Source organism: Gopherus flavomarginatus, chromosome 2 (genome assembly GCF_025201925.1).
Source record: "Gopherus flavomarginatus isolate rGopFla2 chromosome 2, rGopFla2.mat.asm, whole genome shotgun sequence".
Lineage (NCBI taxonomy): Eukaryota > Metazoa > Chordata > Testudines > Testudinidae > Gopherus > Gopherus flavomarginatus.
The window spans coordinates 151297521-151434881 of NC_066618.1; the positions used below are offsets into that span (position 1 = coordinate 151297521).

The 137361-nt window shown below is 56.2% G+C and overlaps 8 protein-coding genes across 12 annotated transcripts; 4 read left to right on the top strand and 4 right to left on the bottom strand.

The window, feature by feature from the left end:
• The first annotated feature begins 4154 nt into the window (after positions 1-4154).
• On the top strand, positions 4155-18188 carry SFTPB (surfactant protein B). The gene is made up of 11 exons (XM_050937520.1): positions 4155-4225; positions 6277-6410; positions 6970-7041; positions 7127-7252; positions 8125-8253; positions 12667-12756; positions 14638-14821; positions 15432-15592; positions 16029-16109; positions 16331-16438; positions 16756-18188. The coding sequence occupies exons 1-11, from the start codon at positions 4162-4164 to the stop codon at positions 16789-16791; spliced, it is 1185 nt and encodes a 394-aa protein (XP_050793477.1). The 5' UTR covers positions 4155-4161; the 3' UTR covers positions 16792-18188.
• Positions 18189-20765: 2577 nt separating this feature from the next.
• USP39 (ubiquitin specific peptidase 39) lies at positions 20766-49998 on the bottom strand. Of its 2 annotated transcripts, none has more exons than XM_050937479.1 (13): positions 49720-49998; positions 49067-49136; positions 48007-48101; positions 42833-42969; positions 40819-40971; positions 39744-39969; positions 38714-38791; positions 37602-37669; positions 31640-31780; positions 31183-31325; positions 29625-29760; positions 28913-28999; positions 20766-21297 (listed from the first exon to the last, which is right to left on the bottom strand). In XM_050937479.1, exons 1-13 carry the CDS (start codon positions 49943-49945, stop codon positions 21250-21252), a joined length of 1608 nt encoding a protein of 535 aa, XP_050793436.1. In that variant the 5' UTR covers positions 49946-49998; the 3' UTR covers positions 20766-21249. The 2 variants fall into 2 exon arrangements, with proteins under 2 accessions (XP_050793436.1, XP_050793435.1); XM_050937478.1 differs by having other exon boundaries at positions 31592-31780; positions 49720-49997.
• A 2010-nt stretch (positions 49999-52008) lies between these two features.
• C2H2orf68 (chromosome 2 C2orf68 homolog) lies at positions 52009-56184 on the top strand. The gene is made up of 4 exons (XM_050937575.1): positions 52009-52160; positions 52985-53100; positions 53827-53972; positions 54974-56184. Exons 1-4 carry the CDS (start codon positions 52045-52047, stop codon positions 55094-55096), a joined length of 501 nt encoding a protein of 166 aa, XP_050793532.1. The 5' UTR covers positions 52009-52044; the 3' UTR covers positions 55097-56184.
• A 4887-nt stretch (positions 56185-61071) lies between these two features.
• TMEM150A (transmembrane protein 150A) lies at positions 61072-78700 on the top strand. Of its 4 annotated transcripts, XM_050937570.1 has the most exons (9): positions 61524-61624; positions 62799-63001; positions 63669-63724; positions 67102-67149; positions 67740-67826; positions 69877-69944; positions 76177-76304; positions 76691-76868; positions 77790-78700. In XM_050937570.1, exons 4-9 carry the CDS (start codon positions 67109-67111, stop codon positions 78029-78031), a joined length of 744 nt encoding a protein of 247 aa, XP_050793527.1. In that variant the 5' UTR covers positions 61524-61624; positions 62799-63001; positions 63669-63724; positions 67102-67108; the 3' UTR covers positions 78032-78700. The 4 variants fall into 4 exon arrangements, with proteins under 4 accessions (XP_050793525.1, XP_050793526.1, XP_050793527.1 ...); XM_050937568.1 differs by lacking the exons at positions 61524-61624; positions 63669-63724 and adding an exon at positions 61072-61168; XM_050937567.1 differs by lacking the exon at positions 63669-63724.
• Positions 78701-79849: 1149 nt separating this feature from the next.
• Positions 79850-81991, bottom strand: RNF181 (ring finger protein 181). The gene is made up of 5 exons (XM_050937613.1): positions 81855-81991; positions 81629-81762; positions 81155-81270; positions 80846-80920; positions 79850-80213 (listed from the first exon to the last, which is right to left on the bottom strand). The coding sequence occupies exons 1-5, from the start codon at positions 81938-81940 to the stop codon at positions 80154-80156; spliced, it is 471 nt and encodes a 156-aa protein (XP_050793570.1). The 5' UTR covers positions 81941-81991; the 3' UTR covers positions 79850-80153.
• Positions 81992-84120: 2129 nt separating this feature from the next.
• Positions 84121-94829, bottom strand: VAMP5 (vesicle associated membrane protein 5). Its single transcript, XM_050937618.1, has 3 exons — positions 94521-94829; positions 86489-86626; positions 84121-85132 (listed from the first exon to the last, which is right to left on the bottom strand). Exons 1-3 carry the CDS (start codon positions 94521-94523, stop codon positions 84908-84910), a joined length of 366 nt encoding a protein of 121 aa, XP_050793575.1. The 5' UTR covers positions 94524-94829; the 3' UTR covers positions 84121-84907.
• A 6668-nt stretch (positions 94830-101497) lies between these two features.
• Positions 101498-107213, bottom strand: VAMP8 (vesicle associated membrane protein 8). The gene is made up of 3 exons (XM_050937620.1): positions 107111-107213; positions 103888-104049; positions 101498-102776 (listed from the first exon to the last, which is right to left on the bottom strand). The coding sequence occupies exons 1-3, from the start codon at positions 107111-107113 to the stop codon at positions 102633-102635; spliced, it is 309 nt and encodes a 102-aa protein (XP_050793577.1). The 5' UTR covers positions 107114-107213; the 3' UTR covers positions 101498-102632.
• A 3571-nt stretch (positions 107214-110784) lies between these two features.
• Positions 110785-131254, top strand: GGCX (gamma-glutamyl carboxylase). Its single transcript, XM_050937624.1, has 15 exons — positions 110785-110863; positions 111575-111784; positions 113722-113880; positions 121198-121363; positions 122642-122720; positions 123485-123591; positions 124500-124663; positions 125103-125380; positions 126025-126156; positions 127172-127323; positions 127712-127881; positions 128210-128340; positions 128627-128774; positions 129018-129213; positions 130325-131254. The coding sequence occupies exons 1-15, from the start codon at positions 110836-110838 to the stop codon at positions 130479-130481; spliced, it is 2277 nt and encodes a 758-aa protein (XP_050793581.1). The 5' UTR covers positions 110785-110835; the 3' UTR covers positions 130482-131254.
• Positions 131255-137361: the final 6107 nt, after the last annotated feature.

Below are 137361 nucleotides of genomic sequence, written 5' to 3' on the forward strand. Positions count from 1 at the left end.
CCAGTCCTCCTGTAAGGGGTGTGTGGGGCCAGGGCTCTGCCAGCTGCAGCCAGGAGAAAGGGAGCTCAGCCCATCTGTGCAGAACATCCTCTCCCGCCCCGAGCTCTGCGCACCCACTTCCCACAACCTCTTCCCGGGCCCCATCCCCCTCGCGCTGGACCCCATGGGCAGCACTGGCCCAGTGGATGTCGCTTTCTAGTGGCTGGCCCCTGTTGTGACACCAGCCGGCAGCTTGCTGCGCCCGGAGGGAGTTGCACCCTTAGCTCAGGCTCAAGTGGCTGGGTGCTGACGGCCCTGGGTTCGATCCCTGCAGCAGGATGCAGGGTCTGTGGTCCTGGCTATGAGCAGCTGGGGGGCTGGGCCCTGGCTCAAATAACACCCATACTCTCCATGGTCTCCAGGGTGGAAGGTTCCTGGCCTGCCCCAGGCCCTGGCTGCAGAGAGCTCCGCGGATGCCATGGGACCAGGTGAGGACAGGGCCGGGAGGATGGACTGGGCCAAAGATGGGGGGCAGAGAGTGACACTGACTAGGTGAAAATGGGGGCAGGGGAAGGGCAGGTGGTGGGGGACTGATGCCGGGATGATGGGCATGACGGACAGATCCCTGGGGAGGGGCAGCACTAGGCGGGAGGGGTAGAGTCACAAGCTCCCTGGGGTTCTGGGATCGATCAGCTCTGACCAAGGGCTGGGCGCTGAGTGAAGCGCGGGGCCTGGGTCTGGGAAGCCCTGGCCGATCTGGGCTCAAGTTTGGGGATTTCTGTGCCCCCTGGGCAGGGACCAGGGGCCCCCAAAGCAGGTCCTGGCTGGGCAGTGGCAGGGCAAAGCTACCCTGTCCTGCTATGGCCACGGAGTCCAATCCCAGACCAGATGCCTTTTCCCCAGCCCAGCTGGGCAGTGTGGAACTGGGGCCCCTCCTGCCCCTAGTGCTGGCTGGTCCTTCCCCGCCCCCAGAAGGCCAAGGCCTGCCTGGCCCCACAACCCACCCCAGTGCCTGGGGCAGCTGAGCCAGCTCCTGGGGGCGCAGGGGACACCCAGCGCAGGGGAGTCTGAGGACCACCTCTCCTTCCCCCTGCCCAGGGAGCCCTGGAGGAAGGTGCTGGACCCCTGGGATGGGGCACACGTAGCCGGGGGAGGGTCACCTGAGGCCCCAGAGATCGGCTGGGCTCTTGGGGAGAGGGATGTCCCCTAATGGCCCTTCGGTCTGTCTGGCCTGGGTCAGACTCCCCCATTCCCTGCACTGAGTCTGTGTGTCCCTCACTGGCCTCTCTCTCCTGCTCAGATGACGTGTGAGCCAGGGCAGAGCGGAGTCCCTGCAGGAGCGGCTGCCCCCAGCTGTGACACCCGCCTGGAAACCGGCCTTTCACTAAAGCTTCTGCCTGCAGCAATCGGGACATGGGCTCCTTTCTGTGCCCCACAGCCCCAGCCTGTGGGTGCAGCTCTCGTCACTCAGCCGCCAGGCAAATAACCAAGGGGGACAAATGCACAGCAAAGCTCTACTTCTCCTCCTCCCCCTGGGGGCTGCCTTCTGCCCCGGGCTCCCAGGGGCTCTCCCATGCAACGCACTGTACCCGCCTTATGCTCCCCCAGCGCTCTATGCCAGCTCAGCCTCCCTGGGCTATCCAGCCCGGCTGAGCGATCCACAGAACACCCAGACCCCTGCCTGTGTGCAGCCCCTGGGAACGGAGCTGGGTCTCAAGGCGATTCTGTACTGGGGGGCTGGGCACTATCTGTGCTGCCCACTGTCACCCGTCAGGGGCCCCCTCAGGATCGGGAGTAATGCCCCCACCCTCAGCATGGCCTGGGGCCATTGGCTGCCAAGAACTGGCCCCCGAGGGCCCTTGTGCCGCCAGGAGAGGCCAAAGCCAACAGACCGAGCACCTGAGCACACAGCACCATGCCCCTCGGGGGCAATGTCAACACACCCCGGGTGGGGCAGCCAAGGGCCTGGGCCCCCATGGGGGGGGGCAGGTGACAGCAGCAGGAGCCCAGGACTCCGTGGCGCCAGCCTGCCCTTCCCGGAGGCCTGGGGGCAGATGCCCTGGGCCAGGCACCCACTGCCCGGGGGCGCATCGGGCCAATCGAGGGGCCCAGTGGGGAAGGGGCAGGCTGTATGCGGAGCTGGGAGGGGGATTCACACTTGCCAAACAAGTGATCTCATTTCACTCCCCCCCCCCAGCAAACAGCCCCCAGCTCTCAATGAAGGACAAACCGGCAACTCCCCCTGGCCCAGCCTGGCGGTGAATGGGCCACTCGAGGCTGTTTGCTCAGCTGCACCAGCCTCCGAGCGGGCAGGGCTGGATCCTGATCTAGGACCAGGCATCTGGCCCTGCTCGGTCCAACCCCCACTCCCAGTCCAGAGCCCCCCAACCTCCCTGGGGCCTTGTGCAGCCCGGGGCTTTGACACAGGGAGCCCTACGCCAAGTGGCACAGACACAAGGCACGGGGGCCTGCTCGCACGTCCCACATTTGGGGGGATCCCAGGCCTGGGTTCAGCCACAGACTGAGCCTTGAGTGCACTGGCTGGGTCACATGGGCGTCAGGCCCCCATCGATCACCACAGACAGAAACTTGAGTGAGACTCCAATCGGCACCTTACAGGGCTGAGCTGTGGGGGGAGCCCAGGGTTGGGTTAGCGGGGACTGCAGATCGGGAGTGAGGGGCACTAGCAGAGCTGGGGCGCCCAGGGCCGGGCTAGCAGGGGCTGCAGATCGGGAGTGAGGAGCACTAGCAGAGCTGGGGGGGCCCAGGGCCGGGCTAGCAGGGGCTGCAGATCGGGAGTGAGGGGCACCGGCAGAGCTAGGGGGGCCAATCGGCACCTTACAGGGCTGAGCTGTGGGGGGAGCCCAGGGCTGGGTTAGCGGGGACTGCAGATCGGGAGTGAGGGGCACTAGCAGAGCTGGGGTCCCAGGGCTGGGCTAGCAGGGGCTGCAGATCGGGAATGAGGGGCACTAGCAGAGCTGGGGGGCCCAGGGCTGGGCTAGCAGGGGCTGCAGATCGGGAGTGAGGGGCACCGGCAGAGCTAGGGGGGCCCAGGGCTGGGTTAGTGGGGGCTGCAGATTGGGAGTGAGGGGCACCAGCAGAGCTGGAGGGTCCCAGGGTTGGGGTAGCAGGGGCTGCAGATCGGAGTGAGCATAGGCAGCGAGCATGGGGCCTGTGCTCCATCAATATTCAGGAACATGGGCCTGGCTCCACCAACGTTTGGGCTTATATTTAATCAGAGCCATCCTGTCCATAGGACAGACCAGGGCAACCACCCTGGGCCTCGCGCTTCGAGGGGCCTCACACCTCAGGAGGCCGTGGAGTCCAGGGCAGCCTGGGGGGTCAGCAGGAACCTGGCGCCAGCAGCAGCAAGTGACCTGGCCCACAGCACCCTTTCCTCCAAGCCCGTGCCCCACCTCTTTCTGGCTTCTGCCCCCTCCCCGAGCAATGCCAGGCAGGAGGGGAGAAGCAAAGCGGAGTAGGCTGGAGCCAGTTCACTTGCTGCTGCCAGCACCAGCGCCCCTGCTAACCTCCCAGGCCACTGGCACCCCACATCCCCCTGCAGCGTGGGGCCCCTCAAAGCACGAGGCCCGGGACTGTTGCCCTGATTAGTCCTATGGACAGGATGGCTTTGCTTGGACCCATTCTGGGCACTTCCAAAAATTATACAAACCTGGTGCCTGTGGGAGTGAGGGGCACTGGCAGAGCTGGGGGGCCAGGGCTGGGCTAGTAGGAGCTGCAGATTGGGAGTGAGGGGCACCAGCAGAGGTAGGGGGCAAGTCTGGGATAGGAGAGGCTGCAGATCAGGAGTGAGGGGCACTGGCAGATTTGGGGGGGCCAGAGCTGGGATAGCAGGGGCTGCAGATTGGGGGTGAGGGGCACCGGCAGAGCAGGGGTGGGGGCCCAGGACTGGGTTAGCAGGGGCTGCAGATTGGGAGTGAGGGGCACCGGCAGAGCTGGGCGGGGCAGGGCTGGGATAGCAGGGGCTGCAGATCAGGAGAGAAGGGCACTGGGGCTGGACCCTAGCCGAGTACTTTTGCCTCTTAGCTACTCACTTTGCTGAGTTTAATCCAAGCCCCACCCCTGCTCCTCCAGGGGGATCCTGGGCACAGTCCCATTGGCTGGGCTGGGCCCCACTCACCCAGCATGGCTATAAAACGGGCGTGGGATGCAGGTGCTCGAATGCTTGAGCTCAGCATGGTTGGGTCCCGGCTCCTTCTGCTCACCCTACTCTGCGGAGGCTCAGGTAGGAACAGCCACAGGGACTGGGCTGCTGCCCTCCACCCCTATGCTGCCTGGGGTAGGGAATCGGCCCCATGGATCTGCCAGTAGGGTGCATGGCCCCGGGCTGGGAGGGGAGCGATAGGCACAGGAGGAGAGCCCCTGATGGGGGCATCTGCGAGGCAGGGGGACCCCTCACATGGCAAGGGATGGGGGCAGAGATGTCTGAGCCATGGGGAGTGGGCTGTAGGGGACCCAGCTGGGCCCCTGGGGGAGCAATGAGACTGGATCTCATGGACCTTCCTGCTCCAGGGTGGGGGAGATGGGACAGGGATGGTTTTCACAGCTCTGGCCTCCAGGCCTGGATCTCCTCCCCAGCGATGGGTGCATGGGGTGGAGGTAGGAGGGGCCCTTCCACGAAATCCTTCACTCCCACAGCAACTGAGTGGCACCCTGGCGTTGCTCCTTGGACCTGGGGCAGACCCCTTCATCTCCGCCCCATGTGCAACACCAGGGTGCCACTGGGTCGCTGTGGGACTAACCCAGAGCCCGGAGGGGCAGCTGTAGCCCAGACATGGGAGAGCTCAGAGTGTAAGAGTCCAGGGGACAGGACTAGGACTCCTGGGTTCTCTCCTCAGCCCTGGGAGGGGAATGGGGTCTAGTGGTTAGAGCAGGGGGGACAGGGGCTGGGAGATAGGACTCCTGGGTTCTATCCCAGCTCTGCTGCTCACTCTGGATAACTTCCCTTTCCTGCGCTGTACCTCAGTTTCCCCATCTGTAAAAGGGGCTAATGCTGCTGGCCCACCTTGGGTAAGCGCTTTGAGATGCAGAGACTTCTAGAAGGGTGGCTCCAGCTGTGGGGAGAGAAACCTCTGACTGCCAGACCTGGTCCCCTGGTTTTGACGGCGCCTTTCACTGATGTCCCACAGCCCAGTTGCCATTCTGTGGCTGGTGTCGGCTTTGCAGGCATGGACTGGCCAGCTCAGCCACAGGCTCTTTGCTGTCTCAAAATGGAGAATTCCCTTTGGAAACACATCCTGCCTTTGACGCTGTCGCGTGGGTGGGGAATTCAACAGAGGCTGGTGGAAGACGTGGAGCCAGAGAGCGCTCACAGCCAGGGCAGATTGCCACCTCGCGTGCTGGTTTTCTGCCATGGCCGCTCGGGCTGAGTCTCCGCAGGGGCCTTTCGTCAGGAACTCAGACAGTTTGGGGGATCCAAACTCATGCTTCAGGGCACAGGGGTCAGGAAGGAATTCTTAGCACGGTGCCCAGCGGCCAGGTGCATTATGGGGGCTTCCTCTCCCCCAATGTATCCAGCATTGGCTGCTACTGGGCAGGAAGGGCAATCAGTCGGATCCAGTGGTGACGCCCCTGGGCCTGGTGACCAGTGTCCTGGGGGAGGGAGAGGGCTAGAAATGGGGGCGCAGGGGATGGGTTGTTGTTCCCCCCCAGGTCCCCCTCCAAAAACTCCAAACACAGGGAGGGGGAACCAAGGGCTGGCTGCACATCCTGTGTGGGCAGCCCCACGCCCCATAGGGGGACTCCATGTCTGGGCTTCACAGGAGCAGGGGAACCACCCCCAGGGCAACTCAGTGGGGCGGGTCCCTTACTCCCACAGAGTCTTGCCTCTTCACGCTGGTGTGTGAGCAAATGGGGCAGGAGGGATCTGACAGTTTCTAGTGCCCTGTCCTGGAGCCCAAAGGGCCAGATCGAGCCCCCGACCAGCGGAAGGACAGATCCCCCAGATCCAACTCTGTTCTGTCCTGGGTCTGATAATGCGCTTGTCACCGCTAGGCTGGGAGGGACAGAAGGAGGGAGGGATGGATGGATGGATGGAGAGAGGGAGTGGGACCGGAGAATGGTGGGAGGAATTGGGGATGGATGGAGGGACGGACGTAGGGAGCGAGGGATGACTGAATAGAGGGAGAGACAGACAGAGGGATGCAGAGAGGGAGGGATGGGGAGACGGGACGGAGGGAGCATTGGACGAAGAACGGCTGCCCCAGCACTGTCCCTGGTGCCGGCCAGGCCCCAGCTGCATGTCACTAACCAGGCCTTGGCCTCTTTCATCCCTAGCCCTGGCTGGGAGCCCGTTGGCCCAGCAGGGCTGTGCCGAGGGCCCAACTTTCTGGTGCCAGAGCCTGGCGACGGCCATGCGGTGTGGTGCAGTGAAGATCTGTGCCCAGGCTGGGTGGAACCAGGCTGCTAAGGCAGGTACCGTCCGTGCCCTGCAACCTGCTGCAGTCGGGCTGGGTGAGATGCGGCGGGGCCATTCCCTGCCATCCGGGGGCTGCGGCCAGGCAGAGGCGTGTGCTGTCAGAGCCGCAGATTCTGGGTTCGGGGCCAGCGGGGAGCCTGGCTAGGGGCAGCCAGCATGTCCCTGAGCCCCGAGGGGCTTGGCCCTAGCCCTGTCCAGGGAGCCCTTGGGAGGCCGGCAGGGAGAGAGTTGGGTGGGGCCAGAACCGGGGTCCCAGGAAGGGGGGGTGGCCACAGCTGGCCCTTGGCCTGGGGGGGATGCAGCTGAGCAGCCCTGGGGCCCCTGCAGGAGTCATGGCTGGGAGGTGGGTGGGAGCCATGAGGCAGGATCTGGGGGGGTTGGGGGGATCAGCCATGAGGTGGGGCGCTGGGGGGGTGCCCTGGGCGCACTGGCCCCAGGCCATGCCCTGCTGACAGGAGTGGGAGGAGAAGGAGGAGCAGCTGGGGCCTCACAGAGGGGCCCTGACCCCAGCCCCTCCCCCCCCAGCCCCTGACATGGTCTCTCCCCCACAGGAGGACATGTGCACGGACTGCAGGCAAATCATCACCATCCTGACCCGCATGGCCAAAGATTCAGCCTTCAAGGTACTGTGGGGGGCCAGGACTCCTTTCTGCTAGGCCTGGGGAGCGGGCACTGGCTCAGCCCCACTCACACCCCTTCCCCCCACAGGACAACATCCAGAACTACCTGACCCACGAGTGCACCCTGCTGCCCCTGCACACCCTGGTGCCACAGTGCCAGAAGGTGGTGGACACATACTTCACTCTCTTCATCGCCTGCCTGGAAGGGCAGATCGTAAGTGGGACCCGCCTGGCCCCTTCCCCGGAGGGGGGGGATCCCTATCACTGCCTGACTTTCAGCGCCCAGCCAATCAGATAACAAGGGGGCCCTGCTGCCCTCGCACAATGGCACCATGCCAGGAAACAAAGCCACCCCCAAGGGCTAGCAGCCCAAAGGAGCACCAGCCACACTGCTGGGACATGGGCTGGTGGGGAAACTGAGGCACAGAGGGAGGGGACTTAGCCGGGTTCCCAGTGAGTCAAGGACAGAGGCTGGGACTAGAAGCCAGGAGTCCCAGCCCTGTCTGCTCTACCCCACTAGACCCTACTCCCCAGCCAAGGCCAGTCCTGCTGCGCTGTCCCTTGCCGGACCCACCCGGCACCCGAGCCTGCCCTGGGCTCACTGACAGACGCTGTGCCAAGGGGATGGTGACCCAACCCACTGAGCCCCAGTCTTGCTCTGCCGGTGCCCCTGGGCACAAGAGCTGGGTAGCGCTGGCTGGTCACCCCCTGCCTCACGATGGGCTGGGGTCACTCTGTCGAGCAAGGGTCTCTCCTCCGGCTAGTCCGGCCTGGCAGACAGGAGAGCAGAACTGGGGCAGATCGGATCAGAACCAGCCATAGCTGAACTGGGCAGTTCCAGCAGGGGCCGCAGGTAGTTACACCCCACAGCCAAGGGGTTCCCAGCCCCCTGCACCACTGGGATCTGCCCCTCCAGAGGAATTCCCAGCCCCAAGGTTCAGGGCAGTGTCAGAACTCAGGGGACTCTGCTCCCATCCTGGGGCCCCTGGGCATTGCTCCCCATTGTGTCACTCGTGGATCCCAGGGCACAAAACCACATCCCCCCTCCACTCCCCCTGTGTCACTGTCCACTGCTCTGCCCCTCAGAAACCTGCCTCCATCTGCGGCAGGCTGGGCCTGTGCCCCACGGACCCATCACAGGACCAGAGCCAGGACAAGTGTGTTCTCCAGCTGCTGCAAGGTCTCCACCTGGACCTTCCCGATGGTCAGACCCAGGTACAGGCACCTCCACCCCCTCTGGGCCCGATCCTGATGCCATGTGGGATCCCTCTACCTACTTCAGCAGGGCTGATGTGCTGAATTCTGGAGGCAGCTCCCCCATACAGAGGGCCAGCACCAGGCCCAGGTGCCCATATGTCCCCCTGTGCCCTGGGATCCCCATGACACCACACAGCCTTATACCAAGCCCGTCCCTGGAATCAGGCTCATGGATCCCAGCTTCATTGACAACCCCTGATGACTGACAAGGAAACCCCCCTCAGAGCAGTCTGGCTGCCTGAGTCTGCTGAGAGCCTGAGCCCATCACTCTAAAGGGCAGCAGGAAAACTACCTAACTTTGAGCTCATAGAGCTGGGTCCTTTAGCTCAAGCAGAGGCTCGGATTCAATGCCTGCCCTGGGGCATGTGACGGGGGTTCCGGGGAGCCACACTGAAGTTATTCAATTGGAGTGAAGTGCAAAGAATGGGGCAGACGATCCACAAAGCTGGGGGATATTCCAATACTTAAGATTTACCAGCCAGCCCAAAACAGCTTCTGTAATACATCACTGATTACCCAGCAGCCAGCAACACAGTTCCCTTAAAGCAACCCAGCCTCAGGCCTCCGCTCAGACACCCAAGTCAAATATGATGAGGATTACTGAAAAGCTTATTCACCATATAAGAAAGTTCTACCAATCCCAAAGGATCGGACACATTACCTCCCAGGTTAATGAATATCCCAGATCTTACCCAAATACATGCTACAGCCAATTCTTATCAACTAAACTAAACTTTATTTAAAAAGAAAAGATGATTGGTTAAAAGATCAATTTACATACAGAGATGAGAACAGTTCTGAGATCAGATTCATAGCAGAGATGGGGAGCTTTGGAGTTCTCTGAATTAGTCCAGAGGTTACAGTCCAATGTCCATATTCAGGGTGATCCAGGCGGGACTGGAGAGCTGAGTCTTATGACTTAAGCTTCCCCGGCACGAAGCATCCAGCAGATCTGAGATCAAAAGGATCCAGACTCCAGGGGGTTTTATACAGTTCCAGGCCTTCTCTTGACAGCTCGGAGTCCTTAGGTGAACAATAGACAATCATGGACACTTGGAAGTAGACCTGTTTCCTAAGCATCACTGGTAATTATCTACGCTGATTAACATAAGGCAATTTATCCATTAGGCAGTTTATCACAAACTTTAAAGAGACATCTAGACAATGACATTATTGCACCCAAGATTCATCTAAATGTTAATATTCCCTTTTGATCTCTGAATCAATAGCTCTAATGACAGACAGGAACTGTCTGCTTACATGGCTAACATTTAACAAGATATGAGTACACACATACGGTTAGTATCACCTCTAATTCGCTAACAATACAGGGTTGCATTTCAAAGTTCTGGCCTATCTAACGTGGAATGGCCCTAAATTACCATTCCCATACTTTTCAAACATGTCTCTAAAGGTTGAATTTGGGTCACTTATCCTGTAGGAGGCTTAACCCTTTTTGGCCATGTGTTACACCTCCAGTGTGAGATTGGTGTAGATGGGAGTATTTGAAGCTCCTGGATACACCTTAAGGACCTCCCAATATTGATATAAGCTGTGTTTATATTGAATACTTTGTAAGGCCAAATTAGTGATGCAAGTTAACAACTTAGTTAGTCCATACTCTGTCAAACACTCTAGTGATTTCAGGATTGAGCCTATGTGTTAACTTAACATAGACATCAGTGTTTTTCAGAGAGCACGTACTTTGACATTTAGCCATGAAGTGGTGAGGTGGTGTACCTCAGTTTCCCTTTTTGCACAGCAGTCCAAGCTTGTAATGGCTTTTCTGCTGTGGAAAGTTTTAGGATTGTGTATAGGCATTAGCTGTGAAACCTCAACATTATTAGGCTTTCTAATACAAAGTGTGTTCTTATTGACCCAAACAGCATAATCATAAGGGTTTCTATTACACAGTATGTTTTCATGTACCACTTTTAATATGTTTGAGGATTTTCCCCGTAAGTCATACACATTAGACATTTTTACAGTTTTTGGCATCAGCTGTGAGAACTAGTTACAAGAATTAACATTAGCATTAATGTTAACATCAAATCTGTCACAAGTGCACAATCACAGTCATTTTTGTCATGCCAAACCTTTTGGTTAGCTACATCATTCTTTAGGTCAGCTTGTTCAATATCCCTTTTGAACCTTTGTAGAGTTCCCTTTACCTCAGGGTTTTCTTAACATAGACTTTTAGTTTAACCACATCCTCAGGGCTTCGGTATTTTAGAGATGAGTGAGGCAAGTCTGGTAGGGCTTTTGCCTTTCAAGGGGCAACTTGCCTTCCTTCTTTTCCCTTTGTAGAGGGTTGAAATTTGAGTTTTCTGGTACACCATAATCTGTGGGCTCGCCAGCTTATTGCCAGCCACTATGGGCAATTTTGTTCCTCCTTTGTGAGCTAGGGCATTTGCATGGACAACATGCCTTAAAGAGACACAACCATTTTCTAGCATCATGTCCGAACTACAGTTCTCCTGCTTTTCAGCTACCAATTTCTGCATCCACAAGGCATCAGATGCCTCAGAGCTTACTAAGCAATCACCTGACATATCCAAAGTATCTATGGGACTATTTACAAGGCTGCTCTGCTGTGTAACGCCAGGAATCCAGCCTTCCTTTTGAATCTGAGACACAAACTGTTCACTTCCAATTTCAATTCATGAAGCCTCCTTTAAGCTAGCTCCACTGGATTTTTCCAAAGCAAAGTCACTGGATTCATTTTCATTTGAAAGACTCTGGCCTTAGGCACCAACACACTTTTCTTAGTAGAGAAACTGTTTACTACCCACACTGGCCCATTAAGAGACAATGTTTCATTAAGAGTCAAAGGGAGCAATTCTTTTTCACTCCCACTAGGGCTACGTCTACACTACAGCATAAAATCGAAATTACTAAAACCGGTTTTATAAAACCAATATTATAAAATCGATTTTATGCGTCCACACTAGGGCACATTAATTCGGTGGTGTGCGTCCATGGTCCTAGGCTACCATCGATTTCCGGAGCGGTGCACTCTAGGTAGCTACATTAAAGGAATGAGACCAATAACTTCGATTTCTGTCCACACTAACCCTAAATCGATATAGTAATATCGATTTTAGGGTTACTCCTCTCGTTGGGGAGGAGTACAGAAATCGATTTTAAGAGCCCTTAAAATCGATTTAAAGTGCCTTGTAGTGTGGACGGGTACAGAGTTAAATCGATTTAACGCTGTTTAAATCGATTTAACTGTGTAGTGTGGACCAGGCCTAGGACAGCTATTGACTTCTCACAGACTTCAAAGACTTCACCCAGAAATCCCTTCCCTTCTGCAATACCATACACTGCAACAGCTTGCTTTAGTTATGTTCAGAATCGACTTCGGTACAACAGACAATTTAACAAACTCCTTCTGAGCATCACTCAAATCCAGAACTACCTCTGGGACATCAGGGAAATATTCACACAACTTTCTTTTGGGCAAGCTACTAGACTCCATATTCGAAAGGTTAGAGACATTCTCTTCCCCTTTGCAGGCCTCCTGGCTGACAACACGAGCTTGGGGGCCATTCCTGCCTTGTCACAAGTTTCCACACTGTCAGTGGGTAACAGTCAAATCACCTCTATCACTCTGATCAGACAAGGTTGTCATATCTTTACCCAGCAACACACTAGCAACAGGATCGCCTGGCCCCTGGGAACTAGCTCTGACATTAACCGGATGTAACCTAGTTACAGTGTTGTTCTCCCCAGCAGACACAGACTTAAGAATGTTTCCTTCCTGGGCTTCAGTTGTGTCCAGAATCAATTTGGAGACAACGGATACATTTTCACCCATCATAGGCTGACAGGCTTCTTCTGTCTGCTCCACAGACAAAGAACTAGAGACACATTATTTTGTAGCAGACACTGCTATTCTCCCAGCAATTGTGTCAGGCTCTCTGCAGATCCAGGCAGCCATAGCAACCTCCTAAACATCTCTGGCATCCATCCACCAGAGAGGACAGCAGCACTCAGTGTCCAGGTGGGGGACTGTGCCCCACCCATGGAGCTTGCTACAAGATCCACCAAGCCCACATCCCCACAGGGCTGCCACACCCCAGGCAGGTCCACAGTGGTGATGGGGATCAAACTGGGGCTGCCCAGATCCAGAACAGTGAGCATCATGTTATGTGTAAGGCAGCCAAGGACCTGTCCCCACAGGCCACGTGTGGCTGGAGACTGGCTGTCTTGAAGGGATCCCTGGCTTGGCTGTGGGAGTGAGGCTCAAAGGTTCAGGTGGGGCTCAGGTGCCGGGGGCCAGATGCCAGCCCCACTCTCTGGCTGGTTGCCTGGCTCTGCCAGGCTGGCCCCCGGCTGCTGGAGCTGACCCCTTTCTCTTTTACCAAGGGAGGCCACAGCAAGGACCTGCCGTTCCCACTCCCGCTGTGCTGGATGTGCCGCTCCTTCGTCGGCCGGATAGAGTCCACCATCCCCAAGGTGCTGCGCCCACCTTCCCCCCCCAATGGGGCATCGTGGGAGAGACCCCAGAGCTGGCCACCGGCTCCAGCCCCGCCCAGGCTGGCAGCAAATTAGAGGCTATGAAATGAGCTAGGCAGGTCTCAGCCCGGCTGGCACTGGTTGGTACAGGTGCTGTCAGCCCACAGCTCCCAGGGCAGGGCATGGGGGACACTCACTCTGTCACATGAGAAATGCCTGAGGAAACTAAAGTGCGTTTTAGCACTGAACAAAGGACTCGGGGAGCAGCCCTGCTCGCTTCATGGCTCCCATGGGTCCCCCCGCCACTCCGATGCAGCTCCAGGAGAGCTGGCCGTGCTGGGCATGAGGTGCCATCGGTCACCTTCAGGGGTGGGGCTGCACACCTGGGCCCCAGGGCAGGATGGGGCTGGCAGAACCGAGAGCGACTGGAATTCAGAGCCTGGCTCGGCTGGCTGAGCCAAGGAGGAGCAGCAGGGGCTGGCAATGGACAATGCCCCAGGGACAATAACCCCAGGTGCCCTTGAACTGGAGAGGAGGGAGCGGGAATCAGGATCTGCAGGAAATGTTCATAGTTCAGCCTTTGTTTTGCTTCCAAGTTGAGACAAAAAAATCAAAGTGATTTTATGGGACAAAAAGCTCCAAACATGTTTCATTGGAGTCGGTTCAACATTGACACCAAACTGCATTTTCCCAGGTTGCCACAGTGCCTCATGTCCCCTGCTCATGCTCTCCCCTAAGGGCTGGACTCACTAGCCAAACTACATCTCCCATGATGCACCACATGGCGTGGGTAGGGGGCACACCATGGTGCATCATGGGAGATGTAGTCCAAGTAGGGGAGAACAACAACGCTCGTGAGGCACCACAGGCAGATGCATGAGCACAGCTGGAGACACACCGGGCTGCTAAGCCAACTTTCCCCTGCCTGCTCCCCCAGGCTGGCTTCTGCTTTTAGCCCAGCCGATCCCTCTCCTCCACCCGGGGTAGCCTCCAATTTAAGTCTCACCCCCTCGAGAACTGACTCAAAACCAAACCCTTGGTTGGTTTTTCGGGTGGAAAATATCAATTATTTGCAGAAACTGCATTTTTGGTTGGAAACAGATTTCAGTGGAGAATTCTCACTCAGATCGAAGGAGACTTTAGGCCCCCAGACTGTGAGCCTGGAACTGCCAAGGCCCTGTGGCAATTCCTCTGCGGCAGAGGTTCCGCTCCGCCCAGAACTGCAATGCCCAGGGTGACTCTGAGCTATCAGCTCTAGTGCCCTGCTTACGGTTCATCTCAGCTGTTTACATGGTGCCAGGCATCTGTGCTTGGTGCCTCTGGCACCACACTGCAGAGAAATTCCTGTGCAGCCTAAATTGCCTCCTGCAGTGGCAGCTGCAGCTGGCATCTTCACCCAGTGGGCACAGAGCAGGGCAGTGGGGCAGACCCACCCCGAGGGTGACATAGGTAGTCAAATAATTCCTTTTCCATCCAAAAAGAAATGGAATTTTCCATTTTTTATGAAAACAAACCATTTTCAGTAAAAAAAAAAAATGGGTAAAAATCTTTGGGTTTTGGTCAAAGTTCTTTGGCCTTTAAAAATGGAAACATTTGCTCTAGCCCTTGAAATCTGATCTCAAAATCATTTTAACTTTTTTTTTTAATTGGGGAGTTTTTCCATCGACAATGTGAAAAAAACGGCAGAAAGACCTGGGGAAAAACCTGCAATTTTCCAAAATGTCCAACAAAAAAATAACAGGTCTACCTAGGGCCTTGCTGCAGCCACTCCTGCAACAGGAGCTGGTCGGGGGGAAGTGGGGAACCTGCCCACCCGCTAGGGGGGCAGGGGTGAGAGAGTCCGGGTGGGGCACTGACTCAGGCTGTCTGCCCTTCCTCAAGGGGGCCATCGCCAAGTCCATGTCACAACTCTGCCATCTCCTGCCGGGCATCATCGGTGGCAGGTGCCAGTCCCTAATGGAGAAATACACCACCACCATGCTGGACATGCTCCTCAACAAGCTGGGCCCGCGGCTGATCTGCGGGATGCTCCTCATGTGCACCATGGGGGAGAACTGCAGCCCAGGTGAGTCCTGGCCCTGGCCCCGCTCTGCTGCTCCTGGGCTTGGGGGCTGGAGCGTCTACATTGCATTTTAACCCTAGATTAAGGATTTTCTGACCTGTGCCTGAACCTGAGGCTCTGGCATCCATACTGCAGTGTGCAGACCCACCAGCTTAACTCGAGCTCAGACCTGCTAGCCCTGCAGGGACCTGGGGTCTGGCCCTGGGTTAGCACAACTGCAGCGTAGACGCAAAGGGGGTTAGGCTTGAGCCCAAGTTCAAGCCAGGGGCTTACACTGCAGCGTAGACACGCTAGAGAACAGGATGTTGGCCCTTCAATGGCAATTCCATGGCCCAGTACTAGGCTGTCATGGCTGAAGCCCAGAACTGAGGCATTCTAGGGCTCGTAGTCTGGAGCAATGCCGGGAGGTGGAGCCTGGGGCACCAAGGCATGCTGGGATGGGGCAAGGCTATAAATAAGCTGTGTTTTAATGCGGTCCTGGGCTTTGATGGTAGGACCAGGGCACTGGGTGGAGACATACCCTGGGGCTCATGTGTATTTCATGTCTGCCCCCAGCTGCTGCTACGCTGCCCCCAGTCTGTGCCTCTCATGTTACTCCCTGTCTCCCCTGCAGAGCCACCCTTGGTGCCGCTCCTTGCCCAGAGCGCCGAGTGCCAGGTCTGCATTGCTGTCATGGGCCTGGCGAAGTCGACCGTGCAGGCGAACAGCACTGTGGCAGATGTGGAGGTGGCTCTGCTCAGGGCCTGCAGCTGTGCCCACCTGGGCTGGCAGGAGGTGGGTGCCCAGGCCGCTGGCAGTGACACAGGAGCAATGAGGCCAAGGGGCATCGGGTGCCCTCCCCAGATGGCTCCTAGTTCCCAGCTCCTCCCCAGTGTCCCATTCCCATGGATGTGGCTGTCGGTGCCGGGGAATGTGACGTGATGGGTGGGTTTCCTGCCAGGCAGGCAGAACGGGGCTGGAGGGTCTACACGAGGGGCTCTCTGTGAAGGTGGGGTCCATGCTGTGCTAGTGTCTGAGCTCCCTGCCCTTGGAGCCATGCCCCATGGGGTCTATCTGCAAGAGAGGGACCCTCACAGGTGAAGCCAGCCGTGCCCCTGAGATCTGCAAGGAGCACCCAGGGGGCAGGAGGGCATCAGTGGGGAGGGGGTTGGGGCTCCACGGACAGACAGATGACCAGGGAGAGACACTAACCTGCCTCCTCCCTCCCCAGTGCAAGAGCTTCATGGAGCGGCACTGGCCCCAGCTGCCGACCTTGCTGCCAAAGGTCTGGGACCCCCAGAGCATGTGCCAGGTAAGAGGAGCTGCAAACACCCCACCCCCAGCCAGGGATCCAGGCCACTTGCCCCAGCCAGGTGGCACCATGATCTGAAAGGAAAATCCTGGGAGATTCTCTCAGCTACTGTGGCTCCCAGCCAGGCTCCCTCCGTCACCACTCAGAGGGGAGCTGCCCCCCGGCTGCCCTGTGCTCCTGATGCTGACGGGCCTTGTGCTTTCTCTGCCACCTGCACACAGGAACTGGGCGCGTGTGAGGCTGGAACGGGCCCTGCTCTTGGACCTGAGGGCTGCATGCTGGGACCAGCCTACTGGTGCTCCAGCCTGGAGACTGCCAAGCAGTGCCAGGTGAGTACTGTGCCCGGGGGGGGGGGGGGGGGAGGGGAAGAGGCACACAGGCAAGGGACCAGCCAATGCACACACAGCTTTGCCTCCCCTTACTCCCTGGGAGGCCCTTTTCCACCCCAGCTCTCCAGTTCCAGGTAGGAGGGGGGCACAAGACCTGCTCCAGGTCCATGGGGGCCCCTTTCCCAGCATCACTGGGGCCCAGATTCCTCCTGCCTGTGCAGGTCACCCCACCTGGAGGCAGGCTGGGGCCACATGGGGGCAGAAGCTGGAGGGGACTCTGTCTGGCTCTAACGTCTCCTCTCCCCGTTCCCTTCCAGGCCATGCAGCACTGCCAGGCCCATGGCTGGGCATAGCTGGAGACACACCAGGCTGCTGAGCCAACTCTCCCCTGCCTGCTACCAGCCTAGCCCCTCCCTCTCCTCTACCCGGGCAGCCTCCGCTTTCAATCCCCCCCCTCCCCCGCAAGAGTGATTTCCTCTCCTCTACCCCCCGCCAGCCTTGGCTGTCCACTCAGTGCTGCTGGCCCGTGCCTGTGCTCTGCCCCAGGGCGTGCGACACCAGGGGTAATGCCTGCAGCTCCAGCACTGCTGGGATAGCCCTTGGGCAGGACCACGGTGGCTTAGAGAGATCTCACGTGGCCTCCTCGCCGAGGAGACGCCTGCCTTCAGAACTGGTCAGCTGAGGCCAGTGCGAGCAGCCGGGCTGAGATTCCTGTGCTGAGCCGGAGCTGTCATCACACATCCAAGGCCCCTGGCTGCGCTACACCTAGACTTGCCAGGACAGGCCAACCCCACCGGGCAGCTCCCGCACATGCCTATGAAGAGGGTCCAGGCAGCGTTTGGCACATGCTGCATCTCCCAGGCAGCCATGGCCTGAAACCCAGCTGAGATCCAGCTTCATGCTGGGACCTCGTTTGCAAGGTGGACTGCACCGTAAATAGGAGGTGGGAGAGAACTGGCCAAGCTCCTCTCCCAGCTGCTGAGTGCTCCTCAGAAAGGGGGAGCTTACACTCCCACTGCCAGCAATGCCAACCTGACTGTGCCCTTCACAGGCCCCCCTGCGAGGGCATGGCTGCTGCAGGGAGGACACCACCCCACCCCCACCGCACCCCGAGGGGCTGGGCAGATCCCATCCCTTGCTGGGAGCAGGACACAGTATTTCACACACCTGCAGGAAGCAAATTCTAACTGCTTTGCTCCTGCACTCCTGGGTCAGCAAGGCACCCGCATGTGATGCGACCACCTCGTCCCCTCCCCTTGCAAAGTGAGCAGCCTTCGAGGGATGTAGCCTCTGCAAAAATTTGGCACCAAGATTTTTAACACTGCGTTCATGGGCTGAGGCGAGGGGGAGGGGAGGGAGTTAAGACACAACACACACTATTCCCTGCCCTAGTGACACTTAGAGACTGCTGCCCTGCTGGCCGTGGGGCTGATGGTGCTGTCTAGTGTACAAGAGAAGGGTCTCATGGCAGCTGAGTCACAGTGAGAACCACACGCTGGCTTGGCTCCCACATCAGAAGATGTGCTTCCCCCAGCTACGAGCTTCGCTGCAGTGATAAAGCCACAGCAGCCTCTGCACACCGATGGCACATCTGAAATGGCCCCTGCCTACAACGTTCAGCTGCTTCAGGAAACACCCCCTCCCCCAAGGGTCAGCCCTCCTGGTCCCCCTTGCTTGGTGTAGCGGGTGAATGCTCCGGCTTGCTGTATGGACAAATGTACCTGACAAATAAAGCTTTGGATTCACACTGTGACTGGCCAGGGTGAGATTACAGCCCTTCACATCCCCCCCGCCTAGCCCCTTTCTGGTTCCATCTTCACTCTCTTTACTACCCCACAGTGACTGGGGTTTTTAACATCCTTACCGGGGCAGTGTTGGCAGCCAGGGCCACTCCAGGCACCTCTATCCCTCTCTGGCGTTGGCTGCTGCTTCCAGTTGCTTTGTGGGACTGTGGGCCCCCAGCCTGCCCTCCCACAAAGGGTTCAAAAGGTTTCTCTCTGGCAACCTCTTTCCTCACACGACTTGGCTACCACGACGGCTTCCTAGGGGAGTGAGAACAGGCCTCGATGCTGCCCTCTGCTCATGGCACAGCCAAGCTGCCGGAGAGCAGTGCCTCCGATCTGGCTGGGGAAGACGCCGTCCCAACCAATGCCTAGAATCTGGCCTAGACATTTATTCTCAAAAGGTGCCTAGCTTTCTGGCCACCGTTTTAGTAGCTCTCCGGCTCTTGTGACTGTTTGTTAGCACCAAGCGTACAGCATAATTTTAATTCGATCCCCTCAAACCCTGGGTGTTTAATACACTTCTTTTAGAGGCTCCCTGCACTGGCTGTAGGTTCATGGGCCCAGTTCTCAGCGACTGTAAATAACAGAGCAGGAAACAGGTTTATGAAGAAGATTGTCCCGTTTTTCACATACCCCCTCTCATGCAGAATTTCCCAGCCAGTCCTGCTGGTTTTCACTGGTGCTGTTACAGCAGCTCTGATGCACACGGTCATAGCAGCAGAATGTAAACCTCCCCCCCCACCACCCCGAGAACCAGTGATGACAAAAAGCAGGTGCTCCAAGCCAAGCGTGAGGAGTGAGGGGGTGATAGTATTGAGGCAGGACAGATTTCAGTTACCTGGGCATTTCAAGAGGCAGATATGGCACTTTTGAAAATCACCAGGCATCTATCTACATCTTTAGCTGCTCACACACTGTTAAAAATCCAGCCCTAAGAGCCTAAATCCCTTGTAAAAGCAGGATGTAGGCTCCTAAATCACTTAGTTTCTGACCATTTGACCCAGGGTTCTAGGAGCTCCTTGCTGGGGAAGATGTGCCAAGGTGTGAATTTAAACCAGTGCTGCTCTTACTTCAGTTTTAGAAGCTCATTGGGATTTAGCTCCAGGCGACTGGGAGCGCACAGAGTGATGGAAAATAAGCCACTGTCATGCAGCAACACTCAAGGGTTTGCACCCATTTAACTCTAGCAGTGTAAATAGTGACTGAATAGCCTCTCTAGACACAGCCTTGTATCAGCTTAGTTCCATTTGTGCCAGCCCATGTGGACAGCCTGTAGCTTAGAGTCAAATCCTGGCTCTTATTGAGTGCTTTTCATCAGAGCACTTTAGAGAGGTCAGTGCCATCAATGCATTTTAAGGATAGGGAAACTGAGGCACAGGCAGTGACTTGCCCAACGTCACTTTGCAGGCCAGCAGGAGAACTGGGGCTTGAACCCAGGTCTCTTGAGTGCCAGCTCAATGCTCCATCCACTAGGCCACACTGCCTCGCAGTGCCATTTGAAACCAGTGTCAAACCACATCTCTGATTAGACCAGTGCAGGGAAAAGAGGATTATAGCACAACGGGGTGTAACCAAGAGGGTGGAGGAATTGCTGGCTTAAACAAAGGAAGGGCAGTTCTAATACTTACTGCCACCAAGCCCCTGGTCGGATGAAACACGTCCCATCATCCTCTCGGCCCGCCCTTCTTCCCATGCCCTGGGAACCCGAAGCCACACACCCAAAGCAGAGGCAAAGGGAAAGCAGCAGGGGTCAGAAGGAGCCTTCTGAGCGAATATGCTCCATCAGTGCACTACCCTCCGCAGGGCTCCTCCAGGGCCTGCCTGTAGTCTGCAAAATCATCAACATGCAGCAGCAAGAGGGTTACCTGGCCTTGTTTTCACACTGACACAAACAGCGCTGTCACATCCCTGACTTGCTAAAGCCACAGTGATCAGCTTCCACCTGCTATCTCCCACCATCAGCGGCTGACTGACTTTTCCATCAACAGGCTCGTGGGACAGCCTCAAAGAGACCCCAGTGGTGTGGTTCCACTCTGACCTCCTCTGATGTGGTGGGCAAGTGCTCCTCCCCTTCTGAAGGGCGCCCCCACACCCTGACCAGCACCTCCTCCAGGGGAGGCAGGGGAACAACAGGAGGCCAAGAGCAGTTAGAGGAGCTAGGCCCAGCCCCACAAGGGTACTGGCGTGCCTAAGTCCCATCCATTTCAATAGGAGTTTGGTACCCAGATACCTTGGAGGGTCTGGCCCCTGCTGGCTCCTTAGGAAAATGGGAGCTGGGGGAGCTCCCACGATCCTCAAAGGGAGACTCTGGAGCGGGGAAAGGAGTTGTGCCTGGGGTCTGTCCCAGCTTAGGGGGAGGGCACTTGAACAGAAGCTGGGCTAGGTGGGACAGCCCTGCTAAACTCCAACAGCCAATGGCAGGCTTCTCACAGCTCTGACAGGGTGAGAGATCCCACACGCCTCCTGGCCCCGCCTGAGTGGAGACAGAAGCAGGCGCACTGAACAGATGGGATTTCAGAAGCAATGAGGCCAGGCAAGGGAAATAAAAAACAGGCTTGAACTCCTTTAATATACATAAGGACTGGCAAGTAGAAGACAGGTTGTTCCTGCTCCAAACCTTGCTAGTCACTGTGCCCAGGGCATGGTCTGCTCCAGCAACCAGCCAGCGGCAGTACAGCTGGAATGGGGACATCAGTGGACATGAAATGAGGGGAACAGCCTGGGTTCCCTGAAGAGTTTTCCAGGCGAGACCAGCTTCCTCTGCCACAGGCATAGGCCAAGGTTTGCTGGGGCCTGTGTGCAGCCAGAGACCAGCAGAAGGGCACTGGGTGATGTGAGACTCCATCCCACTGTCCCCTCGGAAGCTGGTGGAGAAGCTGATCGGGCTGAGTCCTGCTGGCACGTACTGTGCATTGTGCTAGGCCGGGGATGAGAAGCGCCATCCAGCTGTGGGGGGCAGCGTCCCAGTCTCTCCTCCGGTTCCCTGGAGAGGATGGTGGTAAACATCTGTAGCACTCTGCTCTCCTCTCACGCCCCCTGCTGGTTGGTCTCGTCCTCATCCCGCCTCTTCCAGATCTGCAAAGAGAAAGGAAACCCATCACTTTGGGGTTTGTTTCCTGCCCTCAGCAGAGCTCAGGATGCCAGCGTGGCCTAGTGGAGAAGGCACAAGGCTGGCAGTCAGGAAAGCCAGGCTCTGCTTCGAACCAACACAGATGCTGAGCGACCCTGGGCAAGGCACTTCTGTGCCGCAGTTTCCCCTTCTGTAAAATGGGGATACTCCCCCACTTGCCCCCCTGTGATTCTTATCTGGCCCCCACCACCACAGTAACCAAGCTCTTCACAATCTAGAGGGTACATATCCTTTCACCGCCACGAAGCCAGGCAGTGCCCCTCTGCAGATGGGGAACTGAGAAAATCAAATGACTTGCCCAGGGTTTTCCCCCTTCAATACATTCATCCCTCCAGTCCCCTGAAACCCCCTCCAGTCCCTCCTTTCTGGTCTTTGGGAAGGGTGAGCACTATATCCTAGTAGAGAGGATAGGAAGGGAGTTGGTAGAGCATAGGCAGGAGCTAGTGAGGAACAGTCACACATTAAAGAGTCCCATTTAAACACAATACATGAAGGCAAGCAGCTGAGTATTGACAAAATGAACAAGTGCTTCTATACAAATGCTAGAAGTCTAAATTCTAACTCAAGTGCCTGACCTGAATGAGGATATCGCTATAATAGGCACCGTGGAAAACTGATGGAGTGAGAATAATCAATGGGAAGTGGTAAAAGCAGGGTACAAATATCCAGGAATGACAGAGTAGGTGGCACTAGTGGGGGGAGGGCACAGCATAGAGGCAAATAAAGTGAACATCTGAAATGAATTAAACTGTGCCATACATCTCTATGGACATTCCATGCTGAACCACTGAGCGTTTAACAGCTGGGACACACTACTGACCACCTGGCCAGGATGGTGGTGATGACTGGGAAATGTGCAGGGAGATTAGAGAGGCTACAAAGGCAGAAAATGCAATAATGGGGGATTTCAACTATCCCTGTATTGACTGGGTACACGTCACCTCAGGACAGGATGCAGAGAGAAAATTTCCAAACACTATAAATGACTGCTTTTTGGAGCAGCTAATCCTGGGACCTACAAGGGGAGAGGAAATTCTTGATTTAGTCCAGTGGTGGGACTAGCCCCGGCCCCTCCCCTAGAGCCTCAGCTTGCCATGCCACCAGCGCTCTGGGCAGCAGGGCTGCGAGTTCCTGCCAGGCAGCATGGCTGCATGAGCTGTCGGGAGTAGTGTATTAAATTGCTCCTCGTAGGAATGTGCTACTTACAGCTTCCAGTCCCGGTGCTTCATAAGTAGCACGTTCCTACGGGGAGCAATTTAATACACTACACCCTGGGTAGGGAAGGCTCAACCTCCCCACACAGCCTGGCCTCTGCTCCCTATCTACCCCCTCCCACTTCCCACACCCTGACTGCCCCCCTCAGAACCCCCGACCCATCCAATCCCCCCTGCTTCTTGTCCCCTGACTGCCCCCTGGGACCCCACCCTCATCCAATCCCCCCACTCCCTGTCCCCTGACTGCCCCCCCCGGGACCCCCTGCCCCTTACCATGCTGCTCAGCGCACCAGGACTGGCAGCCATAAGTAGCACATTCCTACGGGGAGCAATTTAATACACTACACTGGCCCTCCACACAGTCTCGGAACCTTGATGTGGCCCTCAGGCCAAAAAGTTTGCCCGCCCTGATTTAGTCCTCAATGGAGCCCACGATCTAGTCCAAGAGGTGAATATACACCTCTACCCCAATGTAACGCGACCCAATATAACATGAATTTGGATATAACAACGCGGTAAAGCAGCGCTCCGGCGGGGCAGGGCTGCGCACTCCAGCAGATCAAATCAAGTTCGATAGAACACGGTTTCACCTATAATGCAGTAAGATTTGTTGACTCCTGAGGACAGCGTTATATCGGGGCAGAGGTGTAGCTGAACCCATGATAAAAGACCATAAATTTAACATCCTTGTAGGGGGGAAATGCCAAAGAAACCCATTGCAGTAGTATTTAACTTCAAAAAAGGGAACGACACAAAACTGAGGAAGCTAGTTAAACAGAAATTAAAAGGAACAGTCACAAGCCTGAAATGCATGCGAGCTGCATGGAGACTATTTAAAAACACCACAGTAGAGGGCCAATGTACACCCTCAAATAAAATAAATGATAAGAGGACCAAAATGACGCCACCAGGGCTAAGCAGCAGAGTAAAAGAGGCAGATGCAGACAAAAGGGCATACTTTAAAAACTGAAAGTCAAATTCTACTAAGCAAAATACAAAAGCAGCATAAAAACTCTGGCAAGTCAAGTGTACAAGTATAAGAAGGCAGGCCAAGAAAGAATTTGAACAACAACTAGCTAAGGAGACACAAACTACCAGCAAGAAATGTTTAAAGTATATCAAAAGCAGAAAGCCTGCCTAGTAGTCAGTGGGGCCACTGGCCAACCGAGGTGCTAGAGGAACACTCAAGGAAGACATGGCCACTGCGGAGAAGCAGAATGAATGCTTTGCATGGGTCTTCACTGCAGAGAATATGCCGGGAGATCCCAACCTGAGCCATTCTTTTTAGGTGACAAATCTGAGGAACTGTTCAAGAGGTGTCAGTAGAGGAGGTTTTGACCAAACTGATGAATTAAATAATAATAAATCACCAGGACCAGATGGTATCACCCAAGAGTTCTGAAGGAACTCAAATATGAAATTGCAGAACTACTAACTGGATCTGCGACCTATAGCTTAAATCAGCCTCTGGACTGGAGGGTAGCTCCTGTGACACCTATTTTTTAAAAAAGTTCCAGAGGCGATCCTGGCAGTTACAACCCAGTCAGCTTAACCTCAGTACCAGGCAAATTGGCTGAAACTATAGTAAACTACAGAATTATCAGACTCAAGAGATAAACACGGTATGTTGGGGAAGAATCAACATGGTTTTTGTAAAGGGAAATCATGCCTCACCAATTTGTTAAAATTCTTTGAGGGAGTCAATAAGCATGTGGACAAGGGTGTATATCTGGACTTTCAGAAAGTCTTTGACAAGGTGTCACGGAGTCCCCGGGCGATGCTCTGGAACTGCTCCCCACAAAGCCAGTCAGGACTTTGGGGAGCCTCCTCTCCCATGGAGCAGACTGTCTTCAGGGCAAGCAGCTCACACGGCTTCACCTCCTAAGTCTCTCCTTGGAGCATTCAGCATATGCTCCTCCATGCACTTCCCACAGCGAGTCTGCCCAGGCGGGGTCCTGGGGAAGCCAGAGGGTCCTGCACGCACCCCTACTTCGCAGTCAGACATAACTCTCAGCCAGCCAGTAAAACAGAGGTTTGTTAGATGAGAGGAGCACGGTCTAAAGCAGAGCTTGTAGGTACAGAGAACGAGACCCCTCAGCCAGGTCCATTCTGGGGCCCAACGAGCCAGACAACTCCATCTGCCCTCATTTCCCATCCCCAGCCAGCTCCAAACTGAAACCCCCTCCAGTCCCTCCTTTCTGGCCTTTGTCTCCTTTCCGAGCCAGAGGTCACCTGATCTCTTTGTTCACCTTTAGCTATTCCCTTGCAGGGGGGAAGGGCCCTGGCCATTTGTTGCCAGGATACAGAGTGTTGGCCATTTATGCTCGCTGGAGACTTAAGAAATGCATAGGGGAAACTGAGGCACCTACACACTATTCAGAGGAAACACTAAGAACATTCCCACTTCGTCACACAAGGTCCCTCACCAAAGGCTCTTAAACAAAGTAAACTGTCATGAGATAAGCAGGAAGGTTCTCTCATGGGTCAGTAACTGGTTAAAAGACAGGAAACAATAGTCAGTTTTCACAAAGGAGCAAGGTAAATTGCAGGGATCCCCAAGTATCCGTACTGGGACCTGTGCTGTTCAACATATTCGTAAGTGGTCTGGAAAAGGGGGTGAACAGTGAGATGGCAAAATTTGCAGACAATTACTCAAGACTATTAAGTCCAAAGGTGACTGCAAAGAGCTATAAAATAATTTCACAAAACAGGGTGACCGGGCGACAAAATGGCAGATTAAATTCAATGCTGCCAAATGCAAAGTAATGTACATTGGAAAATATAAACTCAACTATACAAACAAAATGACAGGGTCTAAATTATCTGTTACCACTTTAAAAAAAAAAAAGACAGATCTTGGCATCATCATGGGCCGTTCTCTGAAAACATCTGCTCAGTGTGCAGCAGTAGTCAAAAAACTTAAGAGCATATTAGGAACCGTTAGGAAAGAGAGAAAAATATTATAATGTCACTATATTTAGCCATGGTGCGTCCACACCTTGAACACTGCGTGCAGTTCTGGTTGCTTCATCTCAAAAATGGTATATTAGAATTAGAAAACACATAGAGAAGGGCAACAAAAAATGATCTAAAAAATAAACAGGAGTCATATAAAATGGAAACTAGGACAGATTACAAAGGATGAATATAGACAAACAACACAGGAATGCAGGGACAAGATTAGAAAGGCAAAGGCACAAAATGAGCTCAAACTGGCTACGGGAATAAAGGGAAATAAGATGACTTTTTATCAATACATTAGAAGCACGAGGAAGACCAAAGACAGGGTAGACCCACTGCTCAGTGAGGAGGGAGATACAGTAACAGGAAACTTGGAAATGGCAGAGATGCTTAATGACTTCTTTGTTTTGGTCTTCACCGAGAAGTCTGAAGGAATGCCTAACACAATGAATGCTTATGGGAAAGGGGTAGGTTTAGAAGAGAAAATAAAAAAAAGAACAAGTTAAAAATCTCTTAGAAAAGTTAGACACCTGAAAGTCACCAGGACCTGACGAAATGCATCCTAGAATACTCAAGGAGCGAACAGAGGAGGTATCTGAGCCTCTAGCTATTATCTTTGGAAAATCATGGGAGACGGGAGAGATTCCAGAAGACTGGAAAAGGGCAAATATAGTACCCATCTATAAAAAGGGAAATAAAAACAACCCAGGAAACTACACACCAGTTAGTTTAACTTCTGAGCCAGGGAAGATAATGGAGCAAGTAATTAAGGAAATCATCTGCAAATGCTTGGAAGGTGGTAAAGTGATAGGGAATAGCCAGCATGGATTTGTAAAGAACAAATCATGTCAAACCAATCTGACAGCTTTCTTTGATAGGATAATGAGTCTTGTGGATAAGGGAGAAGCGGTGGATGTGGTATACCTAGACTTTAGTAAGGCATTTGATACAGTCTCGCATGGATATTCTTACCGATAAACTAGGCAAATACAACTTAGATGGGGCTACTATAAGGTGGGTGCATAACTGGCTGGATAACCATACTCAGAGAGTAGTTATTAATGGCTCCCAATCCTGCTGGAAAGGTATAATGAGTGGGGTTCCGCAGGGGTCTGTTTTGGGACCTGCTCTGTTCAATACCTTCATCAATGACTTAGATATTGGCAAAGAAAGTACGCTCATTAAGTTTGCAGATGATACCAAACTGAGAGGGATAGCAACTGCTTTGGAGGATAGGGTCAAAATTCAAAATGATCTGGACAAATTGGAGAAACGGTCTGAGGTAAACAGGATGAAGTTTAACAAAGACAAATGAGAAGTGCTCCACTTAGGAAGGAAAAATCAGTTTCACACATACAGAATGGGAAGAGACTGTCTAGGAAGGAGTACGGCAGAAAAGGATCTAGGGGTTATAGTGGACCACAAGCTAAATATGAGTCAATAGTGTGATGCTGTTGCAAAAAAAGCAAACGTGATTCTGGGATGTATTAACAGGTCTGTTGTGAGCAAGACACGAGAAGTCATTCTTCCCGCTCTACTCTGTGCTGGTCAGGCCTCAGCTGGAGTATTGTGTCCAGTTCCGGGCACCACATTTCAAGAAAGAGGTGGAGAAATTGGAGAGGGTCCAGAGAAGAGCAACAAGAATGATTAAAGGTCCAGAGAACATGACCTACGAATGAAGGCTGAAAGAATTGGGTTTGTTTAGTTTGGAAAAGAGAAGACTGAGAGGTGACGTGATAGCAGTTTTCAGGTATCTAAAAGGGTGTCATCAGGAGGAGACAGAAAACTTGTTCATCTTAGCCTCTAAGGATAGACCAAGAAGCAATGGGCTTAAACTGCAGCAAAGGAGATTTAGGTTGGACATTAGGAAAAAGTTCCTAACTGTCAGGGTGGTTAAACGCTGGAATAAACTGCCTAGGGAGGTTGTGGAGTCTCCATCTCCGGAGATATTTAAGAGTAGGTTAGATAAATGTCTATCAGGGATGGTCTAGACAGTATTTGGTCCTGCCATGAGGGCAGGGGACAGGACTCGATGATCTCTCAAGGTCCCTTCTAGTCCTAGAGTCTATGAATCTATGAAAAACAATGAGGGGTAAGGAACAGCTTCCATACGAGCAGAGATGAAAAAGACTGGGACTGTTCAGCTTAGAGGAGACGACTAAGGGGGGCTGTGATAGAAGTCTATGAAATGATGAATGGTGTGAAGAGTGTGAATAGGGAAATGTTATTTACCCCGTCACGTAACACCAGAACCAGGGGTCACTCAAAGCAATTTACAGGCAGCAAATTTAAAACAAAGAATGGAAGTACTTCCTCACACAACGCACAGTCAGCCTGTGGAACTTGTTACCAGGAGATGTTGTGAAGGCCAAAAGAAATATAACAGGGTTCAAAAGAGAACTAGATAAGTTCACGGGTGATAGGTCCATCAACGGCTATTAGCCAAGATGGTCAGAGACGCAACTCCATGTTCTGGGCATTCCATAGCCTTTGACTGCCAGAAGCTGGGACTGGATGATGGGAATGGATCATTCAATAATTGCCCTGTTCTGTTCATTCCCTCTGAAGCACCTGGCACTGGCCACTGGGCTAGATGGACCATGGGTCTGACCCAGCCTGGCCATTCTTGTAAGTTTGTGACAGAGCCAGGAATTGAACCTGGCTCTCCTTAGCGCCAGGCTAGTGACCTGACCACTGGGCAATCCAGCCACCCTTTGAGCAGTACAGATGAGAGGCGCTAAGCATTACTTTGAGCTCCACTTTCTAAATACAGGCTGCCCTTCCCATTGCCATTCCATGCCTCCAGACACACAGGGCTGCTGGAGGCCCCTCTGTGGGCAGGGACTCAAACACTGCCTGCCTGAGAAGTTTATCACCCCCACACCTTTGTTCTACCACATCATTTATCACATGAAGTTATTACTGACTTGCTGACCAGAGACTGTGGGCTGCCGCTGCATCCCAGAGTTCAACAGCACTGTCTGTATCATGGGTATGTGCACTAGAGCCACAGGAACATGGCCACCAGCACTGATGTGACAGCAACCTCCCACATGTCCCATCATTGCACCACTGGGTCAGCACTTACCGTATGCGATGAATGACTCATCACACATACAGCCCTCCTTCCCCGCACAGGGACCACCACTTCCTTCCCCGAGGTGCTCAGCCTGTGCTAGAGGAGATGATGCTAGAGCAGCTGCAGCACAAGCAAGTTTTCTTTAAATAGCTCTGCAACAGCAACTCACATCTGCCATGTTGTGCAGAGACCTGGGACACCTGAAAAGCCAGGCAAAGCTTGTACGGCCCTACGCTGGCAGGAGAGTTCACCTGGGCAGGTAGAATGAGTTGCCCCATACAGTGGAATAGACAGCACTGCACTCACCTGGATATAGGCCTCTGAGAGCGTTATCATCTGGGGCAGGATATCAGTCACCTGTAAGTCTTGCAGTTCATACCACTTGCCCGTGCCCTGCCAAAAGCCAATGCAAAAGGGTGAGGAGAGTTGTGACAGCAGGTCTTACCGTGGCGCTAGTTCTGACACACCGGGCTCCAGACATCCACTCTGCCCAGCCTGTTATTTTGAGCCATTGTCTGGCCTCGCCATGCAACAGAGCAAAGCATGCACTAGGAAGTTCATCCCCAGCTCCCCGAGCAATCAAGCACATGGGCACAAAGCGATAAGCACAGAAGCCCAGCGGCGGGCGCACTGCTTTCCCAGCACATCTCATCAGGATGTGTCTGGGCTGGGGGAGCAGGTTACAGCCAGCTGCTACCTGAGCTCACTTGTGGGGCTATTCAGGGATGAGAGCTTCTTGGGCAACCCCCAAATGCTGCCCTCGGCTGCTGTGCAGGCTGGAGAATGAACTGGGGAGGGCTCCTCAGCTCCCTGCTAGAGCAGCTGCAAGGGATCAGCCTTGGGCAGCGAGCTAGCATCAGCAATCCTCTGCGTGGACTAAATCCTTAGAGACTAGAGCGGTCACGCCCCAAGGGAACACTGCAAGCCACTGGGCTAGCAGGGACTAGGGGTGCTGTGCATGCTGCTCCAGCCCCCACGCTGCCGGCAGACACTGAACCCCACCCCTTCGGTCACGCACATGATGCAGCACGTGAATTCTGTAGGAGCCCTCGGTGGGTTTCCCATCATGCACGATGTTGGCGATGAGGTCGTAGGTGGTGTTCTTGTGCACGGCCTGCACTTCCTCGGACAGGTACTCCCGGAGATCCACGTTCCTGAAGCAGGAGCAACAGCACATTGTGAGCACGAGGGGCAAGCTGCACTAGGCCTGAAAAGGCAGGGAGTTCCAGTGTGCCCCTGTACGTTGCATGCTGATGCCCCGGGGGCCAGAGCAGGGGGCCAGCTCCTTAGCTAGCTGCAATTGCTGTCACCAAGCGTCAGGCCCACACACATGTAAATCAGAACAAGGCACCCTGCTATTATGGCTGAGCTGTCTCATCTATTGCCATGCAAGGCTGGATCACCAGCACCACAGAAGACAACCCACCACTGCACTAGACCAAGGAGGGAAGACATGCTCTGGCCAAGACAGTCTGCACAGTTCAGTTGGAAGCTGCACAGATCATTTTTAATACTCAAAGCAAAAGAGAAAGACGACTTTACTGGCCACCAGACAAGAGCAGTAGCTAAATGTCACATTCCCCGCTAGTCATAACCGGATGTGTTGTGCCACCCCTGCCCTAGCACCCATTCAAAAAGGGAGTTCCACCCCGGGGGCTGTATAAGGTCATCTCCACATTGACACACAACATGCCGGCCTACAAGCTCCAGGTGCAGAACAGCCAACTGCACGTGGCACTGCAGCCACAGCGGACCCAAACGAGACCTCACAAGGCTGAGCTCCATTAGTGTCTGTATCTACAGTGCCCCCGAGCACCTCACAGAGTGCTGAGATCATCCTCACTAGATCTCTTGGGGGTGATCCTTCTCTGCCTCCTTTTTACAGATGAGAAAACTGAGGCACGACGAGGCAGGGATTTGCCCAGGGTCTCACAGGGAGTCTGTGGCAGAGCCAGGAACTGATCTCAGGTCTCCGGAGTCCCAGTCCTATGTTTACCCACAAGCCCCTCCTTCCATGACAACCCAGTGCTTAGTATCAGCACAGGACTGCATGGTCTGTACAAGGGGGGTGTCTGCAAAACAGGGCTGTTTGCTGGGGTCGAGTGTCCATGTAAGTATTAACGTATCAAAGGGGTAGCCGTGTTAGTCTGGATCTGTAAAAAGCGACAGTCCTGTGGCACCTTACAGACGAACAGACGTATTGGACCATAAGCTTTCGTAAGTGAATGCCCACTTGGGCAGACAACATCTGTTAGTCTATAAGGTGCCACAGGACTCTTTGTCGCATGTAAGTAGTGTGTTTCTAGCCAAATGGGTCTAGCTGCCAACCAACGCCTGGAGGGAATCCTTAGAGGAACAGGGAGCACCCAACCAATATATCCCACAAGGGTGCAATCTGCACCAGCTCCTGGCAGTGCCATTCAGGCGCCAGCGCCCATCTGCTGCCACTTGGAGACAGGCTGCATTGGGTCTCATCCACTGCAGATAAACCCTGTTCTCAGAGCGAGTGCAAGAGGCTCTCCCTAGAAAGCACAGCTGGAGCTACAGCCCCCCAGCCGGGCCCAGGTGGCACCTACGTGATGGGGAAGTTGACGATGGTGGGGTTCTTCTCCACAAAGAAGTTGTTCTTGGTGAACCGCTTGATGCAGAAGATGAGGTAGGGAGGCAGCTTGGTCAGCTGGAAGCGCTTGAGGAAATTCTCCTTGTAGGTTTTATACTCCTGGAGCAAGGACAGAGACACGAAACCCTCAGCAACCAGAGACCCACACGTGACCAGGGAAGAGGCTCCCACACGGATAGGAGAGCACACCAGCCCTCGCTCTGCCCTGCCAGCGCCAACAACGCTGCCTTAGCAGACTTGTGGCTGCCCCCAAACACAAGCAGCGCTGCAGAGCAGGAGAGTCTAACAGGGACAGGCGGCAGGGAAGTGTGCCTCTAGAGGCAGGAGGGCAGCAGTGCAGGAGAGTCAGGGAAGGGCGAAGTTACCTTCTCAGTGATGCCGTTGAACTTGGCCAGGATGTTGAAGAGCGGTACCTGGGGGATAATCAGCTGCTCCTTCTCGTCCTTGTACAGCGGGGCAGTGGGGAGGTCGAGGGTCAGGTACATGAAGGTGGATTCCACCATTGTCTCCTGGTACTCATCGTTTTGCAGCAGCTGCTCCTTCTCCTCTGCTGGCTGAGAAGAGGTGGGGACACAACCTGGGTTAGCACAGCAAAGCACCACGGGGAGGACAGATCTAACCCACACATTTTGGGAGATGGGGCCCAGAGTTAATACAGTGTGCACTGCTTAGAGCTAGCCATAGTACAAGTTCCCTCTCAGGATCCACTGTCATCTCAGCCCCAACCTGCATCGCCTTCCATTGCAATCTTCAGCAGCTACTATGAAAAGACTAACTCTGCTACACTGTATGAGGACATTGGCCCTAATTCTGCAAGAAAACCCACAGGGCTTTGCCTGCATGACTTTCTTGGTAGGATGAAGGCCTTGGTGAGGGGGAGCTTTGGAACTGAACCAATTTCGCTAGAATAACTCCAGCTTTGACGCCTAGCTCTGCAGCAGGTGAGGGACTGGGACATCTTTGCACCACCAGCCCCACCACAAAACCAGATCTGCTGCGCAGCCTCAGGTGTTCATCTCACATCAGCCAGCTCCATTTGTGAACTGTCTTTCTACAGCGTTTGCAGCTGTTGCTACTTCCCCAGCGTAAGGAAACCTATGATCTGAAACTGAGACACCAGAAATCGCAACACACAAAGTTCATCTACATAGGCACCAAACCAAGCCCAGCTGCCAAAGACAGCTCATGGTCTCTTCGAATTGAATAGGAAATTCAAATGACGTGTCTCAGAAAGGCCTGTGCCCCTCCCACTCCAGCAGCCCTGCAGTAAGTCCTGCAGGCTACACAGCTTGCTCTGTAGATCTGTAGCCGCAGCTTTTAGTTTTGGCTTGTGACCCAATGTTTCCCCTGAGAAGTTGGCCTGTTGTACAATCAGTCTCCATGGTGGCTTTTTCAGGGGATGCATGGGTCAGAACTGTGACTGGAACCTCACGGTCTGTAGCACTTCAGAGATAAAAACTGTCTCTCATCTATTTAGACTGCAGGGACTGTCTTACTATTTGTCTGTGAAGTGCCCAGCACAACAGGGGCCTGATCTCAGCTGGGGGCCTCTGAAAGCCACTGCAATACAAATAAATAATAATGTCACCCCATGTTGAATAGAACACACCATATTTGTAATGTGAAAGTTTCCAGCACCGTTGAGGAGTGAAAGTGCCTCCTGTACCCTTAAATGGACAATACTGCATGTGAGGCTAGTTTAGGACAGATGCATTAAGTTTTGGCACCATCTAGTGGCAATACTGTGTAGTGCCACCCAAATGGAAACGGAAAGTCCACAAGATCAAAAAGGAAGCAACTTAATAGCTGAGCAAATCATTCCCAGAGGACTCACCATCTATTACCCTCTGGCCCCTACATAAAACTCCAAATATGCTGACTAACTCTGCAGAAGGACTTCAGAAAAACTGGGGAACTCTCTTTGGCACCTTATCTACTCCGGAAGGGGCTACCACAAACCAGGAATCACCACATTCTCCCACATACTAGAAGGAAAAAAAAATCAGGAACCTAGAGATTATGCAAGAAACCCAAAATAACTATCAAAAACCCCGAGGACAGCCATCCAAAACTAAAAGTGGAACCAACCACAACTCCACAACTCACAGAACACCACCTCTTGGAGAAACCATAGAACCAAGACCCAAGTGGACACTATGTGACACCCCCAACATCATCAATTTATCAAGACTACCCCTAACTGGAGCTGAATTCTCTGTACTCTCCAAGGGACTGAACTTGTCCCTGCCACGGAACCTGACAGTGTACTAACACATGGCGAGCTAGAAGAATTCTTTCGCTGACTCCATTTCAAAGAATTCTTCCACACACACCACCACCACCCCACACAATTACTAGGTCCCCACTGACAGTCATACAAAAAATAATCATCTGACTGGACACCCCAGAACAGATGAAACCACACACTTGATCATTAATTGCTTCAGGAAGTTCACTGTGAAATCCTTAAACATCACATCCACCACTATTGCTTGACTATCACTCCACTAAGCTATACAGTCTCTGAAACCCAGCCTCCAGGTAGTGATCAGACCAGCAGACAAAGGGAGTGCCATCACAGTCCTCCACCATGACAACTATGTTAATGAGGACAAGCAACTCTCCACCACCCGCTGCTATAAAGAACTCAAAGAAGACCCCACATCACAGTTCAGTCAGGAATTGAAGGATACTATCAAATCCTTCCCCAAACAACTTCAAGAAAAACTCTTCAACTTCATCCCCCTCGAACCCGCCCAAGGGACCTTCTACCTGCTTCCCAAGATACACACAAACAAGGGGACTCAGGCAGACTCATTGTATCTGGCCACAGCACTCTAACTGAAGGGATATCAGTACTTTCAGAAACCATCCTCAAACCACTCAACACGCAAAGGGCTTGCTTCCTCCTGGACACAACCAACTTCCTCTTGGAACTCTGCAACACTAACCACTTCCCTCAGAATACCACCCTTGCCACCATGGATGTCACCTCCTCATACACCAACATTGCTCCCAATGATAGCATCACGGCCTGCCTCCAGTATCTACAATGGACAACTCATCCCTTTCACCCTCACCCATAACAACTTTAGATCAGCAACACTTTGTCCAAAGACCATGGGAACAGCCATGGGTACTAGGATAGCTCCCCAGTATGCCAGCCTCTTCAGGGGCCCTCAGAAATTTCCACCACAACTACAACCACCACCACTACCCCCCGTACATTACTCTCTCTCTGGAAAACTCCCAGCATCAACTTCAACAACATAGCCTTACACACAATATACAAAAGATCACCACGCTGGCCTTCAAACAACCCCCCAATCTTGCCAAGGTCATCAACAGAAACAAGCTCCCACAGACCAGGCCCCACAAACGCAAAGCAGCACCAGACCCTGTTAGAACAGATGCAAAACCTGCAGACATACCTCCACTGCTACGATGATCAATACTCTCCACAACACACCACTCAAGATCAAGGAGTCTTACACATGCCTGTCACAACATGTGGTGTCCGCAGCCAGTGCACTGAATGCCCCAACAACTGTGTGAGTGAAAACAATGAAATCACTGCGCTCTCCAATGAACTCACACAGAAAAGTGATAAAAGATAAAAACACTATCACTCATGGGCAAACACTTTTCACAAAGCGATCACTCCCTGTCTGATCTCCCAGTCCCCATCCTCAAAAGGAAATCTGCACAGCACCTTCAAATAACGAGCCAGGGAGCGTTCATAATTTTGCTAGATACTAAAAATCATGGACTTCATAAAGACATTGGATTTCTGGCTAATTACAAGTATCTGTATAACCCATTGTAGTGAGGCAGTGTGGCTCACCGCCACCCTGGAGAGGGAAGAGCCCATCTGGAGGCCCGAGTGGGTGGAGCTAGGGAGCTCTGAGCCTGCCCCTCAGAGGGTCAGGAGGCGATCCAGAAGTATAAAGGCTGGCCCTCAGAGGTCAGTAAGGCTCCAGCTGCTGAAGAGGCCAAACGCCTCCAGCCTAGCCCATGACTGGGAAAACCCTGCAGCCCAAGGTGGCCGTCAGGACTCGCTGGGCCTGCCCTGCGCCCACTACCCAGAGGAGTTGCCAGGCCTGCCCTGTGCCTGCTACCCGGAGGAGTTGCCAGGCCTCCTGCTCGTTGAGGAACTTATGGTGCTGGACCCCCAGAGGATAACACCCTGACCCAGGTACTACCCGAGGGGGAGTTTGGAAGTAGCCTGGGGGCAGCCAACCCTAGTCTGGCTGCAGCACTGCCAGAGCCCATGTCAGTGTGTTGCAGCCAGGATCCCCACAATTAAGCAGCGGGTCTTCTGCCGCTGCTAGGGCCCTGGGCTGGGATGCAGTGGAGTGGAAGGGCCTGTGTCCCCCCTGCCACTCGGGGGTGGCCATCTTCCCCCCCCCAGGCCTGAGGAGCCGTGGGCCTATTGTTATGGCCTGTGGGCCTGAGCCCCTGACTCATTGTTGCCCTGCCCAGACTTAGGCCTGGGCTTCCTATTGCTTATATTGCCACTGCTCAGCCCTGCCTGAGAGCCTGAGCTCTGACTCTGCACTGCCACGCCCTGACCTAGGGCCTGGGCTCCGCACTGTTTGTACTGCTACTGCTCAGCACTGCCTGAGGGCCTGAGCCCGTGACTCACTGTTGCCCACCCTGACCCAGGGCCTGGGCTTATGGTGTTTATTTCAATTACCACAAGGGCTGCCAAGGGAGACCCCCGCGGACAAATTAATTCCCCCAAACGACTCTGTGTAGTGAGCTGGTGTGGATCCCCACCGCCCCGGCGAGGGTTGAGCCCCAGTTAACCCTTGTACACCCACTAACCCCCCTTTTTTGTCCTATGACTGCCCATTTCACCTTGAATGGTCTCTTACGTGTTACTTCTTATGCTAAACAACCAGGTTCACCTTGTATTTAGCTGTGACACTAAGTACCCTAATAGCTCTGTATAAGCTAAAAAGCTCGTCTCTTTCACCAGCAGAAGTTGGTCCATGGAAGATATGACCTCACTCACTCTGCCTCTTTAGTGCCTCTAAGCAACTTCAGTCACCTATGCTCCCATCCCAGTAGACCTGTGGTGGCACAAGAAAGGGTCGCAGACTTGATAGGTCTGCCCTGATCCTGTATTACGACAGTCTTGGATAGCAAGCCTTCATTGCTTGACATCTCTTTCACTGGCTCTGCGATGGGCAATGCAGACACAAGGGTAACAGGGTTGGGGGAGATGATCTGCTGTCACTGTAGCTCCTCTAAGTGCATCTGCAGCCTCCACTAGAATTTCCTATAGCAGTGTGTCGCATGTCTAGAAAGGGTTAAACATCCTGCAAAATAAATAACCCTCTAAAGACATGTGAGGAGAGAATGTTTGTGTATTTACATATGAGTATGCAACCAACAGTTCTTGTCTATGCTGTATTCTGATCATTCAGAGAGCAAAAGAACATCCTAGCATTTAAATAAATTGTAAACATGGGATCTCTCAGTATTCATCTCTCTGAGATGTACAGCAAATAATCTGTGAATGGTGGAAGAACTCCAACCTGTCAAAAGACATGAAATTATATAAAAGATCCTTGGGTCCTGATTCTGTCATCTCAGATCTGCTCAGGCTTCATCAGGGGAAGTTTGAGTCGCAAGACTGAGGTCCCAGTTATGCTGGTACGCCCCGAATACGATATTTGGACATTGGACTATGACCTATGAACTATGTCTGAAAACTCTTTGCAACTACAAAGATGGTGAGCCATCTCTGCTATGAATCTGCACCTCAGTGAACTGAACTCATGTCTGTATGTAAATTGATCTTTTAACCATACTCTTGTTTAATAAATTTTTAGTTTAGTTAATAAGAATCGGATGCAGCGTGTATTTGGGTAAGATCTCAAACATTCAATAACCTGGGAGGCAACGTGTCCGATCCTTTGGGATTGGTAGAACCTTTTCTTTTATATGATGAAATAAGATTTACAGAAATTTTCATCATCTTTGACGTGAGTACCTGAATGGAGGCCTGAGGCTGGATCACTTTAAGGGAACTGTGTTGTCTGGACTGCTGAGTAACCAGTAAGGTAAGAAAGAAGCTGTTTTATGCTGGCTTTGTGAATCTAAGTATTGGAATATCCACCAGCTTTATGGGGATTGTCTGCCCCATTCTTTGCAGTTCACCCTAATTGAGTGGCCATAGCTGGCCCACACTGGGACCTCAGTCACAAGCAGTAACACCCAAGAACTGTACTGCAACAGGCCCGCTGGGGTGTGCACGTATGGCACGGCCCCCTTCCCCCAATGCAACCATGAGATCCGCTGCTCCTGGACATTCCAAGTTTGAAGGATGGGCAGAAACCCAGAGAGGTTGGGGCCAAGTGAACTCACCAGGTCAGGGTGTGGAAGCTTTTTGGTAAAGATCCGCATGGAGCCTTGGAACACGTCGGTCACAATGGCTGTGAAAACACACACACAGACAGAGCAAAGAACTGTTACCAGTGACCAAGTAGAGCTCTGAACGAGAAGGCTCTGGTCTGAAAGCCATTTGTGGAGCATCCCAGTTGCTGGGGCAGTGCAAGTTCCCAAGACAGGAACCTCCTGTGACCAGCACATTCAGAAACAGCATGTTTAGAAGAACATGTGAAATGTACAAGAGCTGCACAGGAAACAGATTGTTGGACATGGTTTTCTTGTCATGGGTTTCTTGCCTTGACTGCTACACTGTACTGAACATTTAGGGAAGAGAATGCTGAGGGACCGTGTGGCTAACAGACAGGTGCCATGGCGTGATCCACTGGCTGCGCTGCTGAAATCACCAAGATTACTTTAGGACTCTGAAGTAAAGAAGCCAGCACCTGCAGTTGGAATCTGTATGGGGAAAAGGTGATTTAACCAGGGTTAAGAGCTCAGCAGCTCCATCTGAAGTGGGAGGAATCCTAACCTGGAGAGATGAGACAAAGGGCCAAGCTGGGGAAGTCTTTCCTCTGGTAGGAGCTTTGTGGGGGCTGGTGGAGGGGAGGTGGGTGGGGTACTGAATACAAAGTCTGAGGAAAGAGGATGTGCTAGAAACCCCACTTAGTTACCACAGATGTGATTTTTATTGTCTGGATTCAGTTACTTCAAAGCTGTCTTATTTTTGAAAACCTGGCTCATTTCGGACTCTTTACAATTGTCATATATTCACAAGTTAATTGGAATATGTGACAATATCTCTTCTCCTTTTACATTGTGGCTGCTGTTTGAAACAAGCATTGGGAGTGCACGGGAAACTCATTTGCCTCTGAAACAAACTAAGTATCTTAGGAGGAAACTGATGGGGGGGAGGGGGGAGAAGAGGCCTTAGCTGAGAGTCGCTTTTTTTTTTTTTTTTTTAACAAGCAAACTAGAATTGTTAACTTCATGGACACCTATTCTCACATCAGCATATGCTAGGCCAAACATGAATTAACACCCGTTAAACAAGCAGCAGTCGCAGAAACATCATCATTTCCCCAACCTACTCTTTTTCTTCTTCTTTGTCCCGCCGAGAGCAGAGTGCAAGGCATTTAGAAACCAGGAGAGGAAGTCAACGCCATCACCTGAAGACAGGGAGACATTGAGGAAAATGAGTCAGGGCAACAAAGCAAGAGAGAAAACCAACACTGAAGAAGTTTACACAGATCCAGTGAGTTAAACGGCTCCCTCCACCAGTCTGTCATCTGGCACCTCATGATGGCAAACACAATGAAAAGCATTTAATTCTCTGCTGGTTCAACCTCCTACTGCTGCTCCATAAGGAACCTGGTGTGCCCTGACCATGCCCATCATGCTGGTCTGTATTATCTCACTGTTTCCTCATGCTTCCCTGTCTGCCTGTACCCACCTGCTGTCTCCTGTCCCATACTTATTTATAAGGCCTTTGTGGGCAGGGACCATCTTTTTGTTCTATGTCTGCATAGCACCTCAGATGGAGGAGGACTGGTCCATGACTTAGGTGCTATTGCAGTACACGTAAATACCCTGGCGCAGTTGGGGCTGGGAGTGTCACAGAGGTGGCTATTCTCAGCATTCAGACAGCACAGAATGTCAATTTCACACTCAGAAGAGAATCACATTAGAATCCAAGCGGAGGAAATCCAAAGAGAAAATCAAAATATGACTTAAAGTCCATTGCTTCACAAACCTTGAGGGCAAGGAACGAATGCTTTATACAAGGCAGGAAGAGGGGATTGCAAGTGGTAAAAAGCATTCATTTTCAGCCCTGCAGTTTTGCAAGAAATTAGGTCTCTCGTTCATCGCAGGCCCATTGATCTAGCATTGTTCTCACCACAGCCCAGGCACAAACACAGACCGCCAAGGACCTCAGACTAGCGTGAGCATGATCTCTGCTTTCCGCTCTGCAGTGTCACACTGCAGATAATGCATGAAATCCGCTTCCCAGTGCAACCCACCGTCCCAGTGTGCTAACTGATGCTCCAAGCCACCATGTTTTGGGGCTCTGCTGCATGGCTGAAGGAAAAGAGCGTGCTAAAGGTGTCCCCTTGGTCTCACCTTGCTTGGTAATCTGGAAGGTCTTCTTACTGCACAGAACCACAGCCTGTAGCATTTCATGGGGAGAGACATGAGCCTTGAAATTTCGGGGGTTCCACAGCTTCCTCATCAGCTCTCCAAACCTCTGAACAAGCAGGAACATGATGTCTCCCGGTGGGCGCTTGATGTTCTTGTAGTTCTCCTCCTCCAGGAAGTAGTTCCGCAGAGGTGGGACGTTAGACAGGGCCTGGGCACAGACATTCAAAGGCCAGTGGCAAAGCGAGCACTCAGCCCAATATGCCCACTGGCAGGCAGCAGGTTCAGAGCTCTCCCAACCTCCAGCATGATTTGATTCCAAGCAAATGAAGACTAATTAAGTATAAGCCAATAAACTGATTGTGCTTCCTGTGGAAACACGATGCAGGTGAAGGATTCCCTTGTACTCCCCCACAGGACACAAGGATAAGGGGCAGAGAAAATCTACAGAGATTCAAATTCTCATGCAAGATAATATAATATTCTGGCTCTATATACAGGGATCTAGATCAATGGTAACTTTGGACAACATGAATAAATAATAGGATGTTGCTGATCTTTTTTGCCATATTTTGTTGTAGGAATAATTTACTAATTTCAGTATCTGTGATGATACAGTTAAATTAAAAGGGAAGAAAAGGCCCCTTGCAATTATTGTAAAAGCATGGCCCCATGCCAGCAGACACATGGGTACAACACTCTCCAGTCACACACTGATGTGGCCCAGGTTAAGTTAACTTTGCATGTGCAACTTCCCCAGCAATTAGCTAAACAAAGGTTTTAAATCTAAGAGACCCAATTTCTGCCCAACCCACAGAAAGAGTCCAACCGGCTTACAATGAGCAAGTTGCAGTCACTCATCTTGAGCACAGAGGCGCAGGCCAAAGAGACTACAAATCCCAGCATGCAATCAGCAGTCCATCTGGAGCCACACCGTTCCACTCATCCCAAGGGAAGGTGGGTCTGAAAGGCAGAACCTCTGGGGGTGGGGGGGAAAAGCACACAGTTTGCCCACTCTTTACGCTTCTCCCCACAGATTGCAAGGCTACCACTATTGTACCTGGAGTACTGCATTGGCATAGTCATTGGCCTTGATGTTGTTCAATCCCACAATGCCAGGCAGGTAAGTGGTGCCATCATATGCCCGCGAAAGTTTGGCTTGTTTGTCCAAATTGGCGATTTGCTGCTTTGTGAAGGTAGGCTTCAACACATACTGAAAGAGAAAGGCAGCAAGCCAGTCATCTTTAGAATTAAGAGCTTCTTTACATCAGCTCCTGGGATCTGACTTCCAGCACCATGTTCCATATTTATCACTGGGTGATTTTTCCAGGGCAGGTTTACTGCGTTGGAAGCATATTCCAACTAATTTATCACTTGAAAGGGGCACACAATTCTAAGTGATCAGAATTAAGATCGTGAAAAAATAAGGTTTTAACAAAATGTAAGACCAACATGAGTTTCCTCATGTCTTTTAAATTTCACTAGAAACAGCTTTTAAACAACATAGATGCCCAAAAGCATTTACAGCACAAACATTAGGGCAGCAGTGTCTAAAGGGAAGCTGATGATAAATAGAAGTGAAACAGATTCCATTGATTTGCACTGGCCACACAAGGAAAACGCAAGAAAGGAAATAAACAGAGTGAGAAAATCCTGTATTTTTAAAAGTCAGCGTGAAGAATGCAAGGTCCTCCCAGTAACTGAAGTAAAGATATCTGTAAGCTCAAAGTGCCCCTAGAACATCACCAGTACCCTGGCATGAAAAAACACATACCTGACACTGAAAAGCCCATGCTACATCTGTATGGCCTAGGGACTCATGGGGCAGATCACACTGGACAATTAGGATGGTCAGCATCTTCAGACATGAAAACTTAAACCTGCCGATTTCCCCTGTAAAGTTATACCGATGTATGCCACCTTGCATCGATCTACTTATGCAAGTGTCTACATTCAGATTTGACTCCCACCAATGTAAGCACTATGTTACAGAGATGCAGTAAAACTACCTCCTCGAATGGTGTTGAACCATGGTCAACCTACAGAGGCTGAAATAGTGCAAGTGTAGACACTGTGCCTACAGTCCTCCAGCAGCTATCCCGCAACACCTGACAAGTGACCGCTCTAGTCACAATGGTCAACTTCACTGCCCAGGAGTCACGGAAACTGGGAGCCATACCCCCAATTAAAAACACCCGACCTATTTTCAAAATGCTTTCCCACAACTGCCTGGCTTGGCGAGCACACCTAGCAGCTCCCCTTTGTTTGTGCAGCTGTCTGACCGACCATGCCGGTTACACGCTCTAGACACACTCCTTCCTGGAGCAGGCAGGAGGTATTCAATCTCCTGGGCCCATGGGGAGAAGAGGCTCTGCAGGAACAGCTCCGGACCAGCCGTAGAAACATGGACAGCTACAAAAAAATTGCAGAGGGGTGAAAGGGTATAACAGGGATCAGCAGCAGTGCCACATGAAAGCGAAGGACCAGGGCTAGGTTAAGCTACAGATGGGGACCAAGGCACAGAGAAATTCAGTGACCGACCAAGTCATACAGGGAGTCTGAGGCAGGAACTGAACCTGAGTCTCTGAATAATGCCCTAGCCACTACCCGATCCTTTCTCTCCCGATAATGCTTCATTCGTAACAGCTCTGCCCCTAATTCCCACAATGTTCTGCTAATGCCTTTGGCAGACTGCTCCTTTCCACTGCAAAAACACCTGAGCCTGCTGACACATGAATCCAGCCCGTACTCTGCATATGGCATCACAAATAACGGTCTAATTCAGGCCTTTCTATCCCAAACACACAGGCCTCTCTGCAGTGAGTTACAGGAGCAATTCCACCAGCTCTTCTGGTCTGACCAAGTCTATCCTGTCCCCATGGAGATCATTGGGCAAGTGTGTATCTGGACCATATGGCACAAGAGGCAGTTTGCCCATGCAGGTACAAACTGTACTGTATCCTGGAAGAGCACATTCTTATGCCCTCCAATGTGAAAGGAGAGAGTCACCTCCCTCCTCTCCCCTCCCCACTACCCAGGCACTACTGACAGCGAAGCTCCAGAAGGCAACGTACAGTGATGTCCTCCAGCGAGGAGTCAATGATCTCGTAGTTGTCTGGCAGACAGTAGAACTTGAGGGTGTGGAGGTTCAGAAAGACGTGATGGCTGAACTGTACACTGTGAATGTAAGCATGAGACTTCAACCCACGGCCTGCGGAAGGGACAAAAAAGGCAGGTCAGGAACACAGAGCGCAGTAACAGAAGCCAAAGGGACAGCATGAACTAGATGTCTAATGGCTTAAACTTCACTGCAAAGGCAGCTGACGAGCTGGACAAACAGAATTTCCAGGGTTTGCTCTCTATACCTTGAGCAGTATTTGGTTCTGCCCATCACTGGGTATGTTCAGGAAACTACATGAACTGTTAAGAGAAAAATGTTGCCTTCTGCAAGTGCTGAGCAACAGCATGGACTGCAGGAATTGTTTTAATGATATCTCCACTCCAGAGGTGCAGCACAGTGCATTGCTAGCGACACCTCACCTCAGTCCATTCCCTCCCCAGCGAGGCTGCTGTGCTTTAGAGCAGTGTTTCCCAAACTTACCACAGTTGCGTACCCCTTTTGAGACATTTGTCTTACTGGCAAACCCCTTCTCCAGTGAAGATAATTGGGGGGGAGTGTTAGTAGTCACATTTTTATAACACATTCCTAATTCGTTTCATTCTGGATTAAATGTTTATTAGAAATAAATACAAAATTATATTACATACAGTTGAAACAAAACTTTTAATAGAAATAATAGTTACCTATAGAAATAGTACTAGAAATAATTAAAATAATACAAGCAAATCAACAGTTTGGCAGAACAGCATGTAATTAATTAATTAATTATATATTAGTGAATTCATATCATTCACGCATCATGCATCCAACGAAGTGGGTATTCACCCACAAAAGCTTATGCTCCAATACATCTGTTAGTCTATAAGGTGCCACAGGACTCTGCTGCTCTTACAGATCCAAACCAACACAGCTACCCCTCTGACACTCGTATCATTCTGAAATTAAAATACTGGTTTGGTTAGGTTAGTGAAGAAAGCACTAGTTTGAATACTTACTATTTCAGTATTGAAAAATTTTAAGTACAAACCAAACTATTCAGTACGAAGGATGGAACTGCTTTTGACCAGACACTATCACGGGGATATCTGGCTCAATGTCTGTGATCTTAAGACGAAGATGGGGCTCCACGTCAGTAAGTCGATTTCGGTTGTTTCTTTTGATACCAACCAGCACAGAGAATCCGATTTCGCACAAATACAAGGTAGGAAAAGGCAGAAGATACTTGACAGCTTTGTCTGATAGAGCTGGATATTCAGAGATATCATTTTGGTTGGGGGCTGTCAGTGTATTTTGCTCAAATTTTGTTTTCAGGAAGCTATCTGAAGCCTGCTCCAAGATCTGTTGTTCTTCTGAAGCAGAGAGGTTATTTGGCAATGTTTGAATATTGATGATAAAAGGGTTCCTTATTCATTCAAAAGTGTGGTCCGGTTCAGGGAAATACTTAAAGATCTTTCTGCAAGCTTTCCAAACGCTGCTTCATGGTTTGCAACACATCACTATCAAGTTCATTAGTCGAATTTATTACTAAGTCATGAAGAGATGGAAAGGAATCCAGTTCACGATGACTAAGACGTTTATGACACAGTTTCAATTTTGCGACCATGGCACTCACTTTGCCTTGAACATGGAATATGGATATGAGTTTCCCTTGCAAGGATAGATTGAGGTTGTTTAAATGAGCAAAGATATCTGCAATATATGCTAGTTTGCATAGCCATTTCCAGTCGTATATGGTCTCGCAGGGGTTAAAGGATTCATCTAAAGAAACTTGCAGTTCTTCTCACAGCTCCAACAGGCGATTCAGAACTTTTCACGCGAAAACCAACGCACTTCAGTGTGAAATAGGAGTTGTGTGTAATCACTGCCCTTCTCACCACACAGCTGAGAAACAGCCGGGCATTCAGAGGGCAGCCTTTCACAAAACTGATTATTTTCATAGCTTTATTCAGTACTTGCTTTACATCTGTCTGCATGTTCTGGGTGGCGAGTGTTTCCCTGTGAATGCAACAATGAGTCAATTTTGCTTCTGGCACAACAGCTTGAATGCATGCAACAACTCTTTTATTCGAACCAATCACAGCTCTGGTGCCATCCGTGCTTATTCCAACACAATGACTCCAATCCAAGTCATTGTTTTTGATAAAGTCAACAATAACTTTAAAAATAGCTTCTCCAGTTGTATGTGTTGGCATAGGTTGGCAGAACAAAATATCATCGTGGACTTCACTATTCAGCTTGTTTCTGACAAACAAATTCACAATATCAGTGGGTTCATCTGCTTTGTGATACAGCATGGCCAGAGGGCAGCAGGAGAGGGTTAGAAGGGAGCCTTATTCCCTGTAAGGGGAAGAAAGTTTGCTATAGATTAACTAGAGCAGTGAAGCCAATTAGAGCACCTGAAGTCAGTCACATGATAAAAACCCCTGCTTCAATCAGACAGTGTGGGAGTTGGAGCAGAAAGGACCGGTGCTGGAGCAGAGAACAGTTTGAAGAGAAGCAGAGGACAGTTTGGAGAAGTGCTGCAGTGGGCAAAGAGGTCCAAGACCCTAAGTAAAGGAGCACCTGGCTTGTGCAGAGGGAGGGCAGGAAGCCCCCACAAGCTGAAGGGCAGGAGAAGGAAGTAGCCCAGGGGAAGGAACTGTCAGTTCAAGTGGTTCACCACTATCCTCAGGGCCCATGGGCTGGGAGCTGGAGTAGAGGGAGGCCCCAGGTCCCTCCCTCTCCACTCCCCTCCTCTAGCACACTAGTGGGGCAGTTAATATTCCAATTCAGGGGCAAAAAATGGCGTCCTGAAACCGCCCCCCCCCCCAAAGAAGAGAAAGTGCGAGACCCATCATAATAGTGCCGGCAATTTGCCACAGCTTGCAGTGAATAGTAGCGCCTCTTTTGTACTCTTTACAATAATTGCTGATTTACATTTTCAGCCATCTCTCTGATTCTACAATGAACAGATAGCTTCAATCAATAGCTTTGCTAGCCTTGTCTCCAATCATCACTTGCACCGTTACTTTGGCTGCAGATTTTACTAACGTCTCACCAATCACTTCAGCAGCTCCAGACTTTGCAATTAAGTACGCCACACTATATGAAGCTTCCAAAGCTTTCATATTTTCACCTCCCGGCACATTATGAATTGTTTTCTGGGACTTTTGGAGATCTTTGCGCCTATTTTTGAAGAATTCTACAGGTTTTCCCTCATATTCTTTGTTTGCTATCGAAATGGCGTTTTAGGTTGGATGGTTTCATACTTTCATTTGTGAGAGTCTCGTAATAAATCACACATAGTGGAACAGGCTCCACCTCATCGCCAGTCCACAAAACTCCCAGTTTAAGATATTTTTCAACATATTTGCGGGCTTTTTTCATTTTCTTTGCAGCTGATATGTTCAATAAACGTAAGATGGATCACACGGTTCACTAATTTTGTCGTCACAATTGTCTGATGTAGCCACATCACTGCATTTTTCAGCATAATTATCACTAACATTCGTATTTCCTTCATAATTTTCTTTTGTACATTTCAAACTTCCCGTTTTTAGCCAGCGATCAATTGTAAATGCGTTTAACAAAAACAAAAAGAGAAATTTTGTATATTGAGACACACCAAGCATGTACTTGCTACAATCTTTAGATTACTATGAATAGTTATTGCCCAAGCCGTGGTAACGTGCACGCGTGGTCTGCGTTGACTCTGCTGTGCTATTAGATGTTACTGAATGCATTATCATATTAGTTTCAATGTAAACCTGTGTATTTCTACTATACAAGTGTACACCATTCTTATATATTACATTTTAGTGAATTGATTTCTGCTGCTAAAAAAAAACTATGATAAAGTAAAATAAAAAATTCTGCCGCGTACCCCATGAAACCCTTTCACGTACCACCAGGGGTACGCATACCACACTTTGGGAAACACTGCTCTAGAGGAAGATTGCTCAGCCCTTTGGAGACAGGAACAAGTGGACGAGTCTCGCAGACTAGCAAAGGCACAGTGAACTCTGGGAAAGCAACATGTAGCCTTCCTCAGGCAGAAAGGTGCCATGGGATGGTGGGAAAATTGCTATATCGCATCACGGTGCTTTACAGATCAAGACAAGCTTACAATCCAAAGGAGAATCCCAGAGACCTCCACACCCCACTTTCATTGTTAATTTTATTCTGGAGGAATACGCTAGAACAGGGGTTGGCAACCTTTCAGAAGTGGTGTGCCGAGTCTTCATTTATTCACTCTAATTTAAGGTTTCATGCGCCAGTAATACATTTTAATGTTTTTAGAAGGTCTCTTTCTGTAAGTCTATAATATATAACTAAACTATTGTTGTATGTAAAGTAAATAAGGTTTTAAAAATGTTTAAGAAGCCCCCCAGACCGGTGGCCAGGACCCAGGCAGCGAGAGTGCCACTGAAAATCAGCTCACATGCCGCCTTCGGCACACGTGCCATAGGTTGCCCTCCCCTGTGCAAGAATCCTCTGGTTTTAGGCACTTTTGCTGAGCATCTAGCACACCTGGGAAAAGGCCTCAGAGGGAACTGGGATTTTTGAGGGGTATTTTGAAGAAAAATAAATATTAAAACAGCTTCACATGCTCAGGAGATAGATTTCCATAAAGGCAGGGTGGGATTTAGCTACAAGAACCTTGGGATCCAGTCATAGGATTCCTGCTAATGTTAAAATGGGAGCCTTGTTGCCCAACACTGACAATTAGTTTCCCACATTCAGTTACTTACCACTGTTTTCTTTTAAACTGTACATGCCTTCACTAAAATGAAATAAGCCACTGGCTATGTTGATTTCAATGGGACTTTGCAAAGAAGTAACCACAGAACAGAGCAATATAACCATGCAGAACTGACCTCCAGCCACCCACATTTGCTATGTCCCCTGCACAAGCCACAGCAATGGTTAAGAAAAGGGCCTGCCACGTTCTGACAGTAATTTGAAGGTAAAATAGCTTTAGAAATTCAGGGCCTGCAGGAAAAGGTGAAAGACAATTGTCACTTAAGACAAATGGAATATCTTTCTCTTTAAGTGAATCCCCGAAGTGTTCAGCTAGCCAGGGTAACACCCCCATTCAGTGCTTCTGTTTGCTGCAGAGGCAGGTATGCAGCACAGCAGTGAACTCACCCTGGAAGTATTTCCCACACACCAGGCAAGCATAGACGTTTATATGCGAGAGTGAGATGGAGCACAGCTTCTCAAAGTCAAAATCCAGAACGCTCCTGAAACGGCAGGTTAATAGCAAGTTAGCAGAGTTACCCTTAAACAGTCAGACAAATATTGCCTACCATTGGGTCCCCTCCAGTCCTACATTCTCATGAATCTGACAGAGCTCAAGAGAACCAAGGTCAACAGAAAAATTATCATGTGTGACCCACACTACAGTACTGGAAGGCTGCTCGGTATCACACTGCACGTGACAGTACCTCAAATATGAGAGATCCCCTTCCTCCTGGTTCTGGGCTCTCACAGGAGCTAAGCTCTCATATCACTTTAAAAATCAGAGCTGCATCTCAATCCTGATACGTGTCATCTCCTGCCATTCCAGTCCTGCTCCTCCTGCTGGCATTGCTCAACCTTTGTGGATGCAGCTCACCCCTGCCCTATAGCAACTGCTACTATTCCAGTTCTGAGCAGCGACTGCTATTCCAGAAAACAGTTGTGGTTCTTTGTGGGCACTAGGTACACTCACAGACATTTATGTATTAGGCCCTAATATATAAATGTCTATGAGTATATATAGTACCCACAAAGAGCTAGGCCAATGGCTATGCAGAGGTCTTCCAGGTAGTACATCAACTCATCTAGATATTATCCTAGTTTTACAACAGGCTACGTAAAAAGCACTAGCAAAGTCAGTACAAACTAAAATTTCAAACAGACAATGACTTGTTTGTACTGCTCTATATACTACACACTGAAAAAAGTAAGTACAATATTTAAATTACAATTGATTTAATCATGACAAAATCAGCAATTTTTCAGTACTAGTGTGCTGTGACACTTCTGTATTTTTATGTCTGATTTTGTAAGCAACTAGTTTTTAAGTGAGGTGAAAGCTGGAGTATGCAACACCATCAGACTGCTGAAAAGAGTACAGGAATCCGGAAAGAATGAGAACCACTGTACTAGGCCACTGCTCTGCCATGCCCTGTGTCACACGTGTTTGCTTTGTTTCTATGCTGACCTGTTAATAGTGTCCAGGTACGGGCAGTGTCTGCTGCGCCGGTCCTCGGGGTCAAATCGGCCATATCTCACTGGAATAAAGACCCACACAAATGGATTAGAAACAACTCAAGCATCACTCCCAGGGGCTAAGAAATTAACAGTTTTCCTGAAGTGGTACCTGCCACTGAAAAGCAACACTTCAGAGACAGAAACCCCAGAACCACATGGCATTTCCTCAGGAGAAAATAACCCACGCAGGCTGCTGGGAGCACGACACCAACACTTCCACTCTGTGAGGGCTGCCTACATGACAGCACCACTTACACTGACTAGAGACCCTGAACTGCGGTGAGAACTAGCCTGAGAAACGACCTCTCCCCTTGTTGCTCAGGCGGTTACGGTATCTGCTCCTAACATCAAACCTCCTACCAGCCGTGCCCAGGACCTCGCACCTGGGCACGGCACAGCGAGGCGTGTCACCAGCCCAGGAGCTAGAGCACAACCCCGCTCGGACACCCGTGGCCAGAGCGACGTCGGCTGCTCGCTGCCCCGTGCCCGGCTCCAGCAGATCGCTCTGGCCCAGCCCATGGGGGGCCCGGGGCTGTGAGGGGAGAGGCCGGAGCATGGGCCGCGGGGCGCCCAGCACTGACCCGCCCCAGCCCCCGCCGCCACCTGTCGGCTCCGGCTCCGACTCCGGCTCCTCCTCGGCCTCGCGCTCCCGCTTGGCCCGGGGCGGCCCGTCCTCGGGCTCGCGCTTCACCCGGACGCGCTCGGGCTCCGCCTCGCGCTTCCCTCGGGAGGAGCCGCGCGACCCCGCCGGCTCCCGCTTCACCCGGCCCGAGGCCGAGCTCCGCGGGGACGCCCGGGAATCCCGCTCCCGCTTCACCCGGCCAGACATCCCGGGCCGCGTCCAGCCGCTACTGCGCACGCGCGGGGCGACGGACGCTGCCGCGCGCCCGTACACAGGCCAGCGGCGCTTTCGCCCTCCCCCACACGCATGTGCAGTAGCAGACGCATGCGCACAGCCGTCCAAAGGGAGGTGCGAGGATCAGCTTGGCGCCTGCGCACTCTTACGGCGCGAGGCAACCTGTTCCTTCGCGCATGCGCATTGGTAGCTGTCCAGCCAGTGTCTGTGGGATGGGCCGACCGCCGCTCTTCTCGGAGTTCCTATTTAAAGAGACAGTCTCCCCTTTATGCAGCGATCATTGGCAATAGGAGCTTGGGGCTGGTGTCTCGTGTCTGTGCTGCTACCCCTTGCCCTGCCCTCAGCACCTGATCCCTGCAATCCTGGCATGTCTCCTAAAGCCCCAGCTCCTAGAGTCCAGTGACAGGGTGAGGATCTGGGCTCTCTTCGGAAGCACGTTGGTTTCCAGACATTGTGTGTGGGGAGAAAAGCCGGAAAATGTGACTCCTGAGGCCTGACAAGCCACAAGGTCACAGAGACCAACCGCAGCAGCTACTGTTTTTTAAATCTCATGATTGTTAAGCCAAGCTCATGATTTATGAAGGCCTGAAAATTGCCAACACAGCAATAGGCATTGCAGCCATGTCAGCCCCAGGAGATTAGAGAGATGAGGTGGGGGAGGCAATATCTTTTATTGGACCAACTTCTGTGACAGAGACAAGCTTTCAAGCTACACCAAGCTCTTCTGCAGGGCTGAGAAAGGCACTTCCAGCATCACAGCTAAATACAAAGTGGAACCGATTCTTTAGCATAAGCAGTTATCACCTTGTAATGCTCTGAGTTGGTTTCCCAGACCTGAAGAGGAGCTCGGTGGGGCTCAAAAGCTTGTATCTCTCACCAGCAGAAGCTGATCCAATAAAACATATTACCTCCCCCACCTTGTCTCTCATATCTATTATTGTTTAGCATTGGCATTACATTCACACCCAGAGGCTTTGACATAGGCCGGGTCTACACTACAAAATTTAATTGGTTTAACTACTTTGCTCAAGGGCGTGAAAAATCCACACATTTCCCTCCCCTGAGTGGTGTAGTTAAGCCAACCTAACCCCCAGTGTAGACAGCACTAGGTAGATGGAAGAATTCTTCTGGGGACCTAGCTGCTGCCCCACGCAGAGGTGACTGATGGGAGAACTCCCACTGTGGGGTGGGTAGTTTCTACACTGAAGTGCTACAGTTGAGTGTAGACAAGCTCTGAGATGAAGTTGCCTTTATGCAAGGGTGGCCATAGCCTCCCAATTCCACGGGTGCACTATGTCTGCCCCACACACACCCTGGCGCAGCAGCTCTGTGCTGCAGGGCTGGGCCTGGCCCGCCGCTTTGCAATCTGGCGCACAGGGTGGCAGTGCCACCGATGGAGGGGCAGCCAGGCCAAATCTGAGGGAGCGGGGTCAGAGCACCACTGTAGGTTGGTGCTCTTGATTTCTGGGGGTGCAACTGAACCTATGAGCCCCCGGGCTAAAGGCAGCCCTGCCGTGACATAACCTCCCTCTGCGCAGATACAATAGCCAATGCGGAACGCCTGGCGCACAGCTCTGCCCTGTGGCGTCTCACCCCAGGGTGTCAAACGCTCCCACCTCATTTGGCACCAGTGACGGGGGCAGTGCAAAGGGGACTCAGAAGTGGGAGGCACTGCGCAGAGCGCGGTGTAAGGGTGCGAGGCACAGGATGGGGGGTGAATGCACAGGTACAGAGTGGCATTGGGTTGTAGGAGGAATGGGGGGACACAGGGATGGGGATGAGGGTGAATGGTCTCTGCTCCAGGGGGATGCAGGTGCCTGCCCCGGGTAGGGGGCGGCCCAAGGGGAGACGCGGGGGGCTGGTCCCGCGGCGGGAGGCTCCGGACTGGGGGCTTGGAGGCTGATCCCGGTCTGGAGGGGCTGGCCCCGGGGACGCGGGGGCCTGACCAGGTGCGGGGGAGCCGAGGTCTGAGTCCGTCTCTCGCGGCTCCCCGCGCTCGGCCGGGCGGGGCCGGGGGCGGGTCTCAGGGCCCCGGCACCGCCGCTCTCCGGCGCTGGGCGAGGCGGGGGCCGATGGACGCGGGGCCGGAGGCGGAGCGGGACCCGGCCTGGGGCGGCTGCCGGCCGGGGGGGCGGCTCGACATGAGCCACGGCTTCGTGCGGCACATCCGGCGGAACCAGATCGCCAGGTACCGGCCCGGGCCCCCGGGACTGGACCCTGCCTCCCCCCCCCTCCCCCCCAGGACCGGACCCCGGATCTCCTTCCCGGGACCGGACCTTGCCCCTCGCAACTCCCCGGGACCGGACCCCGGATCCCCCGGCACCAGATCCTGGCCTGCCCCCCGCCCCCTGGATCTCCAAGTGCCGGATCCTGGGCGCGGACAGCCCCCCAAGTACCTGATCCCGTCCCGGGACCCCCCACTCGGCTGGGACTCCTGGTCCTTGCCCCCAGGGAACCCCTGCCCACATGAGAGCTCCCAGCCCTGCAGGACCCCGCCCCCACAGACAGCAAAGGTTGGGGGAGCTGGACCCTCACTGGGTGCAGGGCTGGGAGATCCCGGCTGGGGGGGCTGGTATTCTTCCCCCTCCCAGGTCACACCTGCCCCCACTCTGGGCACATTTCAGGTCACGGGCATGGCATCTATGTACCAGCCCTCCCAGTTCTCTGTTCAGCCTTGGCGGCTGGGAGGGAATGGGACCCCAACTTCTAATGCAAACAGCAAGCAGGACACCTCTCTCCAGTTGGGCAAAAAGGGTAGGTGCCTATCCCCCACCCCTCTCCGCAGATAACCTGTAAGGGGAGAGCACTGGAGAACAGGGTAAGATTGGGCAGATAACATCCCCCCACAGCACCAGCCCCTCGCCCTGCCACAAGGCCTATGCAAACCCACCCCACATGCACCCCCCTAAGTGTGGCGAATCAATGGTATCTCCAGGCAGGCCTGTCCTGGCTCCCAGCCCCGCCAGCCCCATACCCAGCTGCAGCCCCAGGCCTCTCTCTCCTCCCCATCAGGGACGACTACGACCGGGAGATGAAGCAGGCCAAGGAGAAGGTGAAGAAGAGGCACACGCCGACCCCACCCCGGCCCAGGAAACCCGACCAGCAGGTGTACCACCCCTGCCGGAGAAGTGAGCACAGCCAGCGCCCTGCTCTCTGTGCTCCCACTGGGGAGCAGATGGGGCATGTGTACAGCAGAGCGGGGACGCCTCCCGCTCAGCCCTTGTTGGGGGGGCTGCCCAGTCGTTATTAGCTCCTGTGCTGATCCAAGTCATTGAGTTTCGTGGGGGCGAATCCAGGATCTCCCCAGCACCATATCTGCACCTTTGGTGCGACGGGTGGCAGTTCCAAGGGGCAGCTGACCAACCAGCCAGGTTTGGGCCGTGGTCAGGCTGAGGGATCAGATGGGGACAGACCTGGCATGCCCAGTCCTTTCCTTGGTCACTGGCAGCACCGCAGAGCAGGGGTTTAACCACGCGGTCCCTTCGCCCGGAGCCCTGGGTCCAAATCTCAGTGACAGTCGCCTGCGGGACCTGGCTCTGGGCCTCCTAAGCGGTGCCCATCCCAGGCCAAAGATGATCATGACTGGCCACTTCTGCTTAGCAGGATTTTGAGGGGCTGTGGGTCGGGATTCAGGGGCACTGGCAGAGCTGGTGGGGAGCCCAGGGCTGAGCTAGCAGGGGGCTGCAGGTCGGGATTGAGGGGCATTAGATCAACGCCTCTTAAATCTGACGGATTCCCAGTGCCAGGTTCAAGGACTCCATTTCCAGACTGCTGCGCCCATGCCCTGTGTTCTCTGGGTGGGTGCAGGCACCACCTGGCCACACTCCCCTCATTGGCTCCTTTATGCTCCCCAGGTCGAGCTGACCCAGCCTGCAGCCTGGAGTACGAGGGGTCTAGCGAGAGCAGCTCCAGCACCGAGCCAGACCCCCGCGGCACAGAGCTCTTCTGCCTCGAGTATGAGGCCGACAGCGGCGAGGTCACCTCGGTCATTGTACACCAGGTATATGCCTGGCACACCAGGCAGGGGGTGGCAGGAGAACAGGGCGGCAGGGAGGGGATCTCCTGGCAGGAGAGGGTGGAAGCTAGTAGGGAGCGCTCTCCCCCTGGGTCAGTGCTGACCCCAATGACTGAGCGAGGTGTTAGGGGCCTGGGCTGCAGGGAGCAGGGCAGGTGCTCAGCTCCGGGAAGAGGGTTATGGGGTTTGGCAGGGGGCACCGTGCTGTAGGGGGTGGAGCAGGGGGGACTGTGCTGTGGGGAGCATGGCGAGGGTTCAACAGGGGGCTCTGTGTTGTGGGGACTGGAGTGGAAGGTGCTGTGCGGTGGGGAGAGCGGTGGGGGACTCAGCAGGGGGGTGGAGTGGGGTAGGCTGTACTGTGAGGAGGAGGTGTGGGGCTTGGCAGGGGGCGCCGTGCTGCAGGGAATGGAGCAGGGGGCGCCGTGGTCTGGGGAGCAGGGCGGGGGACTTGCCAGGGGGCTCTGTACTGTGGGGAGTGGAGCAGGGGGCGCGTGGTGTGGGGGGGGGCCTCGGCGGGGGGGGCATGGTTTGGGGAGTGGGGCAGTTGGTTGACATGGGGCCCTGTGATGCAGAGAGCAGGGTAGGGGGCTCAGCAGGGGGTGCTGTCACTCCTAGAGTTCTGTGCGTCCCTCTGTCCCGTTGGTGTCTCCCCATCTCTCGCCCTCTCACCTTGCTCCCCCGTCTCTCCGGGGGCAGAGGGCACCTCCACATGCCAGCTGCCAGCCCAGCGCACTCCTCTCCCTCAGACAGACAGGAGCCAGGGCCCGCAGACCCCATGGCAGAGGCTGCAGCTGGTGCACAGTGACAGGGAATTGTCCAGCTGCAGGGGCTGGGGCATGCTGGGGCCCTGGCACATGCTGGCAGGGGTGGTGCAGGGAGCTCGCACTCAGCTGCTCGCTCCGCCAGGAGGGAGGGCTGGGCGTATGCAGGAGCTGGGTGGCAGGAGTTTCCGAAGCTGATCACGGGCCCTGCACCTCTCGCTGCAGGATGACAGCCCTGAGGAGGTGGCAGAGAAGGTCTGTGCCCGGAGCCCGCTGGAGCCACCCCTGCGTGAGGCCCTGAGGCAGCGGGTGCAGGAAGAGCTGCAGAAGCGGCGGGCGAAGCGCTGAGGCCTGTGGTGGCTGTGCTGGGTGGGGAGCCGGGCGCAGAAGGGGAGCTGCGGCACCCTGGCTGCGGGGGTTGGAGGCTGTGCAGGCTCCTCCTGCACCCAGGGAGCGAGAACCCGGCTGCCCCAAGCTCCCACAGACTTGCCGAGCGGGTTTGTTCCCTGCCACTCCCAGCCACCCCCAGCAGCCAGGGCCCAGGACTGGTGCCCCCAGGAGGAGCTGGCTGCTAGGTTGGGATCCTGAGCAGGGCGGCCTGGGGGTCCTGGGAACTGGGGCAGATGAAGCCCTGGGCACAGTCTGTGGGGGAGGAGTCTTGCCCAGCCGGGTAATGCCTGGAGGGTGCACCGGTGCTGACAGGCCCCATGAAGCCACTCTGCCCCTATGGTCCTCCAGCCTTCCCTCCCCCAGGATCTCCCCACCCCCCTCTCCTCAAGGTCCACCCACGCCCAGCCTCCCATCCCCCTAGAGTCCCCCTGTCCCCATTCCCCCTGGTCCCCCTGTCAACCTGCCCCCTGACTTCCATGCCCCCAGGGTCCCCCATCCCCATACCCCCAACTCCCACCTCCTGGGGTCCCCTATTCTCCGTTCTATGGGTGGCTGAGCTGCTCCCTGTTATGGCTCAGTTCCTACGGGGGGCTCACACCCAGGCAGACTGTTTTGTTTAAGGGAGCTCTGTGGCTGGTTGAAGGCGCCAGGCTGTTGGCCAGCACAGAGCATGGGACCTGGCAGCTGGGGCGATGGCCAGAGGGCACCGGGATTGGGCTGGTCCCTGAGAGGTTCCCATGAGCCCCATGCCCCCACCCAGGCAGGAATGTGCCACTGAGCCCTTTAGGGGACGCCCTGTGTCCTGGATGGGGGAACTGGCCGAACCCCATTGGATCTGCCCTACACGCATGGTGGAACCGCCCTCTCGGCGCCGGGATGCATCAGGCGTCTTGGCTCTAGTGCCCGTTGGCCCCAGGGCGCTGGAGAAATGAATGAGCCCCGTGCTCCAGTGCCATGGCCAACCAGGCCTGCCCCAGGTTACGCTTGGCACCAGGACCACAGGGCCCTGTGCTCACGGCACCAATAAACGTCCTGACAAAACAGAACTGGGGTGTGTAATAACGAGCATTCCTGTGCGACCCCTGCCTGGATGGGGATCGCTGGGGCCACGCCCTGGGGGTGTTCTAGCCTGAAATGGATGAGTCTTATCAGCCTGGCCCAGCTCATCTAGCAGAGCTAGGAATGGGCCCCGCTCCCTTGAGCGCCAGCCTAGTGCCCTTGCCGCTACACAATGCTGACCCCTGGCGTGTGATTTCATCCAACTGCTGCCATGGGCCCAGTGAGCGTTGCACATGCCAGCGGCCCTTCCTTCCCCCCGGGATCTGGAGAGGCACTTCGGCTGCTGATTTGGTGAGGAAACTGAGGCACAATGAGCAGAAATTACTCGGGCCAGCTCAGGCAGCTGGTCAGCAGCAGAGCTGGGAACGGAACCTAGGAGTCCGGCTTCCCTGTCCTGAGCACTGAGCAAGAGGCAGTTCTTGTACTGCCTAGTCCCCTCTGGTGTTAGGTCGCCTTTCCCCCAGGCCTCCCCTTATAGGTCAGCTCGCCCCCTGCACTCACTCCCACACCCATCAGACACCTCCCTCAAGGACAGAGAGGTGGGGCTGCCTGAGGGAGGGTATAATTTCCACTAGGGCCTCCTCTGGGGCAGGGCGATTCATCCGCTTCTCTGGTACGTCGGGTGTGGGGGGCAGTGATCAGTTTTCGCCGAGCCCAGAACTCACATGAGCCCAAAGGAGAAGATTCTTGCCCCCAAGGCAGGTTGGTAGATGGGCCTGCATGGAGAGTTGTTATCTTTAAATGGAGCGAAACCCTCCCATGTGCACGTCTCTGTTTGAACCAGGTTCTAGCAGTTTAACTTTAGTGGATTGGGAACTGGTTCAAGCTGACATGCGATCAGTGTGTCCTCACGGGGGAGACTCTGGTTTCACTAAACTGGCACAAATCGTGGGCAGGGGTCTGCCTTTTCATTGTGTGGCATCCCAGGCACTGCCACAATCCAGATACTCAAACAATTCCGCAAACCCTTCTGTGCCTGGGTCACTTTCAGACCCTGCTTGTGTCTAGCTACGCACAGAACAACCGTGCCACTGAGCTCAAAGTGCTTGCAATGGGCACCATGGCTATCCCCATTTTACCAATGAGGAAATTGAGGCACAGGAAGGGAAAGCCCAAGGGTCAACCAGCAAACCCAAGGTCTAACCACTCGCCACATGGCTTTCCTGAAATTAAAGAGAAGAGAATAGTCACCTTTCTTGCAATGGGATTGGACCATGCAGCCATTTGCACGCAACGGTTGCATGGCCAAATACTTGTCCTGTCATGTTCTTGCAGTGATGGGGGTCTGCGGGGTGATGGGAGCTCTGGGAGGCACACTTGTTTCACCCAGAAAGGTGGTCTTCGGGTGTCTGTTTACCATTCAGAGTTTACAGCCGCAGTGTCCGAGCCAGACCCCGCCCACTCGATGTATTTCTGTGGCCTGCGTGGCACGTTCAGATCCTGCGGCATCTCAGTCTTCGTTTGAACTGCAAAGGGAATGTCCAACCAGTGGGGTAGTGAAGGAACCCCTGAAAACGTGCCCTGTGAGATAGCATTGCCTGCCTGAGTCTGCAGAGAGCCTGAAGCAAGGGCTCGGAGAGATGCGAATGCTACACTGAGCCCAGTGTTGACTCCAAAGCCGGTTGATGGCACTTTCAATGTCTGTGTTCGGTGTTCCATTGCAGATCCTTTGAGCAGCTGGAGGGGGGGGCACCCCCAGGTGGCAATGGCTGACAGGAAGAAAGGGAAAGATGCACTGTGCCAAGGGAGCGGGGGAGAGAAACAGGGGAGGGCTGGCCTCCAGGGAAGCAGAGGCTCCCATCAGGCCATGCTGGATGTGACAAAAAGGGCCTAGGAATAACCATGAAAGTTGCTACCTGCAGGCCATTTTCTCCCCCTATCTCTGTGCAGCTCCCCTTGGCATCAGCAGCAGCTCCGAGGGGGCCTGGATGTCCCAGGGCCGTGGCCAGGCCATGGAACATGTCATCCAACCATGTCCACCAAACGAGCTTGTCAGCCGAGATTTGTAACAAGCCTGTGCCCATCGCTGCCCCCAAACGCTGCTGTGAATCTAGACTGCTGCTGAGCACATGGTGCGTAACTGACTGGGCCCCAGGGGATCTGGGCTCATTCTGGCGCCGGTCATCCCGGAGCAGCCATGGGTTCTCAGATGGGTTTGGAGATGGGTTATTTGCCTGATATCCCCTGTGCCTGTGGGCATGTGGCAAGCTAGGGGAAGGACTCAGCTGTCCTGGGCTCTTACCCATGAGACGCACTCTCCTGTTTCACAGCCCTGGAGCTACAAGGCCTCTAGCCACAGCTCGGCTCCAGGGGGAGTGATCCCCCCTCTAGGCAGCCCATCTCAGCCCTGCTCGGGGGGATGCACTCTAGCGAGCGGAGGGGATTCAGCCTATGGCCTTCCAGCTGGGACTAGCAAGGAGGGGTGACATCTGCCCTTCTACAACCTGCACCAAGTCCTCTCAGGCTCCCTTTACACAGCAGCCACCCAACGGGCAGCATGGGCCAGATTCGAACCCAAGAGTGAGAGGATCTAAGTGTAGGGCAGAGCATGACACGCACTGCTGGGAATCTGCAGTTCCTGCCAGCCAGGGATCCCCAGCCACTGCATGCAGGAGCAACCTAGTTGCACAGGGCAGTATCCTCTCTTCCAGGCTACAGATGGGGAAACTGAGGCACGGAGTGGGGAAGTGGTGTGTTGAAGGTCACACAGTCAGTGGCAGCGATGGGGCTAGAGCCCAGGAGCCCTGAGTCCCAGCCCCTCTGCTCCAGCCCACCAACACGCTGACTTCTGGAGCTGCTTCGAGCTGGGACCTGATAAATTCCCATTTCGCTCCCCTCATACTCACCCAGTCTGCTGTCAGCAGCGTCCCCACCCAGCTGCCCTGCTCCTCGCGGCTCTCGTTCACCCTGCTACCCTGGCAGCAGCGCGGCCCAGAAACCTACAGCCAGTGGGGAACGGGTCCTGGGTTGTCAGATCCATGGTCTCCCATCCCAGGGCCTGCGGCCACCTAGGTAGGAGTGATTTTGGGAATAACTAGGGGACTTGTTTATAATCTCCCAGGCTCGGCTCTGGTGTATCTCCAAAGCTGAGATTAGCCCCCTTCCTGCGGGCTGGGATGTTGGGGCTCCAAGGGTGATGTGGGGAACTAACAATGCAGTTGTGGCTGCTGTCTTGGAAGCAGTGGCAGATTAGCCACTGGGCCGATGGGGCCCGTGCCCAGGGACCCCGACCAATTGGGGAGAGACAAAAAAGGGCACCCCCATACCCCGATTCACTCTGCCTCCCCACCCAGCGCTCCTGCCAGGGAGCAGGGGAAGCCCCCACATCCCAACCTCATTTCCCCGGCAGGAGAATGTGGGGGAGGGGACCCCACTTGCTTTGGTCCAGGGCCCCACAAAAGCTTAACCCTCCTCTGCTTGGAGGCATGGGGCCAGCGCTGGCAGGGTCCTGGAGGGCAGAGAGGGTGAATCGCAGGCTGCAGGCTTCTCCAGACCTAGAGAAGGCCCAAAAGCAACCAGTGGCCCCTTGGCACCAATAGGGTTGTGGCTGAAGAGGGATTGTGTGGTGGGGGATGGGGCCTGATCCACTCCCTCATCATCTGGTTTACATGGCTGGCAGGATGGGGCAAGGCCCCTTACCCCAGCACTCGGCAGGGAGAGGCATCACTGCCGGCGTGGCCAGAAGATCTCGCCCACATCGAGTTGGTGGCACGGGGCAGCACTGAGGTTGGGTGGGTCATTTCCAGGCTCTCCTGGAGGAGGAAAGCTTCTGGGCTAGACGTGACAAAGCTGCAGAAAAAAACACAGAAAATGAGTTTGTTTTTGGCTTAATTGGCTTGTGAGTTGCTTGTTGGCTAGTTTGGAGCTTGTAGCTTGTTGCTTCTTTTGTTTTATTAGCTCCCGGCAAAGCGGGGTGGGGTGGGGGGGAAGCAGGGGCAAGCGGGGAGAGAGTCAGGGGTGCACAGCAGGCCCCACACTGCACACCGGGGGGATCTAGTCCCATGGAGTGTTGGAGTTCTTAGGGATTGGCTTGGTCTTCATGGGACGAGCTTGATTTTGGGCTTATTGTGAAAGTCGAGGTGCTTATTTACTGCAGGAAAATTGGCAACTGTGTTCTGGGCTGATCTACTGCCAGGCTGTTTGTCTGGGGGATGGTTGGATCCATCGGGGCAGAAGAGAGCCAGCAGCCACCAGGATGTTAAGGATGGTGCACAATGCAAGCAGGGCACCCCAGAGTGCATAGTGGGGCCAGGGGCACCAGCCCTACACAGCCCGCACCTGCTCTGTGGTAATATCTGCTCCTCCTTTTCCTGAATCTGCATGGGATACGAACACCCCCCGCCGCCCTGGTCGCAGCCCAGGTTCCTGAGCTCAGACCTCCCAAGGCCTGAACTCAGCCTAGAGCCAGGATTTGGACCCCGGGCTGGGACCCCTAATTTAGGACTTGGACCCATGGCAGGACCCTTGGCCCTGACCAGGGAACCCCCAGTATTGTGCCCCTCAGACCTGTGCCGAGGACAGGACTCGAACCTGCAACACAGGAATTCCCGAGGGAGGGAGGGAGAACTTTGACTCCCTCCCTATCTCAGAGATGCGTCAGTCCAGCCTGATTCAAACGTAAAGCCCCCCACCCCGCATCCCCTTCTCAAGGATCCCTGTCCGTCGTAGAAGCCCCGCCCCGTCCGATAGAGCTCCGCCCCAGCCCCCGTCCATTCTATTGTGAGGGAGGGCGTGGCCGGGCGTTCGGCTCGTCCCGGCAGTGGTCCCTTCGCGCTGCATGGCGGGAGTTGTAGTCCTGCGCTGGAGTGGCTCGGAAACGACAGCTCCCGTCGGGCCTTGCGCGCCGCGGGGTCAGCTGAGCGGGGGCGGGGCCGGCCTGGCCCGTTAAAGGTCCGTGTGGAGCCGGCAGCCGCCGCGCGGTGGGGCCGGGACGGGAGGCTGCAGCGGGTAAGAGACCCCCCGCCCCCTTCGGTGAGAACGCGCCCGGATCGGATCGGATCGGATCGGATCTGTTCCGTTCCACAGAGACCCGGGTCCCTCCGCACACCTGGTCCCCCCCGCGTTTGTGAGCTCACGAGCAAGGGCGGTGCGGGCTCCCGTCTGTCCGACCTCGCTCCGGGGGCACTGGGTGGGCGCGGGCGCTGCCCGCCCCCGGATGGAGAAGCCAGGACCCCCCACAGCGCTGGCAGTTCTGCGGGGTCCCTGCTGCACCAGCCCCGGGAACCCGGCAGCGAGGGGCCGGGGCCGGCTTTGCCGGAATGACCCGGGAAACCCGGGGGGATCCAGCGCTGGCCGCGGCCCAGAGGTGCGGGATGAATGAAATGTTGCTGCCCCTGTCCCGAGCCCGGCCCGTAACCCTGCTACGTGGCTGGGACGCGAAGCCTTGGGATGTGCGGCCCCAGGGGCTGCCAGGACCTGTCTCGTTAGGTAAATCGCCATCCCCTCGTGGCAGCCGATCGGAAGGGCTGGGCCCTGGAAGCTGAATTCCAGTCTCACTGCTAGGCGGGGTCCCTCCAGGTCGGGAATGGGGAGAGAGAGTCCTTATCTCTGCACCTCCTGCTATGGGGAGAGCTTTGTTCTCCAGGGCTGGGTAGCCAGCCCAAGTCCCACTCAAGGGAGGAGCGAGTGCTAGAAAGTCCATGTCCTTGAGCCCCTGGACCAGTGCATGGGGAGGATGCTAAGCAACAGGGCCAGGGATGGCCGCTAAGTTGGACTCCCGGCTTTGAATCCAGCGGCATGAGGGAGAAGCGCATGTCCTGCTTCCTGGGCTGGAAGTGCACAAGGAGGTGGAAAGAGAATGGGGGTGTGAGCTACCTGTAGCTTTGAGGTGGGGGTGTGGCTTAGTGGCAGAGGGCTGTGTCAGCGGGAGGGGGGTGTTGTATCAGAATGTGGCAATGCAGCTGTAGTATGAAGCGGGGGAGCACAAAGGAAGGCTGGGCTGGAAGAATTTGCAACTGCCCTGTGCCCAAGAGGGTTTCCCTGCCCCAATGGAAGCTTGGTCAGGAATAATTGCCTGCTGCCTTCCTGTGACACTTGCCATGTGTCCCAGCATTGACATGCATTGTGCCCTAGCTGAAAGATTAGGGGTGAGTGGAGGAGGGCTTTGTAGTGCTACCAGGGATTTGGTGGGAGAGCAGAGGTGGTGTGTGCATTGGCTAGAGCCAGGGGGTGGGCCTGGGGACTCCTGGGTCGGTGGGTGGGATGATGGACACCTTCTGTCCAAGGGATGTGGCCGTTAAAGAGGAAAACGGTCCCAGCCTGAGCAAGGGCAGCTCTAGTGATCTTGCCGCCCCAATCACAGCAGGCAGGCTGCCTTCGGTGGCTTGCCTGCGGAGGGTCTGCTGGTCCTGCGGCTTCGGTGGACCTCCTGCAGGCATCCCCTGCGGGAGGTCCGCCGAAACCGTGGGACCAGCAGACCCTCCGCAGGCATGCTGCCCTTGCAGTGACTGGCAGTGCCCCAAGCATGCACTTGGCGTGCAGGGACCTGGAGCTGCCAATGAACCTGAGGGGCTCCAAAGTAGTGGTGACACCCCCCCCCCCACTGTGTAACAGTAGGTCTGGCTGCTGTTGGTTGACATCGGCACCTCTCTCTCTCTTCCAGGCAGGTGCCTTCTGATGGTTCCGAGTGGAGGCCTTGGGTTGTAGCTGGTGCCCAACCATCCCTCCTTCTCCCTTCCTTTCCCACCTCATCTCCAAGTCTCCCCACACACACGCACATGTTCCGTATCTGGACTCACTAATGACAGCCTGGATCATCCTCCCCATTAGCCTGTCTACCTTCTCCATCACTGGGATATGGATCGTGTAAGCAGCCACTTTGTTCTGGTTTGTGTAGTGATGTGGGGAGGGTTGGGCTGGGCTAACCAACGGGGGGCTGGGATCTGGCTAATGAATGGGGTGCTCCAATAGCCGTGAGATTGGGTGGCTAGTCCATGGGCTGCTTCCTCTGACAGTCTAAGCCCAAAACCAAATGACTTTGAATCCAGATTCCTGCCTCGCTGTGGGCTAACAGCCCCTCCCTTTAGTAGCCTCCTATGCTATGAACTGATTGTTGTCACCATGTTTTACTTGAGTCTTGGGTTCACTCCAGTTCTGCCCCCTCCTGGTGTAACTGTTTGGCGGCTCTTTGGTATGTCCCCAGCCCAGCTCAGGCTCCAGGGTGGCTGCTGTCTGGGGTGTTGGTGGGGGTCACGGAGTGAGCACTGAGGTTTGCTTTGTGATGGGGTGAGGAAAATAGAAAGGTGGGGTGGGATTGGGATCATTTACTTTGGGAGGTGCAGATATCACTATTCCAGTGCTGGGGGCACTTCTGGGTCCTCTCTGAGCCCTGCCCCTCTGATCATGGCATCAAACTGGCATAAGCTGTGTGGTGAATCCTCAGTTGGCCATCCCACAGGTAACTATGGCTCCCAGCTCATGGAGCCTGGCAACATCCTGCCCCTTACACTTCATTGTGTTCCCCTTGCTGCAGCCCCTTGGCCTGTGTCTGACATGGGAGGAGGGTTAACTGGATCTCCTTTGCACCTGGTAAGTGGGGGTCACTACAGGGCTCAGCATTCTTGTGTCCGACCTGTGGTGTCTGCTGAGTTTGGCTTCATGACTGGCCTTACGAGCCCAGAACGGGACTTCCTGCTTCCAGGTTGAGTGGCTTGAGGGCTGTGTTCCAACCCAGGGCAACAAAGGGTCCACTGACGGCCACTTCTAAGGGGTGCAGTTCAATGCTTCCGTGGGTACCGCCTTCTGGCACTTACCCACCCCCTCCCAGTGATGGGGAGCTACCGGCCAGTGTGTTTTCAGGCAGACCTAGATGCTAGTGGAGCTGAGTGGGGTGCCTCTCCTAATCCTCCCCAAGGTGGGGCTGGTATGTCTCCCACAGTCCTCAGCACGGCTGCCTTGACAATAGCTGCCCTTGTCCTCATCTCAGAGCCCCGGTGTGTCCCTAACTCACCCTGCAGTACCAGGTGCCAGCCACTGGGGGGGGACCCTTGTCCTCGTCTACATGGGCAGAGCCAGGGTCACCCCAAACTGTGTTGGGCTGAGTGCCCCTCTGCAGGAGGGGAGCCCTTGGGGGCTGCCGGTGCTAGGGGGCCGGATTGGGGGTGGGTGGCCTTGCAAAGCTGCCCGTGAAACAGATGGGAATTCAGATGCAGAGTGCTAACCTAGGCGTAATCCCCTAGATGTGGCTGCTGCCTCACCTGCAGGGCTCCCTGCCCCATGAGGTCTCCACAGAGCCCGCTGGGGCAGGCTGGCCAGCCCGCCAGCCTTCTGGGACCCCATCCCTGCCCCTGGGAGGCTCTTGCGCATGCTGGGTGCTTAGAATAGCCAGCAGTTGTTGCTGATGGCTCCAGCCCTGGCCTGGGACCTCAGCAGTGAAGTGACAGCTTGGTTAAAGGCAGGGAGGTGGGAACTCATTATAGATGGTGACCGGGGGCTTGTGCAGTTACACAGAGGGTAGCTCAGAGCCCCCTGTATCTCACTCCCAGCTGCTCCTGGGGTTGGTGAAAGCGCCCCCCCCCCCCCCCCGGACACACACATGCTCTCCCGGAGCCATTCAGGTGTTGCGGCGAGTGGGGAGGCTGTGCCAGTTTGGCCTTGTCTGGAGTGGCAAAGCTCAGAGGGGTGCAGGGGTCGGGGGGGCCCTGACAGGGCTCAGTACCAGCTGTTCTCACTGGCTGTTACTGCAGGTGAGGACTTGGGACCCTGATGGGAAGCAGGGCCTGGTGAGAGCAGGGCGGAGGCAGGGTCCTCACTGGGGGGTGCTGGCAGGTGTGGTATCAGGCCCAGCCATCAAGGTCAACCCCATCTGCTCCCCCAGTATAAGGAGGTATTGGGGAGGGGGCTATGCTGGGGGCAGCTCTGCACTGGGGGAGGAGGGCCGGCAAAGGCGGCTGGAGGCTTCTCAGAGTAGTTTGCCCCGACTTCGCCTGTCAGGTGACCTCTGACCATGCAGGGTCCTGGGCAAGGAGCACAGGTCTCCGCGTGCGCCAGGAATGAGCCGGGCCTGGCTGCCTCGAGCAGCATGGACACAAGACTCAGCCCTTTACCCCTGCAGCGCTGTACATGCCCGGCTCAGGGAGGAGTGGGGATAGTGACAGAGTGGGGAGAGGGTTGCAGGCTGGGAGCTCTGCTGCCCCTCCCCTGCCAGCTCCCAGGCCTTTCTCATGCTCACTTAGGCCAGGCTATCAAACTGTAGTGCCCCAGCCTTGCCAGTGCAGGAGTCCGGGCTCCGCAAGGAGTCATGGCTGTGGCACTGCTGTGCCTTCAAACTGCCCCAGATCTGCCCCCCATGGAATAGGTCCTGGCCCGCATGCCCACTGGCCTGTCAGCCTGGATCACAGCTCTGAGCTGGTGTCCTCAGACCCCAGGAGCAGCCCCTCCCTGCCACCACCATGGTGCTCTTTGCTCTAGCATGATGGGCAGCTGGGGCAGTGCCCCCTCACCCAGGGCAACAAACGGGCTGTTCCACCATTCTGCACTGGGGAGCCAATCTCTCCCCCAAGGCGGTTCTGTCCTGGGGTTGAGGGGGTGGGAATGAGGCTGGGAGTGTGGATGTTCTTGACGCAGGCCCTGTGGTGACTGGCTGGAGCCCAGGGAGAACAGCTTGTCCCTGCGCTGACACAGAGGGTGGCTGTTGAAGCTAAACAGCCGAGCGTGGCAGGATGAAGGGCACATTGCTTCATGTCGCCCTGGCTGCTGCTTGGCTCGGCTTGGCTCCCCGGTCCGAGTGTGCGTCGCTCCACCAGCGGGCCAGATACCAGGCTGATCCGAGCTGTCATGCTGCCGGGGGAAGAGGGTCTAGGGGGAAAGTTGGGGACCTCTCAAATTGCTCGTAACTTTCCAACCCCCCCACTTAGTCTTTCCAAAGGTGACACCTGGGAGCGGCAGGAGAAGCCGACTCTCAATGCTTCCACTTCCCCTCTGCTCCAGCTCACGCATGGCCATGCTCTGAAACATCCTGGGGCACGTGCCCTGGTGTCAGGTGTGCTGCGAAGCCAAGCAGATCCCAGTCCCCATTCTAGTGCCGTTCTGCTCCCTGAAAGGAGGATTTGGGGGGGATGGTCCTGCTGAGCCCAGTGCCCTCCCAGTAACTCCCCTTAACCCTGCGGAGATACCACCCATGGCAGGGGCTGCTCCCTGGGCAGCATCAGGCAGCGAGGGGCTGAGCCGTTTGGAGACCTCTGTGCACCTCATCACCACGCAGGGCGGAAGCCAGTGAGGGAAGATCCCAGTGTTTGCAGAGGTTAGGAAAAATTGGTCTCTGCGCCTGTGACCCAAGGCTGCTTGATGGAGACTTACTTGAGGGGCAAAGACTGAGCCCCCAAGTGCCGTGGCCAGTCGCTCTTCAGAGCAGAGCCCTGCAGCAGCATTGGCTACGGAGCCCCTGGCTGCTAGCGCTGCAACAAGCACCAAAGAATGGAGTTGTTTGGTTCCCCCAGCACAGTGTGAGCTGAGCAGCTCGCTGGGCAGGGCACTGGCTTGTGTCCCTGGAGGGGTTTGCAGGGGTGAGTGTGGTGGTGATAGGAGACAGAGGTAGCTAGGTATTTGGCCTGCATGACCCAATGGGCAGGGTCTGTGTCATGTACCCCCAGGTGGGCTAGGTGGGGGCTTCCCATGGGTAGTGGGTATGGATCACACTGCAGGTCTCAGCCCCAGTGAGCTGGCCTTCCTGGTGCTGTGTCCATTCCCAGCACTCCCCAGGCTCTTCAGGGCACCTGTCTGGAGATGGCACCATTACCCAGGGCTTGGCTGTGGACACTGGATGCCTCTCAAGGGGTTCTTAAGTTAGGCTCCCCTGCTCCAGAGGCTGGGGAGGTGAGAAGGCTCCTATGGGGCAGGAGGCCAGGTAGGTGCATTAATTTCCCTCGCTAGTTCAGGTGTGGTGACCCTGGCTCTACTCCTCACAGGTACGCCATGGCAGTGATGAACCACCACGTGTGCCCTGTTGAGAACTGGTGAGCAGCAGCCCCCATGGCTGGCAGTGCACGGTCAGCCCCTGCCAGACACTGCGGCCCCACCCGTTTCCTTCCTTGCCCTGGCCAATTGCAGTACCTAATCTCTAACCAGTACGGTCAGGCTCCAGGGCTAGCCCCCCTGCTCCGGTCCAGCTCCTTGGCCTGGATCCGGAGTGCTGCCCCTGGGATGGAGGGAGCAGGGGGTGCCCAGGATGGTCCAGCGCACCAGCTGCCTGACTGTAACCTTCCCCTGCCTAGTGTGTGGGGCCTGGCGGCAGCCATGTTAGAAAGGCCCATGGTGGGGGAAGCAGTCCCTCTATGCTGCCAGGGGAGGGTGCCAGGGCTTCTGGGGAGGTGGGGCCATGTCTCCAGGCCCCCAGGACAGGGAGAGGAGCCCCTGTGGTCTCCCCTGTGTATGGAGGGCCCCGTGCCCAGGGTTGGGTAATACAGACTATACCACTGCTCTGGGGAAGCGGTAGGGCAGAGGTCAGTTGCTCCTGTCCCCCATGTCTGTTCCTAACTCCCCCTCCTCCCCATGCTGTTCTGGCCCCTTTCATCCCCCTTCCCCCCCACTTACCAATTGGTTTCAGGTCCTACAACGAGTCATGCTCCTCCAGCCCTGCCAAGCATGGCTACCCCAAAAGCTGCTGCACCTTGGAAGATGTGCCTCTGATCAGGTGAGGCTGAAGGGGGGGTTGGTGTGAGTGGTACCTGGGGCCCATCGCGCTAGGGGCTGTATCCCACCCCGAGGAGCTTACATGAGGCCAGAGGAGCTGCACCTTCTGCCCTAAGTGAGAGCTTCACAGCTCCCTCACCCCAGGGCAGCCCCAGCCTTGCTGTCAGGCTCCTCTTGCTGCCTGCTTCCCGGCCTCCGTGTATCACTCAGGGCTGGGGGCGAGGTGCCGTAATGGCTGTTTGTTGGGCTCTCTGGAAGTGCCAGGCACCCGGAGCCCTCTGGTAGCATGTGCTGGAATGAGCCATGGCCAAGCTGCCTGTGTGCAACAGGGAGATGGTGCTGTGGGCCACTCAACCCACCACTGGGGAGCCCAGGTGGGCACCCACAGGCCTGATCCCACCCTGCTGGGGGCAGCAGTGCAAACCAGCCAGCTCACCCCTGAGCTGCAGGGCCGGCGTTTCCCCTAGGGGAGCTTAGGTGGTTGCCTAGGGCAGCAGCATTTGTGGGGCAGCATTTTGGCACCCTTGGCGGAAATTTGGCGGCAGGGGGCTCCTTCCGCTGTGGGTCTTCACTTGCTCTGGGACCTGCCGCTGAAGTGCCCCAAAGATGTGGAGCAGAAGGACCCCTGCCACCGAATACTCAGGAGGAGTACTGCCGCCTAGGGCAGCAAAAGCCCTGGCGCTGCTCCTACTGAGCTGTGGCATTGCATCATGCCAAGTCACATGCAGCATGTGTGGCATGGTTGCAGGAGAGTCAAGGAGAGGGATAGGGGAGCAGCACAACTTGTGGGGGCCCAGGGCCTGGTGCAATATGTGCCATGTGTGACAGGTTCCCGCCAGGGTGCCACCTGGGGCTAGGTTACCACTGAGCCTCTGACCCACCAGCCTGGGCTCCCACTGTGCTGCTGTGACAAGCTGCAAAGCCCTCCAAGCTTGCACTGTCACCAGCATTCACACAGGTGCAGTCACATGCAGGCTTTTTGACCACCAGCTTCTCAGCCTAGGCCTCCAGAGCAGTACTGTTCTGCCCTGCTCAAATCTGGCTGGTATATGGGTTTAGTATCTGGTCCGCTGCTCCCTCAGTGTGAAGAGGACCATGCACACTTGTGGTAACCAAGCTGAGATTTTTCCCCAGGACCTTAGTCAAACACACGCTAGTTTAGATTAAAACTTAAACAAAGTGTATTAATTACAGAAAGATTGTAAGTGATTGCAAGCAGATCAAAGCAGGTTACCTAGCAAATAAACCAAACCACAAACTGAGCTTAACACACTAGATAGCTAGGATATGAATTAGCAAATTCTCACTCTGAGTGATAAACAGACTGGCAGATTCTTAAGGCACAAGCTGCCTTGGCTTTGCAGCTTGGCTTTCTCAGGCTTTTATACACAGGCTAAAAATCCCTTAACCTGGGACCATCACTCCCCCCCTGTTCAGTCTTTATTGATTAGGTGTTTCCAGGTGTGGTGGTGTAAAGAGTGAGGCCCCCTCACGTTGTCATTGCTCCTCTTTTAGATCTTCCCCCCACTTGCTAAAAGTTCTTTTGCTGTGACCTGGGTCAGTCAGTTCCCATTGTGCAGTGCTATCTCGGAGAGGTTTCTGTTGCACGCAGTTCCTGGGGTAATCCTGGTGCTGTGCATTTCCTCAGTAAGCCATTAACATTGTTTGGCCTTTTTACTGTTGTAACTGAAAAGCTGCTTGTGGGTGTTTTCAACCTCACAACATGTTTCCATAGCCAAACTTCACATATGCCGGTAGCACATACAGTCCAACGAGATATTACTGTTGAGCAGATCAAGACTTAGATCCCTCACAAGGCACACTTTGTGCAAAACAGAATAATTACATGACAGTGGTGATTATTGGGATGCCAAGGTGTCACCATGCCCTAGAGGCGTGCGAGGGCACAGCTGCCAGGAGCCAGGGAGGTGACCAGCCCAGAGGGGTGCTGGATGGGGTTTACACCACCCCCTTTCCATGCCTACCGGGGAAGGCATATGCTGCTCTGATCATATCCTGGCTTTGCTGACTGCTTTCTCCTTGCCCTGCAGTAAGTGTGGCACGTATCCCCCTGAGAGCTGCCTCTTCAGCCTGATTGGGAACATCGGGGCTTTCATGGGTAAGTGTCCACCCCGCCTGGCCTGCTGAGGAGCTGCTCTGTGCAGAGGGCCCCTGTCCTGCGACAGCCTTGGCCTGCTGGCCATGTAGCCTGCACCAGGCTACACCTCCCTGCTGTGGGGTTGGATCTGGGGCTGCATTTGCTGATCTGGCTCCGTAGTGGGGACCCTGTGCTGTTCTATCCCCAGCGCTGCCTCTGCATTGGACTGGGGCCCAACCTCCGCTCTGGGCAGGCAGCAGATCCCCACCGGGGCACACAGCAGGCTGCTCCCTTCCCAGGGTGGCTCAGTGGTGGTTGGAAGGTTTTCTTTGCAACAGAAGTGCTGGAAACTGTTTTAAAATGTTATGCTTGTGGGATATGCTGAGGACATTGTCATGGACTCACAGGTCATGCCCACGCTCTTGAGTCTTAGCTCGCCTGTCTCTTGCCGTGGGCCCCCTCAGGGAGTCCATTCACTCTGGACCCCTGGGCCTCCACTCCCAGAGGGAATAATGCAACCCTGTTCTCTCGACCGGAGTGACTCTTATCCAGTGTAAAACAGGAGGGTTTATTGAGTGTCTGAACACAGCATAGGAAACTCTCAGGGCCTCAGGCCTGGCCTCCCTCAGCACAGCACATCCCAGTCCCACTGCATCCAGGTGGGCCCTGCCTGCTCCCTCTCTCCAGCCTAGAGCGCCCCCCCCCCCCCCCCCCGCTTCCCAGCAAGGCATCTGAGATCACTGGTTCCAGGCCCTGCCTCTGTCCATTGTCATCTTTCCAGGTAAACAGGGTCACCTGGGCCTCATTGCCTCTCTTTTTGTTCTCTGGCTGGAACCGGCTGGTCAGGTCACCAGGATCCTCTCTTTACAGCCCATTGTCCTCCCACTGGCCATCAGCTGTGACTCCTGAGCTGGGCCTCCCCATCACCAGTCACTGGGGTCTCCTTTCTCCAGGCCATTGGCTGGGGTGCCAAGCTCCCTCTCCAGTCCTCTGTAACAACAAACTCCCTCTCCCCTCACCTCGTTAAACCAGTAACACTCAGGGACACTGAGTCCCACCCCCTCTGCATGAAAACCATTTGGGAAAAAAAGAACCTCCCCCTACTTCGTCACAGGACCCCCTGGCCCAGGGAGTGGGTCTGTCACTGCCAATCCTGTGGCCTCAGGAGCTGCTCTGGCTCAGAGCCCTCACCCCCGTAGCCAGCCCATAAGTTTAAAGGTCTTACCCTAGCTTCTATGGGCTTGGCTAGGCCCTTCATGGTGACCCCAACTGCCCTGCAGGTTACCTTGGCCTCCCTTAAGTTCTGAACTACCAGACACTTTTGCCTCTGGTTTCACACCCCCAGAGGTGTGAACCCAGCTCCCCAGTCGCTGTGAGGGACACTCCATGCAGGTTGCACACTAGCGAGCTGGTGGGGGTGAAAATAAGCAGTTGATTTAATAGACCCCCCAGATTCAGAGATGAGATAGCAAGGGACTGAACAGCTTCCCCTGGCACAATCAACATCTGCAGGCTTTCCACTGGCTCCCTGCATGCCCCTGCCACAGGCTCTAGTGTTCAGGCAGCCCCTCGAGCTCTGGGGGCCTTCCATTGGGGGAGGGTGGGGGGGGTTTCCCATCAGTCACTATCAATACGCACAATGGGGGTATGATGGGTTCCCTGTGGGGTGCTGTGACGGTGCTGCCTGTAGGAGCCAACTGAGGTCACTCAATTAGGGTGAACTGCAAACAAACTGGGGCAGCAAACACCAAAATCTGGTGGTTATTTCAATACTTAGATTTATCAAGCTAGCACAAAACAGCTTCTGTAGTACCTCACTGGTTACTTAGAAGTCTAAACAATGCAGTTCCCTTAAGGTGCCCAGCCTCAGGCCTCTGTCCAGACACACACGTCAGATATGATGATGATGATGCCTGAAAATCTTATCTCATCATATAAAAGAAAAGGTTCTTCCAATCCCAAAGGATCAGCCACATACCTAGGTCCAATTACAACTTAGATCTTACCCAAAATACACACTATTAGCCAATTCTTATTAACTAAGCTAAAATTTATTAAAAAAAGAAGTGTTGGTTAAAAGATCAATATACAGACCGACTTGAATTCAATTCTTGAGGTTCAGATACATAGTAGAGATGAGCTTGTAGTTGCTGAAAGTCCTTTACAAATAGTCCAGAGGTTATAGTCCAATGTCCATATTCAGGGTGGCTCCAGTCATTGACTGGGGATCTCAATCCTTGTGGCGTAAGGTTTCCCCCTCTTGAAACCCAAAGCAGATCTGAGATCAAGTAGGATCATGTCCCAGGGTTCTTATACATTTCCAGCAGCCTTTTGGCCTGAGAAAACAATAGACTTTACTCCTTCTCCCAAACATCCTGGCAATTACTACAGGGTAATTTATCCATTAAACAGTTCAGATACAGGTTACCACAACCTTCAAAGAGACACATAGACAATAATACTATTTCACTCAAGTGTCTTCCTAATGTTAATATTCCTTTTTTGATCTTTGAATCAAAGCTATAGTGATAGACAAGACTTGTTTGCTTATCTCACAAGACCTGAACAAACATCTATCCTTGAGATCTCTAACAATGCAGACTTGCATTTCAAAGCTCTATTCATTTATAGATATTCCTAACCAGTTCTTAAGGTTCACCCACCCATGGGTCAGGTCAGTCTGAGAGTTAATTACCTCTTTCTGGCCCTGTCATCTTTCAAGGAAATATTAGATCAGACTCATAACGTCACAAGTGCCACCTGGAATTGGGGTACCCCTGACCCACCAGCCTGGGCTCCCTTTACCTAGTACTGCTGTGACCAGCCTGGGAAGCCCTCTCCCAGGCTCCAGGAAACATACAGGTAGGGACACACCCAGCTGCTGAACATCTGGAAAAGGGTAAACAGTGAGGTGGTGAAATTTGCAGATGATACAGAATTACTCAAGATCTCAGGCTGCTTTGGACTTAACGAAGAGCTACTACAGAATCTGCAAAACTGGGTGACTGGGCAACAAAATGGCAGATGAAATTCAATGTTGATAAATGCAAAGTAAGGCACATTGGAAAACATCCCAACTATACATATAAAATGATGGGGTCTAAATTAGCTGTTACCACTCAAGAAAAAGATCTTGGAGTCCATGGGTGCTGGGTATTGTAGGCATGGGAAGGCATTGCCTTCCCAAACAGCCTGATGTCCCTAGCTCATGCTTCCCCCCCCCCCCCCCACGCCTGCTGTTCCCTGCGGCAGGCAGGCTTGGGCCTGGGCCCACCCCAACTGAGCTGTCTGTGCACCCAGTACTGGGGCCAGCAGCTCTGCCGGGAGGTGCCTTCACAGGCAGGGGGGCATGCCAGCCAGGGGTTGGGCCCAGCGGCATGATGCTCCGAGTGCGGGCTGGGTTCTGGTGGGCACACAATGGGCAGGGCTGGGGGGTCCTAACCTCCCCAAGCCAGGGGTTTACCTACCACCCATGTTGGAATCGTTGCAGATAGTTCTCTGAAAACATCACTCCATGCGCAGCCGCAGTCAGAAAAGCTAACAATGATGGGAATCATTAACAGAGGGGCAGATAATGAGACAGAAAATATCATATTGCCTCTGTATAAATCCCCGGTACACTCACATCTTAAATACTGTGTGCATGTTGCCCCATCTAAAAGAAGATATATTGGAATTGGAAAAGGTTCAGAAAAGGGCAACAAAAATGATTAGGGGTATGGAACGGCTTCCATATGAGGAGAGATTAATAAGACTGGGACTTTTCAGCTTGGAAAAGAGATGGCTAAGGGTGGGGATATGATAGAGGTCTATAAAATCATGACTGGTGTGGAGAAAGTAAATAAGGAGGTGTTATTTACTCATAACACAAGAATAAGGGGTCACCAAATGAAAATAGGCATCAGGTTTAAAACAAACAAAAGGAAGTATTTTTTTCACACAACACACAGTCAACCTGTGGAACTCCTTGCCAGAGGATGTTGTCAAGGCCAAGACACTAACAGAGTTCAAAAGAGAACTAGATAAGTTCATGGAGGATGAGTCCATCAACGGCTATTAGGCAGGATGAGCAGGGATGTTGTCGTTAGTCTCCGTTTGCCAGAAGTTGGGAATGGGCAACGGGGGCTGGATCACTTGATTCCCTGTTCTGTTCCTTCCCTCTGGGGCAGCTGGCATAGGCCACAGTCAGAAGCCAGGACGCTGAGCTAGATGGACATTTGGTCTGACCCAGTATGGCTGCTCTTATGTTCATAAATATGCTGGTTGGACTAGATGATCACTTGAGGTCCCTTCCAACCCTAATAATCTATGATTCTATCGGCTCTGCAGGGGGAGTCTACAGCTAAGGAACTGCCTAGCTGCTCAAGTACACCCCCCCCCTTTGAGAGTGTAAACCCCAAATTATACCATCTTGCATGGCACAGAGACTTGTACAGTGTAAGCTTATGAAATTGCTCCCTCCCTCAATGCAGAGAAGGATATGCAACAGCTTTCTGCCCCAAGTTAGGACTCCCCCACACTGGTTTTAGATAAAGCAAAAACAAGTTTTTTAACTAGAAAAGAGAGATTGTAAGTGATTATAGGGGATAGCAAACAGATGAAAGCACATTATCGGGCAAACAAACAAACATGAAACTAAGCTTAATATACTAAAGAGATTGGATATGAGTAGCAGGTTCTCACCCCAGGTGATGGTTCAAGAAGGCTGCAGAGATTCTTAAGGGGCCAGCTGCACTTGCTTACAGCTTAAAAGCCCCTCTAGCCTGTGTCCAGCACTTCCCCCAGTTCAGTCTTTGTTCCTCGGGTGTTTCCAAGAGTCTCTTGGGGGAAGTCAGGGAAGAACCCTGATGATGTCACTCCCCTGCCTTAAATAGCTTTTGCATATGGTGGGAACCCTTTGTCCCCAAGCTTGGTTCCCACGCCTTTCAGTGGGAAAACACTGGTATTCCAAGATAGAGTCCAGCACCAGGTGACCTATCCCTGTAGTGCTGCAGCAGCCATTGCTCAGAGGCCATTTGTAGCATCCTCAGGTAGAGAATAAGCACCTTCTAAGGCCTATTGTTCTCCCTAATGATTCATTCATTTGAATGGGCCCTTCCCAGCCAGCCATCTAGACAAGTGATTTTCAACTGCAGGTTGTGACCCAGTACTGTTAAAAGTCCCATCAGTGGTGCTGCCTGGCTAAGACAGGCTAATCCCTACCTGTTCTGACACCGAGCTGTGCCCCGGAAGTGGCTAGTAGCAGGTCCAGCTCCTAGATGTGGGGGAGCCACAGGGCTTTGCCTGCTGCCCCCACCCCAAGCACCGGCTCTGCACTTCCAGCCAATGGGAGCTGGGGGAGAGGTGGTGCCTGTGGGCAAGAGCTGTATGGAGCCGCTTGTGCACTTCTGCCTAGGAGCTGGACCTGCTGTTGGCCGCTTCCAAGGTGCAGCGCAGTCCGGAGTGCCAGGACAGGCAGGAAGCCTGCCTTAGCACCCCTGCTGCACCGCTGACCTGATGCTGCCTGAGGTAACCCTGTGCCCCAATCCCGTGCCCAGCCCTGAGCCCCCCCTAAACCTGGAGCCCTTTCCTGCACCCCAAACCCCTCATCCATGGCCCCACCCCAGAGCCTGCACCTCCAGCCCAGGGCCATCTCCTGCACTCCAACACCTTGCCCCAGCCCTGAGCCCCTCCCACACTCCAAACACCTCATCCCCAGCTCTGTTGGGTCACAGGCATCAACAATTTTCTTTAACTGGGTGCCCAGAAAAAAAGTTTGAAAACCACTGCCCTAGTAGGCGTTCCCCAAGTGTAAACATTTGTAATACAGATACACAGTCAATATCTTGCACTTCAGATACAGAAATGATCCATGCACACAAGTAGGATAATTATATTCAGTAAAGCAGAACCTTTCCAATGACCCCTCACATTCCTTATCCGGTATATGGTCTCTCAGAATTGGGCCAGAATGATCCTCACTCTGAAGAATAAGGGGTGCAGTGTCCCAGGAGCGATCCCCAGGTGCCTCTGGTCTGTGAGGGCTCATTGCTGTGCCTGGGTTTGTGAGCACAGCTGGCTTGGGGGCACCTCCCCCAGCTGGCTGCGAGGTGGAGCTGATCTAGCCCCCCACACATCACGTCAGAGCCATGGCCCAGTCATGCAGCTGGAGTCCTGGAGGGGGAGCGCCCCATGGCTCCTGATGTGGCTGGCGTCCTCTGGGTGTGGGGGGAGGTAGCCCCCCCGGCCCTGCTAACAGCCTGTCTCTCGGCAGTGGTGCTGATCTGCTTCCTGCGCTACGGGCAGCTGATTGAGCAGAGCCACCGCTCCTGGGTCAACACAACGGCGCTTGTTGCGGGCTGCACCAACGCTGCCGGCCTCGTCGTGGTTGGCAACTTCCAGGTGGGCTGGGCAGGAGCCTCTCCTCCCATGGATGTCACATGGCCCCTGTCCCCGAAGCTGGCTGTAATGTCCCTTTGCTGGGGAGACGCTGCTGGCTGTCTGGCCATGGGAGAAGGAGGGGGCAGATGCTAGCTCCCCAGACCAGAAGGGCTGGGTGAGAAGAGAGGAAGGGGCTTGGCAGCTGTGGAGCGGGGCATACGGGGTGATAGGGAAGCAGCACAGCATGGGAGGAGCTACTGGGGTGCAGAAGAAGCAAGCCTGGGACAGGGGGGTTGTGCAGGGCTCCCATATTGTGAGACCAGCCAGGTTGAACTGGGAGGGGAGACGGGGGGAGCCTGAGGGGCAGGAATGGCCCAGGCTCACTGCTGTCCTTCCCTTTGCCCCAGGTGGACAACGCCAAGTCCCTGCACTACATCGGGGCGGGCATTGCCTTCCCGGCCGGGCTGCTCTTCGTCTGCCTCCAGTGCATCCTCACCTACCACACTACCATCAGCGCCCTGGACGGCTGGATGGCGCACCTCCGCGTCTCGCTCACCGGCGTGGCCTTAATCGCCCTCGTCCTCAGTATCCTTCCGGCTGCGGGGTTCCCTCGCTGCCCAGCAGGCACGGGGCACTAACCCCCACTCAACATCCATGAACGTCATCTAGGTAACCGCAGGGCTGTGTCCTGCAGGCCACCCCAGGGAGCATGCTGCTGGTCTGAGCTAACACAGCAGCCCCAGGTTCGATCCCTGGGCCCGATGTCCCCCCGTGGCCTCAGAGAGCAGGGTAGTTCCCAGGGCTGGAGCAGAACATCAGGCTCTCCCTGCTGCAAGGTAGGGGCATCACCTGGGGCCACGTCTGCTGCTGAAGCAGCTACGAACTGGCAGCCCCACTCTGCGCCCCAAACAGGACGGCCTAGCACAGACACTGGGAAGGGCTGGGGCATATGGTGCCCTCTACAGCTCTGCCTGGCTGACCTCCCTGGTGCCAGGGTGCCCCCAGCATGCTAGGGGCTGGCCCTCTCCTGCTGTACTGATACATGGCAGGGTCCCCTGCTCCAGGCCTCACCTGTACCCACAGCTTCTAGCACTAGTGATCAGGGGCTGTGCATGCCACCCTGCAGGCAGCACAGGGTTAAAGATACCTATTTGCCTGGGGCTAGAGCCACATCACCCTTCCCTGGGCACCTCCTGCAGACAGGCTCGCGGGGGCGGGGAGGGGGAGTGAGCTCGAGGTTGCCCAGGCATGGGGACACGGAAGGCTCATAAGGGTCATGCCAGGTGTGAGCTGGCCCAGGGGGCTTCTGGCATGCCTCCCCTCCCTTCCCGCTGCAGTGGGGGGATGGGGGAGGGGAATGAGGAAAGCTGGTGCCCCTTCCCCGCATGGCTGTGGGGGGAGGGGAGGCACACAGGACTCCAAGTCAGTGTGCAGGGTGGGGTCTCTGTGACTCCACCCTCTGCTGAGGCCACACCCAGTGGGTGCCTTTCCTTAGCCAGCCCCTAGGTGGTGTCTTCTTCATCCACGAGAGCCCCCTGCTGCAGCACCTGGCGGCCATCTGCGAGTGGGTCTTCGTCATCGACATGCTGGTCTTCTACGGAACCTTCGCCTACGACTTTGGGGCTGTCTCCACCGACACTCTGGTGACAGCGCTGCAGCGGGCCAGCAGCCGGGGCTGCAAGTCGCCCGGTGGCAGCAGCACCTCCACCCACCTCAACTGCACCCCTGAGAGCATCGCCATGATCTGAGCAGGGGCTCCCCTCCCCCCCCCTTTGATTTTGTATCAACAAACATTTTTTAAAGGAAAACACAGTATTGGGGCTGCCCCCCACAGCAAGGCTGAGCCCAGCAGCCCTCCCTGCTGGCCAGCCTAGCTGCTGCATCGATGGCCAAAGGGCACCCTGGGGTGGGGCCACCAGCCTTCTCCTACCTGGGCTGGCTCCCGCAGGCCCTCACCCCTTCTGCAGATCAGACCCCTGCCGGCAGCGGCTGCTCAGGGAAAGGAGACCGGAGCTGGCTGCAGGGCGCGACTGCTCATGCTGCTCTGCTGGGGGCTTTACTACCCGCGTCAGGGCAGCCTCTCCTGGGCAGGAGCCCTCTGCACAAGTTCCCTTGCTCAAGCCCCTACCCCATTCAGGAAGGATCTGGGGTAACCCCACCGCAAAGTGGGGGGGACACACAGGGCTGTCCAATGGTGTCTGACGTTTGGAGGGAGGGTCTTTTCTCCCCCACCCATTAACCCCTCTCCTTCCTCTCCCCGTCCTGGGGGAGGTCTTGGCAGTGGGATGGGGGATGACGTGGCAGGGGGCAAAGAGCCTCGATCCCCATCCTTCTGAGCTGGTTTCTTTGGGTAAACTGGTTTGGTATTTTTAGTACTTTTTATATCTCTAAGGTGTATAAAGAGACTTATATTGGAACAGAGTGTGCTGCCTGGTCACTGAGGAAGCTCCCTGTGGAGGAGCCCTGTTTACCTGCCCAGAGTTGGCAAGGTTGTGCTGCCCACTGGGCCAGCCTTGGGAACAGCCAGCCAGGGCCTGGTTCCCCCCTTGCTCATGACACCTTGGGGCACCTGTGGCAGGTGGTTGCCCCCTGCAGGCCATGGGAGCTGCCCGACGTGCCTCAGGAGCAAGCCTTCTCCTTGTGTAAGTGGGGAGGGGGATGGTCTGCTACAGCTGGCTGGTTACTGAGCTGGGCCGGAGCAGGGGGCACCCACCAGCTTTTCATCCTTCATGGCTGTGCCCTCCCTGCCTCCCTCAGCTGGCTTCCATTGCTGGGGAGCATAACCCCACTGGAGGCCAGGATTCTCCCAATGCCCCCCAGCTGGGTGCTCCTGCCTGGGGGTGAGCAGAGAGTCCTGGGCCATACCAGGGACAATGTTGTCCAAATCCCTTTTCCATCAGGGGAGAGGGGCAGCCTAATCCAAGAGAGGGTCCCCCTGGGTGCAGCTGGGCTCCAGCTCTCCCTAACTGGGAAGGGGTGTCACACACCAGCAGCCCCCTTAAATACAGATTGTGGGGAAACAGCCCTAATCCCCTGGCCCTCCCAGCCCCAGCTGTTCTGAGCCCAGTGCTGGTAGGGAGCAGGGAACACGGGGGCTGATCAGCAAAGGAGGAGCCCCATTCACTTCAGGGACACCCCACCACCCCCACCCCTCCTGGCACCAGCAACATGCTGTGATCTCCCTCTGAACAGCAGGCAGGGCCTGCCCCAGCCTGGCCTGCTATTGCCCCACCACGGGGAGCTAGAGCCAGGGGCCCTGGGACAGCAGTTGGGGAGGGAGTTCAGCCCCTAGGCATGTTCCAGACAGCCAGCTAGCTGGCTGTAGGGACTCTTGCAGGGGCCAAGGCTTAGGGCCCAGGGCAGGGTCCAGCACCCACCTGCATGGGAATGAAAGACAGACCCACCCTCCTGGCCTTCCTCTACCCCAGCACGGTCCTCTCCCTCCCCTCCCCCCCAATTCCCTGGCTCCCCCGCAGAGATGGTTCCATACCCCAATCCCTCACCCCTCTGAAACCACACCCCCCAGCCCCATTCACTCCCCAGTGATGCCCCATAAACACTCTGGATCAGAGAAAAACAGCTTTAATCAGCCTGGGGAGATGGCTGGATCGGGGGTGGGGGTTAGAGTCAGTTACTCCTGCCCCTGTGGTGATCCCACAGCAAAGTGGGGGAGACGCCCAGGGCTGTTCCATGGGGATGCTGGGGCTGGTCAGCAAAGGAGGAGCCCTGTCCATGTCAGGACACCCCCTGCGGACCCAGCTCTGGAATGTACCCATCCTGATGGGTTACCCCCACTGACCCTGAGAGCCCCCCACCCAGAGAGGGCATCCAATGCCCCAGGCAGGCAGAGGACAAGGTGGGCCCCCCCAGTCACGTGTACATGGCCCCATGCAGGTACTCCAACCGGTGCTCACGCTGCTGCCTCCGCACCTGAAACATACCAGGGCAGGCAGTGGTAAAGGCGAGCATCACCCACCCACCTAACACATCACCCCCGCCTAGCATGGGCAGCAGGAGGCCCCGGTACCCACCACGTTCCCCTCCCACACTGGGCAATCTGCTGGGGCCCACAGCCAGACAAGGTGCTAAGTATTGGGCTTTAGCAGCACATCACTGCGATTACCATCACGCTTCGGGCCTGACCCCCACACCATCATCTGGTGCAGCCAGATGAGGCCCTGGGCTGCCACCTCCAGCCTCTTCCCCAGGCATTGAGTGCTCTGTGACAAACATACCCACGGCCAGCCAGGCAGGCTCAGCTCTGGGTTGGAACGGCAGGGGGGTTTGTGAGTCAGCAAGGAGGGGCACCGGCAGAACTACCAGGGATGGGGAAAACTGGCACTGCTCCACCCGAATTATACCCCAGCCCAGCAGGCCCTGAATTCTCCCCCTTTCCTGGGCTCAGCGTTCAATTTTCTAATGCTTTGCTCCCTGGCCACTTGGCTTTAATCATTTAATGGCAGGAACAGAGCCTTTCCGTGTGCAACCACCCCCTGCAGCAGGACCCCACACTGCCCACCCCTGGCTCCCTGGGGGGCGCTGCGTGGTAACAAGCACCCCACCTTGTCTTTCTTGTACTCTTCATACTCCTGGTCGTCCGTGGGCAGCTCGTGGCGGCACAGGGGGCAGGAGTTGGTCTAGGGGACAGAAGAGAAATCTCACTGATCCACCGTCCCCTCGCCCACCCTGGCACCTGCAGCCCCAGACCTTTCGGGCATCTCCTTGGCTCTGCCAATTCAGCAGAGGGTCACCTGCCATTGTTTCTGCTTTCAGTGGCCTGGCTACAGCCGGCATCTCAAAAGGGGCCAGCCGCAGCCAGGGGCGGGGAAGCACAGCTGGCCCTGCAGACTTGTGAAAGGAGTGGCACCTACCTTCCCCAGCCAGGGCAGGATGCAGCCCGAGTGGAAGAGATGCTCACAGGGCATCTTCCTGGCCCCCTCATCCTCCTCGAACTCCAGCAAGCACACGGGGCATTTCAGCCCTTTGTCTGGGCAGCAGCACCGGGCGGCAGGCAGGGGAGAGAGAGAAAAGCATCAGGCTCATCCCGCCCACTCCCGGACCCGACGCCCCAGGACCCCGTGGAAACGGGCACCAGGACCTCGTCCTGAGCGCCACGATTCGGCACTGACCCACCCCGCGGGAAGGGAAGCAGAGACCCCAAGTGCAGGCGCAGCAAAGCGTTTCTGTCAGTCGGACACCTGGGTCCAATCCTTGGTCTCATTCGGTGGCGAGAGGGCACACGGCACCCTGGGGGGGGGGGGCAATGGGGCGGGGCACCAGCAGAGCCCCCGAGCTGCCCAAGCCCTCCCCGAGCCCTGACCTGGAAGGGGGGGTGGCTCCCTCACCTGCCTGGGCCGGCGTCACCCGCACCGTGGGGAGGCTGAGCACGGCCCGGCGCGCGGCCGGCGGGGGCAGCCGCTGATCCCAGTCGGTGAAGTCCACGGAGCCCAGGTCGATCTGCTGCCCATTGAACAGAGTCCTGCGGGGAGAGGCCGGTCAGGGGCGGGGCCAGGCTCCTGCGGGGGGCACGTTCCCTGACCCCCCCCCGGGGTGCACGCGCCCCGCCCTCACCGCGCGAGCTCCAGCAGCACGTTCTCCCGGGCGCGCTCCACAGGCTCGCCGGGCTCGCAGTTGTGCTCCTCGAAGTACGAAGTCATCGGGGCCAGTGACTCTCGGCCCGGCCCGGGCCCGGCCCAATGGCCTCGCCAGACGGGCCGCGCCAGCCAATCCCCGCGGCCGGGGGCGGGGCTGGATGGGGAAGTAGCAGGGGAGCTAATCGCCGGTTGGCCGGACCCGAGGCACGAAGTCGCATCCAGGAGCCAATCGGGACGCGCCGTGCTGAGAGGGGCGGTGATTCGTGCGGGACGGTCTGAGCCCCTGCCCGGACTGAGCGGGGGGCGGAGCTGGGAGGGCACCGCCCTGGGGGCGCTCACAGCTAGGGAGGGAGGTGCTGCTGTGAGAGCGCAGGCGCACACATCCTGGGGGGTGCTGCCCTGGGGACGCTCACAGCCGGCGGAGGTGCTGCCCTGGAGGGATGAGGCACTGCTTGGGGGAAACTCGCATCCTGGGGGTGCTGCCTTGGGGATGCTCGCAGCCGGGGGTGGAGGGAGGTGCTGCCCTGGGGGGACACAGCCTGTGGGGGATGAGGCACTGCTTGGGGGAAACTCGCATCTTGGGGGTGCTGCCCTGGGGACGCTCACAGCCGGGGGTGGAGGGAGGTGCTGCCCTGGGGGGACACAGCCTGTGGGGGATGAGGGACTGCTTTGGGGAAACTCACATCGTGGGGGGTGCTGTCCTGTGGGTGCTCACAGCTGGGGGGGGTGCTGGCACCACCCTGGTGGTGCTCACAGACTGGGGGGAGAGAGGTGCTGCCCTGGGGCACTCTCAGCTTGCAAGTGGGGGGGGGGCACTGCTTTGGGGGAGCTCACTGCCGGGGGTGGGATCATTCAGGATAATTTTGTTCAGTGTTATCAGGATCTCAGGAAACAAATCCTGCCAATGGTGATGCAGAATTCCCCTCCCCCTCCCCACACTCCATCCTTCCAAAACAGGTTATAACCATGGTGGGAATCATCCCCCTGGGCTCAGTAAGACCAACTGGATCGAATTTCTGCTCAGCAATGAGCGACGTCCATTCCTCCTAAAGAGAGACCAGTGAGGGTGTCGCCCGCAGAACCATTGAGCTACCAGGAAGCTCCGAAGATCAGCCATGAACTTTTAGAGACATTTGCCTCTAGGTCACTGATTCCAGTCCAGGCCTGGGTGGGAACGGCTGGCAGGGTTTTGATGACCCTGGAGTTGGTGGGTCTCGGCCCAGTTCTTAACAGACAGGTGCCCACATCCCAAACACTACCCATTGTGCTGGGCACTGCAGGTTATTTATGAGGTTACAGTAATGCCCAGGGACCCCAGTCCTGGACCAGGACCCATCAAGCTACGTATATTACGGTAGCACCTAGGAGCCTCCCTCATGGAGCAAGACCCCATTGTGCCAGGCGCTTTACAGACCCAGAGCCAACAGACGGGCCTTGCTCATAGGTGCTGGAGGTGCAGCGTTTAGTTTGGTTCACTGGCTCTCAGCACCCCACTACACAAATTGTTCTGCTCCAAAGAGTTAACAATCTATAAACGAGATGAGACAACAGTTGGAGACGGACCAGGAAACGGCTATTGCCGCTCAGCCATGGGCTCAGCACACCCCCAACGTAACTGCTGTCGAGTTTGTTATAGGCATGATGGCAAAGGAGCGTGCTGACCTGTGCTCCGAGCACACCTTCACTGCAAACGTTTGGGTCTGACTCTAAGAACATTAGAGCACTGGGTCAGACCAAAGGGCCATCTAGCCCAGTGCCCTGTCTGCCAACAGTGGCCAATGTCAGGTGCCCCAGAGGGAATGAACAGAACAGGGAATCATCAAGTGATCCATCCCCTGTCGCCCATTCCAGCATCTGGCAAACAGAGGCTAGAGACACCATCCCTGCTCATCCTGGCTAATAGCCATTGATGGATCTATCCTCCATGAACTCATCCAGTTCTTTTTTGAACCATTACAGTTACGGGCACAAAGGATGTGGTGTGTGTCTCAGCTTAACCTGGAAATCCAATTTGACTCCAGGGTGGTGGGGAATTGGGGGAACAATGGGAAGGGATCGGGCACCCCTTGGGCACTGAGTGCTGCTGTGTGCAGCAAGCTCTAGGTGGGGAAATCAAGCCAGCCATGTGGGGACAGCAGACAAAGAGGTAGGGAAGATGGTGGACTCTCTATCGGTTTATCCGTCTCTCCGTCCATCCCCATTTGTCCCTCCCCGGCAGCCATATCGACCCACAAACACGAACATTTTACAAACAATCCGCCTTTACTGACCTGCCCGCAGCAGTGCACAGGGCAGCGAGAGCTTTAAACAGATCTGAGGACTGGTCTTAAAACCAGGTCTAGTGGTTTTAGCACAACAAAACTAAAGCACAACTGTCTGCAAACCTCTCCCCGCACCCCCATTATTCTAACTAAAGCTTAAGGCACTTGTGAGCGTTTATCTACCTGACCTGCTAAGAAACCTAATACAGGGGCCTTCTCCCTTGCTGGGGTCCCTTCCCAGGGACTGCAAGCGTTATTGTAGGGTTGCTGGGGCTGATCCCAATGCATTGCTATTGGGGGATTGTATGTCAGAGCTCAGCTGCACACACTAGTTTATTATTGTAGGGTTGCTCTTGAGCCCTGGGCTGTATAAGTAGGGGCACTGCCAGCAGATTGAGGGACGTGATCATTCCCCTCTATTCGACACCTGGAGTACTGTGTCCAGTTTTGGGCCCCACACTACAAGGAGGATGTGGAAAAATTGGAGAGAGTCCAGCGGAGGGCAATGAAAATTATTAGGGGGCTGGAGCACATGACTTATGAAGAGAGGCTGAGGGAACTGGGATTGTTTAGTCTGCAGAAGGGAGCTGGGCTGTCAATACTGTTTCCCAGTGTTGTGACCCATCTGCGAAGGGGCCTTTCCAAATAGCTAAAGAAAAGCCCCAGTTTCAATGGCAGCCCCTGCAGTCTCCATGCGCAGTGTCCATATTGCACTGAGCCCAGGGCAGCTGCGTCCCTAGCAGAGAGGGCACTGGGTCGTCTCCTTCCCTCAGTCAGCTTGCATGGGGGTGGTCCTGCTCTCAGTGGCCTGGTTTACGGAGGCCCGGCTCTCAGCAGCCTGGTTCCCAGCCCCACGCAGCGACAGCCATAGAACCACAGCCAGGATGATCAAGACCACGACCACCACTACCACCGCCAGGAATATCTTGTACTTCCTGTTCTCCCAGCGCTTCTTCTGCGCCACCGTCTTCGTCGTCCTGCTGAAAGTGGAGCTCTAGGAGAAAACAAAGCAAGAGCTGTCAAGGGGCGGCCAGGGACCCGGCCCCAGGCCCAAGGAACTGGCCCCAGGCTTCAGCTTCCCTCCGCTCAATCCCTGTATGGCTGCCACTTGCAACGCTGGTTACATCACTGCCCCCTGCTGGCCGGAGTTGGAACCAAGCAGCTGTGTGTCATGGGGCCCATATTGCTAGTGGAAATTCTCCTTTTGGCCCTGTCATAAACAGATAAGTAAGAGTTAATAGAACAAAAGTGCTTCATATCTCTTTTGCCTGGAAAGGGTTAACAAGAACAGTGAGCCTGGCTGCCACCTGACCAGAGGACCAATCAGAGGACAGGATACTTTCAAATCTTGAGAGAGGGAAGTTTTGTGTGTGCTGTTAGTTTTTGGTTGTTGTTCACTCTGGGGGCTCAGAGGGACCAGACGTGCAACCAGGTTTCTCTCCAATCTCTCTGATACAGTCTCTTATATGTTCAGAATAGTGAGTACTAGGTAGATAAAGCGAGTTAGGCTTATGTTTGTTTTCTTTATTTGCAAATGTGTATTTGGCTGGGAGGAGTTCAAATGTGTATTTGGCTGAAAGGAGTTCAAATTGGTATTTTGCTGAAAAGATTTTACTTAGGCTGGGAGGGTATTCCCAGTATCTACAGCTGAAAGACCCTGTACCTATTCCATTTTAATTTACAAAGATAATTTTTACTGTTTTTCCTTCTTTAATTAAAAGTTTTTCTTGTTTAAAAACCTGATTTTTTTTTATTCTGGTGTGAGACCCCAGGGGACGGGGTCTGGATCCACCAGGGAATTGGTGGGGAGAAAGGAGGGAAGGGGGAGAGAGAGGCTAATTTCTCTCTGTGTTAGGATTCCTCTCTCTCTCAGGGAGAGTCTGGGAGGGGAGAGAGAAGGAGGGGGGAAGGTAAATTTTCCTCTCTGTTTTAAGGTTCAAGGAGTTTGAATCACAGTAATCTTCCAGGGTAACCCAGGGAGGGGAAGCCTGGGAGAGGCAACGGTGAGGGAAAGGGTTTACTTTCCTTATGTTAAGATCCAGAGGGTCTGGGTCTTGGGGGTCCCCGGGCAAGGTTTTGGGGGGACCAGAGTGTACCAGGCACTGAAATTCCTGGTTGGTGGCAGTGCTACAGGTTCTAAGCTGGTAATTAAGCTTAGAAGAATTCATGCTGGTACCCCATCTTTTGGACGCTAAGGTTCATAGTGGGGAATTATACCATGACAGGCCCCGCACTGGGAGCCCATTTGCACACCCGTGGGTCTTGGATTCATTCCCCCAGGAAAGTGATGGTGCACGAGCAGCCCCCACCCCACCCGATTGCTCCCTCTCCTTACCCCCCTCCAGCATACCATGTTTTGGAGCTCATCTGCTCTGTCGTCCAGGTCGCTGAGCTTGGCCTCCCGGTCCAGTACCTTGGAATAGTTGACTAGCATAATCTGAGTCACCTCCTCTGTCTCCTTCTGGCATTGGTCCAGGTTCTTCTCCACCTGCGGGGAGGACAGGGTTAAACACAGGAAGGCTGGCTTCAGCCATCTGGGCCAGCTGCAGGGAGGGTTGGTGGTGTGTACCCAATGTCACATTGGGGGCCCCTTTTGGCCTTCAGGAAGGCAGGAGCAGGTCCTGGGGGCTAAGGGGAGCTCACTTGTTCTAAGGCTTAACTGACTGCTTCCTGAACTTTGCCAAGCTGTGCCCCCTGGGCTCATCTCTTACTCCCTTGGGCTGCAGAGGGGGAGCGGGGGGACCCCACTCTGCACTCACCCAGGCAGTGGCAGCTCCCCACTCTGGGCGTCATGACCTGGCGAACATGGTCACAGTGGCACTCGGCCTATCCCAGGCACAACAGCAGCTGGTCTGGGGACCAGTTCGTACAGGGGGCTTAGGAACTAGCCCAGCCTTCCCTTGTGGTCCATGGAGGGAATGATTTTGAAAGCCCAGGGGTAGGTGGGGGAGGGCTCCCTCTTCCCCATAGGTCAGCATATTGTATTTAGCTCTTCCTGTGGCCTCTTGTGCCCTGCACCTTCAAATCCCTCAGGGCCGTGCCAGCTGCAGAAACCATAGATGGATTGTGTCTGTGGAGACTTTACTTATGTTCTTTCTTGATTCATTTCGCCTTAACTCTGAGACACATCATGCCCAAGAGACCCCATTTGCTCTGTGCTGGGCAGGGTGCAGCCCCTGGCTGAGAGGTGCTGATCAGAGCACGTTCTCTCTGGCACATCCTGTGTGGGTTGCTCATGGAGGACCACATGGCCAGAGCAGGAAATATCAACAAGAATAAATTCTCGGAGCAGACAAGCGGATGCCCTCTGCCCTCCACAATTCCTGGAGCGATGTTCCTGGCTCCTGGGTTGGCGGGATTCAAATCCTCCAGGGAAATATTCTTTCCACAAAGAGGTAAAAGGAATCAGACCAGACCCCAATCAAAGGGTGGAGACGCCCGAGCCAGCCTCGGATCGCTGGGTGGGACAAATCCACTGAGCCAACTCCAGCAGGAAAGGGGAACAGTGGAGGAAAAATCCTTCAGCGATTGCAGGATGCAGGGCCGGAAGCTAAGATTTCAGCGCAACCAACAACTGCTGGGCTTCGGAGAAGAGACCTTCACGGAAATGTACAGCATGCTGCAGGGAGTGGGCTGCAGGACTCAGGATGGGGCACTGTCCCCTTGCAGTCAGGGAGCACTCTGCCGCATGGAACAGGGCGGGATCTGTGTGCCCAGCCCCACTGCTGTGACTACTGCACCCCTCTCCCCTCCCAGAGGTGGAGCTAGAACCCAAGAGTCCTGGCTCCCTGCCCCACCCCCGCTCTACCCAACAGACCCTATTCCTCCCAGCATGGCTAATGCACATGTCCGCAGCCCCTCGAAGGCTCAGTAACGGATGCTGAAGATAACACCACACAAAGGACCCTGCTGCTCTCAGCCCCCTGGTCCCCGAGCTGGTAAACCCCCAGCTCATAGCTCCCCATAGGTGCCCATCTCCTAGCACCTGCTGTGTAGCCCACCAAGGAGAACAGACATGGGGCTGTCTCCTGGCCCCCAGCCAGCCCCATCTTTCTCCTCATCTCACTGGGGGGTGGGCGGGCGCTGGGCTAACATATCCCTCTCACTGGGTGCTGGGGTTGGGGTGTGGCATGCAGGGGTTGGAGTGTGGAGGGCAGGGACTAGGGGGTTAGGAGTTGGGGTATGGCATGCAGGGGTTGGGGTATGGCATGTGGGGGTGTGGAGTTGGGGTATGCTGTGCGGGGGTTGGGGTGTGGAGTGCAGGGATTGGGGAGTTAGGAGTTGGGGTATGGCGTGCAGGGGTTGGGGTGCAGAGGGCAGGGATTGGGGTGAGGAGTTGGGGTACGGCATGCAGGGGATGGGGTGCGGAGGGCAGGGATTGGGGGTTAGGAGTTGGGGTACAGGGTGTGGGGGTTGGGGTATTGCATACGGGGGTTGGGGTGCAGAGGGCAGGGACTGGGCGTGCAGGGGTTGGGGTGTGGGGGCTGGGATTGGGGTTGCATTTGCCCATGCTGTGGGATTAGCTCAGGGACAGTGCCCCCCTCCCTTCGCCCCAGCCACGGCTGACCCCAACCCAGCCCTCATTTCCCCCTCCTACCCCCGAGCCTTTCTCTCTCCCTGCCTGCTCTGCTCAGCTGAGGACAATGCTCAGGGTTCCTCCTGCCCACCCCTGCCCTGGGGTCACCCCCACAAGTCTGGGGCGCTGAGACACCCCACGCTATTTTGGTCCCAGCCTCTCTCATAGGCCATGGCCTGGCGCCAGCACTGGGCCGGGGGGCATTTCCTGTGGGGGCCCGAGGTGTCAGCATGTCTGGCTGCTGGAGCGCGTCCCAGTCTCTGGGCGGAGGGGGGGGGGGTTTACAGGAATTGGCCATGTCACTGCTGTTTGTTCCGGGCTCCTTTGATTGATGCCTGGAGGCAGTGAGAGCTGGAAAAACAAGTCACCAGGGCAGGGAATTCCCAGCACATCGGTGTGGGCTGGGCCAGGGGCCCTGCAAGATGGGTTCAGTTCCTGGCTCTGCCGTGGACTCCCCATGTGACCACAGACCAATCACTGCATCTGGCTGGTCCTCAGCACCCAACCTGCAATGGGATCCTTCCTCCTTCCATCCAGTCAGACCAAGTTCTCTGGGGCAAGGAGAGTCTCTGGGGATCTGGGCAGCGCCCGGCACGACGGGGCCCTGATCTCGATTGGGATCTGGGCAGCACCTGGCACAAGGAGGCCCTGATCTCAGGCGAGGTGTGTGGAGTGCTTGGCACAACGTGGCCCTGATCTCAGGCAGCGTCTGGGCAGTGCCCAGCGTGACGGGGCCCTGATCTCAGTCGGGGTGTGGGCAGCGCCCAGCACGACGGGGCCCTGATCTCGGGCAGGGTTTCTAGGTGTGACTGGAATAAACACCCCTTCCCATGCAGTGGCAATAGCCCGTTAGGCGGCTGGGGAGATCTGGGGCGGATCGCAGCGGGGGCTGAGATAGGAGGATCGAAGGGGGGTTCGGAGCAGAGGAAATGCAGGGCTAGTGGCATGTGCTGAGCCTCTGCTGACGCAGGCAGGTGGGTTCAGAGGCCCACATATCAATGAGGGAATCAGTTGGGGGGGGCTGGATTTCTTGGGGGGCCTGACTTTCCAGGCTACTGCAGGTGCTTGGCTCCTTGGAGACTCCCTGCCCTGCCGCCCCCACCCTGGAGCATCCTCCCAGCAGAGTTGCACCAGCTTTTTGCAGCCCAGGGGACGGGAAGGGGCACGACCTGCCCTGAGCAGCAGGGCCCCCAGCAGACTGAGGATGGGGGACCCAGGGGAGGGGCAGAACAAGCCGCCTTTCCCCACTCCCTGAAGTGGGGCAGAACAACAGATAAACCCCCAAGTGTGGGGGGCTATGCTCCCCGCAGCCCCCAGGGAGTGGATGCAGTCAAGCAGCCAGTGGGCAGAACCCCCCTTGTCAGGCAGGGTCTTTCTCCACCCTGCTCTCGGTCAGTCCCATCGTTCCTGCTCGGCTCACAACCAGGTCAAACAGACCCCCAGGCTGGCGGCAAACCCCAACCCACCAATCTCGGGCGGGCACTGGGGATGTTGCTTTATTAAGGGTATGGCTACACTTGAAATTTCGGAGCGCTGCCACGGCAGCGCTTTGAAGTGTGAGTGTGGTCGGAGCGCCAGCGCTGGGAGAGAGCTCTCCCAGCGCTGCACGTAAACCACATCCCTTACGGGTGTAGCTTGCAGCACTGGGAGCCGCGCTGCCAGTGCTGCGGCACTGATTACACTGAGGCTTTACAGCGCTGTATCTTGCAGCGCTCAGGGGGGTGTTTTTTCACACCCCGTAGTGCGAAAGTTGCAGCGCTGTAAAGCGCCAGTGTAGCCAAGCCCTAAGGGTATTATGGTAGCAGGTAGAGGCCCCAGCTGAGATGGGCAGCCCACCATACAGGTGCTGCCCAGACACAGGCAGGGACACCCCCTGCCCCCAAGAGCCGACAGCCTCATCAGAGAACAGAGACAAAGGGCCGTTATCCCTCTTTCACAAATGGGGAAACAGGCCCAGAGCAATTCAGTGACTGGACCAGCATCTGTGCAGAGCCAGGAATTCACCTGGCTCTCCTGAGGCCCAGCCCAGCCCCTGATCTGCCAGGCCATTGTGTGAATTTCTTTGTGAATCTCAGAGGCCTTGGCACTGACACCAGCTCCCACCCCCCACTTGCGATCTCACAGGGCTCAACCCAGTGGCTCAGGATCCTGATCCCACATCACACATGGGGAAACCGAGGCCCAGAGCAGGGGAGAGACTTGCCTGAAGTCACCCAGAGAGGCAGAGCCAGGAATAGAACCCAGGAGTCCTGCCTGCCAGTACAGTCCGGTGGGAAAGCGCCAAGTCCCGTGATGGCTGATGGGCAGCTCAGAGCAGCACGTCCCCAGGAAGCCTTGAATAATTTAAATTCCACACACCAGTGCCCCCCCCTCCCCCTGCCCCAGCAGGATGTCCAGCAGCCCTGGGCTGGGCTGAGCCCCCTAGGAGGCAGCCAGGTTCAGCCGGCTTGCTCCTGTCCCTCCCCATTCTTTGGCAGAGGGCCATGCAACGCCCAGCCCCACGGAGGCCCCAGTCTCAGTCTGGGCTCTTGGGCACTGGGGGATTAACAGCGCTGGTGGGCACAGCAGATGGCAAACGCCCCTGCCTAGATGAGGCCGGCCCTCCCTGCCAGCACACAGCTGCCCCTTGGGGGTGGAACAAGCCTTGAAAAGTGGAAGCAACTGAGGCAGGGAGTGGCGGGGGGGGGGGGAACAGTTCCCACAGCCTCAGCTCCTCTCTGCAGTGCTAAAGGAAGCGAAGCTCCTTAGCCACAGGAGCACGTGATCCACCCACATCCCCAGGACCAGTGCAGGGCCAGGCTCCTGGGGTCCCATCGCCCTGCCAGCCGGGGGCTAAAGCTGAGCCTTTTGCAGTGGGGAGGGAAGGAGGGGCTGAGCCCCAGTGTGGAAACCAAGACACGGGCCTCTCTGCACTGATGCTTCCTGTTGCCTTTTGCAGCGAGGGGGGAGGAGGGGGCTGAGCCTGGGCTGTTTGGTGGAGCTGCCCTGCTGGTTCCCAGGGTCGGGCCCTGCAGCCCGCAGACAAACACCCAACTCCCTGAGAGGGAGGTGGGTGGGTGCCTCCAAGAGACCTGGATGCAGTATTTACAGCCCAGCGCACAGCGGCTGAACTCCCCCAGAGAGGTCCTTTGGGGCCATCTGCCTGTCCCAAGTCAGGATAAAGGAGGAGGGTTGGGCATGGGGCTAGCAACTCCACCTCGTAAAAAATCAACCTGCTACAGAAATGCCAACAATAGAGACAACAGAGACTTTTACCCTGGAAAAAGAACGGTCTTCAACTCGAAGATGCATGACGCTGGATGGTAAAAGCCGTGAGGAAGCCACTAAGCCGATTACCCTTCTTGCAACCAGGAGGATTACCATAGGCACATGGAACGTGAGGACCATGTACGAGTCAGGAAAGACGGCGCAGGTTGCTCCTGAGATGAGGAGCAACAACCTGACCCTATTAGGCATTAGCGAGACAAGATGGACGCAAGCGGGACAGAGACGCGACGCGACCTTCAGGCTGATAGCAAAAAAAATGGGCTATACCTGGAACCAGCTAGAGCGAATGGCCCAGGATAGAGGACTCTGGAGATCTGTGGTTGGCGGCCCATACCCCGATTGGGGTGACGGGCATGAGTGAGTGAGTGAGCACAGCGGCTGCAGTCCATGGGCCAGACCCTTGGCTGGTGCACATCACACAGCTGGCTCACCCAGGCTAGCCACACAATGCTACATCTGGATCACCAAGGCGGGCACGGAGCAATAGACCAGCCCTTCATCAGAGGAGAGCTGTCAAACCCCGCTCCCCGCAGACCCCCCTCTCCACAGGCCGTTCTTCATCTCCCCGAGGAGGGGCTGGGGCCAGGACCGGCTGCCTGCCAAAGCAGATTAATCCTGTAGCGACTGTCACATGCACCAGCATGGTCTCTGAAGGCCCTTCCTCCGCGGATCAGAGTGGGTGAGACAGAACCACAGGCCTCCCCAGGATCTGCCCCAACAGCTGGGAGTCACTATGGGAGATCCAGGGGGCCTGATCCCTAGATCTGGGTTGCACTCAGGATGCCTGACCCCTGGGGAAGGCGTTTGCAAGGGGAGCTAAGGCACAGGCAGGCTGCCACCCACAGGTCCCTGCACCAGCAATCCCTATGAGGCAGCCTGTGAGCAGCTGCTGGGCAAACTCCTCGATCTGTCGGGCCCAGAGATGCTACAAAGCCACAAGGGGGAAATCTCTGGGCTTGTCCATACTAAAGCTGCAACCACATCAGGGCCCCAGCAGCCCAGATGTGCTCTTGGTGCGCTCGTCCCAGGGAGGCCCCACGAAGGGAGGGGCGGCCTGGCAGCCTCAGTGGGCCTGCAGGCAGCACAGCTCTTGGGAAGCAGGGCGAAGTGAAAGCCCTCCCGAGACCCATCGTGGTGCCGTGATGCTGGTGAGCCTGCCACAGGAACTGGGCATTGACATAGAGATAAACAGGGGCCGACAGCTGGGCAGACTCTTAGCTTAGGGCAAGGCCTTGAGGCGTCAGCTGGGGTGGTGCCCTCAGAGCAGCACGACCCCACAGCCAAGGGCTGTCTCCCCGAGGAAACCAACCGGCACAGCTAGTGTGGATCAGCTGCTTCCCTCTGGCGAGCTCCCTGCAGGGACACAGCCACCTTCCTCTGGAAACGACTGCATGCAAAGAAAATCTTGCTCCACAAACCCTGAGCCTGCCAGCGCAAGGAATATCTGCCAGCCCCTCCACACACACAGCAGGTTGATCGGCTCAGCAGTGGCCCCACCGACGCACTTTTTACTCTTTCTTTTGGAGGAAATGGGAGGCGGCTGCAGAGATATTTATTTATATCTATTTGTACATTGAATAAGGGCTGGGGGGGGAAGCACCGAGCTCAGGTATCAGTGGCCAGGCCACCTGGCAAGGCTGAGACACAAGGCCGAGGGCTTGGCCACACAAAGAAATTTACCAGCCTAATTACAGCACTATAGTGACACCAGGCTAATTCCCCACTTCAGTGCAAGGGTCTTTTCTTGGTTTAGCACTGAAGAGACACAAACTAAACCAGAGCAAGCCCCTTTACACCAAAATCCGCGCTTCCACACAGGGTGCATAACCCATGAGGCAGAGCACAGGACTGGCATGTGGGAGACCTGAGGTCTAGTCCCAGCTCTGCCACTGAAGTTCTGGGTGACTTTGGGCAGGTTTCTTCCCTGCTGTGTGCCTCAGTTTCCCCCAATGGTAAAATGGGGGTAAGGACACACACCTGCTTGGTAAAGTGCTGTGAGATCTACTGATGGAAAGCCCAGGAGGTTGTATGTAAGCCCTCCTAGCGGAGACAGCAAAAGAACTGGCCGAGCACTTGGCGGATAGCCCAGCAAAACTGCCCGGTGTGGCCCAGGCCTGAACTAGTTTAAGATCTCAGCACAGGTTGCCCTGGGGTGGCTGTGTGTACACAAAGCCTCTGCTGACTCCGATTAACTGGTAATCGATGGGGACAAAGAGTTGCCTGGAGCTGGGATCAGGATGAAGCCTTTGGCTTCTGGTTCACCCGGTCCGGCGTCCGGGAGGGGCTGGGCTGGAAAGCGCCTGTGGCGGGGCAGGCGACCGGAGAGCAGGGGGGGGTTGCCACAAGCAGGGAGGAAAACGGGGAAATAGAGGAGGGGTCGGCACAAAGCTCGCGTGGGGCTTGTCAGGCACTGAACAGCACCATGTGCCCCCCCAGCGCCCGGGGATCAGACCGGGGCCCCGCAGGGCCCTGGGCAGGGGGCCGGGGTCCCAGCGCCTAGAAACCGAAGCTGCTGCCCGCGGCCGCCCGCGCCCCTCACCATGGCGCCGGCTCTCGGGAAGCCCCGATCCGCTCTGCCCGGGCCGGGGTCCTGCTGCGCCGGGGGGTCCGACTCCCACCAGTTGCTCCGGGGCCCTGGGCGCTGCCGGGTAGTTGGGGCTTTCCCAGCTGAGGATGCGGGGCCCCGGGCGGCTGCCTCCCAGCCTGCCCCACAGCGGCCACTGGAGAGGGTAGCGCAGCGAGGCGGGGCCGAGAGGGGCAGGGCCACGAGAAGCGCCTGCCCAGAAAGGCAAGGAGCGTCCGGGGGCCGGCTCAGCCCAGTCCGCAGCGCACTTCGCCCTGCTGTCCTGGCGGCATCACTCCGGAGTCACACCAAGGTCTCACACTGAGTCACTCCCCAGTCACACCAGAGGGCAGTGTTGGGCGCTGGGCTCAGCCTCTCTCTCTTTCATTCTAGTCTTTTCACTTTCACTCCTGTCCTAAATCTATTCTGGAGTGAATCTGGCAGGGCAGGAAGGGGCCGGATCAGCAGCGGCAGAGGTGGACGTCTCTGGGCGGTGGGCAGGGCAGTGCGTGGGCTGGGTTCCATACCTGGTTCTGCCGCTGCCCTGCTGGGTGATCTCGGCCAAGTTCCCTCCCCTCACTGTGCCTCAGTTTCCCTTTCTTCAATATGGGGATAATGACCTCTCCTTTAGTGAACTGCTTGGAGATCTGTGGATGGGAGCTCAAGACAGGCCTAATTCGGGGAGAGGACGAGCCTCACGTTTAGCCCCCAGCCCTGATTTGCTCCTGCAGTGCCTTTGGGTGTGAATGCAGGGCTCAGCTGTCATGAACCCAAGAAGGATTTTTCCCTGAGCCTGGGGCACTGCCGGTGTAAGCTGTGAGCAGCAGGGGCCGGCTGGCTGCAGGTTGGAAGGGAGCTCGGAAGGGGAGGCTGCGAGGGGCATTTTTTGGGGCGAGGGGTAGAGAGATGAGCAGGGATCTGGGAGGAGAGAGCCTGACCGTGGCTCTGGGGAGGAGCGGGTGGCAAATGCTGCTTTGTATTTAATTGCCACTCCTGGGAATTGCTCACAGTTTCCAGCCGGCTCGTTAGTTTCTTTCCATGTGCCCAGGGGAACGCTGGACTCCCAGACCAGTGCAGGGGAAGCAGCAAGGTGAGGGCAGGGTGTGTGGCCTTCTCCGCAGCCTGTGGCAGAGGGAGCAGCGCACAGAAAACATTGCATGTCACTTACTACAGGCCACTGCTGCCCCACCTGGCTTCCCGGAGAGCAGGTTGCATGGTGGGGGGGGGGGGCGGGGGTGTATCAATTTCTGGTGTCTCACTGCACTGAAAAGCTCCCCCTTTCACTCTGCCAGTCCAAGTGCCTCGCCAAAGGCTCTGGAGACATGAAGCAGTCAGGGAAAGAAGGAAGGCCCTGAATCAGTAGCTGTTAGACAGGAAACAAAGGGCAGGAGGTGAATGGTGGGGTCCCCCCAGATTGGGCTGTTCAACAAATTCATTAATGATCTGGAAAAGGGCCTGATCAGTGAAGTGGCAACATCTGCCTATGAACTAATATTGTTCAAGACAGCTGAGTTACAGGGGATCTCCCTGACCGGGGGACTGCAATTCAACATTTCTAGGTGCAAAGTAATGCACAGTGGGGGAAACAAGCCCAACTCCACAGACATGGGGTCTAGCTCAAGAAGGAGTCTGGAGTCATGGGGCTAAAACTCCAGCTCAGTTCCCAACAGTGATGGGAAAGATGACTAGGAACTACTAGCGCAGGAATAGAAAATAAGACTGAAGTTATCTCCCCCACCCCCCGCCCATCAATCCCTGGTGCGCCCACCCTGGAATCCTGTGCCCAGCGCTGGTCGCCCCAGCTCCAAAAGGAGAGAGTGGAGCTGGCAAAGAGTCAGAGAAGAGGAACAAAGATGGTCAAGGGTATGGAACAGCTTCCCTATGCAGAGAGAGTGCAAAGTTCAGAGCTGTTGAGCTTAGAAAAGAGACAAATACGGGGAATGGGCTAGAGACACATATGCTCACAAAGGGTGTGGGACAAGTGACTGGAGACGTGTTATTTACCCTTTCCCACAATACAAAAACCAGGGGGCACTGAATGAAATTAAGACACTGCAGGTTAATACAAACAAGAGGAAGTACTTCCTCACACAATGCACAATTAATCTGTGGAACTCCTTGCAGGGGATATTGTGAAGGCCAAAAGTATAACTGGGTTCAAAAAAGAATGAGATAAGTTCACGGAGGCTAGGCCCCTCAATGGCGATTAGCCAGGATGATCAGAGCCGCAACCTTATGCTCAGGGCAACCTAAATCTACAACTGCCAGAAACCAGGAAGAGAAGACGGGTGGATCTCTTCAGAATCGCCCAGTGCGGTGAGCTCCACCTGAAGCACTGGCCATGTCTCAGGTCATGCTGCACAGGATGCACTAAGACCTTGCCAACACAGAGAAGTGACATTGGTGCCTGGTGCCACCCTTTGGGCATTCACACCAGGGAAGTGCATTGCATCCCCATGCCAGCCCATGGGGTCAACGAGAGCGGAGTGCATTGCTCTTTTCCACTGCCATGTATTGCAGGATCCCAGCTGTGTGGTGTGGGGTTCCTACTGGTGGCACAGGGGATGGTGGGAGCTGCAGGGTTGAAACACCCATAACCCACTGGGCCGATGGCAGGAACGTTGGTGTCAGCCCTGTGGCTTTGGCACTGTTACACCTGAGATGGGGCAAATCCGTCACTGGGCTAAACCCACCGAGCCCCAAGCTGTTGCACTTGGGATCACCCTGCCCCAGTGTGACGGTTGTTTACCGTTTAATTACCTAATAGGAAGTGGGCTCTAACGAGGCCTCTCAGCTCCTGGGGGCCAGGGAGGTGGCTGGGGAGTTGCACACTTCCCTTCTTACGCCGTGACGGTGCAGCTGCTGCACGGCTCCTGGGGTGGCTGGCACAGGGCTCCGCGCTGGGAAGATGCTCGGATTGTCTAGAGCTGGTCTCAGTCAGCCTGGGCCGGCTTTCAGGCTCATGGAGCTGGGGCCAAGGCCTCAGCTTTCATTACACAGTAATTAAGGCTCTAGCTGTGGTGCTGTAAAGAGCCGGCAGAAGGTGACTTGAGCGGAACTGATGCAGCCATGGGTCCCTGAGTCTGCAGGCAGCTACTGTGCAGGCCCCATTCCCCGCCCCTGTGTTAACTCTGAAACCTAATGTTGACTATGTAATTGGAGCTGTTAACTAGTTCACTGTAGATCGAATTCCATGACACAGGAGGGGCTGATGATCGCAGCAAGAGCTGGGCACAGGCTAGGCCAGTGGCAGCTCAGGCTGGCAGCTCCGGTGTGTGGCACCTGATCAGTGACGAGACCTGATCTATAGGTGGCGCTGACGAGCATGCCCCCCACCCCCGCCATCCCATTCCCCAGGGCTCCAGGCAGATTTCCACACAAGGCAGCTCCGGCTGAGTGACAAGGAATGGTCAGGTGCTGGCCAAGGCCCAGAGTGCGCCAGTCCCCCTCGATGGCTTGCAGCATGAGATGGGGAAGCAGCAAAGAATCCTGTGGCACCTTATAGACTAACACACGTTTTGGAGCATGAGCTTTCGTGGGTGAATACCCACTTCGTCGGATGCATGAGATGGGGGTGTGCAGTGCAGACGGGCTGTGTTGGAGAGCCTCCCAGCTGGGTGGCGAGACGGGGACTTGGAGGTATTGGAGTCTGTTGTTAGTTGCTCCCTTCTCCTGGGCCCAGGGAAGAGTTGGGGGGGGAGGGGGCAGGGTTGTGGCTGGGGTAACGGATGCGGGGGGAGGGGCACTGAACAAAGTGCCCAGGACTTTGCCCATTTCAGGGTGTAACTGCATGGGGGTGGGTAGATCCGGAGGTGGCGGGGGTGGATCGAGTGAGGGAGGCCAGGGCCAGTGCTGGAGCTGCAGAGGGGATAGATCGGGGGTGGAGGTGAGACTCGTGCTGGCATTGAAGGGGGTAGACCCAGTGGGGATGGGGTGGCAGAGCTGGGCTGCAGCAGAGTAAATGCAGCTGAATAGTACTGGCGCTAGTCCCTTTGGCTCATTGCATCTCTGCCCTAGCAGGGACCAGGTGGCTCCAGTCCCCCCAGCCCTGAGGAGCTGCAGCCAGTGCCTGAGATTGGGAGCCACCTGGCAGTGCCCACATGGCTGCAGATGCCTCCACCATCCTCCCAGTGGCCAGGAGCTGCCAACCCCCCTCTACCTCCCTGAGCCATCGGGCCAGGCCTCAGCCCAGCCTTCGTTGCACCCGCCCATAGCTGAGACTCAAGCAGGGAACACGAGCTGTTCCCCACACACTGCACATTGTCTGTGCTGCCCACCTCGGCTGCCCAGGCCGGCTCAGGCACAGAAGCCAGCATCTCAGTGCCCTGGGCAGCTGCATAGGGGAACACAGAGCTCCCACAGCCCCAGCCAGGTGGGAAAGCCCAGCCCCGGAGCCAGCTACCCCACTAGCAGTTCCTGCCTGGTATCCTGGCTCCCACAGCAGCCAGTTCCAGCTGCTGCTGAGGAACGGGCAGGAAGCCCGTGGCCTAGGGCCATTGTGGTGTCACCTGCCTATGGAGGGAGTTTTGCCACATCCCACCAGCCGGGGGCTAGCTCATATCGTAAGACAGGACTCAGCATAACAGGCTAGAAGTCTCTGAGGTCCTCCGGCAGCTCTCATCACCAGCTCAATGTCTCAGCCTCCCTCAAATGCTGCTGAGCTTCTGGCCTCAGGGACACCCTGTGGCAGGGAGTTCCACACATCAACACATGGTGTGAAACAGAGCTGTGGGGGGGGAACAGAGGGCATGGCCCAGCCACGAAAGGGACCAGCTGCTGACAGATATGCCCTGTCCTCAAGATCTCTGACCAGCCAATGGAAGTTTGTGCCAGTGATGGAATTGCTTCTAACTGGTGTCTCATTGATTGAATGGGTTGCTACCTCTGGGAGGAGCTTGTTTAATTTTTGCATTTGTTTAGTTGTTTTAAGTATCCCTCCCTGGATTTGAGCCCTTGATCAAATATTAAAACCAACAGCTGTTACTGCCCTCTGCTGGGTGGAATCAGGTCTGCTCTCCTGTGTGTAATAGCCAGCTGAGGCAGAGGCCTGGTCCACACTACAGCGTTAAATCGATTTAAAAAGCGTTAAATCAATTTAACGCTGTACCCGTCCACACTACAAGGCACTTTAAATTGATTTTAAGGGCTCTTAAAATCGATTTCTGTACTCCTCCCCAACGAGAGGAGTAACCCTAAAATCGATATTACTATATCAATTTAGGGTTAGTGTGGACAGAAATCGAAGTTATTGGTTTCATTCTTTTACTGAGCTACCCAGAGTGCACCGCTCCGGAAATCGATGGTAGCCTAGGACCATGGACGCACACCACCGAATTAATGTGCCCTAGTGTGGACGCGTAAAATCGATTTTATAAAACCAGTTTTATAAAACCGGTTTTAATAATTTCAATTTTATGCTGTAGTGTAGACGTGGCCAGAGAGGCAGCCACATCTCTCTGCTCAGCAGAATCTGGTTACCTGTGGCCAGGGGATTGTCCGGGAATGACTCCTGGGAGGGTGCTGCATGGGGAATCAGTGACGGCGCCCTCTAGTGGCTGAGCCTAGAGTGGACAAGGGGCCAGCAAAGGGCAAGGCTCCTGAAGCTCAAGTGCTAGGGGCCTGGGCTTTGGGCCAAGGATCCCCTCTCCCTGTGTGTGCAGGGCGGGGAAGATCACATAGTAATCTCCTCTCCATTGGCTACAGCATGTGGCCCCTGGGCAGCCAGGGCAACATCAGCCTTCGCCAGCTGCCCTTGCTAACTCCACCCGTGTGGGCATTGGTGACAGCCTCAGGCACTGGCTGCAGCTCCCCAGGGCTAGGGGGACCCAGTGCCACGAGTGATGTGTCCTGCAGAGCCCCTCCCCCGCTCCCCAGCATGAGATCAGCCCATTCACGCGGGATGGAATAGCATTAGCCATGCTGTCTGTACAGGAAATGCTAAGGTGGGGAGAAGCCTGTGAGGCATGGGGCTGGGGTCGCAGCATGGGCAGAGAAGGCTCCAAAATCTGCCTCCTCCAACCTCCAGCCCCATCTTCAGCACAAACTGACTGGAGGAAGGGAACACCCGCTGGTGCTGGTCACCATGGCCCCCTCACAGCCTGGCCTGTGCCCAAGCAGGTGCTTTACATCTCTCCGGCGGCAGGAATCAGGGACAACAAAGAGCAATAATCCACTGGCTGTGGGAGAGGCCTCAGCCCATGCAAGGGGTTGGGGTGGGGCGGGACCCTTGGTTCATGCAGGCATCACATCCCACAGGGTGGGGCTGTGGTGAATGCTAAGGGGGCTCCTCACCAAGGCACAGACAGATGGTGGGGGTCTCTCTCGAGCTCTCCGCCTGCACTGTCACCATTGAGATTCTGCATTGGGTGAAGCAGTCTCAGCAGGGAACGCTGCACCCTGCCCCACATGCCAGCCCCAGTCACTAGCCCCTAGCCCTCTCCCAGCTCTCACAACCAAGCTGCTGCCACATTTGTGCCAGGAGACATGGGCAGGACTCCTGGGCTGTCTTCCTGGCTCTGGCATGGCCTTGGCAAGCCACTTCCATGCCCCAGTTTCAGGGGGTGCAGCATGGCAGATCCTCACCTGGGAGGGGCCCTGGAAAGAGCTGGGGGCAGGGCTGGCTGCTGAGCGAATCCTGTGCTCTCAGCCCCAAAGGGTGAGGGGCTGAGGGTTACAAGTTGATCACAGCCTGGAACAAAGGACCATCACAAACACCCCTCCCACCTCCTGCTCCCCAGGCCAGGCACACTGCCAGCCTGTGCAGTCCCAGCCTTTCCCAGCAGGGGGCACTGTGGGGAGCAGCACAGGCTGGTGCAGGGGTCCTGGCTACTCCAGTCCCAGCCTCTCCCAGCAGGGGGCGCTGTGGGGAGAGATCCCACCAGGACCCAGCAGACAGAACACAGCAGAGGCGGAGGCTGGTTCCTTCCAATAAATCTCTCTTCTCCAGTGAGGTATAAATACATTTATTACAGGGAGCGCAGCCTGCGTCTCTGGGGGGCAAGGGTGGTGAGGGGGGGGGAAATCAGGAAGACTTGGCCTCCCACTGCAGGGTCGGGGTGGGGGGGCTCTGAAACTACTTCCATTGCTTGGCTCAGGGACCCCCACAGGTCCATTGGGGGAGCCTGGTCATAAGATCAACATACACAGCCAAACTCAGGGCATGTGGGGAGGGGGCGGGGGGCATTGAGGCTGCAACAAGCCCTGCTCACCCCTCCCCGCCACCCCCAGTCGACAGGGCACTCACCGGCTCCCAGCTGCTCCCCTTGGCAGAGTCTCCCCCTGCAGGCAAGGGGGGTTACTGCACCCCCAAGAGCACCTGCCCCTCCAGGCAGGACAGGGGGTGCAGATTGTCAGGATGCCATGGCGGGGGTAGCTATGAGAACCTAGGGAGTGAAGCCCATGAGCACCCGGCCTGGACAGACAGACAGAGGTTGCTGACAAATCTCCCACCCCCTCCTGCAGGGATCTCTCCTTCTCTCGTTACTTATTAAGGCAAAAGGTAGATTGGTAGGGCTGCATCTGGCTCAGGACAGAGCAGCCCTTGCCCACACCCAGCTCTGCCTCAGAGAGGGCATGGGCTGGGGGGGGGGGGGGAGCATTCACCAGATCCAAGCCCATCACCCCAGCCCCAGGAGCGCCTCCTCCCTCAGCTGGATGAGAGCCAGCCGCACTGGGCAGAGGGCACAACCCCGCCCCCTGGAGCCGAGCTGGGGGCCGCGGCCATGGGCAGCCGATCTAGCTCCATCGGCCATATGGAGAGGGGCTGGGAGCTGTTCCCGCGTGGCTTGGCTCTGCCAGCCTGGGAACACTGATGGGGGTGCCCAGGAAAGGGTATGACAGAGGGTTTTGGGGAAGGGAACGGAGCAGAGCCAAAGGGAGCAGGGGAGTTCCCCTCAGGGGGCTACAGTCCCCAAGGAGCTTAAATGGGGGCAATGGGGGTCAGGGTACGAGTGCCCTCCCCCTCCTGGCATACGGATGGGCAGCGTCAGGGGGCTGACAGGAGGCGTTGCCCCCAGCCCAGCGACCCTCAGGCAGTGGGGGCAGGGAAACTGTGGAGTGGGGGAAGAGGAAGAGGCTGCGGGATGTGGCCTATGTGGGGATGACGTTGGTGGCGAAGAGTATGATGAGGATAATGATGATGGCCACAATGACGCAGATGATGGCGATCATCTTGACGTTCTTCCACCAGTACTTGCGGGCCACCTTCTGCGAAGTCGTCTTGAAGTGCTCAGACTGGGGGGAGACGTGGGGGAGTTAGCAACGTGCTGACCCAGAGCCTTCAGCCCCTGCCTGGCTTGGCCCTAGGCAGCTGGACAGCCCCCCACCTGCCAGGGGCAGCTCCAACCAGAGAGATTTGGGGGGGGACATCTGCACCCCCTTAGGGCGAGGCCGCACCTGGACACAGACTCACTGGGCTGGCAGATCAGGCCAGCACGGATCTTCATCCATATCTACACAGGCCAACCCAGTTCGGTGCTGGGTTACCAGACATGCCCACTGGACTGCCCTCGCTGCATCGGAGCCAGCACCACGCGGTTCGCTGGGGCATTTCCTCCTGCTGCAGCTACACCAGGGCAGTGGTGGGCCTGGGCTCTCCAGCATGGCAGGTAGAAATCCAGCTTCCACATCTTTAGCTCATGTGGGCAGATCTGCGGGCATGAGCAATGCCAGCAGGTGGGTCCACATGTGGGCGCTGCCCCAGCTCCGCTCTGCCAAGCCAAACCGGCACCGGAGAGCTATGGGCACGTTATTCCAGAGCTGACCACTAGAGGATGCTTGTGTTTCCCTCAGCAGCTGCTGGCACCAGGGTAGCCGGGCCCGGGCTGAGTGCCTCAGAGAAGCAGCGCCAGCACGGGACAAAGGGCAGTGCAGGGACAGCATCTCGCTGGCTGCCAGGGTTTATCAGCGGCTGAGCAAACAGCCCCGCCCCGCGGGGAGCAGGCGTCACGCAATGCACGTGGGCAGGGACCAGAGGACTGGCAGGATCCGAACTAGAGTGAGGTGTCACCCGCCCACCCCCGCCGAGCAGCCCTGTGCCTGCTTGGCACCGTCTCCACAACGGCAGAACGCCCAGCTGAGCCTGTTGAGGCAGCAGTTGGAGCCCCCAGAGCGAGGTTAGGGGTCACAGCAGTGCCCAGGCCTGTCTTAGCTTGGGTGGCACCAGAACCCGGGGCACCCAATGCCAGGCCTTTGCCCCAAACCCCCTATCAGACTCCAGCCCCCACTCCCTGCAAATCAACTCCAGACTTGGGGTCCCCATGACCTAACCAGGAACCTCACGAGCACAGGGTCGGGGTCTCCCCCAGCCTGCTGCTCCCCGGTCCCCTCCACCACCAGGGCTCACCGTCGCCTCCAGGTCCTCGGTCTTGTTCCGCAGGTGGTCCAGGTTCTCGCCCCGCGCCAGGATCCGCTCCACATTCTGCGACATGATGTTTTTCACCCCCTCCACCTCGCTCTGCAGGTTCTTCACCCGGTCAGTCGCCATCCCGCTGCCAGCAGTGCCCTCCTGTAGGGAGAGTGCCCGCCAGGGGTCAACAGGAGAGCGGCTGTGGGTGTAGCACACATGGCCCAGGCAAAGCCGCTGGGGGCCCAGAGAACAGAGGTCCAAAGGCAAATGGGGGAGGGGCCCTCGAGAAGGGGCCCAGCTGCAGCCCCGTCCCTCTGAGGAGCTCAGAATGCTTCACAGACTCTGTTCGAGCCCACAGCCTACCACAGGAGAACAATCTTGTGGGGAAACTGAGGCAGCTGACATAGCAAACCCAAAGGCAGGGGCAGAACCAGGAATAGAACCCAGGAGTCCTGTCTCCCAGCATCCCCACGCAGCGCTAGGAATAGAAGCGGGTGTCCTGGATCCCAGCCCCCTGCTCTAACCGCTGGACCACAGCACCTCAGCCAGCATAAGGAAGGGAGAGGAGACAGTTGGGGAAGGAGGGTGCCTGGCCCAAGGCCAGGGGTGTCCAGGACACTGAGGCAGAGCTGTGGGAACAGAGGCTGAGGAAGATCCCACAGGGCAGGACTGGGCTGGGGAGAGCTCTCTGGGCGATGGGGCAGAGCACCCCCAGGGTGACTGCCCTTCCCCTCCTCCCCCCAACACTTATCACTGCGGAATGTCAACAGGGAACTTCCAGGCCTGTGTTAGGTCTCCACTGCCAGCCAGACTTGCCCAGCCGGTCTGGTTGGTCCCAGGAATCTCCCCTCCTGCAGTTCTGCCCTCTGTCTGCAGCGGGCACAGGGCAGCAGGTGTGACACTGCCAGCCCAGGGGGACCCAGGGCAGAGCCCTCTGCAGGGGTGGAGAGTGGGGCTGTCTCCAAGGCTCTTCTTGGTCCTTTGCCTCTTGCGGAGAAGAGACCCAGCAAATTCAGCCCACCCAGGGACCTGGGACAGCCCCAGGATGGAAGCACCCCCTAAGCCTGTGAGACCCTGGGGGGGGCAGGATCAGAGCCACCCCCTTGTCTCCTCCCCCTCCTGCTGAGCCTGGTCCAAGCGGCTGGGCTGGTCAGACCCAGGCATGTTGGGCTGGGCGGGTCCAAGGCCGGAATGTCAGAAATGCTGCCCTGGGCCAGCACCCAAAGTATGTCAGGCACCGGGGAGCAAAGCCAGCCCAGGGCAGCGCTGCCCTGTACAGGCCGGAGGGAGCCCCAGGGTCTGTCTGAGTCCAGCAGCCCGCAGAGAGACTCCCCTTTAGACTGGCCCTGGTAGGCAGCACGACTGCCACCTCCCCTTTCCGGCCGTTCATGGCAGCTCACCCAGGCCTCCCTCAACCCCCCAGCACCTGCCGCATTTAGCCCCCACCATGCCAATCCCCCAAATCTGACCCCGTTTTTAACCCAGGACAGGTCTGAGGTGGCCAGCATGGCTCCAACAGGGGGATGCAGAGACACCCCCCTGCCCCTGTGGAGGCGGAACCTCAGGCCCCCAGCAGGAAGCAAACAGCAGAGGGGCCAGAGCGCCCCTCCATACCCACTGTGTGGCCCCTTTAAGGGAAACCTACCCAAGTCCCTACTGCACCCCTCACTGCCAGGGCACCTTGGCAACACCTGGGGCACCAGAGCTCCTTCCCTTAACCCTTCAGGTCCCAGGCTGCTACCCTTTCCCCCACCCCAGGGCTCTGGACTGGGGTGTCCTGCGCAGCCAGCACTGGGGCCAGGAATTAACCCCTTCCCTCCTGACCCAGGTGAATTAGTGACCCCAGATGCAGGGGGCTGGATGTGCCAGCGAGCCTGGGCTGGGGGAGGGGGGGACATTAATCTTTTACCTTCTGCCCATTTGCTTTGCAGCTGCTCACAGACAGCTCAGATGGACAGACCATGGCGCAGAGCCTCTGTCCCCCTCAGTGGGGGGATCATGGCTGGGGGGCCTCAGAGGCACCAGTCCTTTGGCAACCACCACTTAAAGACCCCCCCAATCCCCAGCCCCCTGCATCTTCCCAGCCCCCGCCAGCCCCACACAGCAGGCAGCTCAGGCCAGGAGCCCCCAGGGTCTGTGGCCCCCTTTTAAGCACAACCCAGCTGTGAAGGATGCCATGGCCTCCATCCACTCCACCCATCAACGCTGCCCCCAAACGCCCAGAGCCATCCCCCCTCCCCCACATCCCACCCTGGCTCCAAAACAGCTCTGCAGTTCCAGGGGCCTGTCCCCCACCTGTGCCTGGCTCCAGCTGCAGAACAAGGCTTGGGCGCTGCAGTCCCCCGAGGGTGCAGGAACCGTTAGGCCGCCCACTTCCTCTTTCTAGGCAGCTCTGCAGGGATCCGAGGGGGGGCGGGGGCTGACAATGAGACCCAGCACCCGGGCGGGGGGAGAAAAGAGAGGGGAGCCATGCAGCTCAGAGCCTGTGGATCCATGGGGGGCCTTGGCACTGGGCACAGGAGACAGACAGGAGCCTGTTACTTTGGAGGTGGGGGCTCAGGAATGACCCTGCTCCTGCATCCCCTTTAAGAAGCTACAGACCCCCACTCCCATTCCCTGCTTGGAAAAGATCCCAGCTGCCCCTTCCCCTCCCCAGGCTGGCTGCAGCCAGCGCCCTCCTCACAGGAATTGCAACCTGCTCCCAGCCTCTGCTTACCCAGGCACTGCCCGGCCGTCACCATGGAGACAGCCCAGGGAGCAGCCTGCAGCGCCGAGCGCGCAGTTCGAGTCCCTTGTTTGAGCCCCCCCCCCCCCCGCTTCCTCCCTCTGTCACCCGGATCCTGCCCTATACCCCCCTCCCCACAGCAGCCACTGGACAGGGTGGGCCACCCTCAGTCACACCACAGTGGGTGTATGGCCCAGCTGGGAGCCAGGACTCCTGGGTTCTCTCCCCAGCACTGGAGAGGAGTGGGGGGCGATGGTTAGAGCTCAGGCAAGTCACTTAACACCCCACCCCCAGCGAGAGAAAGGGGATCATTAGCCAGGCGGGATCCCCCCGCCCCCAGCAGCTGTTTCCAGTCCGCTCCCCACCCCGGCAGCCGCTGTGCAGCCAACTCCAGAGCCGGTCCCGGGCCCCTCCCCGCGCGGAGTCACTCCGGATCCTCGTGTAAAGGGGGGGAGCTACTACCCCCCGCCCGCGTCCCCGATCCCGGGCACTCACCATGCTCCGGGGACTCCTCTCCAGGCACTTCCTGGTGCGCTAAGTTTCAGCCCAAACTTCCTTCTTCCTGCAGCCCAGCCCGGCCCTGCCTGTCCCCAGGTGCGAGGGGCGGGTCCGGCTCCTGCCTCTGCCTTTAAAGAGACACGGGCCGGGCCGGGCCCGGCTCCCCCAGGCTGTTCGGGTCCCTCTGCCCCGGCACAGAATCCTGGCATTGGGCTCCAAGCTTTGCCTGCCCCCTATGTCCTCGGCACCCCCAGGTCACAGCACCCCCACTCCCAGCTAGGTCATTCACAGACCTGTTCAGGAGACCCAGCCCGCCCGGGGGCAGCCCTGATCCCAGCAGGTTGGTTCTGTGCACTAGGCTAGTGCTTTAGGGTTAAGGCTGGGGCCTCCTGCCACAGTGGGCTGTGGGTCAGGAGTGAGTAGCAGGGGGTGAGGGGCATTGGCAGAGCTGGGGGCCCAGGAGTAGCAGGGGGCTGTGAGTCAGGGGTGAGGGGGATTGGCAGAGCTTGGACAGGAGACTCTCCTGAGTTGGGGGAGCTCTGACCACTCTGTGTCCCATCCCAGCCTGGCTGAGGCCAGCTGGTACAAAATGCTCCTAGGGCACAGGCCAGGGCACGTCTAGCGGAGGTGGATCTGGATAGAAACCTCCCTGCCCTGGCACGTGGAGCTGACCAGAGCCCAGCGCTGCTCGGAGCAGATGTCCCCAGGGCTGAGGCTGCTGAGTGGAGCTGGTGCAGACCCAGATCCAGCCGTCACGGAGTGGAACAGGCTCTGCTCGGCGAGCAATGGTGGTGCCTCGCTGGCGGACTGTAGGCCCGGACATATTGGCAGGGTCTGGGTGTGTGGATGGGGACTGCTGGGCTGCTGCCCCACTCTGGGGAGAAGCCCATCTGTCTCCAGCACTAACACCAGTGCCCATCTCCTGCTTGTACACCCCCCCTCCCAGGGAGTGTTAGGCCCTGCCCTGTGTTTGGCAGGGAGAGGGTTAAACTCTGCGCAGATCAGGGGGTACTGGGCTGTAGAGGAAGCCAGCTGAGGTGGGGGATGGGGCCCAGCATCTACTGTCCCCTCTGGGCCAGGAAGCTGGGTGAAAAGGGTTTGGAGATATTGCCGGTGGGGAGGATGGGGAGGGGGCTGCTGCATGTGGGGCTCTGGAGGATGCTGGTGCATGGATTGAAGGCTTTGCACAGCCTAGTGGCTGCCTGAACCTGGTCTCCCAGCAGCTCCTAAGCCCTGTGTCGCCCACCCTGCCTCTGGCACTGGTGCAGCATGGGGATTCCCGTTACCACCTCAGCCCCTGCTCATGCATCTTCATCACCTGGTGGGTGCAATCCCAACATACCCTGCAGCCTCCCCACCCCAATAGCCCCAACTCCCTGCAAACAGGAGAGCTAGCAGGGGTCACAGGGGCACAGCCCCTCTCATGAGAAGGCCTCTGGTGCCATGCTGCCCTCTCTCTGGGTTAAGGATGCTGCTCCTCTCCAACCTCCATCCCCCAATCACCTCCATAGCCAAAGCATCTCCTCTTTCTTTTCTGTTACAGTCGTAATCTACTCCCATGCTCCAGGGTTGATGGCCCCAAGGGTCAGACAGGAATCCCTATCCTGCCATTCAGTATCATGCAACAACTATGGGCAGCATGGGGGATTCGGTTTTCCAATGCTCCTGAACCAGCTCATGCTGAAGACAGGGTATGGGAGTGGATGGCTTAGGGTTGATGTGCTCTATCCCTGCCTGCTCCCAACACGGAGCACTTCATTTAAACCTGATGGAAACTGGCCTGATGTAACTGAGGGAGGAATGGGACAGACGCAAACCCAGGAAAAGACTATTTCAGTGCAGTGTTTCCAGATGGCTGAAGCTGAGAGCCGCTTTGTGGGAAATTAATCCTGCTGTGCCACCCCCCTGATGTATCCATCTCCCATGCTGTCCCCCCTGCCAAGCCCTTTGTACTCTGATCCTTCCTCTCTCCTCTGGAATAGTGAAGTGTTGCCATTTAAAGTGACAGCAGTGGACACTGGAGCTAGCCCTCACTGGAACAAATGGGGCATTAATCCCGCATGCTTGCTGCTATTGCTTTGGGCCCTCGGCAAACTCAATCACGTGTTGTTGCACTGGTTATCTCCGGGGCAAATCCTTCATCTCCGAGCAATCAGCTCAGGCTCTCTGCAAACTCAGGCAGTTTTCCTCAGGGTCACCAGGGAAAAGTTTTCTTCATACCAAGAACAGATGGAGGCTGGATTTTGTTTTGCAGCAAAAGCCACAGCTACGGGAAACGTTGGGGAGATCTCTCTGTCCCTGTTCCCCACCAAGCTGGTCCTTTCTGCCTCCTCCCGCTCAGGTCAGAGCCACAGAGAATGTAACATTTTTGGGCTATGTATAAATTTTGCCTTTTCCCTTCAAAGTGGATGAGCGTGAAGACCCAGCGAGGCTGCACCTGGCTGAGCTCTGCAGTGGGAGCAAAAGGTGTTGGGGTTTGTATAGGGCTGGGGAGCAAAGCAAAGACTAGGCCGTGTCTCCCCCTGCTGGCACGATGGAAATGCAGATTCAGCAGCAGATGAGAAAGGCAGTTGGGTGGGAGGGAGATGTGTGGTTGGTGGTTCTGGAGGCCGCACTCCCAGCAGTCTCTGTTTACAGCTTCCCAGCCCTGGGTAATTGTCAGTATTAAAAGTCTGTGTTGGTTTACAACTCTGTGTTCAGTGACCCAAAGCAGCAGTGCTGGTACCTGGCCCTTTTGTGCGGGATCCCAATGAGATTTATCAACATGAAAGGCCTCCTGCCTGCCCCCCGTCAAGAGGAGGGGTCACTCTCATCAACCTCATTCTACAGGAGGGGAAACTGAGGCACTGAGAGGGGAAAGGCCAGAGTCACAGTGAGTCAAGAACAGAACCCAGGAGGGTTTTGTTAGGTTTGAGCCCCCAAAACCCTGAGCCAGGCACAGAACCCCACTCCCAGAGCTGGGAAAACCCAGGAGCTGCCCCCCCCCCCAGCTCTAACCACTAGACCCCACTCCCCTCCCCGGGCTGGAAACAGAACCCAGCACTCCTGCCCCCAGCCCACACACTAGCTCCGCCTGGTGCCTGTCGCGGAAGCAGGGGGACAATCTGATTAGCGCCCCGTCCTAACGACTGGCCTCCAAGATAAGAGGCCGGCCTGTTACCCAGGCCAGCGAGAGGCCGTTTCTGGGCAGGGACCCGAGTCTGCCGGCCGAGGAGCAGCAGCATAAGCGGGCCCCGGCCCCGGCCCGTCTCTCCAGCGCCCTTCACCCAGCGCCCCACCCAGGCGGCCAGCACCCCGGCCAGCCGCGCGGAGGCCACGCGCCGCGGTCCCCAGGCCAATTAAAGCCCCCGGACTGGGAGCTCAGGGTGGGACCGGGCCGGGGGGTCCCGGGGCGCCAGGACCCCGAGCGCGGGGCTGTCTCGAAGAGGGAGGACCCAGGCGTCCGGGACAGGGCCCGCGGGGGGGGGGGGGGGGGCGGCGCGGGAGGAGGCGGGGCTGGGTGGGGCCCTGGGTTCCGCCCGGCTCAGCGCTGGGAGTGGGGAGGGGCCCCCCGAGCGGCCCCCCGGGGCTGCCGCAAAGCGCCGCTGCCGCCCGCCCCGCGCTTGCGACACTCGCCCTCCCCCCCCACTTTGCGGCCGCCGCTGCTGACGTGTCTGCGGCCGAGGGGCTCGCTCTGCTGCGTCTCCTAGCAACCGGGGCGGGGCGCCGGGAGCCGCGCGGAGATGGAGCCTTCGCGGGGCCGCGCGGCAGGTACCGGGGTTCGCAGCCGGACTTCTGGGTCCCCGCCCGGGACACCCGCCCCGCGGCCCGGGGCAGGCAGCTGGGTCCCGCCTGGTGCTCAGTCCGCCCGGGGCTGCGGGGCGGGGGTGAGAGGCGCTGTGGGGGGCGGGGCCGGGGTAACGGGGGTGGGGGGCGCTGGGGGGGCGGGGCGGGGGTAACGGGGCTGCGGGGCGGGGGCGCTGTGGGGGCGGGGCTGGAGTAACGGGGCTGCGGGGCGGGGGTGGGGGGCGCTGTGGGGGGCGGGGCCCGGGTAACGGGGCTGCGGGGCTGGGGTGAGGGGCGCTGAGGGGGCGGGGGTAACGGGGGTGGGGGGCGTGGGCGCTGTGGGGGGCGAGGCCGGGGTAACGGGGCTGCGGGGCCGGGGGGCGGGGCCGGAGTAACGGGGCTGCGGGGCGGGGGTAGGGGGCGCTGTGGGGGGCGGGGCGGGGGTGGGGGGCAGAGCAGAGGGAGGGCCGGGGTAACGGGGCTGCAGGGCGGGGGTAGGGGGCGCTGTGGGGGGCGGGGCCAGGGTAACGGGGCTGCGGGGCGGGGGTAGGGGGCGCTGTGGGGGGGCTGTGGCGCGGTGAGCTGATCCTACGCCTGGAGCCCGCACTGTCACGCTGTCTAGGATGCTGAGAACCTCCTGCTCCCCAATAATGAAGTGACCTGTCCTGCCCCCCCCCCCGCCCCGTTGGTTTGCAGCGGCCCTGCTGTCAGAGTCCTTGCCCGGCCGGAGGCGGCGCGATGGTGAGGGGGCGCGGGGGGCGCCGGAGCCCACACAGCAGAGCAGCAGTTGGGCCAAGCGCCTGCTGGGCTTCGAATGGGCTGATGTTTCCAGCTGGCACCGCTTCGTCTGCCTGCTCAACAGACCCACGGACCCGGCCTCCCTGGGCATCTTCCGCTTCCTGTTCGGTGAGTGCCCCGGGCAGGGCTTGTGCCCCTGGGATCCCTGCTCCTCTGGGGAGCCCGACTGGTGAGAGGGCACCTCAGATATCGTCCTGTGTCCCCGGGGGGCTCTAACCTCCCTTGACTGCTCAGACGGTGCTCAGTTTATTCCCCCTCCCTCAAGCTCAGCCTCCCGATCTCAGGGCACTCCAGGCAGGTTAATGATGTTCTCGTTTGTGGGAGGCAAACCATGGCACAGAATGGCTAGAAGGAGAGCTGAGGAGATGACCCAGGAGTCCTGGTACTTTGCTCTCACTGCTCCTCCTGCTGCATGGGGTCCAGGAGCGGAGAAGTGCAGGAATCCGTCATCCCCTGGACTGTCCCTGCTTAGCAGGTCCATACAGAGGAATCCATCCCTGGGTTACCCAGCCCCCTCTGACCAGGCAGCCGTTTGAGAGGGCTCAGTGGTGCTACTGCAGGCCCTGTCCAGGACCTCTGATGCCCCCCAGCCAGCCACAGCCTCCCCACATCCTGTCCCACCCACCCTGCCCTGCCACTGTCTGGCTGCCAGCTGGTTCCACTGGCCAGCCGTTGGGGGCAGGTCCAGTCCCTGCTCCCAGGTCTGGGCAGGGCTGGTTTTGCAATGTGGTTAGGGTCAGTGTCCTCTGCTTGTGGGGGTGGGGAGGGACTTTGGCCTCAGAGTGCAGAGGAGAGGAGGCCCCAATGATCAGGAGGGAGCATATGTGGTGGTCCCAGCCCTGCTTCCAGTGAGATCCGAGGGGTGCCCTCCCCTCTGGCCCCCCAGTGCCTGGACAATGGGGTCTCCTCAACCCCCTGACTCTAGCCATCCCATGGTGGGGCAGTGCAAGGCATCTTCCCCCTGCCCCCAGGGCTCAGCCTAGGGATCCAGAAGCCATGGCCAGCCCAGGTCCCACAGCCTTGTGCCAGGGTGGGTAGCTGTGCCCGCGTGGTTCACGATGAGCCTGCAGGGAAAGGGGTTAAACCCTCCATGCTGTGGGGCGTGGGGGTCTCCCTACGAGGTGGCTCGTGGACTTGGACGAGGAGGGTCTTGGGGCCATGCTATGAAGCAGGGACAAGCTGAGTCAGCACTTGGATGGGAGAGCTTTTTGGAAAAGGGGGCTCAGTCAGGGGCGCTGTCCTCTTGGAGTCCAGCCTGACCACACTGTCCTAGCATTGTGCTAGGAAGAGGGCTGGAAGCCAGGACTCCTGGGTTCTGTCCCCAGCCCCAGGAGGGAAGTGGGTTAGAGTGGGGGTGGGGGAGTTGGTAGCCAGGATTCCTGGGTTCTCTGCCCAGCCCTGCTGCCTTACTGTGGGCAAGTCCATTTCCCTTCAGGCCTGGCACCTTTCACAAGTGCTGTGTTCACATGACATGGCTCCTGCTGCCTATGGCAGCCTCTCCCGGTCCTTAGTGGCCCTACTGGACCCCGGGGTTTCAAGCTCGGTCTCCAAGCTGCTCTCTGGGCCAGACCGGGGGCTGCCTACCAGGGTGGGCGAGTCTCTCTGGCCCTTACTTCCAGCCAGAGGCAGGACAGCAGGATCCCTGCTGGGCTGCTACAGCCAGTGAGGTCAGCCCTGTGGGGAGGCAGGGCGCCTGGGTTCCTGAGGGTACCCCATGGCGAGTCCCATCCCCTTGCTGTGGCTCAATTTCCCTGCCTGTGAAAAGGGGATCGCTGCACTGAGCCACTTGGGGGGTGGGATCCCCTTGTGGGTATTTGCCATCGGGTGGGTGCTTGGTGGGGTGTGGCTGCCTCTTTGCTGGGGTCCTGTGCCTGAACTGGGCCGGGTGGGCAGCAGGGCAGTGTCCAACTGCACAGGCTGCTGGCCCCAATCCGTGCTCTGCCTCGGGGACTGGCTGAGCCTGGGGGGCCCAGTTAGCTCTGGGCTTGATGTGAGGGATTGATTAACCTTCCCCATGACTGACGCTGCCTCTGCCTGTGTCTCAGGGTTGCTGATGGCCCTGGACATCCCCCAGGAGCGCGGCCTGAGCTATCTGGACCATAAGTACCTGGACGGGCTGGAGGTCTGTCGCTTCCCCCTCATCAACTTCCTGGAGCCACTGCCGCTGGACTGGATGTACCTGCTCTACGCGGTCATGCTGCTGGGTGAGAGCACGGGGCCGGGACTGGGCACTGCGGGTTGGGCTGAGGGAATCAAGGGGGGCTGGAGGAATTGGGAGATCTGGGAATGTGACGTTCCCCTCTGGTGTTGTCTGGACCGGTGATCTGCTAGGTCACTCCAATCCTCTGGGAGCCAGCCTTACCCTGCTCTGCTGTGAGAACCCCACTGCTGGTCACGCACAGCCTCTGGCATGTAAGCTGCTCCCAGCTCTTTGCAACTGAATGACACTAGCCAATATCTCTGGTCCCAGACGCAACCCTAGGAACCTCTGTCTTGAAGTGTCCAGTTATGCCCGCTGGACACTGCAAGCTTATGAGAGTTTGTCAATTTAACAAAGAAATTGATCTGTACCAGGCTTGTTATCCCAAGGGGAGTCTCTTGACACACTGCAAACCAAACGCACTGCTTCAGGTAGAACAAACAAAGAGATTTATTAACTATAAAGGTAGATATAAGTGATTGAGTCAAATCATAACTAGTCAGATTTGGTTAAATGAAATAAAAGCAATACACATTCTAAGCTGATCTTAACGCTTTCAATGTCCTCACAAACGTAGCTGCTTCTCACCACAGGCTGGCTGGTTACCCTTCAGTCAGGCTGTCCCCTTTGATCAGCGCTTCAGTCGTTTGGTGGTGGTGTGTGTAGATGTAGGTGGAAGAGAGAGAACATGGCAAAGGTCTCTTCCTTTTATCATGTTCTTTCTCTCCTCTTGGCTTTGCTCCCCCCCACTTCAGAGTCAGGTGAGCATTACCTCATCGCAGTCCCAAACTGACCAAGGGAAGGGGGTGACTCACTGGAGAGTCCAACAGATGCTGTGTTGCTGCCTAGCCAATGTCCTTTGTTCCTGTGTGGCTGGGCTGGGTTTGTCTCATACATGCCCTGATGAGGTGTGAACTGACCCTCTGCTTCTGGAGAGTTTTTGCCTGGGCTTGTTTTAAGCCATGAGGACACATTTTCAGCCTCATAACTATATACATGAAATTATAACCTACAGCATTACTATAACAATAATTACTGTAACATCACTACAAAAACAATGTTCCGTGCATCATGAGCCTTGCAGAGACACCTGACATGACAAACTTTGCATTGATATCGAACAATCATTTTACAAAGATGAACATGTGGGTGCAGGGTGTTCCCCCAAGGTACAGAGGGACACACCTCCCCTCTAAGTTTACTGCAAGACTAGCTCAAAGGCAGTTTGTTATAATTCTCTTGGCACCCAGCCATTAAGGCCATGATGCAGTGTGCCTCGTTTTCCCCATTCACACACAGCAAACCAGGTTTTTTATGGTTTCTCTTCTGTGATAAGCTTTAAACCCGTTTGCAGGTGTTTATTGAAAAGTAGCATTATCAGAAGGTTTAACATGCATGTCAAAATTCTTATCCCAAAAACTTAACATTAATACCAAACATTTTTGTCACGGATGGAGCATGCCCTCTGTTCAGATAGTCTAGTTTGAGGTTAGTTTATTCATTACCCATGGTGTCCTTTGGCTCTCTCCCATGTAGTCAGTCACTGGCTTTTCCTTCCCTCCAGGGTTCCCCTCTGTGTTGGTTCTTAATTTAATAATGTTTCTGGCTTTTGATATCTCTGGGTCGGGCAAGATAAGGGTCCAGGGGGATCCTGCACATGGACTGACCCTTTGGGGAGGGGTCTTCATATGTAGGAAATCCAGCTCCCCCTTTGGAGTTACCTGGTGTTTCCTTCTCCCAGCACTGGGTCCTTCCCTGCCCCCTAGAGGGCTGTGCTCTGTGGGCGAGATGTGTTTACCCTTTGATCACATTCACCCTTTCCCAGCAGCTCTGCCATAACTGCTCTCTGTGTCTCACTAGCCTGGGGGAAACCACCCCCGTTCTGTGAGTTGGGTTGTCTATATTCTGACAGACTATCCCCTGGCCAGTTCCTGGTCTCAACTCCTCTGCTGTTACAAAAACAACGAGGAGTCCTTGTGGCACCTTAGAGACTAACAAATGTATAAGGTATATAACAGTACATGAAAAGATGGGAGTTGCCGTACCAACGAACATGTACTAACATGTACTGCTATGTATCTTCCTACTGTATTTTCCACTCCATGCACCTGATGAAGTGGGTTTTAGCCCATGAAAGTTTATGCCCAAATAAATGTGTTAGTCTCTAACGTGCCACAAGGACTCCTCGTTCTTTTTGCTGATACAGACTAACACGGCTACCACTGAAACCTGCTGCATCTTGATGTAAAGAGACACAGTTACTTTCCAAAAACATCTCAGAAATAGCATCCTGAAAAATGGGGACCTGGACTGGGGTACCTCTGCCACCCCTTTGTCTGTCCCCAAGAAGTCAGCTGTGTGACTGCTCCCCTCCAGGAGGTCAGTTACACAGTTCCCTCTGAAAACCTGGGTCACAGACTGAGTGTCCTGGGCATCCTGCCCCAAGTGACTAGTGAGGAGACATTCCTGTCCCCCCACTATTCCTTCCCCAGTTTCCTCCTCTGGTCCTCCATCTAAGACACATTCCTCTGTGCTCCCTAGGAAGGGGTCTGTCTCTTGTTAGCTGGCAGAGTTCTGCAGATGAACAACTGGGACAGTTTCCTTAATCCCAGACAACCCTTCTCCTGCCCCTGCACCTGAGGGCACGTTGCCTTCTGCTGGAAAGGAGCTAATCTCAGCCCCTCCCACACTTGGAAGCACCTGCTTCTCTGTGTTAGTCACAGGAATCCTCACCCACTTTAATGGTTTCTGAGATCCCCCTGCCCCTTCTCTGGGCTCTCCTCTGGGACAGATTTCTCTATGCTCCCTAGAGCCCGGTTTGCCTCTGGTTGAGCCGCAACCTCCTGGCAGCTAACAACCTGGATAGGTCTCTCCCTGGCTGGCATTACAACCCCATCCCTTCCTGATGTTGCCTCCAGCTGCAGTGCAGGAGTTGGTCTCAACCACCCTCCCACCTGGAAGCATGTGGCTACTCCCTGCTGCAGAAGAATGAAAGAGACTTTCTCCCATTCCTCAGCAGTTCCTGAGACCGTACCCTTTCCCTCCTTCGAGGGTCCCAGCATAACACTCCCTCCTGTTGCAGGCAAATATTCTAATCTGAGCTGCACGGAAAAAATCATTTCCAAGGAGCAGGTGGAATAGGAGGTGTTCCATCACCCCTACAGTCAGAACACTTTCCAAACCTTCCCACACCACATGGATTTTAGCTAATGGTACAAGGAATCTGCTTTCGCCCTAGGGTAAACAGTGAGGTGGCAAAATTTGCAGATGATACTAAACTGCTCAAAGATAGTTAAGACCAAAGCAGACTGTGAAGAACTTCAAAAAGATCTCACAAAACTAAGTGATTGGGCAACAAAATGGCAAATGAAATTTAATGTGGATAAATGTAAAGTAATGCACATTGGAAAAAATAACCCCAACTATACATACAATATGATGGGGGCTAATTTAGCTACAATTAGGAAAGAGATCTTGGAGTCATCGTGGGTAGTTTTCTGAAGACATCCATGCAGTGTGCTGAGGTGGCCAAAAAAGCAAACAGGATGTTAGGAATCATTAAAAAAGGGATAGAGAATAAGACGGAGAATATCTTATTGCCCTTATATAAATCCATGGTACACCCACATCTTGAATATTGCGTACAGATGTGGTCTCATCTCAAAAAAGATATACTGGCATTAGAAAAAATTCAGAAAAGGGGTTTGGAGAGGGTCCCATATGAGGAGAGATTAAAGAGGCTAGGACTCTGCAGCTTGGAAAAGAGGAGGCTAAGGGGGGATATGATAGAGGTATATAAAATCGTGAGTGGTGTGAAGAAAGTAAATAAGGAAAAGTTTTTTACTTTTTCCTATAATATAAGAACTAGGGGCCACCAAATGAAATTAACGGGCAGCAGGTTTAAAAAAAATAAAAGGAAGTTCTTATTGACACAGTGCAATTAACCTGTGGAACTCCTTGCCTGAGGAAGTTATGAAGGCTAGGACTACAACAGTGTTTAAAAGAGAACTGGATAAATTCATGGAGGCTAAGTCCATTAATGGCTATTAGCCAGGTCGGGTAGGGAATGGTGTCCCTAGCCTCTGTTTGTCAGAGGGTGGAAATGGATGGCAGGAGAGAGATCTTATACTGGCCTTTGGAACCACACTCTGCTTAACCAGAGAGATCTGGGCCCCTGTATCCCTCTGCCCCAAGCATTCCCTGCCATCAATTTGGACAGCTGAAACATGCTCCATGTCTGGTTCTGCAGAGGATGATGTCACAGAACCAATATGATAGGTTTCAATGGCCTGGGGGTTCTGTGGTGAGGACAGCAGAACTAACACGAGCTATTGGTTGCCTGCTTCCTCCTAGCACAGGGCATTTATTCCTCAGGTGATCAGTGGAATTACACTGATTGCACCTTCTGGGCTCTTCTGCTTTAACAGGAGATTTGGGATGAGAGTTACCAGTAGAGGAATGTTTTTGGACTAAGAGAGCGTTTAGGCTCCCAACCCCGTTCTGTCTTCCCAGGGGCAAAATGGGATCCTCCCTTCCCACCAGTTTTAAACCCCTCCTTCTGTGGCCTGCCCCCAGTAGACGCCTGATTCTGTTCAAAGGCATCAGCTAAAAAAGCCACCTCATCCACAGACTTTACATCTTTGTCCCATAGACACTGCTTTACGCCTGCCTTACATATGCTTAGGAAATGCTCTTGAACAACAAGATCCAACATTCCCTCAAAACTTCCCGTCTCCTTACCCCGCACCATTTCCCGAACAAATCGATCATTTGGTTTACATATTCCCCGTTACTCATCCCAATAGCCCTCTTCAGATTCCTAAATGGAACTCTATATGTTTCAGGGGGAATCTGAAAACTTCGCAAAACAGTATCTTTAAAATTACAATAGACTAAAGCATCTTCAATAGGCATCCCACTGAATGCATTTCGAGCTTTGCCAGTTAATTTCGCAATCACGGTAGGAACTCTCTTATCAGGGATTTCAAGTATTACACACAGCCTTCGAAGGCAGTCAGTTATTCAGCAGTATCATCGTCCTCACTGTATACAGGACATAAGTGTTCCCACTTGTGGATTTTTGGAGTGATGGGAGTCGTTGGGGCGTTGGGGTCTGGTTCTGCTTCTCTAGCTGGTCCAGTTGGTGGTCTCGCTCTCTCTCTTTTTCTTCCATGGCCCTTCTGTGTGCAGCCTCTTTTTCTTTTTCCTTTATCTCCAATTCTTTCAGTTGCAATAATCGCTGGTGCTCCCGCTCTTGTTCTGCAGACTAAAAAGCTCCAACTTTGCAATTGCTTCACTGCTTTCACTCATGTTCCTGCTTTTCTGCCCCTATTTCCCCTTCGGTAATAAACAGAAAATAACAAACCTGTGACCTCCCCCCGACTGTTCTTAGCCACTGCACTTAAGACTCACATAAAATCTCAAATATCAGTGCTTAAAGTGTGAACTTCACTTTGAGTAACAAGCCGCGCATACACCCTGCTCGCTGCGCCACTGTGACGTTCCCCTGGTGTTGTCTGGACCAGTGATCTGCTAGGTCACTCCAATGCTCGACTCTGGGAGCCAGCCTGACCCTGCTCTGCTGTGAGAACCCCACTCCTAGGCTGTTCACACACAGCCTCTGGCATGTCAGCTGCTCCCAGCTACTTGCAGCCGAATGACACCAGCCAATATCTCCGGTCTCAGAAGCAACCCTAGGAACCTCCGTCTTGCAGTGTCCAGTTATGCCCGCTGGACGCTGCAAGCTTATGAGTTTGTCAATTTAACAAAGAAATTGATCTGTACCAGGCTTGTTATCCCAAGGGGAGTCTCTGACACACTGCAAACCAAATGCCCTGCTTCAGGTAGAACAAACAAACAGATTTATTAGCTATAAAGGTAGATATAAGTGATTATGAGTCAAATCATAACAAGTCAGATTTGGTCAAATGAAATAAAAGCAAAACTCATTCTAAGCTGATCTTAACGCTTTCAATGTCCTCACAAACTTAGATGCTTCTCATCACAGGCTGGCTGGTTCCTTTTCAGCCAGACTCTCCCCTTTGATCAGCGCTTCAGTCGTTTGGTGGCGGTGTCTGTAGATGTAGGTGGAAGAGAGAGAACAGGGCAAAGGTCTCTCCCTTTTATCATGTCCTTTGTTTCCTCTTGGCTTTGCCCCCGCACCCCACCCCTTCAGAGTCAGGTGAGCATTACCTCATTGCAGTCCCAAACTGCCCAAAGGAAAGGAGTGACTCTCTCTAGGGTCCAACAGATCCTTTTGTTGCTGCCTAGCCAGTGTCCTTTGTTCCTGCCAGGCTGGGCTGGGTTTGTCCCATACTTGCCCTGATGAGGTACGAACTGCCTCTCTGCTCTTGGAGAGTTTTTGCCTGGGGTTGCTTTAAGCTAGGGGTTCTCAAACTGGGGGTAGGGACCCCTGAGGGGGTCATGAGGTGATTACATGCGGGGTCGTGAGCTGTCAACCTTCACCTCAAACCCCGCTTTGCTTCTAGCATTTATAATGGTATTAAATACAAATTAAAAACACTTTTTTATATAAGGGGGGGTCACACTCAGAGGCTTGCTGTGTGAAAGGGGTCACCAGTACAAAAGTTTGAGAGCCACTGCTTTAAGCCATGAGGACACATTTTCAGCCTCGTAACTATATACATGAAATGATAACCTACAACATCACTATAACAACACTGTTCAGTGCATCATCAGCCTTCCGAAGACAACTGACATGACAAACTTTGCATTGGATACCACACAATCATTTTATGACGGTGAACGTGGGGGTGTAGGGTGTTCCTCCGAGGTACAGAGCATCACAGGGGGGTGCTGAGGGATCAGGGGGTCATGGGCTGGGCTGGGCTGGGAAGATTGAGGGGTGCAGTGTCTGAGGGGCCCTGACCGGTTTGAGATTGGGGCTTACGTCACATTTGGGGACAGGGGCTTGCCAGGACCATCCCAGACACAGGCATGCCAGGGCTGCTCTGCTAACTTGTGGCCCTGTGCCCTATACTGACCCCCAGGCTGGGCCAGGCCCCATGCAGGGATAGGCTCAGAGCCATGGCCAGCAGGATCATAGAATAGAACATCAGGGTTGGAAGGGACCTCAGGAAGTATCCAGTCCAACTCCCTGCTCAAAGCAGGACCAATTCCCAACTAAATCATCTCAGCCAGGGCTTTGTCAAGCCGGGCCTTAAAAACCTCTAAGGAAGGAGATTCCACCAGCTCCCTAGGGAATCCTAGAATGGTGCTGGCAGCATGGGGTCCAGGCTGGGGAGCCCTGGGGAGGAGGGGAGATCCCTGGCCCCTGCTGAATCCCTCCCACCTGTCCCAGGTGCCCTGGGGATCATGCTGGGCTGCTGCTACCGGCTGAGCTGCCTGCTCTTCATGCTGCCCTATTGGTACGTCTTCCTCTTGGACAAGACGGCCTGGAACAACCACTCCTACCTCTACGGCCTCCTCGGCTTCCAGCTCACCTTCATGGACGCCAACCGCTACTGGTAGGGTGGGGCAGGCAGGGGGCGCACGTCGGGGAGGTGGGGGCAGAGCAAGTGGCAGGGAGGGGCTGGGGGCCAGGGCTCTTGAAACTGGCTCTGACTCAGCCCTTTCTCCTCTCGGATCCCCACCTCAGCCCTCCTGCCAAACCCAGGACCCTGTGTGCCTGCTGGGCGCTGACACCGCTGTTGATCATGGGGGCCCTGGCTGGGACTCCCGGGTGCACCAGGCAGCCTGGCTCTGTTCTTCCAGCCAGAGCTGTGGCAAGGCCCCAGGAGCCCTGATGTCCGAAGAGGTGGGGGGGCCCCTTCCCAGGTCCAAAGGCTCTTTCCCCTCCTGAAGAATGAGACCGGTTCTATCTTGGCACGGCACCTGGAGCCATTTTAGTCACACGACATACGGGCTGGCTGGGACATAGGCTGCATTTCCCAGTGCTGGAGCCCTGCCAAGACGCCCTCATGCTGGTAGCTCTGTCACGCGTGTCTCCATGATCCGTCTTGTGCGCAACGGCGTGGTGAGGTAAAGCAGCTGCCTGCAAAAACCAAACCAACTTCCTCCAGCTGCAAACTCTGTGTGACAGCAGTGCAGAGATCAGCCATGGTGCTGACGAATACACGTCACGAGCACCCATCAGGCTCAGCTTCTGTGAGCCAAGCCTCGTGCCAATGGGCAGGGTAGAGCCCAAGGGTGAGGCACCGCTGTCACTCCGGTGTCATGTTGGTGCCCCTCTCCTGGAGCTGCAGTTTGGGTCAATGGGGATTGGGCCCTAAATCTATATACCCGAACCCCCCATTCTGCCCAGGGGGAAACCTTGCAATCTGAGCACCACTCACTTCTGCTTTGCATTGCCCACTTGTATGGCTGGGCACAAAGGCCAAGCCACATTGCCACAAATAAACTGCAGCTCCCCGATGAAACCTGACCCAGCCCCACCTCCCCAGCCCCACCTGGGCCCTTCTACATCACTTACGGCCTCTGCTTCTCTAGCCTAAAAATGGCACCTGACCTGCAGCAAAGCCAGATCCCCGGGCCAGATGGGACCATTGTGCTCAGATAGTCTGACCCTCAATAGCGCAGGGCTGGCAGAGCAGCCCCGGAGCTGTGGGTGGGGAGCTGTTTGGGAGGGGGCTGGAGCGCTTCTGGAGCCCAGCTGAGAGCCGCTGCCCAGCCTGCACTAGCCAGGCTGTGGCATAACTACCATGGTGCCTGCTGGGGGGCAGCTGTGGCTGCACCGCTCCCCATGTTGGCACGGCTGCCCCCTGACAGCAGCTCCTTCCTCCCAGGTCCATCGATGGGCTCCGGCACCCCCGAAAGAGGAATGCCCACGTGCCCCTGTGGAACTACACGGTGTTGCGCATGCAGGTACAGGCAGGCCCCGGGGGGTGTCCACGGGCAGCCTCCCCCCACCCACGCTGCCTCGCTCTGCCCTGCAGGGGAGCACTGCCCTGGGCCCCTCTGTCGAGTCCCCGGCAAGGGGCCAGCCCCCACCGCTCCGCCAACTCACACCAATGCCCTCTGCCCTGGGTGTCGGTCAGGACCCCTGCTGGAGTATGGCTGGGGGCTCTGGCCATGCTTCTGAAGGGGTGGAGAATGCTGGTGCAGTCCCTTGGGCTGGCCACTAGGGGGCAGCAGCGCACAGAGTACCTCACTGCCTGGGAGGGTGGGGGCAGCAAGACTCTCCGCTCACCCCTCAAAATCTCAGGGCTCTGTGATGGACTGGGAGAGGAGGATGGCCTGGGTGGGGGAGCCAGGACTCCTGGGTTCTCTCCCCGGCTCTGGGAGGGGAATGAAGGCTGGTGGGTTAGAGCGGGGCAGACTGGGAGCCAGGACTCCTGAGTTCTATTCCCACTTTTCTGTTGACTCACTGTGACCTTGGGCCCATCCTGGCTCCTCTCTGCCTCAGTTTCTCCACCTGTGGGGGAGGGATAACAATACCGAGGTGCTCTGAGACCCTGGTAACAGAGGTGCAGGCAGAGATTATCCCCCTCACCTGTAAATGGGGCCCTTTGTCTGTGTGTGAGCTCCTGGGGCCTGCGCTCATCGATCCTCGCTTTTTGCCTGGTGCTGGCTGTGCTGGGAGCCAGGTGGCTGGCTGGGGTTGCTCATGGGCGCTTTGTGTCACCCAGATCTTCATCGTCTACTTCATTGCGGGCATCAAGAAGCTGGATGCTGACTGGGTGGAGGGCTACTCCATGGGGTCGCTGTCCCGTCACTGGCTCTTCGACCCCTTCAAGTGAGTGTTGGGGTGACGGGGGCAGCCCTGGGGGCGGTGTGAGCTCTGGGTTCATCGTCCCGCTGGGGCACTGCCACGGAAGACATTGGCACTGATGGCGGTCGGCCAAGCACTAACACCGATCGCCCAGCTTGGCCAGTGCCTGTGGGGGGACCTCCCCATGGCTGCTCGGCCTGAGCTGGGAGCTCACGCATGAAACACACGGGCTCCCGCCAGGTCACTTGCACACGAACACAACAGGCCCCTGCACTGAAATCCCCCAGCTGGCACCAAGGGAGGGCTGGCTGGCTCCTCTGGGTTTGCCTCATGCTCCAGACGGGGTGTGTATGTGTCACTTACTGGGCGCTGGGTGACATGGGGATGTCTGACTGCCCTGTGTCGCCAGGCATGACCCCCCTATATGCTGGACCCCTGACGTGCTGGGCAGACCATGGTGATGGGGAGAGTTGGGTGCTAGGAGATAGATGCCCCCCAAGTCTTTGCACCAAGGCGTCAAATGCAGGACAATCTGCCCCAAACTCTGAGATCTGGGGTCTTGAAGGCTCAGGTCTGGGATCCGAATGGCCGTTACCAAGTGAAGGGGACCTAGGGAGAGGGAAGGGGCCCTGGAAGTTCAGGCTGGGAGGAGGGGGAGGGGGCTGGGGCTGGGGCCGGGGCCTGTATTTCCCTCTCTAGCCCAGCCAGGGCAGCCATCACCCCCCAGCCGCCACCGGTCAGTGCCATGAAGAGGCTTTGGCATTACCAGTCCTGCATCCCCTGGGCTGCTCGGATACAGGGCTTGGTGCTGCTGTGGGGCAGAGAACACAGGCAGTCCGGGGGGTGGGGAGGCAACCTGCAGGCGGCTGCAGGGGAGAAGGCTCTCTCATCAGGGCAGGGGATGGGGGTCTCACCTCCTGCGTGCTCCCCAGGCTGGTGCTGTCTGAGGAGATGACCAGCCTGCTGGTGGTGCATGGTGGAGGCCTGATGCTGGACCTGACGGCTGGTTACCTGCTGTTCTTTGATGCAACCCGCCCGGCAGCGCTCGTCTTTGTCTCCTACTTCCACTGCATGAACTCACAGCTCTTCAGCATCGGTAAGGGGGCTGGTGTGGGGACAGAACCCAGGAGTCCTGCTCCCACCCCCCACATCCCCTTCCCAGCACTGGGGAGAGAACCCAGGAGTCCTGGCCCCAGCTCTGCCGCTCTAACCCACTCGACCCCCCCCCCCAGCACTGGGGAGAGAACCTCCCAGTCCTGGCTTCCAGACCCTCCCTGTAACCCACTCAATGACACCCCCCCCCCCCAAGCACTGGGGAGAGAACCCGGGAGTTCTGCTCCTAACCCTCCTGTGACCACATCCCTCTCCCAGAGCTAGGAATGGAGTCCTCACTCCCAGCCTTTCCTCCCAGCACTGGGCATAGAACCCAGGAGTCCTGGCCCCCCATAGCTGCTCTAACCCCAGCCCAGCCAGTGCCCCTGGCCTTGCCTGAGGGGAGGGGAGCTCCCTGGCTGATGGCTCGGTTCTCCCCACAGGCATGTTCTCCTACACCATGCTTGCCACCAGCCCCTTGTTCTGCTCCCCGGACTGGCCGCGCCGCCTGGGTGCCAGGTTCCCGGCCTGTCTCCGAAGGCTCCTGCCCTCCATGGAGCCGCCGCAGCCCAGCGAGGCGTGCGTGTATGGGGGGTCCAAGCGCAAGGGCCGGAGCAGGGGGGAGCGAGGGCCAGGGCTGCGCCAGAAGCTGGGGGCCCTCTTCACCGTGCTGTATGTGCTGGAGCAGCTCTTCCTGCCCTACTCCCACTTCATTACCCAGGTAGGGGCCCCGGCGGCTGGGGCCGTGCTGTGCAGGGCTCTGGGGTGAGCTGTGAGGAGAGGAGGAGCTGGGGGCTAGCAGAGGGCAGCGCTGGAAGGGGTGCTGGGGTGCTGCTCCTCGGAGGGACAAGCCGGTACCTCTGGCCCAGCACCCATTGTGCTGCCCCACCTCATAGCTGTGGCTGATGCCTGGCTCCCAGGGAGGGAGCTGGCTTTGTGGCTGGCCACCCTGACCCTCCCCAGCTGGGGTGACTTCCCCTAGGAGCTAGGTGTCCATCCTGTGACCAGTGGCCCATGTGAGCTGCACAGACCCAGTGGGATGGCCATGGTCCCACAGCTGGGGCTGCCAGGTGGGTAACAGCAGCCAGATCCCCGACTGCCCAGCAGGGGGCAGCAAAACAACAGCACAAACCAGCTCCCTGGAAAAGCGGCTTGAACCTGCTCTGATGGTGGGTTCAGGGATCCTCGATGCTCCTCCCGACGTGGGCCCTGTCCCCCCATTGCCCTCCAACATAGTCCCTATCGCTTCCCGCCGTGCTCCCTATCCCCCCCCGCGCTGCCCCCTAATGTGCTCCCTATTCCCCCCATGCTTCCTGTCCCCCCCTGCTCCCCATGCTCCCCCTGATGTGCTGCCCCCTCCCCCAGGGCTACAACAACTGGACCAAGGGGCTGTACGGCTACTCGTGGGACATGATGGTCCATTCCCGCTCCCACCAGCATGTAAAGATCACCTACCGGGATGGTGTGACTGGGGAGCTGGGCTACCTCAACCCTGGGGTAAGTGACCCCGCTGCACTCTGGGGCGGAGCCAGGACCCCTGGGTTCTATTGCCGCCACTGACTCCCTGAGGCATCCCTGCACCGCTCCCTGCCTCAGTTTCCCTCTCTGCACAGCGAAGGGGACTGGACAATCAGTCTGGCCCTGTGTCCGGCGTCCTCACTGTGGCCTGGCTGTGCTTGGTGCCCCAGAGGAAGTGGACATTAATGGTCATTAACAATATTAATTAGCACAGACAGTGGGGCTCCTATCTGAGGGTCTCAGGGCACTAAACAAAGGTGGGCCCAGGCCATCCCTGCTGTATGGATGGGGAAACTGAGGCACAGGGAGCTTTTTGACTGAAGGTTACAGAGGAAATCTGTTACAGAGCCAGGGCTAGAACCCAGGTGTCCTAGCTCCCACCAGACCCCACTCCCCTCCCTGAGCCCTGGATAGAACCCAGGAGTCCTGTTGACTCATCTTCCCCAAACTCTGCTTGTCAGTGTCTGGTTCCCTGCCGTTGTGTCCCAGCCAGAGCCCCCTGCACTGGGATGCGATTGTATCTGGGGCTGGGAGTCAAAAGGGGGGGGGGGGGGTTATTGGTTTGTTTTAATTCCCATGGAGTGAAATGTGGGGGAGGGTCTCTGCCGGGGCTCTCCCAGCCCTGTGCTCAGGCATGACTCTGTCCCTCAGTGGCTGTGCTGCCTTCTCTGCTGGACTATCTGAGCCTTGCAGACATGACTGAATTTCCCTGTCCTGTTACAAGTGAGGAAACTGAGGCACTGAGCAGGGAAGGGACTTGCCCATAGTCCCCCCCCCAGGGAGTCAGCCGCAGAGCTGGGACCCAGGAGTCCTGACCTCCAACCCTGTGCCTTGCACAGAGGGCTGGCGTCCCTCTGAACCTATGGGTAGGGAGGTCAGAGCTGGCTCAGAGGCAGAAGCTTGTGGGGATGGAAATCTCCTGACTTGTGGGGGGCTGGGGATCCCAAGGCTGGCTGGCTGGCTGGTGCCTGGCTCAGCGGGCGTGTCCGGGCAGGTGTTCACCCAGAGCCGACGCTGGAAGGACCACGCTGACATGCTGAAACAGTACGCCACCTGCCTGAGCCGCCTGCTACACAACTACAACGTCTCACAGCCTGAGATCTACTTTGACATCTGGGTCTCCATCAACGACCGCTTCCAGCAGAGGCAAGTGCAGGGGCAGGGGGTCCTACCTGCCCTGTGCTGGCCCCAGCCCAGCCAGCCCCATGCCCAGCCTTTGGCTGTCCCCTAGCAGGGAGAGGACAGAGTAGGGGGAGGGGCTGCTGGGTAGCACTGCACAGAACCTCTGTGTGTGTGTGTGTCGCTCTGGGGCTGTGGCAGTGCTATGGCTCCAGCACAGGGTGTGTTGGGTCCCATCACAGACCCAGTCTGGCAGCTGGCACCTCAGGGACTTGATGCCCCTTCTGTCCTGCAATGACCCTGGGCTGGCTGCCTACTTCCCTGGGGGAAACAACCCACAGGCAGGGAGCTGGCTACCGGAGCGTCCTGATGGCCCAGCCTCTGGCGCGCCCACTGGGTCCCTCTCGCCGGCCAGGCTCTTCGACCCGCAGGTGGACATCGTGCGGGCCGAGTGGTCTCCCTTCCACCACACTCCATGGCTCAAGCCGCTGCTGGTCAACCTGTCCCCCTGGAGGGCAAAGCTGCAGGAGATCGAGAGCTCGCTGGACAACCAGACCGAGGTGGTTTTCATAGCTGATTTCCCAGGTATCTGCCTGCAGCCCGTTCCTTTTGGGGGGGGGGGGGGGCGCTCCTGTTACTAATAGAATAACCCCCCTGCCTCATCAGCAGGGTTGGAACCTGGCACCTTTAGAGCACAAACCTCAGCTGTTGCAGCTTGACCTAAAGGAGCTACTCCGTTGCCGGGCGGCTGTAGGAGTCTGTTATCCTCTCCTGAGGAGCTGCTGCTAGAGTGGAGCAGAGCTCCAGATGCTGCCAGTGTGGGTCACTGGTGTGTCCTGTGGCCAGATGGTGCGGGGGTGGGTCCCAGTGGGGCTGCCCTCACCATCCTTTATGTCCCCTCCTATACCCCCAGGCCTGCACCTGGAGAACTTCGTGAGTGAGGATCTGGGCAACACGAGCCTGCAGCTGCTGAAGGGGGAGGTTGTGGTGGAGATCGTCAAGGAGCAGAGGAACTACACACTGCAGGAAGGGGACAGGATGCAGGTGAGGGATGGGCTTGGGGGGCAGGGGTGATGCCTGGCCTGTGTCCCTGCCTGGCAGGAGAAGAGCCATCGAGGGTGGCTGGCTGGTTCTCAGCCTAGATGTGCTGGATACACTGGGGGGCCATGAGGACTGGACCCGGGGGTCCTGGTTTCAGATCTGGGGTGGGGGATCTTCCCCCCCAAGCTGGGAGCTGTGTTCTGGCTCAGCACGTCTGGCAAGGGCAGAGAGTTGGCTGGTTCTCAGCCCACTTGGCCTGCTGCCACTTGCTGACCCCCCCATGTCCCAGCTGCCCCCGGGCGAGTACCACAAGGTGCACACGGTGTCGCCAGAGCCCTCCTGCTACATGTACGTCTACGTCAACACCACGGACGTGGCCCTGGAGCGGAACCTGACCCAGCTGCAGGAGCTGCGGGACAAGGTCCAGAACGGCAGCGGTGAGTCTCTGGGGCCCTGCCCCCTAGCCTAGCTCCTGGCTGCTGGGACTGGTACTGACCCGAGCCCAGATCCCCTGGAGCCCTGGCTGGGGGGAGTAGTGGGCAGAGATCCCTACTGCTGGGCGCCAGTGGCTGTGTCCCTGCCATGGGGCACCCCGGGCATTTCCCCCCTTCCCTGTGGCGTACGGGCCCCTGGGGGTGAGAAGCCATCTCATGCCTGCGCCCCCCACCCCCCCTGTGCAGAGACAGAGCCCTTGCCCCCAGAGCTGCAGCCCATCCTAGATGGTGCCTTGGGGGACGCCATGCAGACAGACCCCGTCGTCCAGGCCTTCGTGCGGCGCCAGCAGCGATTGGAGGAGCTGCAGAGACGGCGAAACGCCACGCTCAGGGAGCGGCTGCAGCGCTTCGCCGCCAGGAAGTACTTCCTATTCCGCCGGAGGTGAGAGCCCGGTCATGCGCCAGCCCCCCGGTGCCGTATATCCCCCCGGCGCTATTCCCTCCACCACCACACACCAGCCCCCCCACTGCCCTGCCGCCACTGCACCCACCTTCTCCCAGCCATGGGCCAGCCCCTCACTGCCAAACGCCCTGCCAGGCCCCCACCACTGCACCCACTTTCTCCCAGCCACGGGCCAGCCCATCACTGCCAGATGCCATGCCAGGCCCCCACCACTGCGCCCATCTCCCAGCCACGGGCCAGCCCCTCACCACCGTACACCCTGCCAGGCCCCCACCACTGCGCCCATCTCCCAGCCACAGGCCAGCCCCTCACCACCATACACCCTGCCAGGCCTTCACCACTGCGCCCAACTCCCAGCCACGGGCCAGCCCCTCACTGCCGGATAGGGTGACCAGATGTCCCGATTTTATCGGGACAGTCCCGATATTTGCTTATTTGTCCCACGTCCTGACTGAAAGTAGGTTGGGACACGAATTGTCCTGATGTTTTGCCTCCGCTCACAGGTGGAGTGGAGCCCGGGGGGGGGGGCTTATGCCTCCCTCCCCCCTCACACACCTTGACTCCACCCCTCCTTCCCCCACTGCATCCCTCCCCAAATCCCCCCCCGGCCCTGCACCCTCAGTCCTACCCCTCACTGCCCCTTTGGATCTCTCCCCAAGCAGTCCTCCCTCCTCCCTCCCAGGCTTGTGCTGATCAGCTGTATGGCAGCGCAAGTGCTGGAGGGAGGGGGGAGGTGGAGACAGAGCATAGGCAAGCTGGTGCAGGGTGGGGCAGGGCGTGGAGCTCCAGCATTTTTTTTTTTTGTTTGCTCTGCCCCCCCCGTGTCCCAATATTTCACCTGTGTGATCTGGTCACCCTACCGCTGGACGCCCTGCCAGGCCCCCACCACTGCACCCACCTCCTCTCAGCCACGGGCCAGGCCCCCCTTCCGCACGAGCCATGACACCCCAGCTGCTGTACCTTCCCTGCTCCCTCTACCCCAGCCACATGAACCACCCCCCATCTGACCGGAACACCCCCAGATCTGCCCCCCACCCGAGATGCCCCTCTGGGCCCATCTCCAGCCCTTGCTCTTTCTCTCCCCTCACAGCTTCCTGATGACCTGTATTTCGCTCAGGAACCTGGCGCTGGGGCGCCCGTCCCTGGAGCACCTGGCACGGGAGGTGGCCTACGCCAACATGCAGCAGGAGGCGGGTGCAGCGGGGATGGAGGGGGTGCAGAAGGAGCCAGAGCGGGCTGAGCTCTGATCCGAGGGGGGACGGCCCAAGGACACATTGCAGACGAGGGATCCCCTCCCCCCATAATCTCAGCTTGATCGCCCAGTGCACCCGGGGATAGGCACACACCCCTGGGTCCTCCCGCTTCTGCTGGGCTGATGGGGAGCAGTGCTCATGCAAGGGGGACCAGGCCCCTGCTCACAGCCTGAGGCCCTCGAGTGCAAAGTCCTGGTGAGCGTCAGGCCTGGGCCCACAGCACCAGAGCTTGAGCCCCACGGCTTGGCCAGGCTCTCTGTCCCGGGGAGAACTGAGCTTGGGCCACAGCCTGGCTCTGTGCCAACACTACTGCCTGCAGGAAAGGGGGAAAGTGTGTGAAGAGGTGGGGGAGTAGAGCACGGGGCAGGGAGCCAGGACTCCTAGGTTCTTTCCCCCGCTCTGGGACGGGAGTGGGGCCTAGTGGTTAGAGGAGCAGCCTGGGGTCAGGACTCCTGGATTCCATGCCTGGCTCTACCATGGACCCATTGTGGTGCTGGGGACAGACATGCTCAACGTTGAGCTACCTCGGGGGAGGGCTGGCCAGGCTGGGGTCATTAGGTGGGGCAGCAGAAGGAAGGGGTGGGGGATGGCTTCTGTCTCAATGGTCTTAACCCTTTTCTCCCAATAAAGCGCCTTGTTTCTAAGCCTGGGACTGTTCCCTCTGCACTGCCTGTGGGGTGGGGTTAGTGGCTGCCCAGCTACCTGTCCACACAGACTCTCCCTCCCCCGCACTGGGCAGCCCCCCTCTGTCAAGGAGTTTGTGGGGTGGGGGTTGGAGCACAGGCTGTGGGTCCAGTTCTGCTGGAAAGCTGCTGTATGCCATGCCCTGTCTGGGTGCCTCAGTTTCCCCATCTCTTCTGCAGTACCAGCCTCCACCATGCTGCAATGCCCTCTCTGTGCTGCTGGGATGGGAGGGCCCACACGTGGGGCAGGACTCCAGACTTACAAGCATATTTAGCTGACTTGTCCCTATGTTCCCCTGCCTCCCTAATGCCTGCCCCTGACCACCAGTCCTGCTGCTTTTAACTGCCACCACCCCACCCTGGAGGTCCTGCCCCTGCTCCCTATGCTCCTGCTCATACCCAGCTCAGAATCCCTGCAGCTGGGGTCCTACCCCCCAGTGCCTGTCCCTCCCCATCCACTTGGAGTGAGGTGACCTAGAGCCTGCCTCGATCCCAGCACCATCTCCCCATAGGTGCCTGGCCTGGGGGTTCAGGGCAGAGGCCTGACAGCTAGGTGCTGGGGGGTGAGGCTCTGTTGAAGGCACTGCAGGGCACTGTTACCACTTGGCCTGAGCATGTGTGAGCTCCCTCCTATGCAGCCTGCCCAGCAGGGAACAGGCAGCCATCCCTAGAGTGCTGGAGCCCCCGTGGCCTGGGTGTTTTCCATCAGTGCAGGCTGGGTTAGGGCAGAACTGTACTGACAGCCCAGCACTGGGAGCAACACAAGAGCTGGGGCCAGAGCTGCTGGCTCAATCTCCAGCTGCCCCCACATCCATGGTGTTTTCAACCCTCCTCCTGCTCCATGGCATAGCCCCCCCAGCACCATGTGCCTCTACCAGCGTCCAGCCTTCAGGCCTGTGCCCATTGTTACTCTTGAGACATCTTGTCCAGCCGGGGGGGGGGGGCAGTGCCGTGGGCTCTGTGAGGCTGCTTGAGGAGGGGGGCAAAGGTTCCAGCCAGGCCGTAGGAGATGCAAATCTGCTCTCTTCTGACCCCCACTGTTAAAGGAATCCCACAGTGTGACCCTAACCAGCCAGCCCCCCGTCCCCCCAAAAGGACTGGTTCCTGGGAGCCAGAGAGCTCACTTCCTTGGGGTGGGGCTGATCATGCACCCCCATGGCCTCGACAGGTTTTTCTGTGGGGTAGGAGTGCAGGATTTGGGCCCCCCAGCACTGTCCCTGGATGGACCCTCCCCCCACACAGCTTGGGGCAAGATCATCCTCCCGCTGACATGCTCAGCCCTGCTCACCTGGAGCGATTAGGGGCGGCCAAGGCAGAGAAAGTCCCTCAAGGATTGTTGGATGAAGGCAGCTCTGAGAAAGCGGCTTAAAGGCTTTAGCTTGGGTCAGGGGTAGCTAAGTGGGGCAGGAGGTCACACGCTGCCTGTGCGGTGCCAGGTCAGCGGCACTGGGAGGCACAGACAGCATTAGCCTGGCCTTAAAGCAGTAGGGCCTGGAAGCCAGGACACCAGGGTTCTAGTCCTGGCTCAGACAACTGCAGTCCCATGGTCAGAGCAGGTGGGGGCCAGGAGGCAGGATGCCTGGATTCTGTTCCTGGCCTTACCACTGTGAGGGCAGCGACACTCAGGACAGCTTCAGCCAAGGCTCGGCCCTTTGACACCAGCAGCCCTTAAAGCCATTCTCCCTGGGCAGCTCCATCGCTCTGCAGGCCTTGTGGATCACTGTGATGCTGCCTTTACCTATTACAAGTGGCACAAATGTATCTGCTGGCGGAAGCCTGAGGCAGGGCCTGTGAGTGACAGGCACTGGCAGAGCTGGGGAGGGGGGTCAGAGGGGCAGTACGTTTGCTGGATCAGGCCCATGTCAGTTATGTGTAGGTGCTGTTTGCCTGCAGGCTGGGCTTTCTCCTCAATACATGAACTATTCAAGAGCTGGCTCAGCTTGGTTCAAGCCCCTGCCTGGGTCACAGCAGGGCCTGTGCCCACCTCCCAGGGCTGGGTTATGCCAGGGCAGGAAGCAAGCTGTGGGGCCCTGCAGTTTAAGCAGACCATCCGTGCCTTGAGGCAGAGGTCGGCTCTAACAGGAAGGTGCAGTGGGGGCATGGGTAGAGCTAGAGAGGACAGGACCCAGCTAAGCAGGGGGGATTGGTTCATCAGCTGAATAAGGGAGCAGCCAGGCTGGGCTGGCACAGTGCAGACATCACCATCACTGTACAGGGCTGGCCCCTCTGCCCCAGATCTTTGGTAGCTAGAGCGCAGTTGGACAAGACCCTCGGCAGAGGACATCGTAAGTGCTAGATCAGTGATCCCATGCTCTGCAGGGGCTGGCTGAACTGTACTCCCTAGGCCCAGCTGGTTATAGACTGAATAGGATTGTGTAAATGATCTCCCAGGAGCACCCAAGGGCCCTGGGGTGAGCTGCCTCAGACTCCATGGGGCAGGGAGGCTGCTGCTCAGTGTAAAGCCAGGATGACTCCTCTGGAAGTAACTCTGGCCTGACACTGGCATCACTGACCAGGGAGCTGAGGGTTCTAGGCTTCTCACCCATGTTTCCCCACCTGTAAAGTAAGGCTTCAAAACAGTGGCCAGGGAGAAGTGGGGAACAGCTGCAACCAGCTCTGGGGACTGCCTGTCCAGCAGAGAGCCCACCTGCAGCTGCTGTAATACAGTGAGAGCCCCACCCCCCTGCCCTGCAGAGCAAGTACTCCTCTGGCCCCAGGAAGGGATGCACTGGCACCTTGCTAAAGCACTTTCCCCCACCCCCCCATGCAGGGACACTGCCACCCATACAAAGCATGGTGCCTCCCTGCCAGCCTGTCTTGCCACCCAAAACACAACCCAGGGATTGCCTCTCCTCCCCATCCCCCCTTTGGCTAGTTTCTGTCCTTGTGGCTGTACAGTTCCGTAGGACAGGCCATGCAGGAGACTGGGGGTGAGATCTGCCCCAGATACTCGCCTGCAGGAAAGGATTCCTGGCTGGTTAGAGCCCGGGTTGAGCAGCAGGACACCCAGGCTCTGCCCTGACTCAGAATGTCTGCAACTCAGCCATAACCCTGAGCTCCAAGGCACCTGTGGAGGCATGACACCAAGAGCCTATTAGCAGCCACCCTGTCCCATAACCAGACCCCCTCTCTCACCTGCTTTTAGAAAGCCTCTTAGCTAGGTCATCCCATTAGCCCCTGGCCACACAGCACGCTATGGCCCTGATAGCAGATCTGGCCAGCAAGCTTAGGGAGCCAGCCCCATCTCCACAGTAGCCAAGTGTCACATGCTCATTAATGGATTCACTCTCAAAGTCCCCCTACAGGGAAGGAAGGATCATCAGTCTTCCACTTGGGAAACTGAGGCACAGGGACACTTGCCTAGTCTCACAGGTCAGCAGCAGGGCTGGGACTAGAACCCAAGCCAGTGCCCTAACTACAAGCACAGGCTGCTGGGTGTCTGTTAACATGAAAAATCCCCCTCCTCCCCAGCAATAACTCATTCATAAGCACCCTTTGCTCACTGCTGTGGGCCACCAGTTCAGCTTGAAATGCACGAACAGCCAAAGGACTGCCTTTTATTTAGTCCCTCTTTTGTCGCCTTCTACTTCCTGTTTTCACCACTCCCTAACTGGCAGCTGGCTTCATAAGAACAGCCATACTGAGTCAGACCACAGGTCCATTCAGCCCCGTATCCTGTCTACTGACAGTGGCCAATACCTCAAAGGGAGTGAACCTAACAGGTAATGATGAAGTGATCTCTCCTGCCATCCATTTCCACCCTCTGACAAACGAGAGGCCAGGGACACCATTCCTTACCCATCCTAACAGCCATTAATGGACTTAACCTCCATGAATTTATTCAGTTCTCTTTTAAACCCTGTTATAATCCCAGCCTTTACAACCTCCTCAGGCAAGGAGTTCCATAGGTTGACTGTGCGCTGTGTGAAGAACAACTTCCTTTGATTTGTTTTAAACCTGCTGCCCATTAATTTCATTTGGTGGCCCCTAGTTCTTATATTATGGGAACAAGTAAATAAAAGACAGTTACTCACCTTTGTAACTGTTGTTCTTCGAGATGCGTTGCTCATATCCATTCCAGTTAGGTGTGCACGCAGTGTGTGCACGCTCATCAGAAGATTTTTACCCTAGCAACACTCGGTGGGTCAGCTGGGCGCCCCCTGGAGTGGCGCCACTATGGCGCTGGATATATACCTTTGCTGACCCAACCGCCTCTCAGTTCCTTCTTGCCGGCTGCTCCGACAGAGGGGAAGGAGGGCAGGTTTGGAATGGATGTGAGCAACACATCTCGAAGAACAGTTACAAAGGTGAGTAACCGTCTTTTCTTCGAGTGCTTACTCATATCGATTCCAATTAGATGATTCCCAAGCCTTACTGAGGCGGAGGGGTCGGAGCGAGGTGTTGCAGAATGCAAAACTGCTGAGTCAAATGCTGCATGATCTCTGGACTGTTGACCCAATGCGTAATGTGCGGCAAAGGTGTGAATCAATGACCAGGTAGCTGCCCGACATATTTCCTGGATGGGGACGTGAGCCAGGAAGGCAGCAGATGAAGCTTGCGCCCGAGTAAAGTGGGCGGTGAGGTGGCTAGCCGGAATGTGAGCCAATTCAGAGCATGTGCGAATGCAGGATGTCACCCAAGATGAAATCCGTTGGGAAGAGACTGGTAAGCCTTTCATCCAGTCCACGACAGCTACAATGAGCTGAGGTGACCTTCGGAAGGGTTTGGTTGTCTCAATATAAAAGGCTAGAGCCCTGCGGATGTCCAGGGTGTGTAGCTGTTGTTCCTGACGTGATGAGTGCGGCTTCAGGAAGACTGGGAGGAAGATGTCTTGGTTGACACGAAAGGCAGACACCACCTTAGGGAGGGAAGAGGGGTGTGGTCACAGCTGTACCTTGTCCTTATGGAATACAATGTATGGGGAGTCCGCTGTCCAAGCCAGAAGCTCAGATACTCATCTCGCCGAAGTAATAGTGATGAGGAAGGCTGTCTTCCAGGAAAGGTACAGCAGCGAGCAGGTAGCCAGTGGTTCAAAAGGAGCACCCACAAGCTTGGCTAGCACCAGGTTTAGATCCCAGGTAGGGGTCGGGCGTCTAACTTGAGGATACAAACATTCCAGTCCTTTGAGGAACCTTGAGACTATAGGGTGAGAGAAGATTGATCGGTCATTTTCCCCCGGATGGAAGGCGGAAATGGCTGCCAGATGCACCTTTATGGAAGAGAATGCTAGGGCTTGCTCTTTTAGGGACCAGAGATAGTCCAGGACAGTGGGAACGGATACCTGCCTGGGGACTAAGTTACGCTGAGCACACCAACAGGAGAAACGCTTCCACTTGGCGAGATATGTCATCCTAGTGGAAGGCTTCCTACTGCCCAAGAGTACGTGTTGGACCGAGACAGAGCAACGCAATTCAGACCGGATCAACTACGCAGCAACCAAGCTGTGAGATGAAGGGACTGCAGGTCCAGATGGTGAAGCCTGCCGAAGTCCTGTGTTATGAGGTCCAGCTAGAGTGGCAGGGAAATTGGGTCTGCCACTGAGAGGTCAAACAACGTGGTGTACCAGTGTTGCCTCGGCCACGCTGGAGAAATCAGGATCAGGTGGGCTCTGTCCCTGTGGAGCTTGAGTACGACTCTGTGGACAAGGCATAAAGTAGATGCCTCTTCCACGGGATCAGGAATGCATCTAAGAGGGAGCCTGGGGAGCATCCCTGGAAGAAGCAGAACACCTGGCATTTCCTGTTCTCTCAGGAGGCGAATAGGTCTATGTGGGGAAACCCCCACTTCTGGAAAACAGAATGGATGATGTCCGGGCGAATCGACTACTCGTGAGACAGGAAGGATCTGCTGAGGTGATGTGCCAGGGTGTTCTTTTCTCCAAGGAGTCCAGATGCTACCAATTCGATGGAGTGGGCTATGCAAAAGTTCCAAAAGTGGACGGCTTTTTTGCAAAGGAGGGAGGAGCGTGCTCCGCCCTGCTTGTTTTTGTAAAACATGGCCATTGTGTTGTCTGTGAACACTGATACACAATGGCCTGGGAGATGGTCTCAAAACACCTAGCATGCTAGGCGAACTGCTCTCAGCTCCCGCACATTGATGTGTAGAGCCAGTTCTTGAGGCGACCAGAGGCCTTGAGGGCAGAGTCCCCCTAGGTGTGCACCCGAACCCAGAAATGACATGTCCGTGGTTAG

Bases quoted from the DNA above. Each gene is read 5' to 3' on its own strand.
- VAMP8 (XM_050937620.1), bottom strand. The intron at 102,777-103,887 runs GTGAGCCCTGGT...GTCTCCCCCCAG, and splicing joins CCGAGGACCTGGAGGCGACG to TCTGAGCACTTCAAGACGAC.
- GGCX (XM_050937624.1), top strand. From the start codon at position 110,836: ATGGAGCCTTCGCGGGGCCGCGCGGCAG. The intron at 127,882-128,209 runs GTATCTGCCTGC...CTATACCCCCAG, and splicing joins TTTCATAGCTGATTTCCCAG to GCCTGCACCTGGAGAACTTC. The intron at 129,214-130,324 runs GTGAGAGCCCGG...CTCCCCTCACAG, and splicing joins TACTTCCTATTCCGCCGGAG to CTTCCTGATGACCTGTATTT.
- SFTPB (XM_050937520.1), top strand. From the start codon at position 4,162: ATGCTTGAGCTCAGCATGGTTGGGTCCCGGCTCCTTCTGCTCACCCTA. The intron at 8,254-12,666 runs GTACAGGCACCT...TCTTTTACCAAG, and splicing joins TTCCCGATGGTCAGACCCAG to GGAGGCCACAGCAAGGACCT. The intron at 16,110-16,330 runs GTAAGAGGAGCT...ACCTGCACACAG, and splicing joins ACCCCCAGAGCATGTGCCAG to GAACTGGGCGCGTGTGAGGC.
- VAMP5 (XM_050937618.1), bottom strand. The intron at 85,133-86,488 runs GTATGCTGGAGG...GTTTTCTCCTAG, and splicing joins CAGATGAGCTCCAAAACATG to AGCTCCACTTTCAGCAGGAC.
- TMEM150A (XM_050937568.1), top strand. From the start codon at position 62,937: ATGACAGCCTGGATCATCCTCCCCATTAGCCTGTCTACCTTCTCCATC. The intron at 63,002-67,101 runs GTAAGCAGCCAC...TACTCCTCACAG, and splicing joins ATCACTGGGATATGGATCGT to GTACGCCATGGCAGTGATGA. The intron at 67,150-67,739 runs GTGAGCAGCAGC...AATTGGTTTCAG, and splicing joins GTGTGCCCTGTTGAGAACTG to GTCCTACAACGAGTCATGCT.
- C2H2orf68 (XM_050937575.1), top strand. From the start codon at position 52,045: ATGGACGCGGGGCCGGAGGCGGAGCGGGACCCGGCCTGGGGCGGCTGC. The intron at 52,161-52,984 runs GTACCGGCCCGG...CCTCCCCATCAG, and splicing joins CGGCGGAACCAGATCGCCAG to GGACGACTACGACCGGGAGA. The intron at 53,973-54,973 runs GTATATGCCTGG...CTCTCGCTGCAG, and splicing joins CCTCGGTCATTGTACACCAG to GATGACAGCCCTGAGGAGGT.
- RNF181 (XM_050937613.1), bottom strand. From the start codon at position 81,940: ATGACTTCGTACTTCGAGGAGCACAACTGCGAGCCCGGCGAGCCTGTG. The intron at 81,763-81,854 runs GTGAGGGCGGGG...CTCTCCCCGCAG, and splicing joins GTGCTGCTGGAGCTCGCGCG to GACTCTGTTCAATGGGCAGC. The intron at 81,271-81,628 runs GTGAGGGAGCCA...GCTGCTGCCCAG, and splicing joins GGTGACGCCGGCCCAGGCAG to ACAAAGGGCTGAAATGCCCC.
- USP39 (XM_050937478.1), bottom strand. From the start codon at position 49,945: ATGTCTGGCCGGGTGAAGCGGGAGCGGGATTCCCGGGCGTCCCCGCGG. The intron at 42,970-48,006 runs GTGAGTTCACTG...TCCCTTCCGCAG, and splicing joins GTGTGGGAAATACTTCCAGG to GCCGTGGGTTGAAGTCTCAT. The intron at 21,298-28,912 runs GTGAGTGCAGTG...TTCTCTTTGCAG, and splicing joins TCTCAGAGGCCTATATCCAG to ATCTGGAAGAGGCGGGATGA.